This window comes from Pipistrellus kuhlii, unplaced genomic scaffold (assembly GCF_014108245.1).
Source record: "Pipistrellus kuhlii isolate mPipKuh1 unplaced genomic scaffold, mPipKuh1.p scaffold_m20_p_15, whole genome shotgun sequence".
Classification (NCBI taxonomy): Eukaryota; Metazoa; Chordata; class Mammalia; order Chiroptera; family Vespertilionidae; genus Pipistrellus; species Pipistrellus kuhlii.
Window position 1 is genome coordinate 60,387 of NW_023425460.1, and position 123,074 is coordinate 183,460.

Genomic DNA, 123,074 nt, shown 5'->3' on the forward strand with positions numbered 1-123,074 from the left:
TCTCTGAGACTTGGAGCTTTGATCTTCCTAATTCATTATACTAAGCCTAATGGGTTCTTCAACCTTAGAAAGGAGATAGTAAGGAACCCACATATACTGCTGGCCCTCTTTGTGCATACATCAGTCAAGGTAGGCTCTTAGGTGTTGCTGTAATAAATGATCCCAAATCTCAGCAGTACATGACAGCAAAGAATCACTTTTCACTCACATCAGAAGTCCATTTTAAGTGGGCCTCAGCTTTGCTCAGTTAGAAGATACAGCCATTATATGGGACCTGCATGTTTTCCAGTTGAGGGACTAGAGCCAGGGAGAACAGCACAATGGCTCCTTAGGTTATGCTTGGAAGAGGCACATGTCACTTCCACTCAGATTTCTTTGACCCAAGCAAGCTACACTGTCAAGCCTGCTGTCCATAGGCGGGAAGCAAGCCTAACATGGGGGCTGTGGAAGGGACAGCAGACCCCGAACAGATGGAACAACCCACTACCGGGCACTCGCTGGGCTGGGCTCCTGTTTGCCTCACACCTTTAGGCTCTGCAAGGAGCTCTGCCAAGAGGCCAGAGGCGGCTCTGTCTTTCAGATGTAAACAGAGGCTTTGGGGTCGGTGAGCAGTAACTCTGGGACAGCTGCAGCTCTCCGCGATGAGCCCTTGGGTGCTGGCTTCCAACGCGGGTTTGGAGCCAGAGTGACCTGGAGATTCCACAGGGAGTCCCAGCTCTAACCAGGTTGGGCAGAGGGACATGCAATGAGCCAGGGAGACAGCATGCAGAGGCAAGGGGAGTTCTCCTAGTCTAGTCAGACTGGTCAGGAAGGGGCATGATGCCCTAGGAAGTGGCATGACTGCCCATGGATAGGAATGGGGATGTCCCAGGAGCATTTATAAAACTGGGTTGGAACAGCCTCCATTTCATTTACCTTCCTTGAGGAGTGAGAGTGATAAGGTACTGCCTTTCCCTGCCTCCTCCCCAGATTCCCTATGGACTAATGATGTCACTAGGCATTTGGGTTTGATGGGAGAGAAGTAGTTTATTTGATCAATTTTGAAATACATTTTTTCACCTCAGCATTTGAGAAATGAGGGCACATCTCTCCATCGGCAGCCTTAACTTCCTGTTGGCCAGGTGGCAGCCCTGACTCAACCTCACTTCCTGCACTGTCACTCTTGGGGGCTCGGCTGGGTGACCCCAGGCCCTCAGTGTTTCTGTCAGCAAGCCATGGAGGGACCAGTGGTGCTGTGACTCTAAAACATTCTGCTGACACCTTCTGGTAAGATCAGGAAAATTTCAGCATCACCCCTTGCAGAGTGGGAATCAGCAGCATGGAAGAGAATCCAGAAAAAAAAATAGCGGGCACTGTGCTAAAAATGTCAAATCAGTAATGCTATTGCCAGCAAAAGGATGACATCATGTGGAAAAACCTGGCCATCAATGTCTCAGAGTCACAAAGTGAATGTCAACACTCTCTGTCAACGCAAACACACACACACACACACACACACACACACACACACACACACACACACACTCACTCACACACACATGCCCTCTGCCCCAGGACAGGTATCCCCCAATCCCATGAGCAGCAGACTTGCATTCTCTCCTCCTCCTTCTGCCCCCAGAGGGCTTTCACGCTGATAATCCAGGATCCCACGTGAGCATCACCAAGATCCAGCAGGTGCATCACATGTATGTCTGTCCTTTGCCTTAGACCAAATCAAGTCCTTTATAGCTAGAATTTGTTATTTCCTAAATGCACAAATAATACACGAAAATGTTTTGTTATTTAGAACAATGAAACTGCTCTCTCCTCTGGCCACAAACTCCCTGCTGCCAAGCCGAGGCCCTCCCCACAGGTGATGTGGGAATGGTTCAGCATATGTAACCCTCCAGACAGTTTTTTGTTTAATTTGCTTTTGTGTGATTTGTGTTTCATCTGTGAGTTAACACAAATGGTATTCTAAAATAAACAATATCATATGATGTATTCATGCTTTTGCTACATGCTCTCTATTTAATAATATAATCTTGGGAGAATTTGCCATATTAATGCATATAGGTTGATTAGATTTCTAAACTGCTGAACAGTGATCATTTATTTATACTCTTCCATTTTTAAAAAGTATATATATATATATATATATATATATATATATATATATATATATTTATTATTGATTGATTCCAGAGAGCAAGGGAGAGGGAGAGAGAGAGAGAAACATTATGAGCTCAGTGGTAGAGCGTCAGTCTGCGGACTGAAAGGTCCCCGGTTCGATTCCGGTCAAGGACATGTACGTTGGTTGGGGGCACATCCCCAGTGGGGGATGTGCAGGAGGCGGCTGGTCGATGTTTCTCTCTCATCGACGTTTCTGGCTCTCTATCTTTCTCCCTTCCTCTCTGTAAAAAATCAATTAAAAAAAAAACATTATGAGAAAGAATCATTGATTAGCTGCTCCCTGCTTTCCCCCTACTGTGAATAGAGCCCACAACCCAGGCATTTGCCCTTGAACAGAATCAAACCTGGGACTCTTCAGTCTGCAGGCCAACGCTCTACCACTGAGCCAAACCAGGTAGGGCTATACTTTTCCATTTTGACAGACATTTGGGTTATTTTATTTTTATAGATGTATTGCTATTTTAAACAATCCTATCCTATGAATAACTGGTCGCTATGACATAAGCTGACCGCCAGAGGGTGTGCACGGAACATGTGGGCGGCGGCAGTGGTGGGATGGTGGAGCAGGTGAAGGATGCCAGACCAAGGCAGGGCGCCTGTCACTGTCATTGGGGCGAGCCTCTGGTGGTTATTGAAAATTCTTTGCCCCTGTGCGTTGTGGTCCGTCCTGCCTGGTGCTTGCACCTGCTGCTGGCGCTGGAGCCACTGCTCACACCACTGCCAGCACCCAGCACTGGCCCTGATTGCTTGGTGCTGTCAGCTTCTCCACCTCCCCCTGCTCCTGAGGGTAGATTGGGCAGCAGCCTCTGCTCCTACCAGCTGACAGCGCTGGCCCCAATTGCTAGGTGGGAGTGAGGCTGCCGGCAGACAGGGGACCAGGGCCACAGCTGGAGGGGCTGGGCGGGGCGTGAAGGATTGGCTGAGACCCAATCCTGCGCCTATCACAGCCTCGCAGCCAATAGTTCCTTTCAAGGTGCAGGATCTCGTATATTGTATTGTGCATTCACCACCCCAAGTCAAATCTCCATCCTTCACAATTTAACCTCTACCCATCCCCCTTCTGTCTGGTAATCACCATACTATGTCCATGAGGTTTTTTTGTTGTTGTTGTTTAATCCCTTAACTTCCTAGCAACCTCTCTCTCCTCTGATAGCAGTTAGTCGAATGCTTTTTCTGCCCTATTGGGTATGATCATATGACTTAAAAATATATATATATTTTATTGATTTTTTTATAGTGAGGAAGGGAGAGGGATAGAGAGTAGAAACATTGATCAGCTGCCTCCTGCACACCCCCTCACTGGGGATGTGCCTGCAACCAAGATACGTACCCTTGACAGGAATCAAACCTGGGACCTCTCAGTCTGCAGGCCGAAGCTCAATCTACTGAGCCAAACCTGTTTTGGCAATCATGTGATTTTTGTCTTTCAATTTGTTTATGTGATGTATTATGTTTATTGATTTGTGAGTATTGTATCAGCCTTGCATCCCTGGAATAAATCCCAGTTGGTCATGATGTATGATCTTTTTAAAATATTGCTGGATCTGTTTTGCTAATATTTTGTTGAGGATTTTAGCATCTATGTTCATTAGGGATCTTGGCCTGTAATTCTCTTTCTTTGAGTGTCTTTATCTGGTTTTGGAATTAGGATAATGCTGGCCTCATAAAAAGTGTTTGGGCCGAAACCGGTTTGGCTCAGTGGTAGAGCATCAGTCTGCGGACTGAAAGGTCCCAGGTTTGATTCCTGTCAAGGGCATGTACGTTGGTCGCGGGCACATCCCCGGTAGGGGGCGTGCAAGAGGCAGCTGGTCGATGTTTCTCTCTCTTCGATGTTTCTAGCTCTCTATCTCTCTCCCTTCCTCTCTGTAAAAAAATCAATAAAATATATTTAAAAAAAAGTGTTTGGAAGTATTCTTTCCTCTTGTTTCTTGTTTTTTGAAGTTTGAGGAGTATAGATGTTCTTCTTTGAATGCTTGGTAAAACAACCCAGTGAAGCCGTTCGGATCCGGGCTTTTGTTTGCTGGGAATTTTTAAAAATTATTAACGCTTCTATTTCATCAGTTGTTATTGGCCTATTCAGGTTTTGTGATGCTTCCTGATTCAGTTTTGGGAGATGGTATTTTTTAGGAATTTGTCCATTTCATCCACATTGTCCAGCTTGTTAGCATAGTATTTTCTTACAATCCTTTGTATTTCTGTGGTGTCAGTGGTTACTTCTCTGCTTTTGTTTATGATTTTATTTATTTGGGTCCTCTTTGTTTCTTCATGAGTCTGGCTAATGGTTCATCCATCTTGTTTATCCTTTCAAAGAACCAGCTTTTAGTTTCACTAATCTTTTTTTTTTTTTTTTTTTTAGTGTCTATGTAATTTATTTCTGCTCTGATCTTTATTATTTTATTCCTTCTACTTACTCTGGGATTTTCTTGTTGTCCTCTTTCTAGTTCTTTAGTTGTAGGATTAATAGTTTATTGTTGATTGTTTTGTTTTGTTTTTTGAGGAAGGCCTATATTGTTATGAATTTCCCTCTCAGGACTCCTTTGGCTGTGTCCCAGAGATTTTGGGTGGTGTTGTGTTCATTTTCATTTATTTCCAAGAAGGTTTTTTTTTATTTCTTTCTTGATCTTATTGGTAACTCTTTCATTGTTTAATAACATGCTATTTAGCCTCCATGTGTTTGAATGTTTGGGGGTGTTTTTATTGTAGTTGACATCTAATTTTATTCCTCTGAAATCTGAGAAGATGCTACATATGATTTCAATATTCTTGAACTTGTAGAGACTTGTTTTGTATTCTAACACATTGTCTATCTTTGTGACCGATCCATGTGCCCACTGAGAAGAATGTATATTCTTCAGCTTTGGGGTGAAATGTTCTGTAAATGTCAATTAAATTGCTCTGATCCAATGTGTCCTTTAGAGTCACTGTTTCCTTGCTCAGTTTTTGTCTGGAAGATCTATCCAGTGAAATCAGCAGGGTGTTTATCCCCACTATGATTACATTGTTGTCGATATCTCTCTTAAAGTCCTCTAGAAGGTTTCTTTTTAAAAAAAAGGTGCTCCTGTGCTGGGCCAATATGTCTACCAGGGTTATATCCTCTTCTTGGACCAATCCCTTTAGTAGTGATCTTTGTTGTCTCTTGTAATGTCCTTCATTTTGAATTCTGTTTTGTCAGGTATGAATATTGTTACTCCAACTTTTTTTTCTTTTCCATTTGCATGGAAAATATTTTTCCATTCTTTCATTCTCATCCTGTGTGTGTCTTTTGTTCTGAGGTGAGTCTTATAGACAGCATATAGTTGGGTCATGTTTTCATTTCCATGCAGCTACAATATGCCTTTTGATGGGAGCATTTAGTTCATTTACATTTAAGGTTATTATTGATGTACACTTATTTATTGCCATTTTAATTAGTATGCTTGGGTTTCTCTCTCTATTTTTTCTTCTCATTATAGCAGTCCTTTTAGCATTTCTTGTAATGCTGGCTGTGGTGGTATACTCCTTTAGCCTTTTTTTTTTTTTTTTTTTTTTTTTTTGGCTGGGAAGCTCTTTATTTGTCCATCTATTTTGAATGACAGCCTTGCTAGATATAGTAATCTTGGCTTAAGATCATTGCTTTCCATTATATTGAGTACTTCATGCCATTCTCTTCTGGCCTTAGAGTTTCTGATGAGTAATCAGGTGTCATCCTTATGGGAGCTCCTTTATAGGTAACAATATGCTTTTCTCTTGCTGCCTTTGATTCTCTCTTTGTTTTTAATTTTTGGCATTTAAATTTTGGGTGTGGGCCTCTTTTGGTTCTTCTTGCATGGGACTCTCTGTGGCTCATGAACTGGTATGACTTTTTTATTTCCTCATGTTAGGGAGGCTTTCTGCCATTATTTCCTCATACACATTTTCTATCCCTTTCTCCTTCACTTCACTTTCTGGCACTCCTATTATGAGAATGTTATGTTTCATGTTGTCCCACAGCTCCCTTAAGCTGTCCTCCTGGTTTTTTTTAATTATTTTTTCTTCTTGGTTTTCTAATTAAATGATTTTTCTACTTTGTCTTCTAATTCACTGATCCAATCCTCAGCTTCCCCTAATCTGCTCTGTGTTCTTCCAATGTGTTCTTTATTAGTGCTATGTCATTCTTCAATTCTGGCTGGTCATTTTTCATAGCGACTATATTTTTTTCCCATGCTGTTGAGCATTGTTGTAATCATTATTCTGAATTCTATACCTGATAAATCTTATCTCCATTTCAAGAGAATTTTTCTGCAGAATTCTCCTGTTCTTTCATTTTGGGCTTGTTTTTATTTGTCTTGCCATTTTGACTGCATGTTTGGGTTTGTGTCTATGTGTTAGGTAGGTCTGCTACAACTCCTCGTCTCTGGTGAAGAACAATGTCAGACACGGTTTGTGACTGATCCTGAGTACTGTATGGAGTTATAAGCAATCCACAGCTGTGGCTCCCTCTGCTGGGCTGGGTGCCTTTGGAAAGAGTCAAGATGTGCACCAACTTCTGTTTTTCCTAACTCTGGGTCCAGAAGAAGATCAGACAAAGACTCAAAGCCTCCAGGATCTGCCTCTGCCTGCAATTTTATTGTTATTCTCAGTCTTAATTATCCCCATGCTATTGACTACAGCAAGGCATAAATTCCACAGGTTGGGGTGAGAGGTTTTTCCAACAGGGTGGGACAATCACTTCCTCCTCAGGCAGAAGCTGCCTGGCTGTTAAAGGTCTGCTGGAGAAAGATGTCTTTTGCAATATGATGGAATGACTCAACACAGGAAACCAGAGTAGCTGCCTTCCAAGCTCTCACCACAGAGCCCCAACCCTGGATTCTCCTCATACAGCTCTGTTCTTGTTTTCTCCCAAGGAGAGTGGCTGCACACAAACTTTTGTGCCTTGGCCCTTTAAAAGGGTGCCTGCATTTTCAGCCATCTCTCCCTGGCAGACAGCAAATCTGCTGCTTTTCACATCTAGATGTTATGTGGGCACCTTTCTCAGTTCTGGTGCTCTCGGCTGTAGAGCCCAGTTTGGGGTTTTGACCGCTGAGTTCTCACTGGTACCCCCCCCCCCCCCCCCCCACACACACACACAGCTTAAATATTCTTCAGGAACTTCAGCTGCTATTGTCTGTGGGAGCCCAGCAGCCTTCTCGTGTCTCTGCACTTTCTGCCGGTCTCTATGTGGTCTCCGTTTTCTGTGCTTGGCTGTCAGGGTTCTCTCTAGCTAGTATTCAGTTGATTGTTTAGAATGGTTTTTCTGTTTTTCAGTTGTAATTCCAGTTTGGTTCTGGGAGAGTGTCAATGCAGCTTCCACTTATGCTGCTGCCATTTTGGAACTCCAGAACTTAATTCTTAAGGCTTTTTTTTTTTTTTTTTTTTTTTTTTTTTTTTTTTTACTGGAATGTCATATTTGAGAGAGACATTCATAGATTCAGATATGATTAGAAAGCTTTAAAGAATCAAGATTGTCTCTGGAAGCCGATAAAAGCCTCCCTCTGGGAAAACAGCCTGATATCTTGCTAACTTGTTCGTAGCAGTCTTTCCAGGTATGGAACAAAAGTTGCTTCCTGGGAGAGGCAAAGAGAGCACTTAAGAATACATGGAGAAACTTGAGAAGAGAGGATTTAACCCAAATTACTGGTATTGCAGGTGAAGTCTGATGGCAAGTATGTGGCTTCTTAGCCTTGAGAGGCCTTTTTAAGTTCAATCTGAAGATTCCTTATGAAGAAGTCCAGCAAAGCAGATTTAAAAAGAACCTATGTGGCCAAAACCGGTTTGGCTCAGTGATAGAGCGTCGGTCTGCAGACTGAAAGGTCCCGGGTTTGATTCCGGTCAAGGGCATGTACCTTGGTTGCGGGCACATCCCTGGTGGGGGGTGTGCAGGAGGCAGCTGGTCGATGTTTCTCTCTCATGGACGTTTCTGGCTCTCTATCTCTCTCCCTTCCTCTCTGTAAAAAAAAATCAATAAAATATATTTAAATAAAATAAAATAAAAGAGCCTATGTGATTAATTACAATTATTTTTTCCCATTTTTTATTTATTGTTTATTTTTATTTTTTTTTATTGATTATGGTATCACATAATTGTCCTTATCCCCCATTCCCATCCCAAACTCCCTCCCTACATATGCCCCCATATTTATTGTTTAAAGTATTACATATATCTCCTTGTCCCCTGATTGACACCTCCCCCACCACTCCCACCCTCCTCCCATCCCTGGTTAATTACTCTTCTTGTTGGACTTATAATTAGGCCAAATTTATTGAACTGACTTATTTTGCAAATAAATTACTCTTAATTTGATAAAGATGAGTGTAATTTTTATTATTTAAAAATATTTTTATTTTTACTGACTTCAGAGAGGAAGGGAGAGGGAAAGAGAGAGAGAAACATCAATGATGGGAAAGAATCATTGATCAGCTGCCTCCTGCATGTCCCCTACTGGGGATAGAGCTCACAACCCAGGCATGTGCCCTTGATGGAATTGAACCCAGAATCCTTCCGTCTACAGGCCAACACTCTACTGAGTCAAACCAGCTAGGGCAAAATGGGTATAATTTTAGAGAGAAAAGTTGTTTCAATAAAAACCATAATATACCTTTGTGGATATTAGATCCTAGTGCTATTAATTGTCCTTTGAGATTTTTGTTTTTTCTACCTATAAACTGGATTTGATCTTGAACTTTTTTAGTTTTCTTAAATATTTGTCTGCAATCCTCCAAACCAGTAGTCGGCAATCCCCCTCCCCGCCCCCCTTCCTCCCGGCTGAGATTTGCCTCTCTGTTGACTAATAAGTTTGCCAACCACTGCTCCAAACTAACACTTTCATTTTCTCATCTTTGACTTGGAATAATTGAGAACCAAAACTGTCCTTTCCCAAGGCAATTCAAGATAAAGTTGGGCAACTTGACATAGATTTCAGAGAATAGCTCATCTGTGAACCATCTTTGTGCCCATTGCAGAAAATCACCAGAGACCATCAACCTGCTGAGCAGGAGAATCTATCAGACTGTCATCACTGCCTGTCTCCACTCCACCTGAAGATGGCAGACATCTGAAAATCTTGACTGCCTGCATTCAGAACTCAGAAACTGAAATTACAGTCTGCTCCAATGATTAACCTTTTTTAAAAAAATTTTTTTTTATAGAGATGCCTCATAAAATACCTGAGTGCTGACACCATAGGCTTACCTTTGGGAGCCCACCTGCACCATTGCCTCCCGAATGGGGCACAGCTGTCTAACTGAACCCAACTTTTTTGAACGCTGGACAGATTAATAACATATAGAACCACCTACCAACCCAGCTCCTGGAATGTGAGATTCCCTGGGAAGTGTCAGAGGAGGAAACTGGGTCCAGAACAGGTCACCCCAGTATGTGCCTGTGTGACGCAGGTTGTTTTTAGCTAAAGGCAACTTTATCCACTGGCTCAAGAGAAACTTCTGCCCCCACCCCTTAACTACCTAGAATAAATTGAATTAGAGGCCTTGCCCATAAGAGATGGTCAGTGATAACTTCTTTGACCCATCTATAGGGCAGAGCAAACTTCTCTTTACTAATGGTCTGCTCTTCCTTCCATCCTACAATGACCTTTTGAAGCTCCCATGCACCTTACCTATCATCCCTTGCTTAGGATGTCTTATATACACATGTTCCATTTCTGTCTGTACCTCCTGCATGTGAGATGTCTGACTCTCTCATGTATGTGGGATACATATGTATACATTAAATTTGGTTATTTTCTCTTGCTAATCTGTTTTGTATCTATTTCATTACTAAACAAGCCAGAAGAACCAGGAGGGTAAAGAAAGGTTTGTTTTCCCACACACCTTCTGGGACTCTGACCCTCCTGTCTCCCTCTCATAAAAGCCCTTGTGATTAGATTACATCCCCCCCCAAAAAAAAACAACAACAACAACAACAACAAAAAACACCCCTCATGTCAAGATCCTTAACTAATCACGATCTGCAAAGTCCCTTTTATTGATGTAAGGAAGGGTATTCACTGACTTCTGAGATTAGGTAGGAAATGAACTCTTTGAGGGGACATTATTCTACCTACCACAAATTAGAACCCTGCTGTTAGGAATATATGGTGGTATAATTATTTTAGAAAACAACTGGATATTTCCTGGTAGAGTTGAACATGGGCACTTCCTATGACTCAGCAGGTGCACTTCCAGCCTAGATCTGATAGAACTCTTCCATTAACCTTTTTAAAAAAAGGCTCCAGAACACAGGCAATAAAATTGTCAAAGGAATCTAGTTCTATTATCTCTCTGATTGCATCTCCTTTTTATTCTTGTTCATGTATACTCTTCTTCTAACACACATCTACAATAATAAAAGAGAAACATGCAAATTGACTGTACCTCTGCTATGCCCACAAGCCAATCAGGAGCAAATTAACCCAACCAAGATGGCAGCAGCCATGGAGCTAGAGTGAGCAGGAGGCTTGGGTTGCCTTGGCAATGGAGGAAGCCAAGCTTCTTGCCCGCCCTGGCCAGTCCTGGCCTCTGCTCAAGGCTACAAAGTTTCAATTATAGAAAATAAATAAATCCCAGATACTTGCTTCCAGTTGGCCCTGGCCTCCACTCAAGGAGGCACTGAAAAAACAAAACAAAAAAAAACACAACAAAAACCAAAAAATGAAAAAAAGGAGGGACTGGGAGCTTGGGTCCAGGAGGGTAATCAGGCCAGGATGGGATGGCAATTGTGGGTGATCAGGCTAGTGGGGGGCATGGCTGTTGGGGGTAAGCAGACCAGCAAGGTGGTTAGTTGGGGGTGAGCAAGCCATCAGTGGGGATCAGTTGGAGGTGATCAGGACAGTGGGGGGGCAGTTTGAAGTGAGCAGGCCAGCAGGGGGGGGTAGTTGGGGGTGAGCAGCCTGGCACAGGGGGGCAGTTGGGAGTGATCATCCTGGCGGGGGGCATTTGGGGGCAAGCAGGCTGGTGGTGGGGGGCAGTTGGGGGTGAGCAGGCTGGGAGGGAGAGTGGTTAGGGGCAATCAGGCAGGCAGGCAGGCAGGCAGGTGAATGGCTGGAACCAGCAGTCCGGATTGTGATAGGGATGCCTAACTGCCAGTTTAGGCCCGATCCCTATAATCCGGCAGTAGGATATTTGTTGAGGGTTCCCAGATTGGAGAGGGTGCAGGCCGGACTGAGGAACACCTTCCTCCCCCATGCACGAATTTTGTGCACCAGGCCACTAGTGGTATATAATAGGCTAGTTACACCAGAAAGACCAACCATGTGACTAGAGGGTTGGTGCTTTGAGTCAGGTGACAATTGTCCAACTTTGAGGAGGGGAAAGAGGCTGAAGATTGAACCACATGGACATGGATGATTCAATCGTATCTACATAATAAAACCTTAGAAACAGAAGTAAATCTCTGGACAGAAGCTCAGGTGAACTTCCCTGGTTAACAATATACTGAGCTGGGAGGGTGACACAGCCTGACTCTGAGGAGAGGACATGTAAGCTTCTTTTTGGGGCTTTCCTGGCTCTTATCCTATGAGACCTTTTGGCTGGTTCTGATTCGAATCGTTTTTGTCATTGTAAGACCGTAATGAGGAGTACAATGCTTACCTAAGTTCTGTGAGCTGTTCTAACGAATTATCAAACTTGAGTGGATAATGGAAGCCTCCACATTTTTAACCAGTTGGTCAGTGGTTTGGGTGGCCGGGGACCCATCAGCTTGTGGTTGGTGTCTGAATTACGAGGAATCTTGTGGGGACTGTGTTCTTAACTAATAAACTTTGTCCTAACTCTGCGTAGTTAATACCTCTTGGGTAGTCAGAGCTGCACAGACCCTTCTGTGTTAGTCCTGCCTTGAGTGTGCGGCGTGGACTCCTTCCCTCTGCTAGGACACATGGCACCATCTCCACCTCCTTCCAGGCTTGGCTTAGATGTCAACTCAGTGGGAAATTCCATAGAATGCATCATCTCACTCTGGTACTTCTCATTGCTTTCTCTGCTTTGTCCGAATGAGTATTGGCACCTGGTAACATTCTAAAAGACGAAGTGGTAGTCTTGGCTGCTGTGTCGTGCGGTTTCTCTTGCTGTCTTCGTTCTGCTTGCTTCTTTCTTTCTTTCTTCTTTCTTCTTCTTTCTTTCTTTCTTTCTTCTTTCGTTTCTTTCTTCTTTCTTCTTTCTTCCCTCTTCTTTCTTCTTTCTTCTCTTCTTCCTTCCTTCCTTCCTCCTTCCTTCCTTCCTTCCTTCTTCCTTTCTTCTTTCTTTCTTTCTTTCTTTCTTTCTTTCTTTCTTTCTTTCTTTCTTTCTTTCTGGTGGGTGGGTGTTACAGAGATGGGTACTCTGAGTCACTATTTTTTAAAAATAAATATTTTATTGATTTTTTTTACAGAGAGGAAGAGAGAGGGCTAGAGAGTTAGAAACATTGATGAGAGAGATCAGCTGCCTCTTGCACACCCCTCACTGGGAATATCCTCCACTGGGAATGTGCCCGCAACCAAGGTATATGCCCTTGACTGGAATCGAACCTGGGACTTTTCAGTCCTCAGGCCAACGCTCTATCCACTGAGCCAAACCGGTTTTGTCCTCACTATCTTTTTAAAAAACAACAACTATTTATTGTTGACAATATTACAGATGTCCTCATTTCCCTCTATTCCCCCCCACCCCCCCCGCCCATCCCCGCTGATCCCCCTCTACCTAGATCCTGCTCCACTCCAGGCCTTCCTCTGAGATTCATCAGTCTTTTCCATGTTTTCATACCACTAGTTCTATTTTATTCATCAGTTTATTTTGTTCATTAGATTTCTTTTTGTTAGTTTTGATTTTTAGATTTAATTGTTGATAGATATTTATTACCACTTTATTGTTTATATTTTTCTTCTCTTTCATATTCCTCTTCTTAAAGAATACCCTTCAATATTTCATGTAATACTGATTTGGTGGTGATGAACTCCTTTAGTTTGTTTTCATTTGCGAAGCTCATTATTCAACCTTCCATTCTAAATGGTAGCTTTGCTGGATAGAGTAATCTTGGTTGTAGGTCCTTGCTATTCATCACCTTGAATAATTCCTGCCAATACCTGCAAAGTTTTTATTGAGAAATCAGCTGATAGTCATATGAGCACTTCTTTGTATAATAGGTAACTAACTGCTTTTCTCCTGCTGTCTTTAAGATTCTCTCTTTGGCCAAAACCGGTTTGGCTCAGTGTTAGAGCATTGGTCTGAGGACTGAAAGGTCCCAGGTTCGATTCCGGTCAAGGGCATGTACATTGGTTGTGGGCACATCCCCGGTAGGGGGTGTGCAAGAGGCAGCTGGTTGATGTTTCTCTCTCATCAACCTTTCTAGCTCTCTCCCTTCCTCAAAAAAAAAAAAAAGTATTCTCTCTTTGTCTTTAATCCTTGTTATTTAAATTATGACATATCTTGGTGTGGGCCTCTTTGGGTTCCTCTTGTTTGGGACTCTCTTTGCCTCCTGGACTATAAGTCTATTTCTTTCACCAGATAGGGAAGTTTTCTGTCACTATTTCTTCAACTAGGTTTTCAATATCTTGCTCTGTGTCTTCTCCTTCTGGCACCCCCATTATGTGAATGTTGGTATGTTTGAAATTGTCCCAGAGGTTCCTTATACTATTTTAATATTTTTGGATTCTTTTTTCTATTTTTAATATATTTTATTGATTTTGTACAGAGAGGAAAGGAGAGAGATAGAGAGTTAGAAACATCGATGAGAGGGAGTCATCAATCAGCTGCCTCTTGCACACCCCCTACTGGGAATATGCCCGCAACCAAGGTACATGCCCTTGACCGGAATCAAACCCGGGACCCTTCAGTCCCCAAGCTGACGCTCTATCCATTGAGCTAAACCGGTCTCAGCTCTTTTTTTTTTTCTTTTTGCTCTTCTGATTGTTTTTTGCTACTACGTATTCCAAATCATTGATTTGATTCTTGAAATCCTCAACTCTACTGTTGAATTCCTATGGCTTATTATTTATTTCAGTTAATGTATGCTTAATTTACATTAATTTACCAATTAATTTCTAATTGGTCCTTTTTCATGTCTTTGATGTACTCACTAAAATTCTTTAACTTCTTACTAAGATCTCTGAAAGTCTCAATTAAGTTCCTTGCAGCTCTCATTAAGATCCTTGAGCAACCTTATAACCATTTTTTTTTTTAAACTCTGTATCTAATAGTTTTTTTGCTTATATTTCATTTGGTTCTTTTTCTGGAGATTTATTCGTGTCCTCCCCCCCCGCCATTTGTGACATGTTTCTTTGTCTCTGCATTTTGGTTGCTTCCCTGTGCTTGTTTGTATGTATGAGATAGAGCTGCTATGTCTCCTGGAATTGGTAGAGTGGCCTTGAATAGTGGGTGTCCTATAGGCTCAACCTCCCCAGTTACCTGAGCTGGGCACTCAATGTGTGCCCCTGTGTGGGCTGTGTGCACAGTCTTGTTGTAGTTGAGCCTTGATTGCTCTTAGTATCACTGGGAGAAATGGACTTCTGTGCCAACTGGCTGTGAGGACCAGCTGCAACTACACTGGAAAAGCTGCTGTGCAGGAGACACTTCTATGGAGCAGGACTTGCTTCAGTGGTGCTTTGTTGCTCACTGAGTCTGCCCCTTGATTATGTCACCTGCGGATGTGTAGAGTTGTAATCTGGTATGGTCTGAAGCTGTCCAGCTGGTGCACTGTTCTGGGGCCTTCTGAGAGGTGCAAAGTCAGCCACCAGGCAGGAGCTACAAAGCATCTGCAGATGGCAGCTACTTATATTAGATTTGGAAGTGCCCTGGACAGGCCAAGCTGAGAAGCAAGGCAGGCTGGTGTTAGTGCTGGGTTTTAGACCTCTTATTGATAGGTTTAGGTCACGCTGATGCCAGCTCCTGTTTTATTTATTTATTTATTTATTTATTTATTTATTTATTTATTTATTTTTGTTTGAGAAATTTTAGCAAAGTCTGAAGCCTGATCCAGGACAGGCCATTCATATGGAAAAGCTGCTGCAAACTGTTTGGGTGGAACTGCAAATTGGATAGGGTGGGGTCTTAGGGAATTATCAGAGCATCATGAGAGCTAAGCTGATGGAAACTCAGATATGGCTGTCAGTCAGCTTTATGATGGGGAGGTCTCAGCAAAGAAAAAACGGTCCCTGTGAGCAACTTTGTCTGGGAGAAAGCTGTCCCCGAATTCTTGCCCTGATGCCAAACAATCCAGTTCCTTGAATGTCCTAGGTTCCTTTCAAGCTGCTTCCCCAGTGCTGTAGCCCAGAGGGATCGAGTTTGAGTAAGTCCATGTGCTGGCCCTTTAAGAGGAGCTGCCTGGGTCACTCAGCCACAATCCCTGCTGGTTTTTATAGCCTACACTTCTCTTCCCAGAACTCAAACCATGTTTTTGGGGTTTGGTGTGGGGCTGGACCCCCTGCTCCTCAGGCAGCCTCTGCAGCAGAGATATCTTTTTCAATTAAAAAATGGCACACATGAGTGTCAGACCAGCCTGTTCCATGCCTCTGACCCTCCTACCTGTCTCAATGTGGTCTCTTCTTTACTTCTCTAGATCTAGGACTTCCATTCAGCCAGATTTCAGGCAGTTTTGAATGATGGTTGTTCTGTATTTTAGTTGTAATTTTGATGTGGTTGTGGGAGGCTGCAAGTACTGGTGTTTGCCTACACTGCCATCTTCATTCTCCATGATCTAATTTTTCTGCTTATTGGAAGGGAATTTTACCTGTTTTGATCACTGTTCCATCCCAGTGCATGGCAAATAGTAGGTGCTCAAAAAATATTCCTTCAATGCATAAATGAATAATGTCAGCTCCCCAAATGTCTACTAATGGTAGACCAAGTAAACATAATAATACCAACAACAGTCAACACGAATAAACTATATCCATCCACATGGGTGGATCTCACAACCACAATATTGATGATGCAAGCAAGTGACAGTAGAAGATATAGAATATGATTCTGTGGGGGCTAAAAGAATACTTTTACTTTCACCCTCTACTTTCTTCTAGTTGGGCTAGTAATTAAAATAATATAGAGCAGAGTAACAAGAGAAAATCAAATTTTAATACATGCACACAGGGAATTCACAGAAGCCCCAAAATTCCAGAGAAAGTAAGGCAAAATTTGGTATATATGACATTTTGATTTTTTTCCTTCTTTTTATTTTTAAAAATTTTTATATGACATTTTGGAAAAAGGAGGAAGGTGGGGGGAACAGGGTTTTAGATTTACAAAGTGAAAATAGCAATTTACAGGTTTTTGCTAGCCAACTCAAACAAAGGGCCTGCCATAGGTGATGATCTTGTTAACAGGTCCTTGCTTGGTGTTTCCTTTCTAATGCTAAGGTGATTACAAAGATTCCTTCTGAAGCAGATTAAAAAAACAAAACAACACCAAACATTTTATTGATTTTAAAGAGAGGAAGGGAGAGGGAGAGAGAATTAGAAACGTTGATGAGAGAGAAACATCAGTCAGCTGCCTCCTGCACACCCGCTATTGGGGATGTGCCCGAAACCAATGTACATTTCCTTGACCGGAATCAAACCTGGGACCCTTGAGTCTGCAGGCCAACGCTGTATCCACTGAGCCAAACTGGTTAGGGCTGAAGCAGGTTTTTCCATCTGAATTTCTTAGGCAGTAAAGGTAGAGGGTGAAAGTTCTTTCTGTTTTTTTTTTTTAAACTATATTTTTATTGATTTCAGAGAGGAAGGGAGAGGGAGAGAAAGAGAAACATCAATGATGTGAGCGAATCATTGCTCAGCTACCTCCTGCACACCCTCTGCTGGGGGCTGAGCCCTGACAGGGAACCAGACCTCCTGATCCATAGGCTGGCGCTCCACCGCTGAGCACACTGGCTGAGCTGAGTCTTTTGTTTCCTAATTAACCAGCTTAAAATCAATATCCCAAGAGGTATTTTTTGGTAGTAAAACTTTGGACCCCTTAAATTCCATTCACAAAGTTAAAAAACAGGCATATATTTAGGAATGGAAGTTTAAAATGGAGGCATGGAAATAAATATTAATGTAACCAACCCCATCATTCTTTTAACATTGTTTCTGTAAACGATGACTTGTGTAGCTACAGATAAACAGCCTGTTTGCTTAAAACATTCTAGGAGCTAACCTCAAAGGAAGCGGACTCCAGCCTTCGGGCATTTTGGCTCCAGGAGATTTGCTCGCCTTTGACTGACAAGATGGCTAGCAGAGCAGACTGTGCTGACTCACACATAGCACCCCACATCCCAAATGAGAGCCACAACCCCCCCAGCTTCCTTTGCTCTGCTTTCCCCTGCCCCTCTCATAAAACCCTGCCTGGCCCTTGCCGGTTTGCTTCAGTGGACAGAGTATCGGCCTTCAGACTAAAGGGTCCCAGGACACATGCCCGGCTGTGGGTTCGATCCTCAGTAGGCGTGTGCAAGAGGCAGCCAATCAATGATTCTCTCATCATTGATGTTTCTATTTATCTCTCACTCTCCCTTCCTCTCTGAATCAATAAAAAAGTCACCTCATTAAAGTAGGAAGAGGCACATTAAAAAACAAACAAACAAACAGACAACTCCCTCCCCACCAGCCTGCACTGAAATGTGTAGATGGAAAAGGGAACCTGACAAAGGCCAGGGAGGCCTTACAAACCCACAGACCTCAGTCCTAAAGCAGCCGCAGAAGATGGTTGAAATGGACACTGTCTAGCTAAGACCGAGTCCTGGCAGGTAGTCATTGTCTTCCCTGACAAAGACCCATCTTCACCTAAAGGAGCCTGTGGGTCACCTGTGCATCTCCGATAACATGCCTTCCGAACGCCCTGTTTCCAGACCCCTGACTGCACCCGAGCGGAGAACACAAGTCCCCTCGTTGTTACTGTTACTGTGTTAATTGTTGATAAAAGAAGTGTGTGTCTGCTCGTTTTTATCCAATCCCAGAAATGCCTCTTGCTTTGCTGTCTCCCGCCTCCCTAATCTATCACCAGTTCATGTCGTGTAACCCCTTCCGTCTTCTCCTCTGAGTCTGATGTATAAAAGAAGGTGCAAAATCACCATTTTCCGGAGCATTTTCTCAATCCGTTGCGATTCTGCTTCCTGGAAATGGTTGTCGGTTCGGCTTGAATAAACTCATAAAATTCTCACAGGTTTGGGCGTTTAATTAAATGGACAGATGTTGAGAGGGTCCTTGTGAGGACAAGCTCTGGCTTTTGAATAAACGGCATTTTTCTCCCCTCAGCTCCTGTCTCCTGACTGCTGGCTTTCAAGCACCAGGCAGCCAAAGGGCCTGGGTTCGGGACCACCAGGATAACAGCTCCCTCTGGGAGGGGGCCAATATGGACAGGGTGCGAGGGCAGGCCCTGGGAGAAGGGCACCAAGGGGCTCCTCACACCCGGCAATGTCCTGCCTCTTTGCCCATGTCCTGCTTCCAGCGGATCCTCATGGCGAGTATTCCTGGAACTGTACACACACGTCACACACGCTTCCATGTCTGTGACTCACTTCGCCGCAGTTTCAGAAAAGAGGCCCAGCCGGCGTGGCTCAGTGGTTGAGGGTCGACCTTTGAACCAGGAGGTCACAGTTGGATTCCCCGTCAGGGCACATGCCCAGGTTGTGGGCTCCATCCCTAGTGTGGGGCGTGCAGGAGGCAGGCGATCAATGATTCTCTCTCATCCCTGACGTTTCTATCTCCCTCCCCGTCTCCCTTCCTCTCTGACATCAATAAAAATATATTTTACAAAAGAAAGAAAGAAAGAACAGGAAAGGAGCCAGAGAACCCCGGAGAACGGCTGAGTGGTGCTGAGCTCCCGCTCCGCGGAGGAGCTTATTGTGGGCGCACGGACAGACGGACGGACAGCAGGGTGGGTGGCCGCCTCCAGCAGCACCAGGCACCCCGGGGAAATCTGGGTTTGTCTGTCACTGGAGTCTCGCCAGGTGGGGGACACAAAGGTAAGAGGAGCAAGGAGATCTAGGGTATTGGCACGGGAACAACTGAAAACCTGTTCTCGGGAAACGAGGCTAACCGGGAGGCGGGGAGGCGGAGGGAAGACGCTGGCATCCCGGTGACCTGGTTTGACAGGACGGCGCTGTCAGCTGGTGCGCCCATTGCGGTGGGAAGTCTTTCATTGCTTATTTTTTAAAAAGCTATTTGAGATACAATTTTATTCCGCTTCTAAATGAAAAGGAATGGGAACCATAGTAACACAAGACTTCATCACGGAACCCGGTGATGTGCCCGTAGCAACCTCACATTGAAATGCAATAAGGAAGCCGAGGTTTCCTTATGAAAGGGGGTGGGGCACGGGAGGCCCAGCCATGTCCGAGTGTGACAGGAACAGGGGCTGCCTGAGTGGTTATCTGCAGAACTCCCTCAACCCAAAGCCAGCCCAAATCAGGGAGCACAGAGAATACCGCCTGTCCTGCTGGGCAGGTGCCCCTGGAGGTGCTTCTTATCATGGGAGGGTGCATAGGCGTGCTGGGCAAAACGGTGGTGCTCCTCCCTGCTCTCTGACCCAAGCACTTGGCTTCCAGCGGCAGCACCTGTCCAGCTGCAAGCACTTCCCATCACTGTGACTATCCGCGTGACTCTCCCGGGCTAAGCCAGTGTCATTCGCCATCTGACTATAGCAACGGGCCTCTCTCTGCTCCCTCCGCTGCCCTGCGTGCCCTAGACTTCATCCTCCCGGCAATGGTGGCAATGCCATAGTCATGGGCAGTGATGGACCATCCCGATTCCCTCCTTCCCCCAATAATAGCAGATACAGCAAAAAGGAGGGGAAAGCAAAGTCCTGTGGACAGCACTGGACAGAGCGAGATGACAGGTGGTCACAGAAGCCCTGAGTGATTAAAAATTATTTTTAACATTGACATACAGCAAAATTCTTTCTTCTTGGTATACAGCTTCTTAAAATTTTGACAAATGCACAGGGTTTTGTGACCATCAGCACAAGTCAAGATACAGATACACTTTCATGGTTCCTAGAATTTTCCCCAGGCTGGAGCCACATCTCCCACCTCCCCACACAGACACCTGGCACCACGGCTGTGTTCTCCATCTCTACAGGTTTGCCTTTTCTGGAATGTCACATGACTGGAATCATACAGGTTCAGCCATTTTGAGTCTGGCTTCGTTCACTTTGCATAATGCTTTTGGGAATCATTCCCGTTGTTGTGGAGTGGAATTCAGCTGTCTGGCTGTGCCATGGTTTGTTTATTCATTCACCCAACGAAGGGCTGTTGGTGTCTCAGACACAGTTCAGTACAATAGAGATTTGGACGTGACGGACCAGTCTGACCTGAGTGATACATGCAGAGAGTTCATTATTCTCAAGGGTATGCAGATCTGCCCAAACAGAACATGTCCCGGGCTATCAGGGACGTATGAGCAGACGTCAGCGTGTGGAAATCAGTCGGAGTCTATCCTCTGCCTGTTGTATAATTAAATTGGAACCAATACCAGGAGAGTAACTAGAAAATCCCCCAATATTTGGAAATGAAGGAACACTCATGGGCCAAAAAGGGTAGTCAAAATGGAAATTTAAAAATATCCTGAGCAAAATGAGAAAAATGCACTTAAAATTTGAGACAGTAAAATGGTGCTTAAAAGGAAATGTATAGCTTTAAATGTATTGTATATAGTGGGACAGAAGGTTGAAAAACAATGAGTGTAGTTTCCAATTTAAGAAACTGGAAAAAAGATAATTAATATCCCCTAAAAGTAGAAATTACAAAATTGACAAAACTCTCGCACGACTGATGAAGAAAAGAAAAAGAAAACACAAAGATTCTCAATATCAGAATGAAAAGCAGGGCACTGCTACAGATTCTACAGGCTTCTGAGGATGACGCCAGGATGTCACAAACAGCCTCTCAGTAAGTCAGAAAATGTAGACAAGGCAACTTAAAAAACACACAATTTACCGAAAGTGACCTGGGAACAAGTGAACATCTGCACGGTCATGTATCTATTAAAGAATGAGTCAGGCCCTGACCAGTTTGGCTCAGTGGATAGAGCACCAGCCTGTGGGACTGAAGCGTCCCAGGTCCGATTCCGGTCAAGGGCATGTTTCTCTCTCATCGATGTTTCTACCTCTCTATCCCTCTCTCTTCCTCTCTGTAAAAATCAATAAAATATATTCTTAAAAAAAAAAAAAAAAGAATGAGTCAGTAACCTAAAAACCTCCCGCAGTGAAAATCAAGGCGTGGCTGGTTACCAGTATTCTCACTGAAAAATCAATCAAGCACACATTTTTTAAAAATACATATTTTTATTGATTTCAGAGAGGAAGGAAGAGGGAGAGAGAGATAAAAACATCCATGGGGACAAAGAATCATTGATGGGCTGCCTCCTGCGTGCCACCTACTGGGGATCCAGCCCACAACCCCGGCGCTCTATCCATTGAGCCAAACCGGCCAGGGCTCCCGGGGTTGCTGGACCCCTGCCCTGACACTTGCCAGCTCTGAGGCCCTGCAGGGTCCCTTCCTCCCCTGACCCTCAGCGTTCTCACTGTGCGGGGGGTGCGAGCCCAGCACAGGCGCACGGGGTGCTCAGGGTGGTCCGCGGAACCCGGGTTCCCACGGATAGAAACGCAGGCTGCTCGCTGCCTTACCATTTTAAACACGAAGCCGGGCGCGCCCCCTCCCTGCCCCTTCCTCTTCGACCCCCACCCCTCCCCCGCCCTACTTCCCGGCCCCCCCCCAATCCCCCCCTCCCCCGTCTCTCGGGCACCTCGGCCCGCGCTCCCCTCTCCGCGCCTTCGCCCGGCGCCCGGAGCGCCGCACCTCCGCCCCCGCCGCCCGCCGGTCCGTGCGCCCCGCGACCCCCGCCGCGCTCGCTCCTCCCGCTCCGCTCTCCCCGCGGCGGAGCCGCTCTGCCCGCAGCTGGCGCAGCGCGGAGGCGGCGGGGGGCGGGCGCCGGGCTGAGCATGAGCCGCCGGCGCCGGCCGCGCGCTCCGGGCCCCACCGCGGCGCCAGGGCTGCGCGGGAGCCACGCCGGCCCGGACCCAGGTAGGCACGGCCGCCCTCCGGCTCCCGCCGGGCGGGCGCGGCCGTCGCGGGGCCGGGGCTGTGCCCGGGCGTGGGAGGCGGCGCGGGGCTGGGGCCGCGCGCGTGGAGGAGGCGGGCGGAGCCCGTGCGGAGCGCGGGGAACTCACCGCAGCCCCGGGCGGAGCCGCGATCCCGGCCCCGCGACCCTGCGGGCACCGGGCACCGCGGCCTCGGCCTGGGCGTGGCGGGCGCACGCGGCCGGCGGCGTGGGCACCCGGGCAGGTCCGCTGTCCCGGCCGCAGGGCAGCGGGGGCTGGGGAGTCGGCGGAGCTCGGCGCTGCGCAGCTGGAAGTTTCCATTTGCTTGTGTGCCTCCTGGGCCCCGCGAGGGCATTTCACTCCCTTCTGTTTGCGAGGAATTGGGGGGAGCTCAGCATTGAGGGGAGGTGGCCTGGCCCGCTCTCCCCGTGGGCAGGGTCATTTGAAGGACCGTGATCTCTGAGCCCCGGCCTTGCAGGGCGCAGGGACCGCTGGTTCCGGTTGCCTGTGTGAACGGGGAGGGGCTCCCTGCTTCCCTGCTTAGAGTCCCATCTGGCCCACCTCCTCGCGCGTTGTCATTCTTCTCCCGATGGCCACCTGCCCCAGGAGCTCAGGACAGAGGCCGGCTGGCAGCGGGAGAACGCACAGAGGCAGCGCCGGGTCCGCCCTCAGGGTCTGCCACCCCACAGTCATGCCCGGCCCGGCCTGGGCGGGCTCTTCCCGGCCCCGAAAGGCCCAGGGAGCCGTGGCAGCTCCTGTCACAAGCAAGGAACTAGCGAGCCCAGAGGCCACAGGGCTTGACATCTGCAGGCCTCGCCGAGACTCAGTTTCCCCATCTGTAGAATGACCTCTGGTCTCAGTGACTTGGGGAGCTCCCCTCGCTGACCCATGGGGACATTGGCGGTGGAACTCCCAGCCCAGGACAGGAGGCGGGGTCCTGAGTGGGAGGGAGGGGAGAGCTTCGACTTTTCTGTTCCCAGAGGCGGGGGTTGTGGTGGCCCAGCCGCCTGGGCAGGGGTGGCAGCGGCACCCGCAGGCTCCTGAGGCGGAGGGAGCCGTTCGGACCCGGTGCCGGGGTGACACTCCCAGGCAGCTGTGCCCTCTCGCGATGGCCGCTGGGTCTGGGAGCCCAAGCAGGTGTCCCCACCTCTGCCCGGTGCCCGGGAGCCAGCCACCAAGTTTGTTTTTCTCCAACTGTCAGCCCGATGGCTTCCTTCCACCTGGAAAATCGTGGAAATGGAACAGTTCACAGGAGCAGAGGGATTTTTTTTGGCGTAACTTAGCAACTGCAGGCAGAGGAGGAGGCGGGAGAAGTGCGGAGTGCGGCCCAGCAGGTCTGTGGCGCAGGCCGAGGGGGAGTGTCCGTGGCAGGTGAGGGCGGACCGCTCCTCTGCCCGCGCACTGAGACCCTGCCCCGCCCGTGGGTAACGAGTGGGATGAGCAGCACGGGGGTGGCTTTGGCTGACGGTTGGTTCTGAGCCACAGAACCCGGTTCTCAGGCCACATGTGCCCCAGCAGCCTCACCTGCCAAATAGGCCAGTGAAGGCGCAGGGCCAGCAGCTGGGCCTGTAGGGCCCAACCGTGGCCCTGGTGTGTGTGTGTGAGAGTGTAAGTGTGTGTGTGAGTGTGTGTGTGTGTGTGTGTGTGTGTGTGAGAGTGTGTGAGTGTGTGTGTGTGTGAGTGTGTGTGTGAGTGTGTGCGTGTGAGTGTGTGAGAGTGTGTGTGTGAGTGTGTGTGTGGTGGAGTGTGTGAGTGTGTAGTGTGTGTGTGTGTGGGAGTGTGTGTGTGAGTGGTGTGTGTGTGTGGTGTGTAGTGGTGTGTGTGGGTGAGAGTGGTGGTGAGTGTGTGTGTGTGAGTGTGTGTGTGAGTGTGTGAGTGTGGTGAGTTGTGTGAGAGTGTGTGTGTGAGTTGGTGTGTGTGAGTGTGTGAGTGTGTGTGTGTGTGAGGGTGTGTGTGTGTGAGTGTGTGGGTGTGTGTTAGAGTGTGTGAGTGTGTGTGTGGTGTGTGTGTGTGAGTGTGTTTGTAGTGTGTGTGTGTGCGTGTGTGTGTGTGAGAGTGTGTGTGTGAGTGTGTGTGTGTGTGTCTGTGTGTGTCTCTCTCGCTGGTGTAGGATGCACATTCTGGGTGACTCCCCCCGGAAGGGGGCCCCTGCCTCCCCACGGGGCTGGGCCCAGGGCCTGGCGGAGGGAACCGAGGTGCGGAGCGGCTGTGCAGGTGGTCGTGACTCAGTTTGGCTCCCAGTCCTGGGCCGTCCTCTGGGCCCCCGCCGGGACGCCCCCCGGCCATCTGCTGCAGGCCTGGTCGCCGGGGCTGCTTTCTCCGCGCTGAGTGCTGCCTCCGGTGCCTCCTACCGCTCCAGGCTGCCGCGGTTCCTTTGCCCTCCGCTGCCCACCTCCATCTGACGAGTGTTTACTTAGCGCCGTGATTCCAGGCGGTCTGAGGGGGAGGGAGGCCGGCATCGTGGAGGCTGGGGTGGCGCCCGCAGGGAAACTGCCAAGAGGGAGGTCTCTGGCCTCTGAGCTGAGGGCTCTGAGGAGGGCATTCTGCTCTCTTCAGAGGGCACGGCCTCTCACCCCCTCCCCAGCGCGGAGGGCTGTGCATGCCTGTGTGTGTGTCAGGGAGTGAGTGCAGAGAGGCCCTGGCCTGCCCAGAGCGGGCTGGTCTCCGGGGGCCACTCAGGAAGTCCCTGCGCTGGGCACACAGGAAGTGCCGGTCTAACACCCGGAGCCGGGTGTGGGAGGGTCAGCGGAGGTCAGGAGCCCCACAGGGTCCTGGCCGGCTCTGAGCCGGGAGGGCCGGGGCCAGCGGGAAGCAGGGAGGCCTGGGAATGAGCGGCTTTCCTGGGTTGGGCCTGAGGCTGGTGCAACGTGTCACCAGGAGTGTGAAGGTGTCAGCATTCGCCCTGCTGCCTGCCAGGGCGAGGGTGGCGAGGCCTGATGCTCCTGCCCCCTGGCTGCCCTGGGCAGCATGATGGCCTCGGGGGCAGCGTGATGCTCTCCTCTGCAGGGTCCACATTTCCCGGGAGCCGCACAGGTGCCAGGGTCCTGCTCCGGGAGCGTGTCCACCTCCCTCGCGCCAGGGAGCTCCCAGGGTCCGGGCGGTGACGCTGGGAGGTGGACAGCAAGGAGAGATCCTCCCCCCCTCCCTGCCCCACGTGAGCCCGGCCCGGGCCTCTGAGCCTGTGCTGCCAGAGCGAGGCTGAGCTCACACCCGCCCCGCCCCCCCGGAGCGGCTGCGAGGTCTGCGGTGAGGTGGGTGCAGGGAGCAGTGGGCAAGCAGCTCAGGGAGGAGGGCCCGAGGCTGGCCCGCTGGGAGTCTCCCTGACTCTTCAGAGGAGAGCGCCCATTTCCCCGCTGGGCCATTCCCCGGGCACAGAGCTGGGCACTCGGGGGCGCTTTCTCCGTTTGTCCAGCGGTGGCGTCCCCTCCCCCCCGGTGAGGTGCCGCTGCCCTCGTTGGCGGGTGCAGTTGCGTGCATGCAGCTTCTGCAGCGCAAACACAACCTCCACCCCTTCTCACGTCTCCCTCTCCAGCTCTCCACCCCGCTGTCCTCCCCTGCACAGGCGAGTGTGCCGCCGTCTCTGCTTCTCACCCCACACCCTCACCTCCCACTCCCATCTGGCGCGTCCCCTTCGCTCCAGCGACCGGTCTTCAGGGGCCTGCGGACACTGAGGCAGTCACGGCCCCCGATCCCGGGCTCTGCAGCTCACCCTGGGCCCCAGGCCTCCGGCTCCATCCCTCCTTGGTGCTCATCCCTTTCCAACTCCTCCTGACCTCTGGGCTCTGTCAACATGCAAGCTGGTGCCTGCTGGATGCCCCAGGCAGCCACGGGCAGCCTGTCAGCTCGGCTCCCCATCTGAGCAGAGGGGCAGCTGGGGTATCCCTTGTGCCTCTGCCAGACCCCCTGAGTCATCAGCCAGGGTAGCCTACCATCCCATACCTGACTTCTGCCCCTCTACCTGTCCCTGCCCACGGCCACCGCTCCAGGCCGGCTGCCCTCCCCTGGCTGGACCACTGCAGCGGCCTCCTCCCTGCAGTGCCTTTTCACAGCAGTCAGGGGACCTTTCAACCTTCTCGTTGTAAAGATGCTCGGACCTCCTGCTCCATGCAGGTGCCTCTTTGCCCACCTTGTCGGCTCCCAGGCTTCCTGGGAGGCCTCTCTGCGTGGGCATGCTGGGCCAGGTGCCCAGGGCCTCTGCTGCCTGCTGCCCCCCACAGTTACCCGTCTGTGACCCCTTGGAGTCATGTCTACCCCGGCTTGGCCCCAGTTGGACCCCAAGCTCAGAAATGGTGGCTGCACTGGTAGACTCAGCAAAGCCTGTGAGCAGTTGTGTGTGGTGGGCAGGGGGGCACAGATTTGTGCCTGTGAGCCTGTGGGGAGTGGGGGTGAGGGGTGAGGGGTGAGGGATGAGGGATGAGGGATGAGGGGTGAGGGGTGTGCCTGGCCTGGGCCACGTTGCTCTCCCCATTCACGGAGAGGAGCGGGGAGCAGACCCGGAAGCTCTGGGCCGAGAAGCGGGGGGAGGGTCGCTGGTGACCAGACCTGCTCAGGAAGGAGGAGTGGGGGTGGGCTGGGAGGCCAGGCTCTGCCTGTTGTCACCACCACTTCCATCTCTCCAAGTGTCACCCTCAGATGCTACCTTGAAGAGAGTTCTCCTGGATCAGTTGCCATGGCAACCCTGTTAACAAAGAGTAGCTTGCGTGGAGGAGGCTGGCTCGCCCAGAAGCTGAGGGGGCTGGGAGAGGACGTGCATCCTGACGGGTTTATTAGCCAAGGCTGATGCCCACCCCGCGAGGGCTGCTCAGTGGACAGGCCCCTCTGCTGACCCCCTTTGCCCGTGAGGCTGAGACTCTGGTATCCAGCCCCCCATGTGCCTGTCTCGGTGCCTCAGTTCCATCTGGGTATGGCCTAGATCCCAGACACAGCCGGCTGCCAGGGGAGGCCCTGGGTGTGGGGGATGTGCCCAGGTGAGGAGCCCCATCTTGTCAGCGTAGAAACCCAGCTCAGAGCCCATACTTCTGCCTGAAACTTCCCCAGAACCGTTGTGCGCAAGCCGCTCCCTGTATGCCTCTGGAGGAGCCCTCTCGGACCGCCGCCTCTGAGGCCCTGGTCTTGGCCGCCCCCCTGCTGTCTGCAGAGGGTGGGCCCTGGCGGCCGGACCCAGGTTTCCGTCCTCAGCTGAGGGCCGGGAAGAGGGTGGAGGCTGGGTGTGTGGATCAGGTGAGATGAGGGGGTTCGGGCTGGGTGGATGGGGTTGGAGGCTCCTAGAGGAGAAGCTTGTGGTGTCTCCACGGCTCCCAGGAGGTAAGGGCAGAGCGGGCTGCGCCAGTGAGTCACTGCATTGCTGTTAGTGGTAGGGGGTGGGCCCTGGGGGAGGCTGAGCCGTTCCAGGAGAACGTCAGGCTGACCTGGGGGAGAGCCTGGCCGACGTGCACTGCCCATCCAAGGCCAGGCCCCTCCTGCTGGCCCCACCTCAGGAAGGGGGTCCCCAGGCCTGTGTCCTCCCTCCTCTGGCCTGGGGGCCCAGCTCACCCCAGCAAGGTGAGTGTGGCTGACCTTGTCTCTTGGGCAGGGAGCCCTGGGTCACTGCGGGGCCGGCAGAGTGGGTTTGAAGGACTCAGGAGGGAGGCTGATATGAGCAGGGTTGTCCAGGTGCGGGCTGCTCCTCTGGGGAGGGCCAGGGCAGCTAGAACCATGGTCACAAGTGGGCATCCCGCATGGGCGGGGCCTGGAGGGAACCGCCCACCACAGTGCCCCGCCCCCAGCGGCTAATGCGCGTAGGCGCAGGAGCAGAACTCTGCAGCCAGTGAGGGGGCTTTCCAGAAAATTGCCTGCAGGCGAGCTGTGAAAACGCCTGAAGTCTCATCAGAGAGACATGGTGACTCAGGCCAGGCTGGTGATAGAAATCAGCACCAAAACGTCGTTTAAAGCGTTCATATTTGGAGTTTAAAGCACGTATAAATATTCACTAACCAAAGGATAAGTCATCCTGGTATTAGATGGCGATGGAATCCAGTGATGAAAACATAAGGCAGGTGCTGATGGGCACAGTCGTCAGGGCGCTGCAGGCGTCGCCACGCGCCTGTTTCAACGCCCCCTCGTCTTTGCCGAATGGATGGGTGAGAGATGGCACCTCTTGGAATTTTACGAGCATTTCTCTTTCTAAGAAGGAGATCGGGTGTGTCTCTGTAAGACCTGCCTGTATTTTCTTTCCCGTGAGCTGGTGTTTGCATTACCAACACTGCTTCTGTTGGGTTTATGACACTTTTTTTTTGTTGATTCATAGGAGGATTCTACATACATTGGGGAAACTGAACTTTTGGAGCATGAGTGGCAGATCTTTCTCCTAGTTTACTGTAGGCTCATCTTGTGCCTTTTTTGCATGAAGAATTTAAAAATGTATGTAGCCAGAACCATGATTTTTAAAAATGTATTTTAAAATACATATTAGGTTTGAACCTTGTGAAGTTCCTGTTTCTGTAAGGCCGAAAGTGATTGTCTGCCAGTAATTTCAGGGGCTTTTCTACTCCGAAACTATAAAGAAATTCTCTCGTTTATCTCAAAGGTTTATGGTTTCATTTGTCAAATGTGAATATTCGATCCATCTGGTGGGACTCCAGCTTAATGTTTTTCCAGATGGCCACCCATTTGCCCAACACCACTCATCAAATAATTGCCTTTCCCCGCCGATTTGAATTATTACTTTTATCATGGACTAAGCCGCCATACACGTGTGAGGCTATTTCTAGATTTTCTTGTTTGCTGTGTTGCTCTGTCTGTATATTCATGTGCTGATTGATACCATGGTTTAAATTTAATTGTTATTATGAACATTTTCAAACCCACACGTGTCCATATTCAGCAGTTAAGATCTTACCAGCTTGCTTCATGTAATAATTTTTTTTTTTTTGCCCTCCCTCCTTCCCTCCCTTCATCCTCCTTTTCCTTTGCTCTGTTCTTTTTCTTTGTGGCTAACGTGGTGAAACATCCATGCCCAGTGGGGTGGCCTGTCCTCCGGCGCGGCCGTGTTCGAACAAAACCACACAGTCACGATCACACTTCACAAAATCAGCAGCCACTCCTCGCTGTCACCTAACACCCAGTACGTATTCCGTTTTCCTCATCCTGAAAATGCCTTTATTCAGTTGGTTTGTGTAATTGGTAACCAAATTAAAGCCATATGGGCACCTGGCTTTTATTTTCCATAAACCTCTTTAATCTTGGCCTAACCGATTTGGCTCAGTGTAGGGGTGTCGAACTCAATCAGAGAAGGGGCCAAAATCTAAAATCCAGCCTAAATCGCGGGCTGAATGGTTTACTGAACAGTCATAACCTGTCATTGTGATGGAAACGCAGCGGAGTGCAGTGATGACAGCGCGGTGCGGGCCACATTGCAAGGCCTGGCGGGACGGATTTGGCCCGCGGGCCTTGTGTTTGACACATGTGGAGAGCATCAGCCTGCGGACCGAAGGGTCTGGGTTCGATTCCGGCTAAGGGCATGTACATGGGCTGCAGGCTCCTCCCCTGCCTGTGCCCTGATCATGGCTCTGGGAGGAGGCAATCATTTGATGTGTTTCTCTCACATCGGCGTTTCTCTCTGTCTTTCCCTCTCTCTGAAAATCAGTGGGGAAAAAAAATATCCTTGGGTGAAGATTAAAAAATATATAAAACACCTCTTGAGTCTACAGCAGCCCCTCCCTCGCCCACTGCCTTTTTAAAGCCATCTGCTGGTGAAGGCCCTTGGTGAGCTGCCCAAGAGTAGAAGTCCTTTCCTATGGCTTCTGAATTTGCTCCCTCACAATGTCCTCCACCCCTTTCCTTCCAGACTGGGTTTAGCTCAACAGCTTCTTTTTCGGGATTTATGTTATTGTGGCAAGAATGCTTCTCGGTCCTGCCCTGTTCTTGGCGTGGCGAGCAAATCACGTCAGGTTTGGCTGTGGTGGTGGTGAGCCTGGGGGTGGGGGTTGGGTGGGTCCTCATCCTGGCATCATCCATTCATCCTTCTGGGGGTTGCAGCCGGTGGTAACCTCTGTGGGCCCCAGGGTGGCACAGGGCTTCTTCCCAAGGTCGTTTCTCCCAGAGGCGTCTGTGGGCCCTCCCTAAGGAACGCCCCCTCATCTACCGGGCTGTTTGGTCTCCCCAACACCATCTTATTAACAAAGCGAGATGCGTGCCTAATCCCTTCCTTCGCCGCCTCCTGGCACCAGCCGCCCTCCTTTCCCTCAGGTGGTCGGCACCTGGGCCCAGGGCACAGCTCTGTGTGGACGTCGTTCCTCTGTCTGCCGGGGCGCTGCGGCCTCGCTCACCGGGCTGGCGTTGGCTGTGGCTGTCGCTGTGGCTGCCCGGGCCCTGGCTGTGACCGTGCACCCGCCTGGGTGGCCGGCCCGCCTGGCTTTCCCACGCGTTCTGATGCCGAGGAATGGCCTCCAGCAGCGAAGGCTCCGCCAGGACACCTGGTGCCGAGGCAGCGGAAGTGCCTGCACATGTGGAGGGCAGCGAGGAGTGTGCCTGGAGCAGGACCTGCCTGAGGTGTGGGGAGACGTGCACCCCAGCCGTCTCCCCTTTCCACTCATGATGCTGTGGATGTGAGCCCCCTGTTCCCCCTTAGGAGAGAGGGCAGGGGGGGAAGGGCAGTCCCATGACTGATGGGCACCAGGGGTGCCTCTGCATGGCGGAGAATGGCAGGGCGTCAGACAGTGGCACTTCCATGAGGTGGCAGAGTCACAGCTGTAGAGGACGCTGGGCCCAGAGCACTGGGAGGCAGGGCACACCTGGGGGTCACGCAGGAGTGGGGTTCACAGGGAAGGGCCTGAGGAGAGGGAGCTGAGTGATGAAGCTGGTGTGACATCAGCCTAGGTCCCTGGGCTCTGGGCCCCAGCTCAGCACCCGTCCCATCCATGCTGACTTCGGGGATCTGAGCTCTGCCCTGTCCTCTGTGCCTCCTGCAAGGTCTGAGGAAGCCCCCGTGGGTGGGTCATGGGCAGTAAGCATGGGGCCCCTGACTCACTGCCCAGAAGAACCCAGGAGGTGCAGAAAGCACACTCCACCTTGACCTGCGCCTTCTGCTCCAGCACAGTGTGGGGCTCAGCGTGGGCGCTGGCAGCGAGGCTGTAGTGGTGCCTGAAGGAGGGCTTCCCAGCGCCCAGGCAGCCTCCTCTCCCGCCCTGCCTCCAGGCACCCGCCTGTCTGTTACACATGTGACCTGGCAGGTGCTGGCTGCCTCACTGCCCTGTGCTGAGGCCACAGGTGGCCACAAAAGCCCCTGGCTGGCGGCTGCACATCCACATCCCAGTCTCCCCCGTGGGGATCCGGAGGTGTGAGACCTCAGGGGAAGAGCCGGGAGTGACCCCTCAGGTGAAGTGCTGAGAGCAGCGGAGCGGCAGGCAGGCCCAGGCAGAAGGGAGTTTCCGAGGCCGCCAGGACATCCTGTGCCAGGGGGTGTGGGGCTGCGGGCGCTCCTCCAGCAGCATGGTCTTCCTCCTGAGCCCCTGCTTTCTAGCTCTGCCCCCCCCTTTCCCTTCCTTCTCCTGACCCCGAGGCAGAGGCAGCCTCTGGCTGGGCACAGGGGCTGGGGCTCTGTGTGCAGCATCTTCCTTCTCCTGCTGCCAGCCCTCACCCAGCGGGGACTTTACAAAGGTGACCTCACAGTGGGACCCAGGACCCGCGGCCTCACACCCGGGCCTTGTTAGAAAGGCACCTGCCGCCCGGCCGGCGTGGCTGATGGTTGAGTGTCGACCTCTGAACCAGGAGGTCATGGTTCAATTCCCGGTCAGGGCACATCCCCAGTAGAGGGCGTGCAGGAGGCAGCTGATCAATGATTCTCTTTGATCATGGATGTTTCTATCTCTCTCTCTCCCTTCCTCTCTGAAATTAAAAAAGAAAAGAAATAAAGGAATGCAGGTTCCCAGGCCCCTGCATTCATTCATTTACCCACAGAGCAGGGCTCACTGTCCAGGGAGACCTAGCCTGCTGCCCACCACGTCTCTTCCTTCCACCCCTTCTCCTGTCACCACAGATGCCACCCTCCTTCCTGGCCCCTGCCCACCCCGGCCCCACCCTGCTGGGCCTCTGATCACCCACAGAACGGGAAGGCTCCCCTCCCGCCCAGCGGCCTGATCCCTGGGAGCAGTGGCCCAGGCTGTTTCAGGTCCAGGACCTGGTGCTGAAGTCCCGGCAAAGCCCTGCGTCTTTGGGCCGAGGCCTGCGTGGCCTTAATGCTCCTCGACCCAGACCAGCCTGCCCGTGGCTGCCTGGGCCAGAGCAGGCACAGCCTCTGTCCGGCACCGCCTGCCCCACCCCCCAGCTGTGTCTCAGCCAGTGTGTCTCACCCAGCAGGTCACCACACCCTGCACCGCACCCCTGACCTTCCCCTTCTCCCGCACAGCCGGGCCACTTGCCTTCACCTGCCCCTCCCCAGGGACAGCGCGCTGGGCACAGGCTGATGGGAGGAAGCCGCAGCTCAGGCAGCAGTGACCTTTGGGGCCAGAGGGAGAGGGCTCCTCCCCCAGCCCAGCACAGCGGGCAGGCTCGCCCTCCCAGGTGCCAGCACGGCTGTGGGCACAGGGCTCGTTGAGGGCAGCCGGATATGCCCCAGGGTGAGGTGCGTGGGTGTGGGCAGAGCACGGGGGCTGATGCCTAGGCTTCCCTGGGCTTGCTCTGTGGGGGGCATGGCGGGCACCTCACCTGCACTGATGCATCCAGTTTCTCCGTAACCCCGCGAGGCAGACTGCTCCCCCCCGCTTCACAGAGAGGACCCCGGAGAGGGTTAGGGGTGAGGAGAAAGGGTGCTGAGCCCGCGGCCACCCCCACCCCCACTCCCAGCACCGGCTCCAGTTGCCTGTGAGGTAAGAGTCTGGGCGTTGGTTTCAGCTTCGATCTTGAGCAGACTGTTGTACACCTCAGTCCTCAGCCTGCACTTCTGGCAAACGGGCCCGAAGCATCCTCACAGGAGTGTCTGTGACAAGTACCCGTCCAAGCTGTGAGGTCTTAATTCAGTCCCCGAGGGCACGCTGGGCACCCACGGGTGGGAGGGCAGGACTCAGGCTCCTTGAGGAGCACGCCCTGCCCCCAGGAGCTTACAGTTGAGACGAGAAGGGCGGGTCCCCCAGACGCTCCCCGGCCTTGGGACAAACTGCACAAACGTGAGCCGGGCACTGCATCGGGTTAGAGTCAGGGTCCCCCTTCAGCCCTCACTGCTGTCCTGGACATCCCTGTGTGCGTGTGTGTGTGTGTGTGTGTGTGTGTGTGTGTGGTGGTCCAGACACAGGGTGACAAGCGAGGAAAGGTGGTGGCAGGGGAGGGAGCAGGGGCTGGAAGATGTGAAACTGAGCAGGTAGCGAACTGGGGCCGCAAGGACGTCAAAGTGAGCCAAAGCGAGCGGGCGGTGCAGGCAGGTGTGGGCCGCTGGGAGGCACGGCCTGCCAGTGACAGCGGAGGGCTTCCCGCCGCCTGCGCACCGCCCTCTGTGTCATTCCCACCTCCGCCGCCAGAGGGCGGGCTGGCAGGCTTCCACCTGCGGGGACTTCCCAGGAGCTGCTGGAACCCCAGTCCCTCTCGGCTTCCTCTCCAGATGTCCGGCAATTTGGCAGCCTGTGCCCCGGAGGAAAGTCCCCAACTTTCCCTCCTGTGCTGTGTCCAGGCTGCTGGGCTGCAGGAGCTCCGGACACCACAGCCCTGCCAGCCGCACCAGCTCCCGGGCTGGCCCCCGAAGCGGACACGCCAGTGGCTCTCACGCGTTGCTAACACGGCCGGCGGGAAGAGGCTGCCTCCTTTGGTCCCTCCCTTGGCTAGGAGTTTGGGGCCACCAGGGAGAACCGCTGCTTGGCGCTCGCCCCATAGTGATCCTGAGCTGCAGTCATGGTCCCAGACGCGCTTTAGCAAAAAGCACCGCTTGTTACACACAGTGTGGAGGGGCGATGCCAGCCCCCACCCAGCCCTGCTGCCCAGGCCCAAGAGGTGCGGTGTGGTTGGCAATTGTGTGACAGGACTTGGAGGTGTCAGCTCCAGGCCCCGGAGAAGCAGAAGCCAGACTAGATCGGACGAGAGAGAGAGAAAGAGAGAGAGAGAGAGAGAGAGAGAGAGAGAGAGAGAGAGAGGGACCCAGGGAGCCCTGAGATGGAGGAAAGCAGGGGAAGGAGTGGGCAGGAAGAGGGCAGACCCAGAGGAGCCTGAGGAAGTCCGGGAGAGGCCCATGAAGCCCCAAGGACAGGCGCCTGCGGGGGCATTCTGCCCTGGGGGAGGGCTGGGCAGGGCCGCCCAGTGCCCTCCACCGGAGCAGCCCAAGGACACGTGGCCTCAGCAGGCACCTTGGCAGCTCCAGAGGGCGCACCCAGGACCCCTCCCGGGGCCATTGCCATGGCGGGGACCTCCCTCTGGGCCCTGCCCTCTCTGCAGCCCCTCCAGCGCCTGGGCTTGCCATGTTGGGTGTTCCCGTCCAGCTTCTGCTTCGGGATGACGGGGCCGTTTCTGGAGGGAGCACGTTGGCCAGGGACCAACGCACGTGGACACGTTCCAGGTCCTGTCTGTGGTCCTCGCTCCTCACAGAGCCAGGCTAGGAGCAGAGGCAGAGCGGTGTGTGTGTGTGTGTGTGTGTGTGTGTGTGTGTGGCTGCAGGCTGGCTGCTGGCATGGGTGGCCTCCAGGGCTGTGCCCCGCGGCATGTGGCACTGAGCCAGGCGCCGTACAAGACCCCTGTTGCTCTGAAGCAGAGCTGGTTGCCATGGTCCCAGGGACCTGTTGTGCCGGCAGCTGCCCTAACAAAATGCTACACGCATGGCGGCTGCAATAACACATTTGTCATCCGCCGGTTGGCTCTGTGGGTCAGAGGCCAGTGTGGCTCAGCGGGCTGGGGTCCCGGTGTGGCCTTCCTCCCGGGCCTCCAGGGGAGGACCGGAGCTCTGCTCCCCGCTGGCGCTGGGCAGGCGGCCCCCGGCTCCCAGGGCCCCTCTGGGCCCCCCACGCGGCTCCCACACCAGCAGGGGGTGTCCAGTCCATCCTTCTGCCGGCTCTGTAGTCACACCTTTTCCTCTGACCGCAGCGGGAAGGCTCCCAGTTTTAAGATGCGTGTGACGGGATCAGGCAGCGCTGGGCTGGAGCCGGCTTCTGTCCTTGTCCAGCACCACCCTGTGCTCACCCTGGTCCATCCGGGGAGCAGACGGAGGTTGGGGCCGACGGCAATGCCTGTGGGGGTGCATGAGCGCCAGGCGGAAAGCCGGTCCTGGACAGGCCCGCCAGCCGGGGGGCCCTCCAAGTCAGCCCACACAGGGATGGGGCTGCACTGTTCCCTGGATGGCCCTGCGAGCCCTGGGTTGACATCTCCGTTTGCACAGCTGCCTGTCCAGGTGTGTGCACGCCTGCGCTCCTGCTGCTGCCACAGGAACAGGAGACCAGCCTGTGTCCCCTGCTTTTCCTCTCCACTCACGCGTGCTTGTTCCTGCCCCAGAGTGGGGCTTCCCGGGGAGCTCCTGGTGCAGCCCGGATCACAGGATGGGGGTGGGGTGTGCGCCTGGGAGGTGCAGGCAGGCAGCGGGGGCTGCCCCCCCAGGGGACAGGAGGGCCTACGGGGGTACCGCGGGGGCTGCTCTGGCGAATCCCCCCTGCATGTCTGGCCTGGAGGGTGGGAAAGGAAAGCAAGTCTCAGAAGTGGGATCGAAGGACAGAGGCCAGGCCCCAACCCCAGAGCAGCCTCCTCACAGCCCTCCCTGCTGGATGTCTGGGTTTCCAACCCTCCCAGCCCTTCCCTCAAGGCCTGGTCCATCCGAGGGGTGACCAGGACCTTCCATGCCCCTCGATCAGGGAGGTGCCCGGAACATGGGGTTTGCAGTCCAGCCTGCACTGCTGAGTGTGACCCCAGGCCCTGCCTGCTCTCACTCTGCTCCTTGGGGCAGGGCCCCTCCCCACTGCTTCCCAGTACTCAGCCGGGGCGGGGCGAGAGCCTCTGCCTGCTCCAGGTTCCTGCCAGTCCTTCCCCTCCCCGCCCCCCACCTCCCACCCCTGCCAGTCCTTTCTCTCCCCCCTCCCCCCGCCCCCGTCCCAGCAGGCCACCACCCCAGCCTCTGGCCCCTCTCCCCTGCCCCGCAGGGACTGCCCTGGGCCTGGTGCAGGTGGGAAAGAGCTGAGCCTTCTGCCCCTCGGAGGCCTTTGAGGGTTCAGCCTGCTCTAGGGGCCCGGTGAGGCTGAGAGGCAGGGCCCTGCTGCAGCCGGCTCGCCCTCTGAGGGTTCTCCAGGCTGCACTTCAGTGCAGATTCCCGGGCCGCAGCCCTGGACTCCGGTGTCGTCAGACCCAGTGAGGCCCGGGAAGCTGCTTCGTAGCAGTCTGGCTGGGTGGGGTGGGGGACACTCAGAGAGCGAATTACAGGACAACAGGCAGACACTGGGCTGTCGTCCGTGTGCTGGGATGACGGTCTCCTTGTGGTGGTGACGGTGCATGCTGAGCTGGGAGCTGTCTTGGCACCACCCTAGGCGGAACAGCCCCAGCTGCTCGGAGCTCCCTGTGGGGGGACCTCCTCCTCTGCAGTCATCCTCCGCCGGCCCAGACCTCCATCTCACCTGTGTGTGCAGCGCCAGGAGGAGGTGCCGGACTGGGCTGCACCCGCCTGCCCGGGTGCCCATCACCCACTGCGTTTCCGAGAAGGAGACACCGAGGGTCGGAGAGGTCAGAGGCTGAGCCAGCTCCCCCCGCGGGGCACAGATCTGAGGCCTCACCGGGCTGCAGGGCGTTCGGTGCGGCTGTGTGGCCGTCTGCAGGGGGCTTTGCTTGAAGAGGACACAGAATAATCCTGCTTCAAAAACAAACTTAAAACCCACCAATGGAAGCATCTGTAGCAGCACTTTCCCTGAGTAAGGAACTGTCAGACCCGGAGCCAGCGCCCCAGTGAGCACTGCCTGACGGCTGGCCGCCTCTGTCCTCCGGCCCAGGATCAGTGTCCTGCCCCATCCATCCCGCCCTCCCTCCTAGGAGCCCTGGCCAAGAAGCGGGCCGCAGTTCTTGGGGGCAGAGGTGCTTCTTGAGAACGTTGAGCACAGATTCCTGGGGACTGAGAGTAAATCATTATTTTTTAAAAATATTTTTTATTGCGTTCAGAGAGCAAAGGAGAGGGAGAAACAAACAACGCTGAGAGAGAATCAGTGATGGGGTACCTCCTGCGCGCCCCCTACTGGGGATCCAGCCCGCAACCGAGGTATGTGCCCTTGACTGGGATCGAACCCAGGACATTTCCGTTGGCAGGCCGACGCTCTAGCCACTGAGCCAATCCAGCTAAGGCAAGAGTACATTATTACTGCGCCTTCGATCTTACTCAGAAATCTGCAACCGTCTGCAGGAAGGCCGAGCCTACCCTGGGGCCAGACTCAGGCCAGACTGAGCCAGTGGCTGTGAGCACCTCTTCCAAATCAGAGGCAGATGCGGAGGGTCCCAGAGCAGCAGAGCTGTGAGCTGGGAAGTGCCCCGGGGGGGGGGGGGGGGGGAGGCTGCAGGTCTGTGTCCTGGCGGGGGATGGGGCCAGGGAGGCCTGCAGGAGGAGCTTTCTGAGCAGGGGGAGCAGCTCCTGGGGGTCCTGTGGGGGAGGGGGCAGAGCCTCCCAACAGCAATGGGGAGTCCCACCCAGTGAGTCTGGGCCTTTACAGCCAAGTCACAGGTTCCTCTGCTGGAAGCAGTGGGGGCCCTGAGGTTGGTAAGAAGGGGCGGGTGGAAGCCACACAGGCCCCCTCTGTAGGGTGGTTAGCAGCGGGGAAGGGCTGAGGGAGGGCAGCAGACCTGGCCACCGGGAGGCCAACGCCATTTCCTGGGGAGAAAGGGTTAGCTACTTGGACTAGGGCGTTCCTATGGGATGGACAGACAGACAGACAGGTCAGGTGTGGGAAGCACAGAGCAGGCTAAACTGCCCGGAGGAGCAGGAAGGGACGGAGTGTCAGGGTGGGGTCTCCGCAGCTCTGCCAGGCCCTCAGCCGCTGTGTCCTCTCATTACATGGATGCAACTCTCAAGTCCCCTCCTCCCCCTCTTTCTCTCTTTCTCCCCCCACCCACCTCTCTCTCTCTCTCTCTCTCTCTCTCTCTCTCTCTCTCTCTCTTCTCTCTCTCTCTATCCATCTCTCTCTCTCTCTCTCTCTCTCTCTCTCTCTCTCTCTCTCTCTCTCTCTCTCTCTCTCTCTCTCTCTCTCTCTCTCTCTCTCTCTCTCTCTCTCTCTCTCTCTCTCTCTCTCTCTCTCTCTCTCTCTCTCTCTCTCCTTTTAAGATTTCTTTTGTTGACTCATGGGCATAGACAAACAGTATGGTGATGGCCAGAGGGAAGCAGGGGTGAAGGGAGGTGGAGAGGGAAAAGGGGAAAATGGTGATGGAGGGAGACTTCACTTGGGTGGTAAGCACTCAGTCCAATGTACAGACGATGACGGATGATAGCATTGTGCGCCTGAAACCCGGATAGTTTTATTAACCAGTGTCAAGCCAATAAATTAATTAAAAAAGACTTCTTCAAGTGTCTGTTTCCTCTGGGGCTGGTTCTTCCCTTGGCCCTTTCTTTCTTGCTGTTCGTGCTTCTCTCCTGCCTGTTCATGTCTCTGCCCACGTCAAGGAGGAGCCTGGTGAGTGCTCCCTCTGACCCCACAGCAGACCTGGTGCAGTGAGGTGGGGTAGCCAGCACTTTGCTGCAAGCTGCGCCACCACTCCCCCTCGGCCAGGATGCAGGGGGCTCCACACAGGAGGCTGGCTTAGCGGGCAGCTCGTGATGGGTGTCTGGCCTCCCAGCCCAGAAGTGACCAGCACTTGTCCAGTATTAGGACAGGTGAGCCTTCCTGGGCTGGACCTTGTCTCTAAGCCTGCTTCTCCTATCCACCTGAAGCCATCCGCCTTCCAGAATTGTGAGTCACCTCGGCTGCTGGTGGCCGCCCTCGCCTTTCCTCTGTGCCTTTCTCTCTCATGGAGGTTGGGAAGGGTAAAAAGCAAATGCATGTGCTCAGTTCACCATCTAAATGCAAGTCAGGATGGCTTCCTATAAAAGTGCTCTTATAAATGCACGGGCTTTGTTTCCTTTCCTTAGGCCGAAAGTTGCAACAGCACCTTCATTTCTCTTTCTCTTCCTCCCAAACCCACATCTGAGCACTGAGCAAATCCTCCGTTTCTGCCTCAGTAAGTCCAGAATCCGCCCGATCTCGCTCCTGCACTGCTGCTTCCAAAGTCCAGCCTACCTTCCCGGGCACCTGGGTTTCTGCAGGAGCTTCTAACGGGTTTCCTGCTTCCAACTTGTCTTGTCTCCATAAACCAACCAGAGTGGTTTGGTCAGATGGTGTCATTCTGCACACAGATCCTCCAGTCCAGGGTCTAGGCTCCCACCCCAAGGAGAGTGTGCGGGCGATGAGAGAGGCAGGGCACTCTGCAGACACATGCGGACTCCGGGACCTCAAGCGGCGGGTTGGGGGTGGATAGTGTCCATCTGGAACCTGTGATGTAACCTGATTTGGAAATAGGTGTTTGCAGAGACCACAATGGATTGGGGTAGGCTTTAAGTCCAGTGACTGGCGTCCTTATAAAGGGAAGCAGACAATAGAAACGCGGAGGGAAGAAGGTCATGTGACCATGAAGGCAGAGACATACACGATGCATCTACAAGCTGACAACCACCAACGGCTAGGGAGAGGCAGGAAGGGTTCCCTCAGAGGGAACAGGCCCTGCTGGCACCTTGATTTCAGACGTCAGGCTCCCCAGACCGTGAGGGAATAAACGTCCGTTGTTTTAGCCCCTCTTTCTGGGGTGAGGTGTGCTGCAGCCCTAGGAAATGAGTGCAAGCCTTCCCCTGGCCTACAGGGCCCAGCAGGGCTTGCTCTCGCCTCTCACCACCGTCGCTCCACAGCAGCACTGGCCTGCACCGGCCTTTTCTCTGCGGCCACACAGGACTCTGCGCAGGGCCTTGGACTTGACGCTCCCTTGGATCTCCAGGGAGACTTCTCTCAGGTCTTGGCCGGGAAGCCATCACACAGAGAGCCTTCCCTGACGCCTGTGAAACAGCAAAGCCCCTTTAGCTCTCTTCACAGCTCTCACTGCCAGCTGTGCCTGCTCCCTTGTGCAGTGTCTGTGTCTTCATGTAAGTCTCCTGAGAGCCAGGTCTTGTCTATTGCCTTCATGACTCTCGCCAGTGCCTGGAGTGGTGCGAGGCAAGTAATCAGCGAATGAGTAAGGAAAACAGCACAGCCAGGTGAAATAGGGACAGATCCCAAACAGGCAATTCAAGGGGAAAAAAATGCCTTTTTTCCCCTCCACCTCAGTCTTGCTCATAATTAAAAAAATACAAATTAAGTCTGCAATGAGGTCATTATCACTTTGTCAGGAATGTGAGGGGAATGGGGGTGAGGCCTAGGAATGTAACTTGGATCATCTCTTTTTTCTTTTTAAAATGGAAATATATAAATTATATAACAAAATCCACCCATTTAAAGTGACTAATTCAGCGATTTTTAGTATATTCACAGGGTTATAGAACCATCATCATTACTTAATTGCAGTAAATTTTCACTACCTCCCAAAGACACGCCACACCCCTCAGCAGCCAGCTCTCCTTCCCCACCTGCTGGCCCGGGGTGACCACTGTCCAGCTCATGACTCTGGATTTGCCTGTTCTGGACATTTCATGTGTCTGGTATCTTTTGCTTAGCATGAAATTCTCAAGCTTCACACACGAAACACGAACATCATTCCCTTTTATTGCCAAGTAATCTTTCACTCTGTGGATATGCTACATGTTTATCTCTTCATTAGATGGTGGATATTGGGTTGTTTCCACTTCGTGGCTAATATGAATGATCCTGCTATGAACATTTGCTTACATGATTTTTTTTTAAATTTAATTTTATTATTTTTTTTACAGAAAGGAAGAGAGAGGGATAGAGAGTCAGAAACATCGATGAGATAGAAACATCTATCAGCTGCCTCTTGCACACTTCCTACTGGGGATGTGCCCGCAACCAAGGTACATGCCCTGTCTGGAATCGAACCCAGGACCCTTCAGTCCACAGGCTGACTCTATTCATTGAGCCAAACCAGCTAGGGCCTCCAACTTTTTTTTTTTTTTTTTTTTTTTTAAGGATTGCTTTGGTTATTCTAGGTCCTTTGTATCTCCATGTGAATTTTAACAACTTCTAAATTTCTGCAAAAAAAAGCAAAAAAAAAAAAAAAAAGCACCTAGAATTTTTATAGGGATCACATTGAATCTGAAGATCAATTTGGGGAGTATTGCTATGTTGACAATATTGTCTTCCAATCTATGGACATGGGATGTCATTATTTAGGACTAAATTACTCTCCCAATTTTATTTTGTAGTTTTCAATCTTGCACTTCTTTTGTTAAATTTATTCCTAAGAATTTAAATTCTTTTTGATGCTATTGTGAACGAATTTTCTTAATTTTATTTTCAGATTATTCATCAACAGTATATAGGATTACAACTAACTTTTGTGTATTGATCTTGTATTCTGCAGTCTTGCTGAACTTACTTAATAGTTTTTTGTTTAATAAGTCGAATGTACTTTCTAGGGGCAGTTCTGATTGCTTTTCTGCTTGTGGGTCATATCTTGTTGTTTTTTATGCCTTTTAATTTTTGTTGCTGTTAAAACTGGACATTTAAAATGACTTAATGTGGCAACTCTGGAAGTCAGAGTCTCCCTCCTCTTTAGGGTTGTTGTCATTGATGTTTTTTGAAGACGTTGTTGTTTGGTTAGTGACTTTTCTGATTTAATTCTGCAAAGTCTGTATCTGGTGGTGTGTAGCCACTGTAGTTTCTGCTTCATTATGTTAGTTGTCATTTATCAAAAACAGAGAGGCTTCCTTCAATGCCTGGAACCAGCAAGTCTCCCAGTCCCTGCCCAGAGCTCCGTGTGCATGTGGGCACACCTCGCCCTCAGCCGGGGGGACGGGAACTCTGTCTGAGCCTTCATTTCCTGTTTGCTCAGAGCCTCGAAGTCGGCCAGGGTGAGGGCTCAGGATCTCCTCAGTGCTCCTGTGAGCATGTGCACTAGCCCAGACATACAATGAAGGCGGCCTTCTGGATTCCTGGAATCCACTGCAGGCTTTTGAAGCTCCTGTGGACACCTCATTCCTGAGCCTTGTCTCTCCAGCTTTTTAATTATTGCTCGCTCCAACTGTTATCTGCTGCCTCAGGCAGCTGAGGAGTTACATGCCTGTAATTGCTCTGACAATCAATCCCGGGGAACAGGCTTTTTGTACTGGGTGAGCTCTGAACCAGGTCAAACACAGGATTCATGCCAACAGGATCTCTCAGGAGCTAGCGGAAACAATGACAGTGTTCTGGGAGTGAGGCCTCGGGAGAGTTTCAGCTCCCACAGCAGCTCCCAGGCTTTTCATGACGAGTGTGGGGTTTCCTGGCCCTGGGAGCTAAAGAGTGGGGTGGGACTAGGGCAAGTTAACGCCCCACAAAGCTTTGATTCTTCCTGGGATCGGCTACTTTTTCTGTGCCAGTAAATACTCCCTAATCTATCCAAGCCCTTGATTAGTTGCTGGCTGCTTATATTGGGTAAAAGGCCAAAGATTCCCTGGGGAAGTAGCCAAAGGATATGCCAAATGGGCAGTTAACAGGTGAACAGAGGGCTGGGGCCTTCATAGGGCTGGCGATTCTGGCTTCTGGCTCTGGTGTCTGCAGCAAAGCTAATCTTTCCATGATAATGGGCAGCTCCTAATGGGGAGGGATTTCCAGGTGAGCTCTCCAGTCCCAAGTGTGGCTGCCAGCCAGATGAGAATGTGCCTTCTTTGATCCGAATAAAACAATCACAATTACCAGAGCATGATTCATATTTCTCACAATACTAGCTGGTGTCCCATCATCCTATTTCTGCCCCGTCAGTGTTGGGACATCTTCTGGGAATGTTCTCTCCCGTGATTTCAAGAGTAAAAGGGAATACATATTTCCAAATCACACACCACCAACCCCACCTGCAGCTGTGGGTTTTGAGAGATTGGGAAGAAGGGAGGGTTCCTAACCCCGATTCACATCCTGATGAGATGGCCTCATCCTTGTTTCCCCCTTTAAAGTGGAAATAAAACTTTGATCTGCAAAATCAGGGTCCGCATGAGCCCTGGCAGAGGGCAGATGCTGGGCATGGCTCAGAGGGGCCTGTGGGGAGGCTGCAGGGGGTGTGCAGCTCCAAGCTGCTGGTGGGCAGCTCAACCTCGACCTCATCTGAACCAGTGAAGTGCTTCCAGCCACTGGGAAACAGCTCCGCAGGTTCAGCCCCAAGGAGGTTAGGACTGTGAGCCCAGCTCCCTGTGAATGCTGTGGAGGCTGTCAGCAGGCTGCCCGGTGAAAACCTCTCAGGAGCAGGGACCCCCATCCCGCCTCCTCTCGGCCACTCTGCCGAGCCTCTGGAGCACATGTGTCAAACACAAGGCCCGCGGGCCAAATCCGTCCCGCCAGGCCTTGCAATGTGGCCCGCACTGCGCTGTCATCACTGCACTCCACTGCGTTTCCATCACAATGACAGTTTATGACTGTTCAGTAAACCATTCGGCCTGCGATTTAGGCTGGATTTTAGATTTTGGCCCCTTCTCTGATTGAGTTCGACACCCCTACTCTGGAGGATGCCCAGGACAGCCAGGAGCGTCCACTGTCTTTCGCTGCAGCCGCCCGCATTGGTGTCCGTGCCTTGAATGCACTGACCTCCTTCGAGCCGTGGGGCAATGGCACTTGCTGGGCTCCCTGTCTGGCATGTCCTCCTGGTGCCTTCACAGGCTGGCAGCCCCGCCGAGCAGTCTATGCTCCAGGTTCGCCTCCAAGGAGGCCTCCTGGACCCACACACTCCGTGCCGTAGCCATTCTCATCACCAGCTACAATTTAAAAAATATATATATTTTATTGATTTTTTTACAGAGAGGAAGATAGAGAGATAGAGAGTTAGAAACATTGATGAGAGAGAAACATTGATCAGCTGCCTCCTGCACACCTCCTACTGGGGATGTTCCTGCAACCAAGGTACATGCCCTTAACCGGAATCAAACCCGGGACCTTTCAGTCCCCAGGCCGACGCTCTATCCACTGAGCCAAACCAGTTTCGGCTGCAGCTATAATTTTGTTCATTTGTTTACGTGTTGACCATCCTGCATCCCATAGCCCTGAGATAAACCCTGAGAGCAGAGCAGGGACTGTATCTCTGAGAACTTAACACTTAGTAAATGCTCACCCGCCCTGGCCAGTGTGGCTCAGTTGGCTGGGCATTGCCCTGTGCACTAAAGGTTTGCTGGTTCAATTCCCATCAGGGCACATGTCCAGGTTGTGGGCTTGATCCCCGGTAGGGGGTGTCCAGGAGGCAGCCAATAATTGTTTTGCTATCACATTGCCATTTCTCTCTTTCCTCTTCCTTTCTTTCTCTCTCTCAAAATCAATAAAAGTGTGTGTGTGTGTGTGTGTGTGTGTGTGTGTGTGTGTGTGTGTGTTTAAGTGACTACTCGAGTTAGGAATGTAAATTACCAGCCAATTGTCGAAGAACCCACAAATGAATGCAGTCCCAGGGCCCTAGTGATTCCTTCCTCCACACCCTCACCTGGTCAGACATCACTAATCTCACACAGAACGTTTGACTCGAGGAGCCTAAACGGGAGCTCCGATTCTCCCGGAGGGGCCCTGTGGGGAGCCACTAGCCTTCCGTGAGAGGTGGTGGGAGGAAGACTAGGGCGTAAGGTGCATGTTGTCCGTGGGCTGGCAGTCCAAGGTGTGGCCCTTGAGGCTGTTCCCAGGGTCAGGAAGACTTCCTGGAGGCGGTGACAGGCATTGGGGCAGAGGGGGAACGAGAAGGACAGTTTGGAGGGTGGGTAATAACACAAGTCTTGGAGGTAAAAATCAAGTGGACACGTCCCAAGACAATAGAAACCAGCCTGTGTAGAGGGAGGCACTATGTCCGGGGCCCACTTGTCTGCCTCCAAGCAGCTCCCACAGGGTCCCTGCCAGCACCAGGCAGAGCCTTCTGGTGTGCCAGCTGGAGGGCGGAGTTTGTGGGGTGTAAGGAGGGGAGAAGTGATGGCCATGAGACTGCCTGGGGACTCATCTAGGCTTTATGGCAGAGCTGAGGCGCAGCCCTCAAAGAGACTAACTAAGGTAATGGGGGTCCTGTGTGAGCCCACAGCCCTCAGCTTCTCCCACAGCTTCAAGCCGGGGAGCGGCCAGCAGGGGGAGCACTGGAACTCCCGTCCCCGCAGCCCGGGCTAGGAAGGATGGAGATGCAGTCCAGGCGCGCACACAAACACCACCTGCTCACCCCTGTGACGGAGGAGAGGGCCACTGTGTCTGTGAGGATGCTCCTGGCAGAGACAGTGGTCCTCCTTCCTCCTGGGGGAGCCTCCGGGGGAGCAGGCGAGTTCTGTGGGTGAGCGCACCTGGGAAACCACTCGGTGAGTACAGGAAGGCACCTGCAGCTGTGCCAGCGCGGCCCCTCCTCTGGCTGTCACAGAGGCAGAGGGGAAGGCTCTCTCGGGGTGCAGGTGGCAGAGGGGTTTTAACTGCTCACATGGACTCCCTGAGACAATACTATGGACACCGCAGCGACCAGATGTCCTGCAGGGCTGTGGGCAGGGCTGAGGCGGCGGGGACAGGCGGGGCAGGCGTCTCTAGGGCAAGACCCAGCTCACCCGCTTTGGTGCTCTGCAGCCATCCGTGCAGGTCCAGGACCCCAGTGCCCGACTGGCCTGATGGTGCCACAGGCCCTTGCAGAGGCCACTGGAGTTTGCGCCCTCCTGCTGGCCCGACAGGAACAGCAGAGGCAGAGGGGAGCAGGTGTGTGGAGGTTTGGGGGCTGATGTGCTAGCAGCCTGCAGCCCTGGCCGTTTATTATTATTTAATCCTCACCCGAGGATGTGCTTTTTATTGATTTGAGAGAGAGAGGGGGGAAGGGAGGAAGAAAGAGAAAGAGAGAGATTGATGTGAGAGAGAAACATTGATCGGTTGCCCCCTATCTGTGCCCCAACTGGGGATCAGACCCACAACCTGATTGGTGTGCAGGATGATGCTCCAACTGAGCCACTGGGTCAAGGCAGCGTGCCCATTTCTGCCTGGTACTCCCTCTCTGCCCGCTGCCCACCATGGTGAGGGCTACAGGCGCTGAAGCAGCGAGAGCAGAGTTCCAGGCCCAGCAGGGAGCGTGGGGCTGGGACCATCTTGGGGCAGGCCAGCCCGCGGACCCAGCACAGCCCCCCATTCCTCGAAGCAAATTACTGGGGAGTGAGGCTGTCCCCTTCTCCACTGTATGGGGACGGGGCGAGGTCCAGAAACGGGCCTTATCCCGGACCCACAGCCATGGAGGAACCGGGAATCGGCTGTCAATTATTTTTTCACTTGTGTTTTCAAAACTTAATCTCCTGACTGGTGAGGCGGCCGGCAAACAAGTGGGGGTAGCAGGGAGGAGAGCTGTCTCCTGCACGCCCGGCGAAGGTGGGCATCCCGGGAACCGCCAGACACTGACAGGGGTCCCCTCCCCGCTCCAGGGCTGCTCCTGAGCTCCAGGGCCCTGACCAGCGCCTCTCTGGGCACCCTGGCTCCTCCTTGAGGAAAAACCATGTCCCTGCTCCTCTCTAGTGATGGGTCTTCCTCTCCCACCAGCCGCCGGGCTCCCAGCTCCCAGCTCCCAGAGGGGGCGCTCTGGGCCGGTCCGTCTGGTCCCTACAAACTCCGCGCCCGGGTCGGGGTAGGGGCGGGCGGAGGGGACCTGTCACCGGCTCCCCGGGTGCGCCCGTCCGGAGGCAGCCAAGCCGGGCGCGGTCCCGCCCCTCCGGCTGTATCCTGGACATCCCCGAAGCGAGGCCGGTGAGGCAGGGAGGGGGGTGCTGGCGGAGGGAATGGGGTGCAGGGCTCCCGTCCCGCCCGGCAGCCCAGCACCGCCCCGCCCGCCCCGCCCGCCCCCGCCGTGCGTTTCGCTCGCCCGGCCCCACCCGGCGCCTCCCCCGCGGCCCCCGCCCGCTTCCCGGCCTGGCTTCGCTTTCCCGCCCGGTTCCCGGCTCTGGCCCCGCTGGTCCCCGCGGTCCCCCCGTCCCACCCCGCCCCGCCCGCCCGCCAGGGCTGGAGCGGGAGGGCGGAGCCGGGCAGGGGGAGCGGATCGGGGCGCAGCGGCCGGGATGCGCCCGGAGCCCCAGGTAGGCGGGGCGGGCAGGTGGGGTCCTGCGGGCGGCGCCGCGGGAAGCGCCGGGGAGACCCCATTGCACAGGACCCGGAGGTTCTGCCACCCGGGAAGGAGGGGACCCCCCCCCCCGGCCCCTCCCGCACACCTCCGGTCTGGCCCAGAGGCAGGCCCCCCTCTACCCCCCTCCCACACAGCCACCTCTGCGTCTCCTCCAGGGGCACCTGCGGCCGGGCGGGCGGCGCCCGGGCTCCGCGCGGTGGATGGCCCGCCGCCTGCCCTCCTGACGGGCTGTGGCTGCGGCACCGGCCAGCCCGGCAGGGACTCCTGCGGGGAACAGGCCAGGGAGCAGGGACAGCAGCCTGGAGCAGGTGCAGACAGGGTGGCCTCCGGGACCGGCAGTCAGGCTGGTGGACCAGGAGGTCACTGGGCCCTGCCTTAGCCTCTGGGGGCCAGGGCCCTGTTAGCCCGGAGGAGGCCCAGGGAGGGGGTCTGTGATGAGGAGGCCCGTGGGCGGAGTGAGAGCCTGTGAAACTTGTGCTGTTTGTATAGGGGGTGTCTGGGGGAGAGAGGGAGGTGTGTGGGGCAGGACTGGGGGGTGAGGGTGGGGGGGAGACACAGATGCCTGTGGGGTCAGGAGAGGAGTCCAGGTGCCGGCAGCTTCCTCTCTGCTGGCGGGAGGCCAATACCTGCCCTGCGGTGAGTCCCAGCGTGAGTGCTGCCTGTCCATGGCTGTTTATGGGGGCCTGCCTCTCAGACGCGCCGCACCCCGCAGTGTGGCCAGGTGTGCCCTCTGTTCCAACCCCGGTGCTGGCGCTGAATGCAGCCGGGGCACCAGAGGAGGGCCTCTCTGGGACCGGCGATGACCATCCCCAGCCTGGCTCGTGGGGCCCGGCCACTTGGTGCGCAGAGTCCTGGCCAGCGCAGGAGCTGTTTGCACTTGGGGAGGGTGGACTGGACGGCCTCGGCTGTGCTGTCTGTGCATGGAGTCTGACCCAGGGACACCTGAGGTGGGGAGTGGAGAGAGGGCGCAGCAGGAAGGACCAGGCGGGCTTTGAAGGGGAAGGGTTGTGTCCAGGGCCGGACTGGAGGCCGTGTCAGGAGCAGAGCAGGCGAGGACCCTGGGGCCAGCAGGTGAGGGGGCTGAGGGCACCAGGCTGGGAGGCAGCAGTGGGGGAGAGGAGGCGCTGCTCAGGCCTCACTGACTGCAGGGGTGCGGTGCTGTGGGGGGAGAGGTGTCCCCGCTGGAGGGAGAGCATGCCCTCCGCAGAGGGGAGAAAGGATGCAGGTGGACCAGGGGGGTGGGGGGAGGCAGTGGACAGAGTTGGGGAGCAGACATCACGGTTTGTTTCTGGAGCCCCAGGGAGGGCTGCTGTGTGTGCCGTGCAGGGTGGAGGGTCCTGGAGGTGGCACATGGGTGAGACCACCCGCCCTGCAGCCAGGTGACCTACCCGGGAGAGTCCCAGCTCAGGGGAGGTCTGGCCTGGAGTGCTAACTTGGAGCCTGAGCTTTTCCACCCGGTGCGCCCCTGCCACTTCCTGGCCACACTGCCTACACCTGTCCCCGCTGCCTAAGGACAGCCTGGTCCCGGGCGGCCTGTCCACGCACCCGCCCCATCCGCTGGGCTTCCTGCGAGGAGCCGGGAGGCCCTTCAGTGAGCTCCACCGGAGAGGGAAGGGGAGCAGCTGGCTCATCCAGTAAGACAGGGCTGCTGTGTGCCTGGGGGCTGGCTGAGGCGGGGAGTCAGGGGACAGCGCCACCTGCAGGTCGCATACCCATCAAGCTAGGGACCAGTCTTCCAGGGCTGAGCAGCAGGGGGAGAGAGGGCCCTCTGGGGAGAGAATCATGCATTGGCTTTGGGATGGGCAGGGTTTGACTTGGGCGCAGGATGGAGCTGGCACCTGTGGAGCAGGGTCCTGGCTCTCATGGTGAGCTAAGCAGGAAGACTGCCATGAGTCCACACCTCTGGGCTCCTTGGACGTCACCCTTCAGGGTGACTGCTGGGAGTGACTGGAGGAGGGCTAGGTCTCTCGGGACTGGGGTGTCAGCCTGGAGATCTGTGATGTTGCCCCGCTTTTCATTCGCTTAGCCCAGTGGGAAACTCCTGGTCATCCTTAGAAACCCATCTGAAAAATCACCTCCTCCAGGCAGCCCTTCCTGCTTTCTCTTTTCAGCGTTAGTTCTCCTGCCCTTGTTCCTCCTCAGCACCCAGCAAAGACCCCTAATCCCAAATTGCTCACACGGCACTGTGATGTTACACTTGTCTCCCCAGCAGACACGGAGGTCCCTGGCTTCTATTTCCCAGTGTGAGGCACGGGTCAGCAGGGCCTCATGGGTGTTTGGTCACTGAGTGAGTGAGGGAAGAAAGGAAAGAACAAGCCCGCAGTCAGGAGACAGCGCGTGGCCAGTTTCACACCCAGGGAAACGAAGGCGCCGGGGCCCCGCTTGCCTGAGGTCAGCCAAGGGGTCAGAGGTTGCAGCAGCAACAGGAACAGGGGGAGCCTGCATGCTCTCTGGGCCTGGCTGACCCCAGAGCCTGCTCGCCCTTGGGGCGCTGGGCTGGGAGCATGTCCTTAGCAGAAGGAGAGAAGTTCCTAAGGAGCTGGAGGCCTGCAGGCCAGCCCGGAGGGCGGAGTGGTGCCGTGCCATGGGCCAGGAAGGAGGCTACAGGCCGGGGCAGCCCTGGGTGACAGAGCAGGCCACTGGGGACACTGTGTCCCTGGCCAATGGCTGAGAGACCCAACGTGCAGGCCCCTGCTCACACCCGCCCCTCCCTCAGGCCGCTGGAGTGAGCATTCGTTTCTGCTCCCCGCGAACTCCGCGGGAACGTCTCTGGGGAGGGGGACAGGCAGGGAAGCTATTCGTTTTAGATACTGTGTGTTAGGTAATTGTGAGTGAACTCTCATCAGCTGGAACAGATTTCCAGTTTGGATTCCTGGAAAACCCGATAAATTAATCCCATTACAGCATATACGATACATTCCACCTCTCCATTTCTAACGTTTTTATTTTATTTTATTTATTTTCTGTGATTCCTAAAAGGTGCAAAGCCACGTTAAATCATGACCGTGGCCTTGGCATGCTTTTATTTTAATGAGAAGGCCTCTAATGCTCTATGGTTAAGTCTGAATCTGGCCTTAAATTTCAAGTAAATATTCTTCTTCATGACCAGTATGCTCTGTTCACACATTAATCGCCAAGAGGGTACACCAAGAACGGGTAATCATATCCGGTTTCATCGAACGCTTTCCCGTGCTCAGCAAAACCGTCACACGTCTGTCTCCGCGGGCTTGTTAACGTGTTGACGTATTAGCTCTTCGGAGTGAGAGCATCCCATGCTCCTGGACTGACTCCCGGGGGTCAGGCCCGGCTGTGCCTGAGAGCGCTCAGGGTATTTGTCATCTGTATCCACAGGCAGAAATTCATCCGTGCTTTCCTTTTTATTGTTACGTATTGGTTCTGGGCGAACCGCTCAGTGGTTAGACAATCATGTACTTTACACAGCGCTCCCCCTGCACCAGGCACCGCTCTCGCAGGATGGCTGACTGTATTTCTTCCGAGGCTCTCCTTAGGGCCCGTGTAATTTTCTATTAGGGGACACGTTTGTCGCATTTATAAATCATCGTTACGTTAGCGTCATACAATGAACAGGAAAGGTTTTCAACGCGAATCGTGCGGCTGAGCTGGTTTGAATATAAAATAAAATCATCGTACTCTCCAAGGCCGGAAGTAATTCACTTTAGAAACTGCGTCAGCTATGGCTTGCTTTTACTTCTCTCTGAGGTTTAGTTGGCTGTCAGCTTACTTAATTTGTACTAGGGTTATTGGTCTTTCTGCTCTAATCTTTTTTAGTGTATTTTGGTTACTTGTATTTTCTAGGTAATATCCTAGTTCAAACTGCTTTCAGTCTTTTAGCGCAGACCTACATAGTTTGTGTGTGTGTGTGTGTTTTTAAGTTTCTTCTCCATATCTTCATTCCCAATAGCTATATTTTTGAGTTTTCTCTCCCTCCCAAGTTCCTCCCTCCCTCCTTCCCTCACTGCCATTCTCCTTCCTTTCTTCGATCGTTTTGTCGATTAGAATTGCCAGAGATTAATTTTTTAACGTGTATTTTCAAAGAAAATCAGTTCCTGAGTGTAATCAGCAAGTTCTACTCTTTCTTTCATTAAATCCACTAATTTATCTCTTAGTGATTCCTTCCTCCAGTTTGCTGATGCCTCTTTTGTTTAGAAACTCTTTTCAGCTTCTTGAATCAAGAGTTTAATTCATTCGTTTCTTTGTGTGTGTTTCTTTAAGCTCTACTGAATTCTATGAATTTTTCTCCGGGTACAGCTTTAGCCATACCAAATTGCATAAGGCGTTTCCTCACCAGGGTTGTTTTTCTGATGTGTCTGTGATTGGAGTTTGATTGTTTTGAACCCAAACATGATTTAGGGAGACGTTGTGAGGTGGGTGTGCACTCTGGTTCACCGTTCACCATTGATGCTCAGCGGCTTGTCCACGTCATGCTGCCTGTCGGCTTCCGTCTGGGACCCTGCGGGCCTCACTGGCGCTATGGTGTGTAAACGCTGCGATGGGCACTCTGATGCAGGAGTGCCATCCTGTGTGTAGGGCATGGTGTTTCCTGCGTTTGTCTCTTCATGGTTCCACCCCCAACCTCCCTTGGAGGCACTGCAGCATTTCCGTTCCTTCCCACCGGTGTCTCCTTGGGTGTCTACCAGGCTCGGGAAGAGCAGGAACTCCTGATTGTCCTGGCTCCTGTCTGGCCCATGAGGAGGCGCTCCCTGCGTGGTGTGGGCGCTGGGCCCACTTCCTGGGCACAGCCACCGTGTGGCCGTCCCAGCCTCCAGGGCGGCCCCTCATCTGTAGGCCTCGGCGCCTTGGAGGGCGCTGTGGGGACGTGCAGGTGGCCAGTAGGTGGGCAGTCGTCTGTGAGTGTCCCTCACTGGCAGAGAGAGAGCTGGGCTGGTTTAGGAAGGGCCCCTCGGGGGCACTGCACAGCGGGCCCTCTGTCTTGCAGGGGCCCTAGCAGCCCCCATGGGCCCTCACCTGCTTCTCTCCATCGTGCTTCTGAGTCTGCGCAGATGGCCTGGGTTCGGATCAGATCGTGGTGGTCACACTCCCCAGGGTTCAGAGCCCAGCTGCCCCGCGTTGGAGCTTTAACACCGGGGTGGATGGCTTCTGGCGGTCCTGAGGGGCCCCTCCTGAGACGAGAAAGGTGGGACTGTGCGAGGGGGGAAGCGCTGCCCTGGGGGCGGGGCTGGCGCTGGCTGTGCTGGTGGGACTTCTGGGGGCTGGGCAGGTTCAGCCGCCTGGGCCAGGGGACACGGCATGGGGGGCGGGGAGCTGTCTGTGCACAGAGAGAGGCAGGGGTGGAGGGGTTTCTGTTGGAGGGTCGGGACAGGCCTTGGCTCCGGCCCCGAGGCGAGCTAGGTGTCCCCTCCCTCCACCCTCGGGTGGCACAGATCCTCTGCTCCTGAAGCACCGTGAGGGCCCAGGGACAGGGGGATGAAATTCAAGGGAAGGAAGTGGATTTTTGTTTGTTTTTTAAGGAAAGGTATTGTGTTTAATGTGTCAGCCTAATTGAATGCCATTTAAAAATAAAGAACGGCGTTTTCTTTCTTTTGTATCCCAGCATCCAGGTAGGCTTGGGGGTGGAGGCCTGCCTCATCCAGAGGGCGCCTCCCGGGCCTCCAGGAGCCTGGGCTCTGGCCGCCCGTCATTGTCCTGCTCGCTCAGGGCCATGCTGCCTGGGCCGAGGAGCTGCGGAGTGCTCCCTCTGGAACCTGGGTCCTCCTCTTTCCCTGTGGGAGCACTTGGTTGGCCGGAGTCTTACGGGGGTCACCCCCCCCCACCTCCCCGGCCTGGAAGGGGTCCAAGGGGAGCACTTGCCGTTGAGGTGGGGTCTGCACCGGCCCTCCCTTTGCCTCAGAGGCACCTGGAGGGACAGCAGAAGTGACGGGCCTGGCTGCTAAGACTTCCTCATTCGCACACGCTCATCCTAGCCTGTGCCTGCTCAGCCTCCAGGAGCTGGAGTCACCACCCACGTGTGTGTGTGTGTGTGTGTGGGGGGGGGGGGGGGCAGTTCCCTTGGAAACTGATGGCATTGGCTCAAGAGGGAAAGAGGCCAGAGGTGAAGGGGGAGAGGAGGCTCCAGGCCTTCCCACCACCCGCCCCCTGCCTTGAGCGCCCCCCCCCCCCCACCTGAGTGGGAAGCCAGTGGCTCGTGGGAAAGGGCAGGGATTCTCTGACACGCTCCCTCTCCCCCTCGCTGTTCCATCTCAATAATGGGATGGTTATTGTGGACAATGACATTCTGTCCCCTGGGCAGCCGCAGAAGAAGCTGAGTGGACAAAAAAGGAGAAGAGGAGGAGGAAAAAGAAGACGAAACCCCAGACTCGGCAGAATCTGTGTTTAGGAGTGCGCAGAGGAGAGGGCGAGATGCCTTCAGTCAATGCAGATAGCATCTGGGAACCGGGAGGAATCCAGAGGAAAATATGAATCACGGATCTGCACAAAGCCTCCCTGACCAGCATCTGCCCGGGCCCGGACCGGCTCGGCCGAGGAGGTGCTGCCCGGCTCCGGTTCCCATGGCGGCGGCCGCCTGGCCGGAGTCTGGCCTTCAGCCCCGAGGGCACGGGCGGGTGAGCCTGGCCACCTCGTGGCACCTGTGAACGTGAGCTCTTGACGCTTGGCTTAATGAAGCGTCCCCCGCTGCCCTCTGGCCCCAGTGCCCACTGGGCTGGAAGGATGCGAGGTGGAGCTTCAGGGACAGGGCCTGCATGTCCTCTCAAGGACTCCCTGGTGGAAGTCCAAAGGGTGAGTGGGAGGAGCGGGAGGACTGGAGATGGGTCACGTCTACCACTCCCCACCCCAGGCCAGGGCTGCTCCAGGCCCCAGGTGCCAGGACAGGGCAGAGCAACCAGGCCACGAGCCTGCTGGACGCCGGAGGCAGCTTCTCCCCATGTTTTCCTTGTCTGTGGAGGGGCACAGGAGCTGTGCTGGGCATGGGCGGCAAGAGGGGCCCAGGGCCCGGGGAAGCAGCAGCACCTGCCCCCAGATCTATTATGTCTAAGAAAGCAGCAGGCAACCCTGAGGACAAGTGCCCGTCATGGCCTCTGGTTCTGGTGTTGCCCAAACCAGCAGGTCCTAAGCGTGCCCTGAGCGCGGTGGCCTCATGCCTTGCTCACTGCCACCTGTGAAGTAGGTGCTGGCGGTGCAGAGGGGGGTGCTGGCTCCCGCTCACGGGGTGCTCAGGCCTTCCTCCCGGCCTGCGGGGCCCCCAGCTCATGCTGGCAGCCAGACCCTGCGTAGCCAGGGCATTCTGGAGTTCAGGGGACACATTCCAGCTCAGAGCTGGGAAGGACCTGGAGGGGGAAGGACAGCCCCAGCGGGAGCTTCCTGCTCAGACCCCTCCGTTGTTGGGGGTTGTTGAGGTTGGGCCTTCCTCCCTGTGGACGGAGGGTGCAGGGGAGGAGGGGAGGAGGGAGCAGAGCTGCAGGAAGCGGGTCCCCAGGGTTCTGGGAACCAGCCACCTGAGCTGGAGGCAGACAGACCCGGGCCGCCTGGGGCAGGTGCAAGGCCTGGCTGGCAGGGTCCTGGCTCCCAGAGCCTCTTTACCACTGGGATCTCTGGAAATGCTGGTGAGCTGAGCAGGAAGACTCCTGAGTAGGGGTTCTCGCCTGCGCTCTGTGCAGAGACTCCCAGAGGGCCTGGCCCTGGCAGGCTACTGGGCGAGGGCCACTTTGCCCCGGAGTGGGAAGCGGGTGTGTGTGTGTGTGTGCGGTGAGGAGGGAGGGACCGGGGCTTTCAGGAGCAGAGAATTAGAGAGGAGGGGAGAGGAAGGAGGACCTGAGAGGGCAGGCGGCTGAGCTGGGGGTGGGCAGCCCTCTTCTCCTCCCGCCAGAGGGTCCAGCGCCTGCTGCCTCCATCTGCCCCCTCCCCCAGCACCCGGCACCGCAGGTGGGACCACAGAGGCCATGGTGAGCCACCATCCACTGCTGGCCTGCTGCTCTGGCCGCGTTTTCTGGTCTGTGAGCCCAGCTGGGGACACCAGGGCCGGAGGACGGAAGACTAAGGGAGAGGATGGGGAAATAAGGTGGTGCCACTGCCTCTGCCCCCTGGCCTGGCCTACGTGGGGTGCAAAGCCTGATTCTTGCCATGCGTGGCCGGAGGGAGGCAGCCAAGACAGGCCCATGCTCACAGAAAGGACAGGCAGCGTGTACTGCCGTCTGTCCCGTGTGATCCCAGCCTCCATCCAGACCAGGAAGCCTCCCTCACCGTCACCTTTCCCTCTTTGAGGTGGCTGCCATGGGCCCCTGACTCATCCAGCCCCCCCCTCCCCCTACGCAGGCAGAGTCTTAGTGACAGTTTAGTCACAGGTTCTGGGCCTGGAGGCCACCCAGTGCCCACTGGGCTGGAAGGATGCGAGGTGGGAGCTGCAGGGATGGGGCCAGCGTGTCCTCCTAAGGCATCCCAATGGCCTTAGCTGGGCAGGGGTAGTCCCCTCCCACTCCCCCCTTCAGGTGGTGTGACTTCAGGGTAGGCCCAAATCCTCACCCCTGCAGAGGACCCCCTACAGTTTACCCAAAGGGTTTGCATTTGCTCAAAAAATCCCAGAGTCAGGGCTATCTTACCTAATAAAAGAGAAACATGCAAATTAACCATCACTCTGCTATGCCCATAGCCAATCAGAGTGAGTATGCAAATTAAAGAACAAAGATGGAGGTTAATTTGCATATGCAGGTGGAGAGTTGTGTGAAGCCTGCTGTGAGGGGAAGGGGGATGGTGGAGGGAGCTAAGGAGTGGTGCTCCAGACAGAAGTGAGGATTGACAGGTTCTCGGGTGGGCTGGGAGCGGGATGTGCCGGCTCCCGGGGGCTGGGAGGGAAGCCAGGGGAAGGAAGGCCTATTTGTGCACGGATATCGTGCAACGGGCCTCTAGTACATTTAAACATTTCAGTTACAAATTGCTTTGACGTGAAACTTCCTGCTTAGAGCTCCCTGCTATGCAAAGTGAGGGCCCCTTTGCTAATCCCGCTCCCCAGACTGTCCCCTAAAGGGTCACCTGCCAGATCCTGCTGGAGGCGCCCCCTGGAGGCCAGTGCAGGCCTGGGCTGTGCTGTGCTGGAGGAGGGCAGGGAGGGGCCCTCTCCCGCTCCCAGAGCTGTGGGAGGAGACTCCGTGTGACCTGACTCCAGGGCAGAGGTGGGTTCCCAGCCTGGCACAGATCCGAGTTTAGCAAGAATGACACAGGCCATTGGGAGACGCTGGTTTTGGAGTGAGGGAGTCAGTGGGAAGTGCTCCCGGGAGACTTTCCAGAAAGCCAACGCGGTGGAAGGCAGACTGGTCCGAAGGCCTTGGCGCCAGCCCATCCTCTCTCTCAGGCTCTTCCTTCCCCAGCATTCATTCTCCTCAGGCTCAGACCTCCCCTCCCCAGGAAGCCAAGTCTTCCTCTTAGAGCACCGGCCGCTGCTCACCCATAAACCCAGGGCCTTGTCCTGGGTCCTGGGCCAGCCGTCCGCGGCCTGCTCCCGGGCTCCGCAGGACTGAGGCCGCATCCTCCATGCTGCATCTCCAGGCCCAGGCGGCCTGCTGGCATGGACGAGTGAGAGAGTGGACGGAGGGACAAGGAGAAGGGCTCTGTGGAGCATCCCACCTCCTGCCACACCCCAGGGCACAGGACTTCAGAGAATCACCAGGTGATGGAGGTCACTTCGCAGGTGGGACAGGAGGCTGGGCTCCCTGCCGCTGGCCCGGCCCAACCAGCCAGCACGGTTCTCTCCCCAGCAGCCTCTTCTGGCTGCGTGTGCTCCTGCCCTGCTCCCAACCAGGCGGCATGAAACTCGAGACTGCTCCACCGACCGAAGCACCCCTTCCAAGATCTCTGCCAGAGTCTGGCCTCTCGGTTAAGCAGCCCCCGGGTGGGGGCACAGTGCTGGCACCTGCTCCCTCCGGGCGCCGTCCCGGTGTCTCCCAGAGAGCAGAAGGGAGGCTGGCAGAGTGTGGAAGTCTCAGTTGCTAATTGTGATGCCTCACAGCTTGCTGAGCTAAAAATACTCTCCGATTTGTTGAGCAGGTTAAAAAATAGAAGCGCCTGCGTGTGTGTGAGCGTGTGCGCTGCCTCAGGGGGGAGCACCCTGTGCACAGCCTGGCAGGGCGGGGCTACTGGCCGCTCCTCCAACGTTGAGAAGATTCCAGGGGTCTCATGCAGGTTGGGCCTGAGAGCCCTTTATGTATTTATGTATTTTTGATTAATCCTCACCCAGGGATATTTTTTTCCATTGATTTTTTTGAGAAAGAGTGAAAGAGAGGAGGAAGAGGGAGAGAGAAACGTTGATGCAAGAGAACACCTGGACTGATCAGGGCTGGGGAACGAACCTGCAACCTGTATGTGCCCTTGACCGGGACTCAGACGGGGAATCAAACCCGTAACCCTTCCGTGTGAGGGCTGATCCTCTAACCCTGAGCACGCCGCCAGGGCGCTGAGGGCCATTTCTGTCTGGTGTCCAGGAAGCTGGGAGCCTCTTGGCTCCTGGGATCATGCAGAATGCCCAGGAACGGACATTTCTGTGTGCACAGGTGCAGGCTTCTGCCCAATGCTCAGAGCCGGGCGGGCCAAGGACAGCGACGAGGGGAAGTGACAGTTCTGGGAAGGAGCAGGGCTGTGAGGCGGGCAGGCCTGGGCAGATGCGTGCCAGTCCTCATCTGAGAAGTGGGGGTCTGTGTGCCCCAGGGCAGAGGGCTCGTACTGGGCGAGATGAGACGTGTGACGCTTAGCACACAGAGACTCCAGCTCCTGGACGAACAGACGACAGAAAGCTGGGCTCTGCTCCCGTTGTTCCTCAGAGATGTCCCGGCTGTGGATGCAGGGTCCGGAAGGTCCTAAAATTCTGGCTGTGCCCTGGGCACTGGCCCCAGAGCTCCTCTTTTTCACGGGTGAGTGGAGGCCTGACACCGTCCCTGTCGCTGAGCAGGAGACTGTCCCCTTCCCATTGTCATCCCGCCCTCAGCTGGGTCGAGCTGGCTGTGCCTGAGGCTGGCTGTTACCGTGGTGCCACCTTCCTGTGTTTCTCCGCCAGCCCATCGGGGCTAGAGGCGTGCTCTGCAGACACCGGGTGCTGGGGTGAATGCTCCTGAGCACCCGCCTCTCCCCGCATGTGCCCTGGAGTAGGCTGGCAGGAGCAGGTAGCTGCCCTCGAGGCCTCGGAGAGTCCATTGGTCAGAGCTGTGACCCCTCCATGTGGCTCCTGGAGGACGAGGCCCCTGTCCCTCCTGGCCACCTGAGCCTCTTTCTGTCCTCTCCCCCTCCCTCCGTCCTGCTCCTGGGCAGGGCCCCTGGCCCCTGAGGGCTGGAACGCAGGCCTGAGAGCTCCCTATGGGAGCAGAGCCTGGCGTGGGCACCCCAGGGAGGTGGCAGGGCTGCCCCGAGCTGTGGGCACGACAGCTTGCCAGGGTCCCTGCGATGCTGGGCGGGTTTCCGGAGTCACCATCATTTGTGGCCTCTCCCAGGGACCGTGTGACTTCAGCTGCGGAGGCCATGGCGGTGTCAGGCCTCCCAGGACCTGGTGGGCCTTCGGTACAGGAGGCAGGAGAGCACCGGGGAGGGAGGGCACCCTTGCCCAGGGGCCAAGTCAAGTAAAGAGACTTGCAGGTGTAGCGATGAGTGCCGTTGGGTGCTCTCAGCAGTGTCTGACTGTGTGTTCTGACTGCGTGCTCTGACTGTGTGCTCTAACTGGGTGCTCTGACTGGGTGCTCTGACTGGGTGCTCTAACTGGGTGCTCTAACTGGGTGCTCTGACTGTGTGCTCTGACTGTGTGCTCTGACTGCGTGCTCTGACTGGGTGCTCTAACTGGGTGCTCTGACTGGGTGCTCTGACTGGGTGCTCTAACTGGGTGCTCTAACTGGGTGCTTTGACTGTGTGCTCTGACTGGGTGCTCTGACTGCGTGCTCTGACTGCGTGCTCTGACTGGGTGCTCTGACTGCATGCTCGCTGTCAGAGGAAAGCCGTGCTGGCCCATAAGGGTTCAGGTCTCTGCCATAGCTGCACTCCTGGGACCAGGGCTCCTGGGGTGAGGGAGTGGGGCTGTCTGTCGCTGAAGGCCATCTCAGGCATACCGAGTTTGTGAGTAGGACGGTGCCACAGGTCTCTAAAAGTGTACACATGGGTGTGCAGGGCTGCGCCTGCAGGATTCCTCCTCTCTCCGTTGCTGCCCAATGCAGAGGCCTGGGTCCCCCAAGGCTCAGCTTGTTGAGACCACATGAGAGAGCACTGTAGCAGGAGTGGCCCTTCAATCTCAAGCTAAAGTCTCTTGAAGAGGCTGCAAAAGGGAATTTCATTTGTGATCCTCTGCAAACAACCCCTAAAGCTCTCTTTCCCCCTCTCGCTGGGTCTCTCCCAGCACTGGGGCTGCCTGAGACCCCCCTCTCCCTCTCGAAGGCTCAGAAGACTCCAGACCCAGGCTGCCCTGCTGAGCTGCCCTCTTCTCCCCCTGGGCCCTCAGTCCAGGCGGCTTCCATGCTGCCTATGCTTTGGTGCAATGTGCCCCTTAACAGGTGTGCACACATGTGCATTACACACATGTGCATACATTGTGCATGTGTGTGCATGCTGTATGTTATGTATGTATGCACACTGTGCATACACTCTTGCACTGTGTGCATGTGTGTGCTGTGCATGTATACATGCTGTGTATGTGTGTTTGCAGTGTATGATGTACATGTATGCACACTGCATGTGTGCATATTGTATTCTATGCATGCGTGTGCTGTGTATGTACTGTGTGTGTATGCTCTGTGCATGTTGTGTGTGTGCACACCGTGTATGTTTGTGCACACTGTGTGTGTGCATTGCATGTACACTGTGCATATGTGCTTTGTTTGAGTGTGTGCTGTGTGGGCAGTGTCTGTGTGCATGATGGAGGGCAGTTGCAAATGCTCAGCAGGTGAAGTTTTTGTCTGAGGCTCCACAAAGGCTGAGTCGTGCTGACTCAGAGCTCCAGACTGTCCCCGCTGCGGTGGCCTTGCCCCGTGAGGGACCTCAGGGTCTGTGTGAGTTAGAGGGGCACTGGTGCCCTCCCCTGGCACCTCCTGGCCAGAGCGGCCTGCAGCCTCCACAGGGGAGCTGTCCACAGCACACGGGTCTCCGGTGGAGTGCGGGGCTCCAGTGCCCCCGGGAGCCAGGGACGGCACCCCAGAGCAGCTGCGGGTGCTGGGTGCCTGGGAGCCCGCCTTTGTTATTTCATCCCACACATAGCGAGTCTAAATGTCAGCAAACTGTATTCAAACCTGTAACACATTCCGTCCCGGTGAGCACCGTGGGCCAGGCTCAGCGGCGGGGGGATGCGAAGGCCACTGTCAGCCTCCAGCATCCAGCAGTCCAGGGACTAACCCAGGGAGGCTTCCTGGAGGCAGTGACCCAGGACTGGACTTGGAAACCCTAAGATTTCCTCGGCCGAGTTCCTTCCCATGAGCTTCTGTTTCAACCTCTGAAGAATGCAGGGCGGCTCAAGGCGGTGGCTCTCGGCCTCCGAGCCCGGGAGGCGCGGGCCTGAGGGGGCTGCTGCATGTTCGGCGAGCCGAGGCCCGCCCTGGAGGGGAGCCGCGGTGGGCACTCCCTCCTGCCTGTGCGGGGACTTGCCTGGCGCTCTGCCCTCCTGGCACAGGGTTTCCGGAGGATTCCAAGGCGCCTCCAGGTGTCCGGCCGGGAGGCTCAGTGGATGTGCTTGGGGAGGGAGTTGGTTCTCTGTGTGGCCTCCAAGAGGCAGCAGCCTGCGGCCTTCTCATGGCAGTAAAATAATGGCGACTGCGGTTTGGTCTGCACGGAAGGGAAGCTGAGCCAGAATGGCCCAGAACGCATCCCACTGGGCCTGCGAGCAGGCTGGGCGAGGGACAGTGGCAGCACGGGCCAGGTCAGCACGGAGGGCCTGGGAGCCCTGCCCCGGGCGAGGGCGGGCACGGGGCTGCCTGGGAGGCCGGCACTGGGGCAGTGGCACCTGCTTGCTAGTGACCAGAGGGCGTAGCCTGACCATGGCACCACCATGGCAGGAAGGCCCAGCTCCTCACTCTGACCTCAGCCCACCTGTGTGTGTGTGTGCGCGTGTGTGTGTGTGCGTGTGTGTGTGTGTGTGTGTGTGTGTGTGTAGTAGAGGTCAGGCCACATCTGCAGCACGAGGGAGGACTAGCTTTCAAAGCCTCGGGCTGGCAAATCCCCAGAGAGCCCTTCTCGGTGCGGCTGCTGCCTCAGGCAGGGAGGCCAGGGCAGTCCCAGGGCTTGACTCTCGCAGGCCTCCTGAGAGCCCTGGGGCAGTGGTGGGAGGTGGGACCCCTGCTCCATCACACGTGGCCAGGCCACCGGGCAGCCCCAGCACGGGAGCGCCCAGCACCTACGTGTGACAGGCACGTCAAACCCAACGTGCCCCAGAGCACGCTCCAGATCTTTCCTTAGCCCATGCTCACGCTTTCCCGGGCTGGGTAGTCGCTGGCCAGAGACCGTCCGCAGTATCCGAAGGCGGCCCCTCTGCCTCCGCTGTGACTGGCGGCGACGGCGGACATCGGTTCCCGAGTTCAGCAAAGAAAAGCTTTCGGAGCCGGGAACTCAGATTCTAGGACAGTTTATTTAGAAAGTCGTGGAGGTAGTAAAGGCCCTTGGAGCTTAGGAGGGAGAAAGGCAGAGGTAACACGCCTGGGGGAAGGAAGGGAGGGAAAGGGAGAGCCTGCTGGGTCCTTCCTCTGGAGGGTTTTAAAGACTGGGCATTGCTCCAGCTGGTTTGGCTCAGTGGATAGAGCGTCGGCCTGTGAACTGAAGGGTCCCAGGTTCGATTCCAGTCAAAGGCACATGCAGGCTCGATCAAGGGTTGCAGGCTCCATCCAAATTAAGGGGCATGCAGGAGGCAGCTGATCAATGATTCTCATCATTGATGTCTCTATCTTTCTCTACCTTTCTCCTTGAAATAAGTGAAAATATATTTAAAAAAATAATAAAATAAAATAAAAAATCAAGGCTGGGCATTTAGGGCAGTTCGGGGAGGGTCTCAGTAGAATAGTCCCCAGCTCTAAGCAGATGAGCCAGTGAGACTGATTCCCCTGACGCGGTCAGTCCGTGGGTGTGTTCGGTCAGTGGCACTCATTGTGTGTCTGCTCCGGCCTCTGAGCAGGTGGTCTAAGCTCTTCCCTCTGGCTGGGAGGGAAGGGAAAGTGCCCTCGCTTAGGGAAGACAGGATTAGTGGCTGAAAACTGGTGGGCTGGTTAAGTATCTGTCTGTTTCCCTGTTCCACTTGCCCGGGCTTGCTAACCTGTCTCAGCACCCCCTGACCTGGGCAATCTCTCCACAGCTGGTTTTCGGGCCCCTCATTTGCTGGGTCTCCACGTGGCAGCCAAAGTGACCTCCACCCTTAGTCAGGCCACTCCCATGCTCAGCGCTCCCACTCCTCCTGCCTTATCAGAGAAACAGCATGCCGCACCCTGGCCCCGGAGTGTGCACGGTCCAGCTGGTCCCTCTTCAGACCATCCTCCCTTCCCACCCCTCTCCACACGCTGGCTTCAGGGCCTTGGCACCTGCGATCTCTATGCTTCAAACGTTCCCTCCTTAGCCCGGAGAGCCGCACAGCGGATGCATCAGTGTGTGCCACGGCCCCTGCCTGAGGCGGCCGACCCGCCCCCACCGCGCGTGTCCAGTTCTCCTCCGGGCACAGGCGTGGCTCTTTTCTGCCAGGGGCCCCCATCCAGGGCCAGGCTGTGTGCCCGTCACTGGAGTGAGGCCCGGGGCGCATGGAGCAGGTGCCGAAGACACCCGGCGGCTGCAGACCCGTCCACCTGAGCTGATGTCTGTGATTTTTAAAAAAAAGGTTTAAAATTGATTCTTAGAGAGTGAGGAAGGGAGAGAGAAAGAATGAAATATCGGGGAGAGAGGGGAGCAGGTTGGCTGCCTCCTGCACCTGCCCTGACGGGGATCGAGCCCGCAGCCTCTCAGGGCACAGGATGATGCTCAGCAAATGGAGCCCCACCGGCCAGGGCTCCAGCTGATGTCCGACAACACCCCACTCCCCGGGGGCCGGGGGACCTGGAGGAGGCGCCGCGATGCCTTAGGGCTGCTCCTCTCTCACAGGAAGCGATGCCCCAGACGTCCATCCTCTGCTCCGGCGTGCTCGGGCCCAGCGGTAGCGGACAGGTGCCGCCTGGCATGGGGGAGCGAGGAGGCGGGGCCGGCGGCTCCGGGGACCTCATCTTCCAGGACGGCCGCCTCGTCTCGGGGTCCCTGGAGGCCTTGATGGAGCACCTGGTCCCCACGGTGGACTATTACCCCGACGTGAGTGCCGGGGCCGGGGGCGGGGGACCGGGCTGCGGGGCAGCTGCTCCGGGACAGGGCGGGAGGGTCACGGGAGGGGAGAGGCAGGCCAGGGGCGGAGGCTTCCCTGTGGCCTCCAGGAAGGAGGGAGATGGCCCTGGTGGGCCAGTGGGTGGGCTGCAGGCTCTGTGCAGGTCCCGGGGAGGAAGCGGAGTCTAAGGGGCAGCCAGATGCTGGGGAGTCCTGTGAGCCCTCAGCCTGCACGTGCCCCGGCCCTGAGCTGGGGAGTTTGCTTTGTGCATCAACTGCCAGAGTCCGAAGTGAAGAGGGGACCGCCAGCATTTGGCTCCGCCAGCCCCCGCACTGCAGGGCCAGCTCTGCCCTCTTCACCTCAACGTGAGAGAGAGAAGGAATTCCCCTGTCATGTGGGGGTCTGCTCTGCCTCTGAGAGCCGTGGCCTGCCTGTCCCTTTGAGAGCCAAGTGTGCCGGCCCTTCCGGTCCCACTTCGTCCCCAGGCAGGGATGGGCTTTCTGGCCTTTGTGAGCCAGACGTAGCCTATGGAAGAGGGGAGGAGCCCGGCTGGTGTGGCTCAGTGGTTGAGCATCGACCTATGAACCAGGAGGTCAGGTTCAGTTCCCGGTCAGGGCACACGCCCAGGTTGCTGGCTTGATCCCCGGTGTGGGGCGTACCGGAGGCAGCCGATCAATGATTTTTCTCTCATCATTGATGTTTCTATATCTCTCTCCCCCCGCCCCCTTCCTCTCTGAAATCAATAAAAGTCAATTTAAAAACAGAAAGTGGGGGAGGAGTTCCCCCACCCTCCATGCCCTCCAGCTTTTAGCTGATGGTACTGGGGACCACTGAGCTTCTGGGAAGTTCAGGCCTACCCACCGAGTCTGACACCACCTCCCTGCTGGGGTGCTGTCTACTCTTCCATCCACAAGCCCCTTATTTCCATCCACAAACCCTTCGTCCCATCCATCCACAGCCCCCTCCTTCCACCCACAGCCCCTCTCAGGGCCTGCAGGGTGGCTCCTGTCACCTCAGCCCTGGTGTGTGGGGGGGACGGCCTCTGGTGGCAGTGGGCACGGGCCCAGGGGGGACCTGGAGAAGCAGGCTTGGAGCCAGGCCAGTGAGCACGGGGGGCTGGCAGCAGGCTCACCCAGAATGGAGGGTCCTGCCCACATCCAAGGTTGGGGTAGCGCCCATCGTGGGGCAGGAGGAAGGGTGGGGAGGAGCCCGGTGGAGTGAGACTGTGGGAGCTGAGCTCACCGGGGAGGCCTGAGCCGCTGCGAAGGGGGGGTGGTCTGTGCCCGGCAGCCACGGGGCGTCCACGGTGAAGTAAGCCACGCAGAGCCACGCCGCTGCCTGCGGAGCCAGCAGGGACGAGGGGAGCAGCAGGCAGGGGCCCCATGCCTAACCCACACTTCGCCCTCTCTCCTTTCCTTTTCTCTCCTTCAGAGAACATACATCTTCACGTTCCTCTTGAGCTCCCGGGTCTTCGTGCCCCCTCACGACCTGCTGGCCCGCGTGGGGCAGATCTACCTGGAGCAGAGGCAGCAGCTGGAGGCCGGGGCTGAGAAGGTAACGGCGCGCTGACTGATGCACCTGCCGGTGCTCTGGCTGCTCCCTTGCCCGCTTTAAGAGGAGCATGCTGAGCGCAGCTGGCAGCATTGGCCGAGCCTGCCCCCCGCCCCCCCCCCCCCGACGTCCTGGGCATGCACACCTCCCAGTGGTGGGCATACCCCCCTCTCCTGATCAGGGCCAGGACCCCCCACAGAGGCCTGGCTCCAGTCGATGCAAAAGAAGCCAGAGGGGCCTGGGGCCTTGCCCCTCTGGGTCAGGCGCAGCAGCCTCAGGCTGGTGTCTGCTCACGGGTGTTCTCAGCGACACAAACAGGGCCATTTGCCACTGTGGTCCCTCTGACAGAACCGGGCTGTGGGCAGTCAGGATGGCCAGGAAACGCAGCTCCGAGGCCCTGGGTCTGGGGGTGAGGTTTTAGAAGCCCAGGGTCTGGGCAGAGGGGTGGCAGGCAAGCTGTCAGGGAGCTGGCGGCCCCCCCGGGCTGCGCGACGCTCCCTCACCCTCCTTCCCCGAGGCTGGCTCTGCAGGATTGCGGCAGAGGCCCGTCAGGCTGGGCCTTCTGAGTCTCCTCTGCAGAGGGGCTGTCCCGGGAGGGCGCTGTGGGCACGAGGGGACAGACACCGGCTGAAGTTTGGGGCTTTTGAAAATGAGTTCACTTAAGTGAAAAGAGAACTACTGCCTTAAGGGTGCCAATGATGGCCGTTGGCACCAATTCAATGCCAACAAGAATCTCTAGTTTGGGGTGTGGCGGAGAAGGAAACTTCATCCAGTGCAAGCAGCTCAGTTAGGAGACAGCATGGCTGTGACAACAGCCCAGTGTGGGCCAGCTCTGAGCCGTGGCACAGCTCAGGTCTGGAGTAGCACGGCTGGGAGGCAGCTCTGGGTGCTGTGGGTGCTCTGGCCAGCCAGTGACATTTCACCTCCAGCCAGGGAGACGCAAGCTTTCCCCTCCACCCCAATCAACAGGGGGCTGACATATATAGAGAGGTCCCTGTCCCTAGTCCCTCATTGGTCTGTCCTTATGCAAATGAACTCTAAATCCTCACAATTTGATTGGTCCAAAAAGCACTGCCCTGATTGGCCAGAATGGAGTGGCTCTGATGGTGTTAATGGAGATTCAGCTGCACAGGTCTGATTGGATGGGGAAAGTGTCATCCTATTGGTTGAAATAGGATTGCAGGAACTTCATTAGCTTGGCTCCAATGGCAGGAACCTGGTGCAGATGGGCAGTGCAGTGTAGGCTTCTCCCTAACGTGTGGCTTGCATGAGAGACCCCTGTTTAGAGACAGCTGCTTGGCTGTTTTTCAAAAATGGGAGCCCAGTTAGCTGCCAGGAGCCCTTCTGGGCAGGTATCTTCTTTCTCAGGGTCCCCAAGACGAATGTGCACCAAAGCAGGTCTGACAAGACTGCAGGTGCCCTGTTGGGGGGCGTGTTCCCCCCCTCGTGGTCTCTCCCCGCCCCCCCAGCGGTCCTGAGGTTGGCATACCACTTGTCCTGTCACACTCTGGTGGTCAGGCCTCCCTGTGCCTTCCCCAGGCCACGCTGAAGTCCTTCTCAGCCAAGGTCGTGCAGCTGCTGAAGGAGTGGACAGAGGCCTTCCCCTGTGACTTCCAGGACGAGAAGGCCATGGCGGAACTGAAGGCCATCACCCACCGGATCATGCAGTGTGATGAGGTGAGGGCACCCCTGGGCTCAGGTGGAGCTCCGTGTGAGTGTGTGTGAGTGTGAGTGTGTGTGAGTGTGTGCATGTGTGTGCATGTGTGTGAGTGTGTGTGTGAGTGTGAGTGTGTGAGTGTGTGTGCATGTGTGTGCATGTGTGTGTGTGAGTGTGTGAGTGTGTGTGTGAGTGTGTGTGTGAGTGTGTGTGTGTGTGAGTGTGTGCGTGTGAGTGTGTGTGCGTTGGTGTGTGTGTGAGTCTGTGTGCATGTTTATGTGTGTGTGTGAGAGTGTGTGTGTGTGTGTGTGTGTGTGAGTGTGAGTGTGTGAGTGTGTGTGAGTGTGTGTGTGTGAGTGTGAGTGTGTGTGTGTGTGTGTGTGAGTGTGTGCGTGTGAGTGTGTGCGTGTGTGTTTGTGTGTGTGTGAGTTTGTGTGTGTGTGCGTGTGTGTGTGTTGGTGTGTGTGTGTGTGTGAGTCTGTGTGTGTGTGTGAGTGTGAGTGTGTGTGTGAGTGTGTGAGTGTGTGAGTGTGTGTGTGTGAGTCTGTGTGTGTGTTTGTGAGTGTGTGAGTGTGTGCGTGTTTGTGTGTGAGTGTGTGTTGGTGTGTGTGTGTGAGTCTGTGTGTGTGAGTGTGTGAGTGTGTGTGTGTGTGTGAGTGTGTGTGAGTGTGTGTTGGTGTGTGTGTGTGTGAGTCTGTGTGTGTGTGAGTGTGTGAGTGTGTGCGTGTTTGTGTGTGTGTGTGTGTGTGAGTGTGTGTGTGAGTGTGTGAGTGTGTGCGTGTGTGTCTCTGTGTGTGTGTGTGTGAAGGTTCCCTAGGGACCGCTCTGGCCCTGCTCTGGCCCTCAGACCCCTTCTTCACAGGTCAGCCCGCTGAGCCCCGTCCAGAGCGGGCAGCCCGCTGTGCGCCCTCTGTCAGCCTAGGTGCTCGGGGCGGGCCTGGGTCGGCATGTGGGCTCGGCGTTGGGCGTGCCCCAGCGATGAGGTGGGTCCCTCCTGAGGTGGTGGTCATGCCGCCAGCCCGCCGGCCCTCCGTGCCCCTGCCCGCAGGAGAACGGCACGGTGAAGAAGGCGGTGGCCCAGCTGACGCAGAGCCTGCTGCTGTCCCTGGCCGCCCGCAGCCAGCTGCAGGAGCTGCGGGAGAAGCTCCGCCCGCCCGCCGTGGACAAGGGGCCCATCCTCAAGGCCAAGCCCCCCGCCTCCCAGAAGGACATCCTGGGCGTGTGCTGTGACCCCCTGGTGCTGGCCCAGCAGCTCACTCACATCGAGCTGGTCAGTGCGGGGGCCGCTCCGGGGGCTGGGGGGCGGGTCCTGCGGCTCCAGAGCCACGAGCCCCCGCAGGGTCCTCAGTGTCAGCACCACCGCTCCCCGCTGGGCAGGCGGGGTCAGGGGAGGCCACACCCGTCCGATCACGCCTCTGGCTGACTGTCCGCCTCGCAGCAGCTTCCCCTGTGCCTGGCGCCCAGGCCCCACGGGCACAGCAGCCCTGAGCTAAGGGGAGGGGGAGGGTGGCCAGGACTAGAGTGGCTTCGAGGGGGAGGGCCAGTTCTCCTACTGTCACCGCCTCCTGCCTGAGCCTGGGCTGGGCAGGTCTGTACGTGGCAGCCACAGACCCGGGCTTCCCTGTGCCCCCGAGGAGGCCCTTCCAGACCTCTGGGTGCTTTGGAGGGGCCTGGGCAGAGGTTGCCCATTGGTGGGGTGGTGCTCAGATCAAGGAAGGGCCCTTGCACACGCCTGCAGACTAGTTCTGGCTGCTGCTCAAACACGCCCTGCAGGCCGCGTGTGGGGCCTCCCGGCCGGAGCTGACACGCCCGTGCTGTCTCCCGCCTGCCCAGGAGCGCGTCAGCAGCATCCACCCCCAGGACCTGATGCAGATCGTCAGCCACATGGACTCCCGGGACAAGCACAGGGTGAGGGGCGGCGGCCTGCGGGAGGGCCTGGGCCTCCATGCCGTGCAGGGTGGGCGGAGACCCCACGCAGCACGCCTGGGCACCTCTGGGTGTCTGACCCGTGGGTGCTGCCTGGCGCCTGCTCTAGGAGGTCAGCAGAGGCCACACGGAGAGATGCATGCTGGGAGGGGGCCCGGTGCTCCCAGCCTGGCCTCCCGGTGAGCCCTGGGCGTTGTGGAGCCCCAGGCCAGCTACGGGGACCCGTCCAGTCGCCCCCACTCGATGTCACTTGCAGTTTCCTCCTCTGGATGAGGTCCCGGCCCCTCCACCTCGGGGCAGGGCTGGCAGCTCCGCCAGCAGCGTCCTGGGCTCCCGGTGACCCGCTGTGTCCTCCCCAGTGCCGAGGGGACCTGGCCAAGACCTACAGCCTGGAGGCCTACGACAACTGGTTCAACTGCCTCAGCATGCTGGTGGCCACCGAGGTGTGCCGGGTACGCACCGCAGGGCAGCCGCGGGCAGGGCGACCGTCTCTTCCCGCCCCCCAGGGCCGCCCGACACCCCTGGGGCTCCCACCCCTCAGACGCTGAAACTTTGCAAGTGGAGATAAGGAGCCTCCACTGCAAGGGCCTTGGAGCTCTGCCTCCTGTCTACCCGGCCCCCCCCCCTCCCCCATGTCCGACTGTGATGCCTCACGTACGATGGAGACCCACCCATGGAGTGCACCCTGTGTCCAGCTCCGTCTCTGAGCTCACCCGGGGCCCCTCAGTCCTCTCGCCATCCTCCTGCCCTCTGCCCCGCATCGGACACGCCACAGCTGTTTCCTGCCTCTGCACCCCCCTCCCCCGGGTCTGACCTCCCTGTGGGCCCTGGGGCAGCTCCAGCCCGAGGCCCTCAGGGGCTGGCGGCGGAGGGCACGGCCCTCGGGGGCCCTCGCTGAGGCTGCCGCCTGCCCGCCCGCCCGCCCGCCCGCAGGTGGTAAAGAAGAAGCAGCGGACCCGCATGCTGGAGTTCTTCATCGACGTGGCCCGGGAGTGCTTCAACATCGGCAACTTCAACTCCATGATGGCCATCATCTGTGAGTGTCCGGCCGGCTGCCCCCGGCGCCCCCTGACCCGCGCCCGCCCTGACCCTGCCTGCTCTCTCTGCAGCTGGCATGAACCTCAGCCCCGTGGCTCGGCTGAAGAAAACGTGGTCCAAAGTGAAGACGGCCAAGTTCGATGTCCTGGAGGTAGGCACCCGCCCATCCTGGGAGGGCCTCGGCAGCAGGGGCGGGGCTGTCCGGCCTGCCCCACCTGGCCACACTGGGACCGGGTCACCCCGCTGTCCTCTGCCCTGACTCAGTCAGACCCTGCATCGCCCAAAGCTGCTTCTGGGGAGCAGTTGCTAAAGAGTTTGACAAACATGGGCCCCCGCGCCCTGCAGTGGTTGATGCTCACTCACAGGCATGGGCCTTCTCCTGGCCCAGCTTTCCGGGGCACCAGACCCTCTGGATGGCCGGGGGCTGATGGATGAGTTCACGCACAGCCTGGCCCACATGTATTTGATCACGGAGTCTGTTTTTTTTTTCTTCAAAAGTGGAGATGGTGGGTGTTGGGGGTTGTCCATCTAAGCAGAGGGCAAAGGGGGGTTTTGAAAGGAGGGAGAGAGCAGGCCAGAAGGGCAGGGAAGAGGCGTGTGGCTGTGCGGCTTCTCTGCAGCTCTCCCGTGAGGCCCAGACCCAGACCCAGACGGCCCCCGCGCAGCTGGCACCTCTGGGCCCTCCTGGAAGGGAGGCCTTTCCTGGGTGACAGTCCGAGCTGCCCAGAGGGGAGTGCCTTCCTCATCAGCGGACTCTGCTCTGCACCCTCTCCCCCTCTCTTCCTCCCCCCACCCTCCCTCCCATCTGCGCACAGCACCACATGGATCCTTCCAGCAACTTCTGCAACTACCGCACGGCCCTGCAGGGGGCCACACAGAGATCCCAGATGGCCAACAGCAGCCGAGAGAAGATCGTGATTCCCGTGTTCAACCTTTTCGTGAAGGACATCTACTTCCTGCACAAGATCCACACCAACCACCTGCCCAACGGGCACATCAACTTCAAGGTGAGCTCAGCCCTGCACAGAGCCGGGCGGGCCTCCCTCAGGGCCACGCCGGGGCAGGCAGGACCCACTGTGCGGGAGAGCAGCAGGCACGGCCCTGAGGCAGGGCCTGTAGGTCGGGCAGCTCCAGGGTGGGTCACACTGTGTGACCTGCTGGGTGGATGACCTGGCTATGAGGCCTGGAGCCACAGGAGCCTCCATCGCCCGGGACACTGGTCCCAGCACTGAGCCCACAGGGAGAATCAGGGCGGCTTAGGTGCGAGGGGCTGGAGCAGGAGGGAGGAGGCAGCAGAGCTCCATGGGGAAGCAGAGGCCTGTCCGGCTGAGGGCAGGAGGGTGGGACAAAGGTGCAGGGGGAGCTGGGTGTCCAGTGCCACCTCATGCAGGTCAGGGCGGGAGGGGGTTATGGATGCCCACATGGCTCCAAAGAGTGACATCAGGACGTGCTCACATTGGTGGTGCTGGTCTGGCTGGTTCCCTGCCTCAGCTGGGGGTCAGGGATTGGGGTCCCGGGGCGGGGGGGGGGGGGGGGGGGAGCGCAGACCTGCCGCCAGCCTGATGGCCCAGCAGAGGGCAGGGTGGCGTGGGCTCTGGGACGCCTGCCGGCTCTGACTGCCCGGGTGCTCCGGGGCCTCGCGGTCGGCCGTGCAGAGCGGCCGCCTCACCGGCCGGGCCGGCAGGGAGCAGCACGCGGCCCTGATCCAGGTGACGGGGTGCCGCTGCCCTCTGCCCCTCCAGAAATTCTGGGAGATCTCCAGACAGATCCACGAGTTCATGACCTGGACACGGGTGGAGTGTCCCTTTGAGAAGGACAAGAAGATCCAGAACTACCTGCTCACGGCGCCCATCTACAGCGAGGAAGGTGAGGCGCCGCATGGCGGCCCCCACGGCCCTGGCCCCGCTCCCTCATGGGGGCTGATCACTGTCCCCACCCACTCAGGGGAAGTGCGTGAGGGTGGGCTGTGGGCAGAGGACCGAGGAAGGATGAGGACTGAGGAGAACAGGCTCCGGGGGCCACTTGAGAGCCAGGCGGGTTGGGGCCGGCGCTCAGAGCCAGGCACCCAGCAGAGCCGGAGCAGGGGGCTGGGAGCTTGGGGCCTCGCGGGACCCGGGGCCCCTCACGACGGAAATCTGTGGACAAGCCCCGCCGAGGCCCCTGCCCCGTGGCCCAGGAGCCCCTTCTCAGCCCGCTGCGCCCGGCCTGAGGGCTGGAGAGGGGACGGGGGACGGCGGGTGGGCTGTCTGCATGCGGACATGCGTCTGAGGGCCCCCATCTCTCAGCACTCTTCATCGCCTCCTTCGAGAGCGAGGGGCCCGAGAACCACATGGAGAAGGACAGCTGGAAGAGCCTGAGGTAGGAGAGCTGACGGGGCTGCCCCGGGCGAGGAGGGAGAGGACGGGATGGGAACACCGACCTGCCTTCCGAACGGCAGCCGAGGGCCCCACACGCGGAGGAGGGGTCTGGCCAGCTGCCAGGGGCAGGAGGCTGAGGACCTGGGTCTGAATGTGCCGCCCCCTCCCCCGATGGCCGGGCCCGGAGTCCCCGGGGCGGGGCCGCCGGCCGCTGACCCGTGCCGTCCCCTCTAGGACCACTCTCCTCAACAGAGCCTGAGCGTGGGCGGCCTGCGACCGAGACGCACACGAGAACCGAGCTTTAGCCTTGACCCGGGTGGACGTGGGGCGGCCTCACTGGCTGGGGCCCGTTTTGTATATAACTTTTATGGGAAAAACGGTAATTATTTCACGCATCGACCTTTGGCGCAACGTGTGTTTGTTTCTTTTAAACACCAGGGCAGCGCCCTGGTTCGGGGGGGGGGGGGGGGGGGGCGCGGGGAAGGCGTGTCATGGGAGACGGCGTCCATGATCACATCTTGGCCTAACGGAGTGTAGATTTTTATTTTCTACTTTTTGATTATATTCACCTTATGAGAAAATATTAAAAACAAACAAACAACCAAAACCACGTGAGCCCTGCCTGCGTGGACGCCCTTCCAGCCAGTGTCTCAGATGTCAGGGCTGGTGCCTTAGAGGGTCCCAGAGGGTGGTCTGCTCTGCCCAGGCCACTGCGCCCACGGCTGGCGGCGCCTGGCCGCAGAGCCGGGCCCCAGAGCCTGGACCGCGGAGCCTCCAGGTCCCCACGGGCCTCGGGAGGCCAGGAGGTCTCACGCGCACACTTCTGGAAGCAAACCTGAGCGCGGGCTTTCCAAAGTTTACATTTTCCTTTTCCGTTATCAGGGATTTCTGGGGCCGGGAGGGCGGCATACTTTTCTGTTGGAACATGTGTGGCCAAGCTTTCTTCAACTGCATTTTAGGAAAATAGAAAATCTAAAACCATGGCAGGCGAGGGGGTGGGATTGTCAGGCTCCTCGGTGCAGAGGAAAACACGCACTGCCCAGCCCTGGGAGGCCCTTTCCACTCCCGGCCGCAGGGAGCCCACGCCACGTGGCCACCCTGCCCCACGCACCGCGAGGCCCGGGCGGCTTTCCTCTGCGCGGTGTGAGCTCCGCACCCGGCTCCCCGCACGCCTGGCTCAGCAGAGCCTCCGGCGGGAGCCTGCCAGCTGCTCCACGGCTCCCAGGCCACCGGGAGGCGCCGGCCGGCCACAGGAAGGGGTGGCTCTGTGGTCCCTGCTGCCGCCACCTGCGACCCGGTGGAGCGGGAATATTCACACTGTATTGTCACAGTGTTTTTGCACTTTCCAGACGTCCTAGATAGTACCTATTGTATATTGATAGTACATATCGCTTTGTTTATGTATTTGAGATAAAGGCTTAAACCCGAGAGTATATATTTGGAATACGCGTTAGAGCATTTTCTGTCCGCGTGTGGTGGGGCCCGGTCCTGTGCTCACCTCACCTGTCTGTGCTGCCGCTTCACCCGCCCAGTTGGGTCCATCTCCTGACTGTGACGTGTTGGTGTTTTGAGATGAACTGTGAGCATCGAGCTGTACTGTGACACAGCATGTCAGCTGCTGGTGTGACTGGACATTCTTGCATCAATAAAAGGACATGTTGCTCCCCGCGTGTGCCTGTTCCCTGCAGCCGGAGCCCCCGGCCTTTCCTACGGGAGCAGGCCACTCTCCTCCACATCGCAGCCTGGCCACGGGCTTCCCAGGTACAGAGGGCGGACCAGCTCCCGCAGGGGCCTGCTCCGCCCAGCGGTCCCCTGGTGAGACCCCCGGTGCCAGCAGCTGCTGTGCAACACGGCCATGGGAAGCCTGGGGAAGCCCGCTTACATGAGACGGTCAGGGCACCTCCCCTACAGGACCAGCCAAACACCCAGGGTCACAGGCACTGTGGTCTCCTCCGGGCGGGGAAGCAGGCCCCTGAGCATCTCCCTGAGGTGCCGTCTGCAGAACGCAGTCCTAGACGGGGCTCTCCGTGTCGTCATGAGCTGCCTTCAAGAGCACCGGTGAGGGCCTGCGGAACCAAAGGACAAGGAGGCCAGGAGGGAAGCCGAGCTCCCATCTGCTTTTCTCTGGCCTGTCCCACTGCTCCCCCCACCCCCACCCGTTCACAGGGTCCGGGCCCCTCAGGTTCACGGTCAGAGCTCACCACACCTGCCCACTCCTGAGAGCTAAGGGCTCATGTAAGTGTGTGCAGGGTCTGCCGTGCGCATTAGACTAGTGCTGCCCACCAGCCCCTGTGCTGAGACGGAATTCCTGGGTCTGTGTCCTGCCAGCAGCTGTGAGCGACACAGCAGCTGCGAGTGATGCAGCCGGGTGTTCGTCTCGATAGCTGGTGGCCACTGTCCCGGACAGAAGGCTACTCCTTCCCGGGGCCCATGGTTAGCACACAGTAGGTGGCCAGGGGCTTGTGGGGCGAACGAGAACACGGTGAGGATGTGAGTTTGGGGTAAAGGGCATCACGCTTTAGGTCTTTAAATCCAGTGGCATCCTGATTCCTTGATAAAGTGAATGTTGGGAGTTGGTACCCATCTCGTCTGGGAAGAGCAGCACATTTTGGGTCTGCGTCTGGAACGCGGAGCTTTGGCGGGGAGTGGACAGCGGCTGGCCTGGGTGGCTGGTGCTCTCCCTGTCCCCCACAGCGCGGGAACTGGTTCGGAATTAATGCTCAGGGCCCCACTGCACCCCTGGGCATCCAGGCAGCGGGGGAGAGGGGGCGCGGTTGTAGGAATTGGCTCCTGCTCACCCTCACGGCCCCCCTCCCAGGAACTGTCTCAGTCACAGCACGCTCAAACCGGCCGCACGCCTGCCCCGTCCTGCCAGCGCCGTCCTTCCCACACATCTGCATGCTGGGAGCCTCGTCTTCCCGGCGGGGCAGGCTCTGCTGCTCCACCCCAGCCTCCCTCCCTGTTACCCAGCTGCCGCCTGCCTCCTGCACGCCCGTGGCTCCCGCGGTGGGAGCCCTGTGTGGCTAGAGGCCACCTCAGCGTGCGGTTGCTAACAACGTCAGGTGATGACCGAGTGTCACCCCTCACTTCACACACGTTCCAGGCACAGGTCTGCGTTACAGATCCTCTAAGCTGAGGATCTCCACTAAGGCCAGGGAGACCCCTGTGACAAACTGAGATTATTTGTGAAATATCCACCGACTCCCCCTGTAAGTAAAAGGGACGTCTGACTCCTTAGGGGGGTGAGTCGGGCTGCGTGGAAGAAAATGTGTTTCAGTTCCCACTGCCCAGCAGAGTGCCCGTGGACAAGCTTTTTACATTTTCATGTTTTCTCACGATGACAATGGGATTACAGCGCCCCCTCTCACGGGGCTGCTGGAACGTTACATGGCGGAGAGTGCGCCCGGCTCCTGGGCAGCAGTGGTGGCGGCTGGGGCGGCGGCTGGGGCTCGAAGTGGCACCTCTGCTGGCACCGAAAGCCACGCCTCCCGCAGACAGTGGGCGCTTCTGGGAAAAGCGAAGCAAAGGATTGCAAGTGCCCTTCCCAGAGAACGCTGGAGCCCGGCCAACACAAACACTCCGGACTCCGAAGAGGCACTTGCTGTTAAATTTAACCCGAGTATCAACATTTGCACAAACTGGGGAGTTAAACTCCCGTCTAAAAGAAAACCCACTCCCCACTCACAGGGCGGTAACCTCGGATTATGCCAACGCCATTTCTGTCATAACTCCCCAAAGGGAAGTCACGATACTGAGAGGAAGGTGAAGAGCTGCCAAACACCCACAAAGACCCCCCCTTGACCCCCCAACCTAACCAGGACCCTCGGGTACTGATCAGCAGCAGTGTGGGGAGGGAATGGCGTTGCCAAGGATGTGAGAGTCATGCAGCCGTCGTGTCTGCCAGTGTGGGGGACTGAGTGCTGGCCTGTGGAAATCAACGGATGTTTTGCGAAATTTAAAAGGTCCAAGTGGAGGCAGAAACCCAGAGGGGTGGGGACACTCTGAAACCGGCTTTTACCCTGAGGATAGAGAGAAAGGGCCTGCTTCAGAGGGTCAGATAGGAGGCCCGGGCGTCCTCTGCATAAGAGTGAAGTTGAACTAAAATACTCCACCCCAACCCTACCAAAGTTAAAAAAAAAAAGGCCTGTTTTGAACCTCAGTATGAATGAAGAGGACAATTTTACCCCCAATAGTCTGTAACCACAAGTCAGGGAATTTTGCTACGTTTTGCAACACAAATCACATGGGTCAAAACACTTTAAGATGAGAATGTGGTTAATGTGGCCCTGAAATGGCTCTGCCCCTAAGTGACGCAGTGGATTCGAACATTCTGACCTGTATTCTAGTCTGAAACAGTGTCTCTCCTGAGCTGTGTCTAATCTGTTAAACCCACTCTTTGGATTTAAACATTAATTTTCATTTCTAGAAGAACAAACAAAAGTGTATTTTTAAAATATATTTTTTATTGATTTCAGAGAGTAAGAGAGAGGGAGTGAGAGAAACATCAATGACGAGAGAAACATCAATCAGCTGCCTCCTGCACATCCCACACTGGGGATTGGGCCCACAACCTAGGCACTTGCCCCGACCTGGCATCAAACCGTGATTAACCACTGAGCCACACCTGCCAGGCCAAATAGAAATTCTTTGGGAAGGGCACTTGCAATCCTTTGCTTCGCTTTTCCCAGAAGCACCTGCTCTCTGCAGGAGGCGTGGCTTTCAGTGCCAGCAGAGGTGCCACTGCAAGCCCCCAGCTGCCACCACTGCTGCCCAGGAGCCAGGTGCATACTTTCTGTCGTGTAACCTTACAACAAACTGATCCATTTGGTCACAATCCTTAAGAAATTACAGAATGTAACACAGAGACAGACTGGGAAAAGTGAAATTGGTTAAGAGACGGAGTATACAAGTTCAACATATGTCATCAGGGTTACAGGAGAGGGAGAAGGAGGTGGAGACAATGGAATCATAACAGCTGAGAATCTTTCAGAATTGATAAAAGGCAACAATCTAAGGTAGGGGTGTCGAACTCAGAGAAGGGGCCAAAATCTAAAATCCAGCCTAAATCGCGGGCCGAATGGTTTACTGAACAGTCATAAACTGTCATTGTGATGGAAACGCAGCGGAGTGCAGTGATGACAGCGTGGTGCGGGCCACATTGCAAGGCCTGGCGGGATGGATTTGGCCCTCGGGCCTTGTGTTTGACACATGTGATCTAAGGCAGTGTTTCCCAACCTTCTCTCATGATGAGAATCACCTGGTGGAGTTGTTAAAACACAGATTCCTGAATCCCAACTAAGAAGTGCTAAACTAGAATTTTTGAGAACATATAGGTAAAATTGCATACCTAACTTAGTGCTCTGTATATAAAATCTGTCTTAGAGCACTAGTTAAGTATACAATTTTACCTATATGTTCCCAAAAATTCTAGTTTAGCACTTCTTAGTTGGGATTCAGGAATCTGTGTTTTAACAACTCCACCAGGTGATTCTCATCATGAGAGAAGGTTGGGAAACACTGATCTAAGGAGCCCAGAGAATCTCAAGCAGGGTCAGAAAAAATTAGTCTGCACGCAGACATGTCACAGTGACCAGAACAGAGATAAAAAGGAAAAAGAAGGTTGATTCCCTACAAAGGAGTATCATAGCTCACTTTACAACAGAAATAGTTGAAACCAGAAGATAATGAAGTAAACATCAGTGTGCTAAAACAAAGTTTTCTAAGCTAGAATTTTAATATCCTTCAAAAAAGTTTGAAAATAAGATAAATATATTTACAAAGGAAAATTAAGTTTGCTCTTAGCAGATCTTTACTAAAAAAAAATTCTAAAGAATGAATTTGACCCCTACTGCATACTATACACAAAAATTATTTCCAGATGAATCAGATCCAAATATGAAGGGCAATACAAAAAAATTTCTAAAAGAAAATATAAATATTACTTCAGAGTATGCAAGTTTTTTTTTTAAATTGGACACCTAAATCATTAGCTATAAAAGAAAGAAAATTGATAATTTAAACATTGTTAAAATTAAGAACTTTTGCTTATTAAGACTAGTGGCCCAGTGCACAAAAATTGTGCTCATTAAAAGGGAATTAGAGGAAATGTTTTAATATTGCTATTTGCCCTTTCTCTATAATAGAAGTGTCAGAGATGAAAGAAAGTCAGTAAAATGTGTATGAAAACCTTCCTCCTGTCAGAGTCGGGGACACGCTGCGGGACCTAGAGTCAAGTCCCTGCACACCCATGTGTGCCTCACCCATTGGGTGAGACCCAGACCTGGCCGGCCCCACCCCCCACTGGGTGAGACCCAGACCTGGCCGGCCCCACCCCCCACTGGGTGAGACCCAGACCTGGCCGGGCCCCCCCCCCCCCCCCACTGGGTGAGACCCAGACCTGGCTGGCCCCACCCCCCACTGGGTGAGACCCAGACCTGGCCGGCGCCCCCCCCCCCCCCCCCCCGGGTGAGACCCAGACCTGGCCGGCCCCACCCCCCACTGGGTGAGACCCAGACCTGGCCGGCCCCACCCCCAGTCAAGTCCCTCCAGGCGGGGGATGCAGCCTCAGGCCCCTCGGCCTGGTTGCCGGGGAGGGGGTTGAGTCCTGAGGTCCACCAGCCCAGCGCTGGGGTAAGGACACACACAGCCTGAGGTCCTCTGTCAAGCCCATGCCCAGTGGCATTAGGGGAGTTCTGGAAAATATTTAAGAAAGAAGTAATTCTAGTTTTATGAAACTTTTCCAGGTACAGAATAAGAAGAGACACTTGAAACTTATTTCATAAGCTAGCATATTTTAATAGAAAAGGTGAACAGGGATGAGAAAGGAAGGTCTGAGGTGTACTTATGAACATAGATGAAAAACACCTGAAATACACACACTCATGCAAACATAAATACACAGATACGCACATGGTGTGTGCATACGCACGTGCAAGTGTCTGTGTGTATGCAAATTGGATCCGGCAATCTATATATATAAAAGCTTAAGCAAATGAATGACTGAATGACCGGTCAACTGGTTGCTATGACGCACACCACCAGGGGGCAGACACTCAATGCAGGAGCTGCCCTCTGGTGGTCAGTGCGCTCCCACAGCCAACCTCCTGTGGTTCCTGCCCCTGGTGGCCAGCCAATCTCTCACAGCCCCTCCCCCTGGCCGGCTGGACCCCTGATCAGCCCCAATCACCAGCCAGACCCATGCATAAATTCATGCACTGGGCCTCTAGTGTGGAATAAAGATAACACATCATGACCCCACAAATTCAAGGGTACTTCAGAAAACTGATGAAGTCATTTCACCAATTTAACAAATTAAAGATAGAAATCATGACCATCTTAAATATAGTATTTGACCAATGCACTCCTGCAAGATAAAAACTCGCCAAGCAGTGATAGGAGGTAACTCTGCTAACTTTATAAAAGGGTATTTATAAAACATCTCCCGTGAATATCATACTTAGTGATGAAACACAGCACATTCCCTGGGGCTTTGGAAACATAAGCAGGACGTTCACTATTATCACTTCCAGTCAGCACTGCGTGACAAATCTTATTTAGCACAGTAAGACAAAAAAACGATATAAAAATTGAAGATAGAAACAAAAGGTTCACCACTCATAACCTATATAATAAAAGGCTAAAATTCAGATTGTCCCCTCCACCAGGAGTTCGACGAGGAGGCGGGGCCAGCTCGCCAACCACCTTCGGCCCCTCCCCCTAGCTAGCCCTGCCCCCGATCACCCTCACTCCCCCAACCCCTGATCAGGGGCAGGGCCAGCCCACCAACTGCCTGTGGCCCCTCCCCCCAGCTGGCCAGGCTCAATCAGCCCCAATTGGGGCAGGCCAGCCAGACCCTACCTGTGCACGAATTTGCTCACCGGGCTTCTAGTATGATTATATAAGGCAAAAAATGCAAAGGAAACTATAAATACATTTTAGAACTAAATGTTTTTGGCAAAGTTGCTGAACATAAAAATCAAATTTTTCTCTAGACACCAGCAATAAACAATAAACAAACATAAAAGATAGTTACTATGGCATCAAAAATTCAAAACATCTAGGAAAAATTAAAAAATAACACTTGTTTAAGTCCACTATATTAAAAGTATAAAACTTAATTGAAGACAACAAAGACCTAAACAGATGGTTCACATTCAAGGATTGGAAGACTCTGTAGCATAAAGATGTGAATTTTCCCCAGTGACCTTATAGATTCAATGAAATTTCAGTCAAATTAATAAAAGTCTTTGTGAAAATTAATAAGCTTATTCTATAACTTATATGAAAGTACCAAGGCTTTGAATAGACAATCCTTAAGAACAGGGCAAGGTCCCAGACTTGCATTCGGTTACAGAAGTTAGACTGTGATGAAATGGCATGGTGGTAGCCTAATTGAACAGATGAGAGCCCAAATCAGACCTGTGAGTGTACAGCAGCTGATGGACGAGAGTGGTTTTGCAGGTCAGCAGGTAAAATATGGACCTTACAGTAAGGTGATGCTGGAAAGAAGTAAAATGCAATCATCACCTTACACAAATTCACAAAAATCTCTTCTACTTAGGTTAAATACCTAACTGGGAAAAGCAAAGCCACGTTTGAGGTATTCAGAAGATAATATTTAGTCACAGAGATATATGCATCCCTATATCCACTGCAGCACTATTCACAGTGGATAAGATATGGAAACAGCCCAAGTGTCTTTGGATAGATGATTGGATGTGGTACATAGATATGAGGGATACTACTCAGCTGTAAGAAAAGATGAAATACTGCCATTTATAACATCGTGGATGGATCTTAAGGATGTTATGCTAAGTGAGTCAGTCAGAAAAAGCTATGAATCAAATGTTTTCACTCATATATGGGATATAAATCTTAAACTCATAGACACAGACAACAGTATGGTGTTTACCATTGGAAGAGGGGTGGGGGTGGGGGGCTTAAAAAGGGGGCCATATATACGGTGACAGAAGATAATTTGACTTTGGGTGGTGGGCACAATGCAATATACAGGTCATGTATCACAGAAGTATACACTAAAACCTATATAAACCTTATTAATCAATGCTGGTCTAATAAAATGAATTAAAATGAAATAAAAGACATTTTGGTTCATATTTCTTCTGGGCTTAGATTAAGCAGATGACAGAGGGGTTTTGAATCTTTCCCATTTCCCCCAGGGGAGGTCTGAGCGAGGAATGAGGCAAGAGATCTGAAGGATTGCCTGGGAAAGCTTAGTGGAGAACAATATAAACCCCCTAAAGTACATCATAAAGTCCAACTTCCGTGGTAAAAAAGGAGGAGGCAGCGGTGGTGGCGGCAGGAGGGGAGGGGAGAGGAAGGGGGAGATGGAGGGGGAAGGAGCAGCAGAAGGAACATAGCTTTAAAACATCCTTCCCTTTGAGGGCATACATCAATAATAAAAAGTAGAATATATAAAGGAAGAAGATTATTCACAGTAAAGTTCATTTTTATTCATCAAAAAGTACCATCAAGAATGGAAAAAGACAAACCACCTCTTGGGAGAAGATAGTTGCAAACATGTAACCAACAAGAATTAACATCTGAATATGTGAAGAATTCCTATGAACTATTAAACATGGACAAAAAGGCTGGAAATGCAAATTATAATTCATGTCTATACCCCTAGGTTAGAAAAATTAATACGCCTGACAAAACTAAGCATTAGCAAGAGCGTGAAGTGAACTCTCGCACAGTGTGTACTTGGGAAAGTGAGCTGAATGTGCACACAATGAATGACCTAGCATCCTCCCTCCTGGAGAAGTTCTCGCACACCGTAAGAGACCTGTAAAATAGTATTTGTAAAAACACTGCTGCCCTAGCTGGTTTGGCTCAGTGGCTAGAGCGTCAGCCTGCAGACTGAAGGGTTCCAGGTTTGATTTTAGCACATGCCTGGGTTGCGGGCTCGATCCCCAGTAGGGGCGTGCAGGAGGCAGCTGATCAATTCTCATCATTGATGTTTCTCTCTCTCTCTCTCTCCCTCCCTCCCTCCCTCCCTCCCCCTTCCTCTCTGAAATCAATAAAAAATATATTAAAAAACAAAAAAGTTTGAGAGCAAAAGCAAGCAATGAAAAACTAGACAACTCAAGTATCTATAAATAGTGGAATAGTGTAGTATACAGTTACATGCCACTTAATGACAGGACACATTCTGAGAAATGTATCATCAGGCAATTTCATCCTTGTGCAATTGTAAAACGCACTTAGCAAACCTAGATGGCACAGCCTACTGCACACCCAGGTTCTATGGTATAGCCTATTGCTCCTGGGCTACAGCTGTACAGCATGGCACTCTACTGAACCCCGGAGGCAATTATAACAGAACGGTAAGTATCTGTGTATCCAAACATATCTAAATATAGAAAAGGTAAAGATACAGTATGAAAGATAAAGTGGAGCACTGTGTAGGGCCCTCACCATGAACGGAGCTGGCAGGCCTGGGCGCTGCTCTGGGGGATCAGCGAGTGAGGGTGAGGGCCAAGGCCAGGCCATGACTGCACACTGCTGAGCCCTCACAACCCTGTGCCCTTAGGCTACACTGCACCACGGGACCCCCTCAAGCACAAGAGAGAAAGGTGCAATCAAGAGAAGCAGTAAACGTGAGACGTGAGGCCAATACTGCACGTTTCACAGCCGACTCTATAAATGGGAGTGCATGCTAAAATAATGCTAACAAGTGTAGAGTGCATAAATTGGTAACATACTCATTTATATCAGGTATATGTACTGTACTCTATTGTATGACTGGCAGCACAGGCTTGCTTCCACCAGTATCACCACAAACATGTGACTACTTCATTGTGCTACAACTTCTCTCTCCAGAACTACAATATAAACTCCACTATTCTTGTTCGCTGTTGCACTGTGTCTAGAACGGTGCTAATTAAGCATATAATGGGATTTCAAGAAACATTTGGGAACAATTGGTTTAGAGGAATTATTTTTAAAATATATTTTATTGATTTTTTTTTACAGAGAGGAAGTGAGAAGGATAGAGTTAGAAATATCAGTGAGAAACATTGATCAGCTGCCTCCTGCCTACTGGGGATGTGCCCGCAACCAAGATATATGCCCCTGACCAGAATTGAATCTGGGACCCTCCAGTCTGCAGGCCTATGCTCTACCCACTGAGCCAAACTGGTTAGGGTGGGAACAATTGGTTTAAAACACAATGGTCTTTATTATCCACAAATGAGTGGGGTCATGTGGTGTTTCTCTTTCATTGATTGGCTTATTTCACTCAGCATGATGTTCTCCAATTCCATCCAGGTTGCTGCAAATGATGAGAATTCCTTCTTTTTTATGGCAGCATAGTATTCCATCATGTAGATGTACCATAGGGAGGGAGGGGGGCAAAAAATAAAAAATCAATAAAATATGTAAAAGAAAAAAAAAAAGAAAAAAAAAGAAAAAGCGAAAAAAAAATGAGAGGGATAAAAATGGAGAAAACAGGATAATATTAAATATTCCTGAAGACTTAAAAAAATAAATAAATAAAACACAATGGTGTTCTCCATTAAATCCTATGGGACCACAGTCATATACAAGGGCTTGTTACTGACCAATTATGACTGTATTCATACAGTGGCATACTAGTCAGTAATGAAAATTTTGAAATTAACATTTTGAAGTGAATCTCAAAAGCATAATATTGAAAGTTAAAGATAGATAATGAAATAATCTATACTAATAAAAGGGCAATATGCTAATTAGGCCGGGAGATCTTCTGGACGTCCTTCCGGACAAAGGCATGATGGTGGGGTGAAGGCAGAGCAGGTTAGGGGCAATCAGGCTGGTGGGGGTGGCAGTTGAGGGTGAGCAGGCCGGCAGGGTGGGATGGTTGGGGGTGATCAGGCCAGCAGGTGTGTGTGGGGGAAGTTAGGGGTGATCAGGCTGGAAGGGGCAGTTGGGCGTGATCAGGCAGGCAGGCAGGTGAGCGGTTAGGAGCCAGTGGTCCTGGATTGCGAGAGGGATGTCCAATTGCTGGTTTAGGCCTGGTCCCACAGGGACATCCCCAGAGGGGTCCTGGACTGTGAGAGAGTGCAGGTCGGGCTGAGGGGACCCCCCACGGCCGAGGCCTGTAGTATGTATATAAATTCAAAAACAGGCAAAAAGGCCCTGGCAGGGTGGCTCAGTTGGTTGGAGCATTGTCCTTTTAGCAAAGGGGCTGTGGTTTGATTCCTGGTGGGAGTACATACCTACATTGTGAGTTCAATCCCCAATTGGGGTACATATGGAGACAACCTATTAATGTTTCTTCCTCACATTGATGTTTCTCTCTCACACTGCTGTTTTTCTCTCTCTCCATCACTCTCTAAAATCAGCACACATGTCCTCAGGCAAAACTAAGCAGCTCATTGGGTAGAGATACATACACAGTTGGGAAAACTAAGAAGAAAAACAAGTGGCCCTGGCCGGTGGTTAAAGTATCAGCTCACACACCCAAGGGGTCACGTGTTCAGTTCCTTATCAAGGGCACATACTTGGGTTGTAGGTTCAATACCTGGCCCACTGGCCCAGGTTGGAGTGTGTGTGGGAGGCAACCAACATATGAGTCTCTCTCACATCGATGCTTCTCTTGTCTCTCCCTTCCCTTCCACTCTTTAAAAATCAATTTAAAAAATACCCTTTGTTGAAGATTAACAAAAAAAAACCCCAAAAACTAGAAGAAAAAAAAAAAAAAGAAGAAAAATTACCACAAAAATCAGGAAGTGATGAGAAGGGCACACAGAAGACCTTTCACTGGTAATGTTCTATACCCTTTAAGTACATAATTACATGCTTTACACATTTCTATACTTATGATATTTCACAACAAAAAGAAAATTTATCACGTTTTCATTTAATTTTTGATAAAAAATACTTTATTGGTACCGTTTAATGTCAAAAACATAGTGCTGTTTTCATTGTTTAGCTTCCATCTTTAAATTAAAAGCTAGTTTTAAAAAAAACAAGATAAAATAATTTGCTTATATCAAGAAACAAGCTGAAACTTACCTTTGCAAATAATTAGTTTCCCTCACTTTTCACTGGCCTTCATAATAAATACTTGTATAAAAAGGAGACAACAGCCAGTATAATTTTGCACAGGACATTTTACATATCTTCAAAAATAAAACAAGCCTAAGTGCTATCCCAACTTAAAACATATGAATAATTAGTAAGAGTTATTGTAAAATTGAATTCATGTAGCACCAAGAAATTTAGAATTTATAATATTTCAGATGGTATGATTTACTGAGCCAAAAGAGAAATGATTTTTCTTCTGTGATTTTCAGAGGTTTCTATACAAATGGAAAGAATACAGCACAAGTCCCTTTTTAAAAACCAAAGATTCAAAAATCTATGCACGCCTTTCACCATATCTCCAATTTCTGGATCTAGCAATTGACCCTATGGTAAAAGATCCATGTGTGATAAATAGCATAGTATAGTCCTATCTGAAAATAATTTCTTATTCATCTGTCTCATTAATATAATTTATACCTCAAAACATCATTCTATCTGCAAGTAATACATATCTCTTTAAAAATTCTATAATTCAGATTTTATACTGCTTCCCCTTTTCTCAAATCAGTGTGATCTTATGGCATATCTCATTGTTTTTTTCTCTCTTCATGAAACTCTCAAAGTATTATAATAATGCAAATGCATATGCAGCATATATTACCTTGTTAGGACAAAAGGACAGTAAATACATATAAACCCATGCTAAATGAGACCAGACAAAAACACACAGCACCATGCTATGCTCATCTATTCTGAACCACCCACCCTGATAGTGCCCAGGCTCATGTACATGATGCTCCCAGACACACTAGTGTCCTGCACTCCAACACAATAAGTGTCTGTCAAGACGTTTCCATGTGGATTTCAGTTTGTTCAAAATAGTGTACAGCAACTTGATTTCTAATCCCAAAAATGATGACAAAGTTATAACACTTCATGTTTTAATCAAGTCATGGATTCTCATCTAAGTATTTCCCACTAATAACCATTTGTTTAAAAACAAACATTGAGGGGACCAAGCAAAATGAAGTTAAGGAGTTTTTACTTCTGTCTCCTCCTGATTGGGGATTTCAGCTGTGTCATATAATTGACCTCTGCTTCACTGAAAAAGGATTCTTCAAGCAAACTGACCAAAGAATTCCTTTTAAAAACCACAGCCCTGGCTGGGTGGCCCAGTTGGTTGGAACAAGTCCCCTATACCAACCAACCAAAGGTTGTGGGTTTGATTTCTGGTTGGGGTACATACCTAGGTTGCAGGTTCAATCCCCAGTCAGGGTGCATATGGGAGACAACTGATTGATGTTTCTCTCTCTCTCTCTCTCTCTCTCTCTCTCTCTCTCTCTCTCTCTCTCCTCTCTCTTTTCTTCAATAAAAAATTAAAAAAAATAAACCAAGCAAGTTGACTCAGTGGTCAAGGAAGGACCCTTGTCCAGACACTCTATCCTTAACTCCACCTTTACGGGAATGGGATCTCCTTACTGACCATTTCACAACACATTCCATCACTTAGCCCAGATGCAACCAGAAACCTCAGAGCATGGATGCAGGGTACAAAATAACTCAAAGCTACTTTGGGACGCAAACAGCAAATTTTGATTTATCAATGATTCCATAGTGCAATAATCTCACAAAACAGGCTTTGCATTCAAACAGTTGCTTTTCCTTCTCATATGAAGTTATACTGCTAAGGTAAAATGTCAGAAAGAGCACAGAAGATAAGCATGTATTCTTTGAAAGAGGCACTGTGTCTGGCACTGGAATTAAGGCTCAATAAATAGTGCTGGTTTGTGGTTTGGACTAACGTGTCAGTGGTTACGTTAACCAGCAGCTTCGCTGTTTGTCCTGTATGCCTGCTTGCGAAGATGTGTCTCTATCTCTTCCCGGAAGACCAGCATGCCCATGTGCGAGTGAGAGGCTTCGTTCATGGCTTTGGACTGGATGCACATGCGGTACTGCTCGGGGGTGAGCTCGTCGGCACAGTGTTTCTCATGCCACAGGTGGAAGAGCCCCGGGACCGGGGTCCGAACCACCATCAGGTCACCGTGTAAGTACTTTCGATAAAGATGAACATCTTCTCCCCCCCAACCTTTAACTTCCATGTCAAATCCACCTGTAGGATCAAAATTAACACTCTCAGTAACTGCCTGGCAGCAGAACGGTTCAACTGAAGAAGTCCCGTTACCAGGTGACATCTAGGTGCTCAAGGAATGTTTTTAAGGTGTTGAAATCAAATTAAACTAAATACATATTTGAGATTGCTTTGTAAATTTCAAAGATCTATAGAAAATCTTTAGAAAGTCAAGTAAAGAAGAAGGAAATATATATCACCCATAATCTCACCACCTTTAGTATTTTATCACATTTTCTTTCTATCCTTTGAAATGCAAATTTTTCTGGGTTACATAACACTTACCAGAGGGGAAAACAGAAGAAATGGCTAAGCTGGAGATAGAAGTACACAAATGACTTAAAGCCACAAGGAATGAATGAAATGACTGATTGGTTTACAAGGAAAGCAGAGCCCAGGTCTAAATAGAACTGCCAACATCTAGAGGTTAAATAGGCAGAGAAAGATAAGAGACTAAGAAATGGCCCCAGAGGAGGGAGAAAATATCACAGTGGTGAGTGAAGAGTGTCTTGAGGAAGAAACAGTCAAGTATATACAGCTGCTCAGTTAAGAACATAAAATGAACCATAAATATCACTTATACCCTCATGCAGACCATTCTGACGGAGTAATGGGGCAGAGGGCTAACTAGAGGGGGCACAGGAAATGGGAGTTAAAGTGAGACTAGTCTGAGCTGAACAAAAAACTTTTTTAAGAAGCACGAAGAGTATTTCTTCAAATAGATTCTCAATGCCTCTGGCTCCTGTCCTTCTGGTACCTCTATGATGTTACACTTCAGGTTGTTCCAAAGGTCCCTTAAACTATCCTAATTTTTCTTTTCTTTTTGCTACTATATTGGGTGTTTTCTGTTACCTTGTCTTCCATATCATTAATTCAATCCTCTGCTTCATTTAACCTATTGTTTATTCCTTCTAGTGTATTCTTTTTTAAAAAATACTTTTTTATTTATTTTTATTGATTTCAGAGAGGAAGGGAGAGGGAGAGAAAGATAGAAACATCCACAATGAGAGAGAATCATTGAATGGCTGCCTCCTGCAAGCTCCCCACTGGGGATTGAGCCCACAACCCGGGCATGTGTCCCTGACTGGAATCAAACCCAGGATCTTTTAGTTCACAGGCCAATGCTCTATCCACTGGGCCAAACCAGCTAGGGCTCTAGTGTATCCTTCATTTCAGATATTGTATTCTACTTTCTGACCAGTTCTTTTTATGGTTCTTTCACTTGGGGCATGCCATCTGTCTCCTCATCTTGCTGCCTCTTTGTATTTGTTCCTGTGTGCTGACCACACACACAGCAGCATTTGATTCAGTAAGTTCTGGAGCCTGTTGAGATCTCCCTTTGGATGTGCCACTTCTGAAGCTAGCTGGTCCTGCTCTGATGTTGTGTGAAGCTCTCAACTGGGTGTGTTGGTTCTGAGGACTCCTGGGAGGGAGTCCGGTGCAGATCAGTAGCTGAAGCTGATTGTGACTGGCCCTGGGCAACTTGTTTGAAGTTACAAAGTGATCTACTTTGTGGCTGCTCTGCATGAGAACCAAACTGTACCCCAAGGATAACTTCCACCAGCATGAAGCCTGAGGGCAGGTCAGTACAAGGCCAATGCATCTGCCTCTACCTGCTTCCCCGGTTGGTTGCCTGTTAGGCTAGTTTCCGAAGGAGCCTCTGGTGGTACTTGCTTGTGTGGGCTAGGTTTTCAGTGAGTCACCAGGCGGGGGCGAGTGGTGTCCACCAGCTCAATACAGGTTCAACCTCCATGTTAGTGCTGAGTCTGTGGCCACTCAGCAAAAGTCCCAGAGTACAACAAGAGTACTACAACTAGTCAGTGCCGGCAAAGCTTTGTGATAGGGTGGGGTGTCAGGGAGTCAGAGGATGAGGCCAGCAGAGTTTATGATGCCCAAAGAGACCAAGATTTGGCTGTGTGAAGGGAGGGCTCTGCAATGGTCAGATGTGTGAGGGAAAAATGGCCCTGGCCTAGAGTCACACAACTCAGCATGTGCAAGATTCTGCCTGGATCTCCCAGAGTTGAAGATCGGCAGTGCAGGACCACCAAAAATCCAAAGGGTGAGGCTGGTGGATCTCCCCTTAGTGGGAGGTGCTAGTCACACCACCAGGATGGTTGGAAAATGGCCTTTGCCCACACAACTCAGTCACTGACATGCCCCGAGTCTGCCCAGATATATACACCTAGGACCAGCAGCCAATTCCTCTGCAGGGTATGAGCTGGTGGGATTATTGCATTCTCCCAGGCTGATGTCATATAGAAAGGTGAGCTCCACATAAGAAAGATGGCATCTGCAGTGTGTAAAAGGAACTAAGCACAGGGACCCTGGCAGCTGTCCCTGCAGCTCTCTCTCTGGAGCCATAAAACCCAGTCTATCCTCACAGAATTCTCATCAGTTCTGCCTTCCTTCTGCCAGAGCCCAGGGTTAGTGGCAGAGAATGAGATCTTGTGTGATGACCTTTTAAGAGGGTGCCTGGGTCTCTAGCAGACTTTTGTCTTGCCCCACTAGTCAGAATCCCTGCTGATTTTCACAGCCAGAGGTTATGTGGGTGCTTCTTCCACATAACACGTGGTGGTCTGGGGAAACAGTGTGGGGTTGACACAAAGTCCTAAGAGAGAACCTTTGCAGCTGAGCTACCCCTCAGGAATCTCAGCCACCACCAGCGGAAGTGGCTGCAGCCCTTTTTGTGCCTCTGCCCCACCTGCCAGTCTCTATGTGGCTTCTTCTGTAAACCTGTGAGCATTAGCATTCTATTCAGCCAGTCTTCAGTTGGTTATTCAGGTTGACTGTTCCATATTTTTATTGTAATTCCAGTTTGGTATTGGGAAGAGGTAAGTGTAACTTCCACTTAGGCCTCGGACTTGCTCTTTTTTTTTATGATTTCTGTCCCTTTGTGTAAGGTCTTACTTGTTCATCTATTCTTCCCCTAAGTTCTTGAGCATCCTTATAGTGTTTTCACCTCTATATCTGGAAGACTACATTTTAGGTAGATCTGCTACATCTCCAAGTCTTGGCAGGTTGGCCTTATGTAGTAGGTTTCTTGTGGGGCCCAGTGGCACTGTCTTCCTAGTCACCTGAGCCAGGTGCTCCGGGGCTGTCCTTTGTGTGGGTTGTGTGTTCTCAGGCATTGTAGTTAAGTCTTGATTGCTGTTGGCACTTCAGTAGGTAGAACTGACTCTCTAGCTAACTGGCTGTGAGGATTGGCTGTGATTACAGATAGGCTGTTGAGTGGCAGTTGACCCCTCAAAATGGGATTTGCTGTAGTGTGACTGATTTCTTTGGAGCCCACCCTTTGGTGTGTCTTTTTGAAGCTAATTGGTTGGTGCTCTAGTGTGGTCTCCACACAAGAAAGAGGGCATTTGGCTCTGTTGGTCCTGGGACCTCTTGGGAGGGCTCCAGTGCAGGCCCATGTCAGCCTACCTGAGGCCAGTTGGTAGGAGGTACAAAGTGATCAGTCCTTGGTAGCTGCCTGTTCTGCACTTGGAGGTACCTGATGTGGATATGCCATGAATCAAGGCAGGCTGCTTTTAGTGCCAGGCTGAGATCACTTAGCAAGAAGTACAGGGCATGCTCCAGCCACTGATGCTTGTTTGGGGTATGAGGACTTTTCAGAGATTTAAGGGAATTCACAGCATGGATTGCAGCCCATTGCTTGTGAGGAACAGTTCCTGAAAGATGTTGTGCACAGGTTGGGTGGGGCAGGTCTCAGGGCATCAGCAGTGTGGTGAGAATTGTGTTATCTAGTTTCACGGAAGTCTCAGATTTGTCATCTGCAGGCTGGGTGGGGGAAAGGCTCAACAAAGGAAAATGGTGCCTGCCAGCACTTGTCTTGGACAGACCTGCCCCTTCAATGCTCACCCCCAAAGCCTGATAATTCAGTTCCTCCCTGTTTGTCGTTGGTGTTTCTTAAGCTGCTGCCCCTAGCACTGGTGGTCTGGGCTGCAGAGTCTGGTGTGGGGCTGGGATCAGGGGAGACCTCTATGGACAAAATGTCCCTCCTAATTCACATGACAATGTGAACTAGCCTGTTATACAACACTGTCCAGGTAACAGTCCCGACATGGCTTCTCTTTATTTCCTTATATATAGGAGTTCCGTTTACCTAGTCTTCAGGTGGTTCTCAAGGGTGATTGTTCTGTAATTTAGTTGTAGTTTTGATGTAATTGTGGGAGCAGGCAAAAAGTGTTCACTTATTTTGCTATAATAACTGGAAGTCTTACCCAGCTTTCTGAAACTATCGCTGACACTGTTTTCTGCTGGTTAAGAATGGAGTCGGGGTGGGGCAGAGAGCTTCATTCAAATTCTTTATGGTCATTTCTGGCTTAGAGAACTAAGCTAGTAACTCCTAGTCCCCATTCCAACTTCAACCAGGGTCAGAGAGAGCAGCCGTTTTTTCATTTGTTTTAGATACTAGGATTTTGCTTAATAGTTCAATAGACAATTAAAGGGGGTTTCATTTCTCAATAAAAAATACAAAAGCCCTTGGACTAGAAAACTCAACATTACTTTCTGCTGTAACAATCCATGATTACAACAGATCTTTTGTTAGAGAACTCAAATCAACTGCAAACATCGTAACAAGTCACAGATATCAAAACTAGTGTTTTAAAGAAACAATAATATATTACACTTTTATTTTATCTTTATAACCTCATTTTTGCTATTTAAAGACAATAATTATAAACTCATGTTGCCTTTCCTATATCCAGACTCCTCTTTTCAGCTATTCTTAGACATTTATAATTTAATAGAAAAATACTCAAATCTGAAACTTTTTAGAAATTGCCCTAAGGAAGTACTATAAATTCATAAAGTCCTATCCTTAAATGTCAGGCATACTTACCAATGGTCAGGAAATCTGATCGGTACTGACAAGTCATTCCAAAGCCAAAATCTCGCCAAAAGCCAGAATCCTTTTTGTGAACCTTATGTAGAGAAAGATAAATAAATAAAATTAGTCCCTTAAGGACTAGGAAAAGTTTTAATCAACAATTAGAAATTAATGCTTTCCAAATAATTTTCTAGTCATTTATATGACTGATAATGAAAACATATATTTATATTATTAAATCCTTATAAAACCAAAAAATATAGAGTGGGGGAAAAATAGGTTTATAGTTTTTTATATGGAAAATAATATAATAACTAATAATACAATAAACTCTGTGTTTTGCATACTCACAACTATAAACCTACTCTTTCCCCACACCTCGTATAAATATTCCCCATAAGCAAGGATCTGGCCGCTTTCAATATTTGAATTCAAGCCCTGTACAAAATGCAAGCCGAGGTTACTAATAATCAAACTGTGGTGCCTGATCTCAAGGGCCTCGTTCAATCCAGGAGCACAACAGATGCGCACACTGTAATACACTGTGATCAGTTCTACAGAGTGGGCCTTATTTGGTGCCTACCCAGCATCCATTCCCCTACTCTCTTCCTGATTATATAGAGTTTGGGTCCCATGCAACCGTAAGTTTCAACTAAACTACTTCCACCTCTACCTTCAGACGGGGCAATGAGGACTCTATACCAATATGACAGTCTCACCCCACTTACTGTAGGAATTGGTTCATAACTGGACATTAGAAAAAAGGGGAGTGTTGTTGAGAACTTTAGAAACAAGCCTCCTTGTCCTTTTGAGAAAGCTACTAGAAAAGACACTTGCACTTTTTTGGATGGTGTAGGGAAGTCAGCAAATTTCAGCCTCCAGGCTGAGTCTGGCCTGCCACCGGGTTTTGTAAATACTTTTACTGGAATACAGTCATACTCATTTGTTTACAAATTTCCTATGTGCTTTCATGGTACAATGGTAGAGTTGAATAATTGCAACAGGGACTGTATAGCCTGTAAACCCCCAAGTATTTTCTATGTGGCTTTATACAGATTAAGTTTGCCAATTCCAGGTGTAGCGTATAGCAACATTTGGAACTGCTACAGTCTTTTTACAGCATGAGGGAAACCCGCTTTGAAATAAAGCTAACACTTCTGAAGCCCAAGCAAAGAAAGAAACTCAGGGCTTTGATGATACTGAGGCCCCAGAATCAAATAAAAGTTGAAGCCTGATAAACCTCTTTTATTTTACTCATACTCCACTGCACATGCACTGTGTTTAATCTGTGGACATAGTTCTGGGAGCTGGGACACAGCAGTGAATAAGAGGTGACAAAGTCCCTGCCTCTTTCATGTTATTGGTTTTCCCCAAGTGTCTGGCTGGTCTTAGTTAAGTGCTACTCACTTTTGTTACAAAAATCATTGTTCAAAACCCATGGCTGTTAGCTATGATTACAGGGGCCTCTCTCCAATAACAGTGGAAGGGGGTGGGAGAAAGGGGGCTGAACATGAACTAAGGTACAACGTATCAACAGTAGCTCATCTTCGCATTCTGAGGCTCCCTATCCTCCCTACAACTCCATATTCTCAGTATCCTGCCCCAACTTTCTGGCTCCAAGGACTATACACACTGCCTCAGACTGCAGGCCAATCTCTGAGATGACTGCCGATTAGCACCCCCCTGGAGAAAGCAGCAAGCACACATATTCCAGCATGTCCTCCTGAACATGTCCTAGATTGTTCTCTCCTCCACGAATCCTTTTTCTCAACTGCCATTTTACAGAAATGTCTCAAACTTTACACTATTAATGTAATTCTCTAATTCTCCAATACAAATATGCTTTCTTCTTCTTTTTTAAAAAAATATTTTATTGCTTTTTTACAGAGAGGAAAAGAGAGGGATAGAGAGTTAGGAACAACGATGAGGGAGAATCATCGATCAGCTGCCTCTTGCACACCCACTACTGGGGATGTGCCCGCAACCAAGGTACATGCCCTTGACCGGAATCGAACCTGGGACCCCATCCACTGAGCCAAACCAATTAGGGCATAACTACAGCTTTTTATTGAAATTTTGTTAACTACTTGTGGAACAAATATAAAGGAACCTAGAAAGGATCTTTGGGGCCTTTCATAATACAGCAATAGTCTTACCAGCTGTTGCTCCACAGGAGGGGGCGCATTCTGATTGGCATAAACAATGGCAGGGTTGTAAAGACTGAACACCACAGGGTAAAACACCTTCTTACCTATAAATTAAAATGTACATTTATATCACACAAAGAAGTCATAAAATGAAGGACTGATCTATATTATAATATCTACTAATATTTTGTTAAAGTTTTTCTTTGATCCCATATGGCAATTTTATTATATCAATATTGTATTTTATTAATATTCAGGCTACTGAACATCCTACTGATTTGATAAACATGATGATGACTTTATAACATATCAGTAGTCCCAAGGCTATGGAACTATAACCTTGAAAAACAACAGAGGAAATAAAACACACTAAAGGGTGCTCCACACATTTATTCCCTTGACTTTGGACAGATACAAAAGGTATTCTCTCAGCTATTCATTAGGTGAGCCATTTATTACTCATTATTTCATCTAATTAGCAGGAATATACAGGTTAACTTTGGCAGTCACCAAGAAACTTACGTTGAATTCACCCTTCAAAATTAACCATAGAAACAGTAAATCCAAAGAATACTGAACAGAGAATGGATACTGTATAGAAAATAATGAAAACACAGAACTACAGATATATTTGAACAAGATTTGGAAAAGTTGGGAAGGTAAGAATAAAAAATACCTGATATAATAGCCCCTGCAGAAACTCTTGTCATTATCATTCAGCTTGAGAGCACTGAAGGAACCTTAAAAGCTAACTATCCAATCTCTTCTTAACAGGGACCCCCTTGCTCCGATTGGCCTCAATCAGACGAGATAATACAAAGTGCTCAGTAGTTGTCAAGGACCCTGTATGTAAGGCAGTAGCCTTCTTATTACAAGAATCCTAGCAGATACTAATCTCACTTTCCTTAAAACCCACTTAGGGATGAGGAGCTCAGTCTCCCAGAGGCAAATTTATTTCTGGATATAAAAACATTTCTTTCACATTGAGCAAGTATCTCCTTCAACTTACACATTTTGAACTTCAGGCTGTCTTAAACCTAACCCTTGCTTACTCAATAGACTCTAAGAGAGTTCCTGACATCCCACCAAATTAATAAGGTGGAAATAATCTGTATGATATAAATAGTTCTACATTGAAAAACCCTACTATGAGATTCTTAAAATACAGGAAACCTTTTCAAGACTTAAATTACATTAAAAAGATTTAAAAAGCATTTATAGATTTGATTTATAAAAATACCGTTTGCTCATACATCTTAAAAATATCTATAACATAAAGCAAAATATAGTAAATCATGCCAAATGCACCGTCTGGAGACCAAGCATGTGTGAATGCTGTGTGTGTACTGGTGCCATCACCTGACACGGAGTGCTTTTGACTCTCCCATATCTCCACACAGTTGGCTTGCCTCTTTTTCTGATGGGTGCTGCTTCCTCCTTGCCAATTTCAAGACTTTTTATTTCTTTGCATTTGTTTGTTTGCATTCAAATGTAGACATTAGAATTTGGCCATAAGAGAACAAGGGGTATGAACTTCAGAGGGACAAATTTTTACTTTTTGACATAATATTGTTAAACTATACCTTTATATAAAGTATTAAATTATATTAAAATATAACTTTAATAAAACATAATTAACTTAATTCAAAATATGCAACATGCTGACCTACACTCAGCTCATCTACTATCATTTTACGCACCTGGCTCAGCATTTAACCGGCAGCTGTTAAGGAATTCGGCTGAGAAATATATATCAACATCACAGAAAAACATCAAGACCTCTCCCTTGTCCCAAGCTCGGGCACCCACATTTAGTCCTCGTCCACGATTAAATTCTTCATTCAATGAGACCAAGGTGTAATTGTGAAAATTAGACTCACTATGAGGAAAGCACATATAACAAATTATAAGTCCCACTTAAAGTTTAATAACTCTCTTCCTTCATTACAACTTACAGTTACATTTCAGATATTATTATTATGTTGGTTCTACATTCATATAGGGAAAGGAAATCATCAGCTTCATGTGTATAATCATCATCAGGGATATATATTCACTAAATGCCCACATGTGTGGCAACATGATGGTGGTGTGAGGTTTTTAAATGTTGAGGGGCCACTGCCCTTCAGAATCTTAAAGGCCTATTGGAGAAGATAAGAAATGTACACATGGGAAAACAGCCATAATGTTTGGTCATAAATAATACATTCCACATGAATGATACACACAAAGAATGCTCTTCTATTGAGTTCTTCAGATCTTTGCTCAAATTCCTCTTAGAGAGCTACCCCACATACCTTATGTGAAGTAGCTCCAACCTCCTTCTCTTTCGTCTCTATCCCCTTGTCCAGCTTTGCTTTTCTCAGTCCCACCAGACATATTTGAGTGTCTCCCTACTGGAATGTAAACTCCATGAGAGCAGGGATTCTGTTTTGCTCATTACTATGGACACAGTGTCCCTCATAGAGCAGGAGTTCAGTAAATGTTTGCTGAGTAAATGAATAAACAGCAGTTCTGAGAAACAAAGTTTGCTTCTACCTGGAGTAGAGATGATGTTAGAATTGGAATTTAAGTTATGCCTTGGTTAAAATCCTGAATTCAGTGGCGAGTGTAAAGGTTGTTCCAATTAATTATTCTCAAAGGCGATGAGGTAAGAAGAAAGTATAAAACATTTTAAAGAACAGGGGTCAGACAAATCAAATTGGCAAAGAATGGGAACAATGAGAGAAAATCAGAAAAGGGTCAGACTGAGGAGCACTTTCCATGAGAAGAAAGTAAAGATCTTGGTCAGTGTCCTAAAGGCAAGGAAGAGTCAGGGTTTTGCCATCGGGACAGTGGTTCACTGTGAAATCCCTGCAACGGAGCATCAGCTTCCCCTGCACACCTGTTAGAAATGCAAATTCTTGGGTCCCACCCAGACTCCTGGATCAGATGCTGGTGGAGGAGCTGAGCATCTGTGTCTTAATAAGCCTTCCAGGTGTCTCTGATGAACTGGAGAACTGCTGCACTAGAGTATGGTCGGATCAAAAAGGAACCTTTCAGAAAAAACATTCTTATAATAATATGGACGGGGAAATGAAGAGATGGAAGCAAAGGCTTAAATAGTGTATGGAGTGGACTCCAAGTGCTGAGTGGCCATGCTCCCCTTCTTAGCAGATATACATCTTTCCCTACTTTTGGGAAACTGCTGATCAACACGTCACACTCCCAGCAGCAAGTAGAGGAAGTAATCATAGAGCACCCCAACCATAGTAATTTCCTAGAATCATAGTCCAAACTCAAGCTAGGCTAATCACAATACCGCCACCTGGCCATAATGATTGGTTCAAGAGAGGGCAAGGTTCCTCCCTGGGATTTCGTCAACTGGATGCGGGAGAAAGCTCTTTCCTCCCTGATGGCAAAACTGAGAAGAAATGAGCCCAGAGCCGCCAACAGCCATATACCTCACGTGAGGAGGAAATATCCAAGAGGAGAATGAAGTCACTATGCAAAGAAAAATAGACAAGAAGACAAGAGAATTTTGATAATTTTCAAGTCTCTGGTTCCAGTACCTAAAGATATCAAAGAGGATTTGGTTTTTCATCTCCAAATTTGGTTGTAATGACCTCTTTAGTTCTGCGAATTATTCAAGAGTCTTCAATAACACTCATTTTCCTTAAGCAAGCTCAGGACCGGTTTCCATCATTTACCACAGGGGAGTTTTGATTAATGCAGCTGAAGGAATACCAGTGAGTGCTTGGCACTTAGTAGGTGATCTGAAAATGGTGAGGAGGGAAGAGAAGAAGGGGGTGGGGGAGGGAAGGTGGGTGGTGACAGCAGCAAGAAAAGGACCTAGAAGAGGAACTGACTACCGTATTTTTCGGACCATAAGACGCACTTTTCCCCCCCAGAAGTGGGGGGAAAAAGTTCCTGCGTCTTATGGTCCAAATATAGCCTACACATATACTTTAAAAAAAAAGTTTTTTTACTTGCCCGGCTCTGTGTGGTCTCTGTGTGCTTGCCCGGCTCTAAAATGGTTCTAAATGCTGCTGTTTACTTTACAGGGTTGATTACATGTGTTTATGACTGTGATGTTGGGTTTTAATGCACATAAAATATTTTAGGACACTATTTGTTTCAGAATCTTTTTTTCTTCATTTCCCTTCTCTAAAAACTGGTGCGTCTTATGGTCCGGTGCGTCTTATGGTCCGAAAAATACGGTAATTAGAGGCAGAGAATGAGTGAAAGATGTGGGCTCTCAGACATCAACATCTCAGGGGATCATGAGAATGGTCTTAGTCTGAACGGAAAGAGCGCCAACAGGAGGAGAAGGCAATGTTTGTTTTTACACATCAGTGCTATGAGAGAGCCCTTAGAAATAGGGACTACAATTTCCTCTTCCATGCCCAGTCCTATTTCTACTCCCCAGTTAGGCTCCTAAGCAGGGTACCTTGAACACAGCTGGTGGGACTCAGTGAAAATTAGTTGAATGGCCAACTAAATCTGGATTTCTATGGAAAGTCTACAACTAGCAGAAAGGCAAAGAAGGATACAGAATTGGTGTGGCCAGAAAAGAAAATCAACTTAATATCTTACATTATAAAATATTTACAAAATATTTATTTATATTTTACAAAGAGCAGAGGAATGTTTCAAGAAGAAAGTATTCATCAGGTGTCAAATGTAAAAAAGTGATAAAAGAGGATGACAGAGCCCTGACCGATTTGGCTCAGTGGATAGAGTATCGGCCTGCAGACTCAAAGGTCCAGGTTCAATTCTGGTCAAGGGCATGCACCTTGATTGTAGGCACATCCCCGGTCGTAGGTGTGCAGGAGGCAGCTGATCAATGTTTCTCTCTCATCGATGTTTCTAACTCTCTTTCCCTCTCCCTTCCTCTCTGTAAAAAAATCAATAAAATATATATTTTTAAAAAGATGACAGAGAAAAAGCTTAATTTGGCAAGTAGGCCTTAGAGATGAAAAGGCTGAGGAGCTACGGAATTAATAATGAAGTATTAAGGAATTACTAATTCATTCATTCTAACCTCTGACAGGAGCTACGGAATTAATAATGGAGTATTAAAGAATTACTAATTCATTCATTCTAACCTCTAAACACCTACTATGTGCCAGGTACTATATGAGTTGTTTGGTTAGAGAACTACTGTCCTGTGAGGTTTAGCAATGAAAGGACAGGAACCTAACAATAGCTACTGGATACTGTAGAGTCCGGTGGAAGTGTCGTAAGGATAAGGGGAGAGCTTACAGGGTGAGAAGAAGGAACTTGGGGAAATGGAAAGATAGGTAACAAGAGACAAGCTCAAGAGATGATATCAAAGTGAAGGGATTAGATTTAGAAAAAGAGAAAGAGTTCACAGGAGGAAATAAAGAAGTAATAAATGAAGGCAAACATACAGAAAGTGAGTGGGCTGCAGAGTGAGAGCTCCCTGATCATGCCAGGCTTCTGCTAGGAAGTTAGTGAAGATGGGGCATTTAGAGTTGCATGAGTGAACTCAGAAGTGAAATGAGGAACTTATCAGCACCACTCACATGCTCAGCCAACTTTTAAACAGCATCTATTCCAAATTAACTCATTAAATATCTGACATTCTCACTCTTCTAATGTTATCTATCAAGGACTTCTAAGTGAACATAACTCACCTACCTTGTGACAGACTCTAGGATGGACTTGACTTTAGACAGTCCTTCTTTACCAAAATACACCACTGTGAGATGAATCCTCTTGTCCTGATGAATACATACATCCCTAACAGAATTGAAAAATAAAATTCATTCAAGAAAATATATGAGGCTCTGCTCATTCAGAAAGCAATCACATGAAGCTTCAACAAGAAAATGAGTGAGGCATTACTGATTTAAAAGAAAATCACACGAAGTTGTAAGTAAATATAAAAGTGGCAATACTGTTGAATTATTAAGGCATCATAGCAAATGAATAGTAATGTGTATATCTTAAACGAGTGCAGTACTGGAAGGGCCATGGGAGCACTCCAACAACATTGCCAATTTTCAAAATATTAATAGTTTGGGAACTTTTGCTTTGGTATTGCCTTCACAAGCAAAATACAAGCTACTCAAAAAAGTAAGTCCAATCAGTTCAGAGACAAATAAATACTCATCTTCTGATTTGAGAATTACTTTGTCTTCAGACTGGCTAATATCAGAAGTTACACCTATCCTCAAGGAATATTTGCCATGAGTGAGATTTACTGTAAAGAATAATGTAGCTTCTGAAGGTAATTCCAAGAAAGGCAATAAAAAAAGAGGTCTCAAGTGAGCTATTTCAAAAATGACTTCTAGATATTCTGATACACAAGAGTGTTAACTTTTAAATCCATCAATTTCAATATGAGTATAAAGACTGGGTATACAAAGCATCAAAACTAGCATATTACAGTATTTAAAACATGGCAATTATTAGAATAAAAAAGCAAAACTCTCCAGATAGTTATTCTAATATGTGGTTATCTTTGATTTTAAAATATCCAAATTAAGTGGTAAAAAATTCTTTGCCTCTGCTTCCCAACATAGAATAACGTTCTCCCATTTTTAGTTAAATGTTTGTATTTTAAAATTTTATTTTAATTTTAAAATTCAAATTGTCCTTAAGGGAATTTTCTGAGGAGATAGTAATGTTCTATACTTTGAATAGGAAGGTAGCTACATGAGTATACATTTGTCAAAAGTTATGAAACCCATATACGTAAAATATGTGGATTTTATTATATGGAAATTATGCCTCTATAGTTATTTTTAAAAATTCAATTTGCCCTAAAAAGAATTCACACACATTTATAAGGGTCATCAAATTTAGTTTCTCATAGTTGTCATCCTCAATTTACTTCACAATTCAAATTGTCAAAAACACAATAAGCTAATCATGTTTTAAAAAAAATATATAAAAAAGTAAAGTTGCCTAAAGCCTATAAAATTATCCTGTAATTCTAAGTAATCATACTCAGTGAAGATAAATAAGTAAAGTGTATTTTTTTCAGGCACACTAAGCCAAAAATCATTAAGCCCCGAGAGTTACCTGAAGTTCTGCATAAACTGCACAAATGCTTCAGTTCTTTCAGCAAGTGGCACAATTATGTTAATAATTGATCTAGTAATGTCAATCATTTCGCTCTTCACTTTCATGAGAGGTCCAAAAGGGCGGAAGAGGGTCACATGTCTATACTCCATAAGGTCTGCTTTCTTAAAAAAGAGTTCATACTGTGTGCCCTTATCTCTCTCGGTGCGGTAATAACCTAAAGGAAAGAGTAAGGGACAAAGATGTCTCCATGTCAAAGTTTATACATTCAATGTGAATACTGATTTTACTCGAAGATCAAAAGTATGAAACCAGATCTGTAGGGTTTTTATCTGTTTGTGAAAATATTTATCCCACTATTTATCCCCACTATTTATATATATAAATAGTGGGGATAACTATATGCCTAATATGCAAAGTGTCCCCTCAGAAGTTCGACTGACCAGGAGTTCAATTGATCGCTATGACGAGCGCTGACCATCAACCAGGGGTGGCGTGTAACCCCTGGCTGCCAGCAGCCAGGGAAGGGAGGCCCTGGCCAGCCGCTGGCAGCCACTAGGGTCCCTACCCGTGCATGAACTTTGTGCACTAACCTCTAGTTTCTTTATAAAAGGAGATGTTAAACAATGTTCATGGCTCTGTATATTATTATTCCATCTATAACATAGGCTTTATATGACAATTACTCCTTTTTACATGTGACTTTTAAATAGTAAAGCCTATTGACCATCTGATGAAAAGAAGGAAATTATTTCTAGCAATATTAAATTCTAGTGCTGAGAGTTCAAATTTCTATTGCTTGGTTCAACTCAACAAAAAAACAAAAATAAATTGAATGCCTTTGTGTCAATCACTGGTGGTATAAAGAGGGCTACATGGTCCCAGTTTTGAGTAAAGGTCAATTTAGTGACGGAGACAGAAAAATAAAGAAGTAATAATACAGTGATACACACATGTACACACACACACACACACACACACACACACACACACACACTCCGAATACAGTAAAGTCAGACAAAGAAAACATTAGTATAGATTTAAACATGGTGACTTGAGATGCCTTTGGGAGAAAAACATGGAAGTCTAATGGGCTGATTTTTAAGTGTGACACTGAGGAGAAAGGTTAGACCTACAGATGTGTGAGTCAGTGTCTGGGAATAAAACGGAGGTAGGCCGTTCCCACTCTTCCTGAGAATTACAGTCAAGCAGGAACCACAAATCAGGAAATGAGCAATACCATAAGACAAGAACTATGAGAGGAGACACAGGCAGAGGTTACAAGCACACACAGGAAGCACTGTTATCTTAGACTCGCAGGTTGGAGATGACTTCCCAGAAGTGTCTTCTAAGCTTAAGTCTGGAAAGAGGAATAGGAATTGCTCAGTTGTCAGTAATTATTTTTTGGTGAGGGAGTATCACAGTGGAGGAAAAACGAGGGACAAAATATACTCCACCCAGAGAAAAATCTTGTAAGTGACAGAATCCAAGGAAAGTTATAAGCAGAATAGAAAACTGGCACTGGTTCCTTTCTTTTCAGGGAAATGTGAAGACATTTTACATGTTACGTAGTTATCTTTCTCAGCAGCTTTCAATTCTGCTATAAACTACAAACATAGAGTGAAAAGACAAAACGCTGAGCTTGCAGAAAAACGAAGAATTCTGAGAGAAGCAACCCACTGAAAATGGCAGGAAGTGACAGCAGAAAAAAGAGGTGGCAACAGGGAGAAGACAGTTGAAATTCCAGAAAAGTATAATGCTCTGATGGCCTCCAAAGGTCTCAAGGCCATACATTAGAGTATAGCAAGTGACATCCATGCTGACTCAGGGTCAAAATCACTACACTGTTTAGTCAAGCAAAGAGAAAGATTTATATCTAAAATGGTTTTAAGCCTGTAATTAAATATCCAGCACAGAATATTAAGATGGAGATGAGCGGGAATCTGTAATTATTCCTGTTTATATCAATCAACAAATATCTCAAATTCATAGCAGTGTCCTCAACTTTTGAGTCATGTCCCATCTTGATATATAAAAGTCCCATGCCCTTTCTGCAGTTTGTATCAGGAAAATACTTTTCCAAATGCCAAACATGCGTTTTAAATCCATGTATGCCTCCTCAATGTTCTCACAAATTAAGAGAATAACCCACTAATCTACAAAATTAGTTTTTTTCATTACTTTTTCAAGTGGTTTTTGAATCTTGAGTCTTAGTTCATACATTGTTGAAAAAATATAAGGAATGAACAAAACCAGATAAGAGAGGAATGCAAATACATTCACACATTAATACAGAAACAGCCCTAAGAGTTTTCAGCTTGGGTAGAAGTGTTCTGTATAAGCTTAGATTTATTCTATTTCTGGTTCTTATTCTCTACTTTATTACAATCATATGATAACTTTTTTCAAAAAGCCACTTCAAACTTTTGGTGGAATGCAGTGGGTAAACACTTAAATGTTTTAATAGAATGGAAAATTACTGATTTACCAGCATACAATAATAGCATTTTGTCATACTAACATAACTACTTTTCACATTACCTTCTATGAAGTCATTCTCATTAAATATCAGTTTCTCTCCAAGGGGACCATCCTCATCTTCCTGTTCATCATCTTCATCAGGATTATTAATGACTTCCAAGCCAGCTTCAATAACTTCCACCAATTCATCCCTCTTGTCTTTTCTAACTGGCTTTTCCTCAGGATGGCGAGTGAGACCCATTTCCAATTGGTATACTTTCATTAAGGTAAAGCTTTCAAAGGGAATGACCCCATACTCACTAGGTAGTTTGGCTCCTATGCTAACTTCAGCTTTGTCAATCTGGGAATGAAGAAACTCTAACAGATCACTAGGTGCTTGTTCTTTGTGGCCTTGATAGCCTATGCCATTAGCCCCTCCATTCTTTCTTTCTTGTAATGATCTCATCTTCTCACTCATTTCTTGTAATTCTTGTTTTAGTTGGGCAATTTGGCGTTTCAGACTGGTTGCCCTGGTTTGATAATGTTCTTCTTGCTCCTGTAGTAGGGCTTGATAATACTCTTTACCATAATTTTCTCCAATGACCCCGGGAAGAGATGCATTTCCATCAGTCTGTGGGGCACATTCCAGAAGATACAAAAACAGTACCAAACTGCAGAGTAAAGCAAGACCCAACAGCAACCAGTGGGTCCGGGTCTGAAGAATCGATCCTCTTCTAGGCATTCTTATTAATGTGGACTTGCCCAATGAGATAAGTTCTTTTAGTGTTCATAACTTTAGTAAAAGGTTATCAAAAAATTCAAAACAAAATCAGGATTCCATAAAAGGTACCAAATGAATTCTTCTGTAGCTTAAAAAATTTCTTCCTTCAGCACTCAAGCCTACTTGTAGAAATGAGAAGTTATGCATACTTCCTATATTGTTACCGCAATATCCAGAATGAAGAAATCTGATCTACAGAATCAGATAAAATTCCATTACATGGGTGGTGACCTTTCTGAAAGAAACAGATCAGAATCAATCAGAATTTTGTTTCCTGAAGTATATCAATTGTTGGCAGTCTCAGTAAATTTATGTGACAACTATATGTTGAACACCATGAGAGGTATTAATACAATTTAGAATATTTATAAATTGTAAAAGAAATTATTAAGAAAAATATTTTATAAAACATAAAAATAAGACATGTAATACTCCTAACCAGAGTAATGAATTAAAGAAACATTAAAATTATGTTTAGCATAGTTTGTGTTAATAGATTCTACTTTTCTCTATTTGGACACTAGAGGCCTGGTGCACAAAATTTGTGCACAGGGAGTGGTGGTGGTGGTGGAGTCCCTTAGCCTGGCCTGCACCCTCTCACAATCTGGGACCCCTCAGAGGATTAGGTGCAATCTGGGACCGCTGGCTCCTAATCGCTCCCCTGCCTGCCACCCTGATCACCCCTAACCACTCACCTGCCTGCCTGATCACCCCTAACTGACTCTGCCTTGGCCCCAGCTGCCACAGCCTCTTCCGGGAGGACATCCGGAAAGTCGTTCAGCTGTCCAGTCTAATTAGCATATAACACTTTTATTATAATAGGTTATATTGCATGTAGCTCTATATTAACATAATATTTCAATCAACACACCATTCCCCACCTATTACATATCACAATTTGGGTACTGAGTTTCCAGAAATTGTTTTTTTGCTATATTAACAGTGGCTTGCTAGGGAGACTTAGGTTCTTTTGGTTTATTCAATTCAAAAATTTTACTTCATTAATTTTTTTATTCAAATCAGTCAATCTAAGAGCCTTAAAATTAAGTGGAGGGAAAATTTCAAAAGGTCAATAGACATCTGAAAAACACATTAAAAAACGTTTTTACATCCAAAATCCTCCAGTAGATTATTTGAGCATTAGATCACAAATTCTTTCAGAGTAACAGATTTCCTACACTTCTGGAAAGGCTCAGAGTCTATATAAAGGAAAAACAAAAACATTTTAATGTTTGTTTGTGTTGTGTTTTTTTTGCAGGGAAAAAAACCCTTTTATAAATTTACAAAATTACATGGTACCATTCATACCACAACCAGCTGTGTGAACTCTTCCATGTTTCTCTGAATAAAGGATTCTTAACTCCAGAAGTAGATATGTTAAACTTAGCAGTCAGGAGACAGGGGAGGCCTCTGCCCCAGAGAGAACTTCCATTCTAATGAAGTGTTTGTTAAGAAGGATATGTAACAGTACTGTAGGCTTTTAAGTGATGTTCTCTACCAGTGCAGCAGGACCTATGGAAGAAGATCACCAGGAACATGAGTTCTAGTCACTTTCTTACTGATTAGGAAAACCTGGATGCTTTCTGTGAAAAATGCTGTATTGTGTGTTTTTTGTGGAACATCCTACCAATAAAGAGGGAATATGCTAATTGACTGTTGCACTCTTACAAATATGGCGGCACCCACAGCCAATAAGGAGGGAACATGCTAATTGAATGCCATGCTCTCAAAGATGGCAGTGCCCACAGCCACAAGATGGTGGTGCCTAGTCTCCTCAGCGAGCCCGGCTGTGCTGCATGCCTGCCTCTGGAATCCCCCAGTCCACTCAGTCCCCCAGCCACTCAAGGCCGGCCCGAGGCATAGGCAAGCCTTGGATGGTGGCTTCCCAGCTGCCCAGGGCCAGCCCAAGCCTCAGATGTCAGCTGCCCAGCAAACGCCTGAGGCACAGGCAAGTCTCAGATGGTAGCTGCACAGCTGCTCAGGGCCAGCCTAAGATGCAGGCAAGCTTTGGATGGCAGCTGCCCAGCCACCCAGGGCCACCTGAGGGTTGTGCTGCTGGCAGTGGCAGCAGCAGAGGTATGATGGGGGCATCACCTTCGCCTGATCGTCAGGTCACCTTCTGCCCTTGAGGGCTCCCAGACTGTGAGAAGGGGCAGGCTGGGCTGAGGGACTCACCTCCAAAGCATGAATTTTTATGCACCAGGCCTTTAGTCTTATATAATAAAAGGCTAATGTGCAAATGGACTGAATGGCAGAACGACTAATTGCTATGATGTGCACTGACCCCCAGGGGGCAGACACTCAAAGCAGGAGCTGTCCCCTGATAGTCAGTGTGCTCCCACAGGGGGAGCACCACTCAGCCAGAAGCTGGGCTCACGGCTGGCAAGAACAGCAGTGGCGGGAGTCTCTCCCACCTCCGCAGCAGCGCTAAGGATGTCCGACTGATGGAGGGCTCCCAGACTGCAAGAGGGTGCAGGCTGGGCTGAGGGACCCCCCCCCCCGCCCCGCCCCTCCACACACACACAAGTGCATGATTTCGTGCACCAGGCCTCTAGGATATGTATAAAATGTAGGATAGATTCAAACTTCTTATGGTTAGTAGACCACAAACAATGGGTATCCTTAGCCATTTATTGCTTTTGTTAACCAAATGATAATGAAGTAACTTGGAAAATTTAATTCACCACTGAAATAGCAGTATATGTCACATATAGTTTTGTGTTACAATTATATATATATGTGTGTGTGTGTGTCAAATATTTATAAGATTTCCACATAAAATATATTTATAAGTGGGCTGAGCTTTACCATGACAGCATCTACTTTATAGATTATAAATTTTGTTAAATTGTAAATGATGTGGAAAATAGATAGAAAAAATTTTGGTATTAAGAAATTATCTAGGGAGCATATGAGATCTTACTCCCTGGCATATGCCATCAGTTGGGCTCAAATAAACTCTTACAAAAATCCTCTACAGGTTTGGACATTTCTTACATTGGTGTTTACTTGGCAAAGTGTGACAGGATTCTGAAGAAGCCCACCCAGGACCATCCTGCGGCCCTGGACCAGTACTAGGTAAAGCAAGGGCTCATTGTACCCCACAGACTCTCCACTTTGTATCAAGTGAACTTGGGTGAATTCTGGGCCTCCTTGCTTTAAGTAGCAGGCTATGGCTTTATTTGAATTGTTTTTAGAAAATCCTTGAGGTGGATAATGATTGATAACTTGGGGAGAGGGGAGAAAAAGTGGGTTGCTGCTTTTACTAGTAATTTCAGCTTTTTGATTGGATTGCTTACTGAGAGTCTGAACAAAATCTCTGCGAATTAAATGAGAGACTGAGCTCTCTTTAGCTCTGAGAAAGAAAGGACACTTGCTCCCCAACCCAATACCAGTTGCTTCAGACCTCCGAATCCAGAGAGGCAGAGAAGGTGCCAGTGAGGTAGTGCAGCCAGTCCCAGAGAAGCATGCAGGAGCCCTGGCAGGACAGAGAGCCTTGAGATGGGTTCACGCTAAAAGAGTGAGATCTGAGAGAGGGGCTGTGTCTTGGAAAGCATTGCTATTCTTGCTGCATTTCATAAACACTTGCTGGCCCTTGTTTGAGTATTCTTAGATGACGAAGAATCTTTGTGGGGTTTCCAGAGAAAAAAAATTTATCTAGGGTATAAAGCAGTCCTATAAAGATATCTACTGCAATTATCTCATCTGGAGACATGCATGTAAGGGTTAGTTTTCCCTAGAATTTGTTCACATTCTACAAATCTCAAAATTAACTTGGGAAATCAAGCCACCCAGGTCAACAAGGCCCATCATGTCAGCCTCCCATTTATAACTAAGATGGCCAAAATGAGGATCCTCTGATACTTCTAAATGATTTTCTGCATGTACAGTTAGGAATAGCTGGCTATAAAATTAGGCAGAATGAATAAAAATCATATTTAATTGGTCTCTTGAATCTTCAAAAAGAGGATATAAATAAACAGATCACCTTGATGTTGTTTAGGTGATAAAACAATTTTTTATTATATTAAAAATGGCTTACAGCCGACCAATGATCCTCTCATCATTGCTGTTTCAATCTTTCTTTCCCTCTCCCCTTCTTCTCTGAAATCAATAAAAATGTATTTTACTCAATCAATCAATCAATGGCTGTCCTTATTTTAAAAGGAGAAGGTCATTTGGAATTTGACTTGTCAAGGACAGATATGAATGATAAATGCTTCCTAAACAGAATTTAGATCCAACTGTTCTCTCTTTGTGTCTGTCTATATGTGTCTTCATGTATGTATGTTATAAATGTGAGCTCATTTTCTACCTCTGGATGGTATTGTTAAAATTAATTTAAAGTCAACCACTTCCGAGAATTGGGTATTCTAAAATTCTCAGAAACATAGAAACTAACTCAAATGCTTTTCAAGTATATATGACCTAAGGTTAATCCTTAGTAAATAAAAACTTGCTTAAGTTTATTGCTTCAAATAAAACATAATGTCTTTATTTTGCCTGGGTTTTACAAAAATAAGTCATTGTTAATAACTGATTTTTATGTCTATGAAAAATGTTTTCAGAGATTTATAAAATGTCCAGTTAAAGAATGCTTTCCATTAGAAATTGATGTTTTCATTAGAAATTGAGGTTTTAAAGGTGAAAAGTTTCAATATAGACAGAAATAACTTGCAGTGTTCCAGAAGGGCCCCTGAAATATATCAAAAGACTTGTCTTTTATGTTAAATTGCAAGGGAAAGTCAGAGGGAAAAATATGAAGAGTTAGGGCTATGGAAAACACAACACAGCTGCTTGGTTTTTCCCTGCTCCCTGGCTCCCCATTTTCCAGTTTTTGCATTCCTTCATGCATCACAAGCACTTAAGCTGAACTTAGATGAAGAAACTTATGGGCTAACATTACCGAAAGGAGACATCTTACACTATTGCCAAGGTTTAATAGAGTCACTTCAAGACAATGCCAAGTTGGTAACTGCGTCCTTTCACAGTGAACTCCCAGGAAACAAAGACTTCAAAATTTTGATTATTGAAAAGGACATCAAATAAAAGATACTCTCCAACTCCATTAGAAGGGCCCTTATCAGGCACTTAACCACAAATGGACATCCACCCATCTCTGATACTCATTTCCACTTACCATGGTCATCAAAGCCCTCTAGGATGAGAAACTGCTAACAACAGAAGTAGACAGCTATCCCAAGACATCGACAAACCTGTATACCTAAGGACTGATACTGAACTAAGAATCCATTTTGTTTGACTGTCATAAGTTATTTGTTCTTTGGGTTTTTCTACATAGTCCAACTGTTTATGATTACTGAACATGTATAAGATAACTGTTAACACTCTTTTCATGACTTATGTAATTGTTATATCAGATGTCAAATACAGAAAAATGAGACAGCAGGCAAAACTTGGATCATGATAGTCATAAGACAGAAATGATCCAGAGTATTTTTTTTCTAATGAAGACCATAAGACCTGTCTTCCGTTTACCTGTCCCTTCCTTTTTTGGGGAAAATTTGGCCTCAGTTCAGATAATATGGTTCTAGTATTGCCCCATCCCCAGTGGTTCATAAGATAAAGTCAATACTGAGACTTCCTAGAAGTGAGCCTTCCTAGCACTATGAAAACACATTATCTGACCAAAAAGTCAGCTATCAATGCATTCATCATGTTTATTTATTACCAAAAGGGGAAACTGTGAATGAAAAAAAAGAAGGGTTCTATAGAAAGTAACCTTACAGTGACCTGATCATAAATTTCTTCCTGAGCAGGTTATAGTGGGTTAGTCATGCCCCAGGCTTGGAACTTCTTTAGTGAAAGGTTTTAAGCCAGCCCTGTCCATTGCTCTTGTGCATCTAGGTTAACACATCTTTGAAATACCAGAAGAAGTAATACCCTTTTAAGAATCTTGTTAACTAACCTATCACTCAATCCCCATCTTGCTCTCTCCAATCTTTGGTTAAGTCCTCTCTTTAATTTCTCAAGTGCATAAAAGAAACTGCAGCCCTAGCTGGTTTGGCTGAGTGGATAGAGGATGAGCCCATGAACTGAAGGGTCCTAGGTTTAATTCCTTGGTTGCAGGCTCCATCCCAGGCCCTGGTCCAGAGCAGATAGGAGGCAACTAATGGATCTGTCTCTCTCACTTTATTGTTTCAATCTTGCTGTCTCTCGCCATCCCTTCCACTATTTATAAACAAACAAAAAATAAGGATGCAAAGCTATTATTAGTTCTATGACCTGACCATGCCTTAAAACCCTAATTCTTAGCATAAGACATCACTCAAATTTCATTAATTAAAAAATAAAATTCTATGGTATCTCTTTTAAATATTTATAAGTTATTACTAGTCCATTTATTATGGAAAAGACTAAAATTAAAAATATGGAAACAATCTTATATAAATTAATAAAGTTGTATAACTTAAGTATATTATACTCAAACTGTTTTGAAGTGAAACTTGGTAACAGAACTAATGTAAACTAAGTACATCTGCCTTTTTTCAATGATACCTCCTAGTTTTTTTTCTTTACATAGACAATGTATTTTAAACTGTGAGATATAACCCATTAATGGGTCATACCAAAGGTTTATTTTTTTCATTGAAACAGAACAGGAAATATCAGTATATATTACACATAGCAGTAAGTTTTGTGTTGTAATTATACGTATATATGAACTCTACAGAAAGTATTTATACATTTTGCTGTTATGTCTTGATTGCCATCATTCTATGCAATATGTTGGTATCATAAGGTTCACTCATAGCACAGATTTAATCCCAAGCAAACTTCTAAGCATAAACTGCAGATAGTTAAGTGTTCTGAGGAGAGAATAGGATATACTGTGGAGATTAAAAAAAAAAAAAAAGCTATTAAAGATATGGAATACAAAATCAAAGATCTCAGAGTTGCAAAAATCCTTAGAAGTCATCAATTCTTACTCTCTAAAACAGACTAAACAGACTTTCTCTTATAGTCCAGATGGAGTAACAGGGACCAGATTTACTCTCACACTTGAAATAACCAAAAAACAAACAAACAAACAAACAAACTTCCAAATATGAAAGAGTGGTTTTAAGATACTGAATACTGGGAATAAAAGAGAGTGATTCCTGGAGAAACAAGAAACAATTGCCCAACTTGCTGCCTTAGTCTCCAGGCACAGGCAGCAAAACCTAAACAAAGCCAAACAGACTCTGTAAGTTGATGAGATGGAGGTGACAGTCTGGGCAGACCAAGGCAATTAGGTCCAAAGGATATAATCTGAAAGGTGAGATCTGCACAGAGAGAGAACTCTAGAGATCTGAAGAGGACAGTATTTGGGAATTCAGCAGAGCACTGATAAGTGCTCTCATGTGAAGAAACTGATGCTAAGGAAAGAACCACACAAGAAATTAGAAGACATAGAACTCAGCATTCATATAGAGCCAGGAATAGTGTACGTACCCACCAGACAGACTGGAAAACCTCCCAAATTCATAGGTAAATGGGTAGAGTACTCAAAAGGGTCTTATCTCTAGACTAAACATGGCTCTGGTCCTGCCTAACAAATATTTTTTTTAAATCATTTTTAATTTTCAATTACAATTGATTCATATTATTGTATTATTTTTAGGTGTACACTCCAGTGATTAAAAACAACTTATTAAATGATCATCCTGATAAGTCTCACACGATACACAGTTATTAGAATATTACAGACTATATTTCCTATGCTGTACTTTACATCCCCATGACTATTCCATAACAACCAATTTGTACTTCTTAATCCCTTCACCTTTCTTAGCCATCTCCCAATCCTCCTTCTATCTGGCATCCATAAAAAAAATTCTCTGTATCTATGAGTTTGTTTCTGTTCTACTTGCTATTTATTTTGGTTTTTAGATTCAATTGTTGATAGATATGTATTTATTGCTGTTTTATTGTTCATATTTTCTCTCTTTTTCTTCCTTTTTCTTTGTAACATTTCATATAATACTGGTTTGGTGTTGATGAACTCATTTAGCTTTTTCTTGTCTGGGAAGCTCTTTAGCTGTTCTTTCATTTTAATTGATGGCTTTGCATTATAGATCCTTGCTTTTTATCACTTTGAGTATTTCTTGTCACTCCCTTTAAAAAAAATTTAAAAATATATATTTTATTGATTTTTTTAGAGAGAGGAAGGGAGAGGGAAGAGTAGAAACATCAATGAGATGAAAACATCGATCAACTGCCTCTTGTACACCTCCTTCTGGGGATGTGCCTGCAAGCAAGGAACATGCCCTTGACTGGAATCAAACCTGGGACTCTTCAGTCCGAAGGCTGACGTTCTATCCACTGGGCCAAACTGGCCAGGGATTGTCACTCCCTTTTGGCTTGAAAGGTTTCTGTTGATAAATCATCTGACTTTCTTATGGGAGCTAGTTTCTAGGTAACTTACTGCTTTTCTCTGCTGCTTTTAAGATTCTCTTCTTTGTGTTTAACCTTTGCCATTTTAATTATGTCTTAATGTGAGCCTCTTTGGGTTCAGCTTGTTTGGGACTCTGAGCTTCCTGAACTTGTATGTCTATTTCCTCCACCAAGTTAGGGAAGTTTTCTGTAATTTTTTCAAATATATTTTAATTTCTTGCTCTCTCTTCCCCTTCTGGCACCTCCACAATGCAAATATTGGTTGAAGTCATCCCAGAGACTCCTTACACTACCTTTATTTATTTGGATTCTTTTTTCTTTTTGCTGTTCTGATTGGGTGTATTTTGCTTCCTTATATTCCCAATCGCCGATTTGATTCTCAGCTTTATCTACTCTACTGTTTTTTAGATTCCACAAATAAGTGAAATTGTATGGTATGTCTTTCTCTGTTTGACATATTTCACTTAGCATAATACCCTTTAAGTCTATCCATATTGTCACAAATGGTAAGGTTTCATTCATTTTATGGCTGAGTAATATTCCATTCTATATATATATATATATATATATATACACACACCAATTTTTCTTTATCTGATCATCTACTGATGAACATGTAGGTTTGGAGGCTGGGTGAAAAAGGTGAAAGGATTAAGAAGTATAAAATGGCAGTTATAAAATAATCATGAGGATATAAAGTAGAGCATAAAGAATATAGTCAATAATATTGTAATAGCTATGTAAGGTGCCAGGTGGGTACTATACTTACCAGGGGGAACACTCATAAGCTATTTAAATGTCTAATCACTATGCTGTACCCCTGAAACTAATATAATCCTGAATGTAATTTTTAAATAAAGTATGAAAAGACAAGTCACAGACTTGTAGAAAATATGAGCAAAGCATTTATTTCATAAAGGAATTTTATTCTAAAAACTATTAAAGTACAATGATAACAAAACAAACACAACTCAGTTTAAAATTGACAAAAGATGTAAACAAAAACTTCAAATAAGTACAGACAAAAAAATGCTCAACATTATTAGTCATTAGGAAAAGGCAAATTTAAACCACAATGAGATACCACTACTCAAAATGGCTAATTTTAGAATGGCTAAAATTAAAGACTGATGTGTTGGTGACAATGTGGAGGAACTAGAAGTTTTTCATAAACTGCTGGCAGGAATGTAAGATGTTTTCACAGTTTCTTAAACATAAACCTCCCATATGACCAAGCCATTCCATTCCTAGATATTTATGCAAAATAAATGAAAGCATATGTCCACATAAAGAGTCGTACACAAATGTTCAGAGCAAGTTTATCACTGTTTAGCAATAAAAAGGAATAAACTACTGATATATGCTTTGACATAGGTAAAACTCAATAATTACTCTGATAGAAGCTAGACAACTAACGAACACATACTGTATAAATCCAATTATATAAAATTCTAAAAAAGTAAGGTAACTTATAGTGAGAGAAAGAAGACTGAGTCAGTGGTTGCCTGGAATGGGGGGAGAGTCAGGGAGTAAGGATGTGGTAAGGCTTAAGAGGTGGTACCAGGAAGGAATTACAAAAGGGCACAAAGAAACTTTTGGTAGTGACTGATAATGTCCATCATTTTTGATTTGGAGATGATTTCATAGATGCCACATATATTCAAATTATCAAATTACATGGTTTAAATATGTGTGGTGCCCTGGCCGGTTTGACTGGGTGGGGTCAGAGGACTGAAGGGTCTTGGGCTTGATTCCTGGTCAAGGGCTTGATCCAGGCCTGGCCCCAGGTTGGAGCATGTGTGGGAGGCAACCAATTGATGTGCCTCTCTCTGACACCATAATTTTATGGTCCTATTAATACTTATTTCATACATAATGTCTAATCACTATGCTGTACCCCTGAAACTAATATAGTCCTGAATGTAATTTTTTAATAAAGTATGAAAAGACAAGTCTTTTGTACATATACTGTAGTGTGCAAAACTAACTTCTAATATAAAAGTAACCAATGGCCTTCTGCAAAATATAAATAATCCATTTGAATCTAGTTATTTAAAAATTCTATTCTGTATAATCTTCTTAAACTTTCTGTATATAATAATAATAATAATTTAAAAATATATATATTTATTGAATTTTTTATAGAGAGGAAGGGAAAGGGATAGAGAGCCAGAAACATCGATGAGAGAGAAACATCCATCAGCTGCCTCCTACAAACTCCCTACTGGGTACATGCCCTTGACCAGAATCAAACCTGGGATCCTTCAGTCCAGAGGCCGATGCTCTATCTACTGAGCCAAACCGTTTAGGGCTGTATAGAATAATTATTATTAAAGTTTTAAAAAACTAAATTTATAGTTTTGAGTTTACTTTTTACACAACAAAAACAAAGTCACAAAATTATTTGGAAAAGATGAATACTGTCAGAAAACAAAAACAAAACAAACTAAAACATTATGAGGCATAAATATTTGTGAAGGAGGGAATTATATTTTATTTTTGAGTAATTTATGAATATTAAAAGTGATATATAGGTTATTTAATATGTCCATAAATCAATTGTAAATATTTAGAAATAAAAGTATGATTATTATAAGACAGCACCTCATTCAACAAATATTTTGAATATCTATTGTGTGTCAAGCACTAAGTGGATATGTTATTTATTATAAGCAAAATTCCTGTATATACAGAGGTCCAGTTTCTGTCCTCTGACCAAGGGTTAGCAAACACTTTAGGTAGAGTCAGACAGTAAACATCATACTTAGTTAGTTACCTCTGTCTTGTAGCACAAAAGCAGCCATAGATGATGTGTAAATAAATGAGCATAGTTATGGTCCAATGGACACTGAAACTTGTACTTCATATAATTTTCATGTCACTAAGTATTCTTCCTCTTTTTTTCTTCTTCTTCTTCAAGCACTTATAATGTAAAAACTACTCTTAGGTCACAAGTTATAATAAAATAAGTGGCCAGCTAGGTTTGGCAACCCATGCTCTAAAGTCTTACATTTTTCATACTTCCCTCAATATTTTATAGTTCCCCCAAATACATGTGATTAAAAGGTTACACATGATATAAGGCATACAATGAAACCTCTCCCTTCTAGCCCTGAACAGACAATCCTAGAGGCACAGCTCTCCTCTTTCCAGTTTTGTGTATCATTCCAAATCTATTGCCATGATTACACATTTCAGTATAAATAGCCTTATATACACACGACTCTTCACACATATTATTCCATCTATAGAATGAATCCCTGGAGATGGAACAGCTGAGTTATATTTCCTTAAAGAGTTTATTCTAATATGTAATAGCTTCTTCCTTGCTCATGATAAGCCTTACAAAATGCCTTTACCTATTTCCACCTTTCCAACCAACTTTAAAAAAATCAGGTTCAAAGGACTTGTATGCATGCATATAAGCACAACAAATGGACGCAAGACACTGGGGGGATGGGGTGAGGGCATGTGACAGGGGGTAGAGATGGCTGGGGAAGGTCAATGGGGGGTAAGAAGAAGATATATGTATTACTACATATAATACTTTAACAATAAAAAAATATTTTAAAAAATCAGGTTGCGAATTATACTTATTATACCTACTCTATTTTATGAATCCTTCCTTAGTATTGCATTACATTTCTTAGCTATGGTTGTCAATACCTTAGAGATGAGAAATACGTTTTACTGTTTTCTTTGATCACTATTTCTTGAACTCTACCTCTTTTTTCTTAGATTATTTTTTATTTGATGTAAACATCCTGGGGTCTGTATAAAAATGATTTTGTTTCCACTCTGAATGATAGTTTAGTTAGGGATAAGATTTAGAGTTCAAAATATGTCCCATGAGCACATTTTAGATAACTGCACCACTGTCATCTAACATTCTATGTCCAGATTAAAAGTCTAATTGCAAGTCTGATTTCCATCCCTTTATAGGAAACCATATGCTTCTCTTTGGAAGCTTATGAGATTGCATATTTATCCATGAAGTCCATAAATTTTATCAGAATGTATCAGTCTTTTCTATTCATAAATACTTCTACTCAGAGAAATTTTCTTGTTTTTCCCCCCTTTGTTTCTTTTGACAATATTTTGGTTCCATCTACATATATAAAAGCCTAAGTGACCATTGAAACTGAACAGACAATCGGACAGACTGCGTGGGTGACCAGGCCGGCAGAGGGAGGGGTCAGTGAGGGGTGACCAAATAACCGAGCAGCAGACTGTGTGGGGTGACCAGGCTGGCAGGGAGGTTAGTGAGGGGCGACCAAACGACTGAGTAGCACGCTGCATGGGGCAACTAGGCCAGCAGGGGTGGGGGTGGGGAGGGAAGTTGGGGCTGACCAGACTGTGAGGGGCATTTGGGGTCAACCAGGCCAGCATGGGGGGCAGTAAGAGGTGACCAGGCCAGCGGGTGGGGGGGGAGGAGTTAGGGGCAACCACGCTGGTGGGGTGGGGGTGGGGGCAATTGGGGGTGACCAGGCAGGCAGGCAGTAGAGCAGTTAGAAGCCAGTGATCCTGGATTGTGAGACAGATGTCCGACTACTGGGTATAGGCCCAATCCTGGGGGCCTAAACCAGCAGTCGGACATCCCCTGAGAGATCCCAGATTGGAGAGGGTGCAGGCTGGGCTGAGGCCCTCCCTCCTTAGCAATGGCCTCTAGTTCTATTATAAAGTAGGAATGGGAAATCTGGCATTTATTGTGAGTTTCAAGGGGATGAGGTTGGGGGAAAGAAGCTGTTACAACAGCCAGAAACCCTCAATTTGTGCCACATCTTTCCAAAAGCTTTCTGAAAAGGTATACTTCCCCCACTGCACAGAGGAAGAAATGGAGACTAGAGAAGGAAGGTTGATTTATATTTGCCAGTACTTTGTCTCCTGAATGATAGTGTCTTTCTGCTTGGCTTTGGCTGTCCAAGATTCTGCCTGGATACACCTACTCTCATGATCTCTATTTTCTTTGTGGTTATTACTCCTCTTCAAATTTCTTTTACCTCCTGGAACTCTTAAGAAATGTAAAATGGCTCTTCTAGATCTCTTTTCTATGTTATGGCTATTTTTTCCTATTTTCTATGTTTTAATATTCAAGAACTGATTGCTTACTTTCAGGGCAGCTTATATGTGTCCAAATGGCATGATATCCTTCTAAATCTAGCACACGAATATTTCTTTTAAAGTTTCTTCTGTTTCTTACATGGACTCCATTGTTTCAGGACTAATTCTTATATTTGTTCAGTCTGAGGCATCTCTTCCATGTTACCGATTTCCCACAAATGCTTAATGATTTTTATTGTTGGTTCCCATGATAAATGTATCAATGTATCTTAGGAGCCTAGAAATCACTGTACTCTTGTGGTAAATTCACATTTCTAACTAACCCTATAATTCAATTATATATATTCTACCCATATTTGTGTAGGATGACAATTACAGTGTAATAAGTTCTTTGATGTGCAATCCCATGATTCTTCAATCCATTTTGAGTCACATCTTTCTGGTGTTTCATTTCCTCTAACAACCACCGATTTGAGCAACATAGTTCTTACCTAAGTGTTATACAACAAGCTTCAGGAACAGAGCATCACCAGCTCTAACAGACTTCTCCACCAGACAGTTACAGAAGCTGCGACAGCCTGGGTGAAGATCATCATAGATATGCAAGCCAAGGATTTAATAAAATAATATGAAGAGTCAATTAAGTTTTGAATTCATAATAGTTATGCTTCTTACCAATCTTTATTATAAAAGTTAAAATAAGAAATTCTACCTTTTTAAATAGGCTTCATGTTAAAGGAAATTTTCTGCCTATCTTATGATTCAGACATTTCACAGCTGACAGAAACACATACAGATGTTCACCAAGATATTTATAAGAATATCCACAGTAGTCTTCAAAACACATAATATACAAATATTGGAGACACAAATATAACATCAAAAGAAGAGTAATCATATAACCACACAAAAAAGTACTGCACAGCAAAAAAGAAAAAAAATGAACCAACGTTACATGAAACATCAGGAGTGAATCTCACAGTGATATACTATACAATTCCATTAACATGAAGCTCAAACTGGACAAAACTAATATATGAAGACAGAAATCCAAATGCTGGTTAGGAGGCAGGGGCATTACTGACTTGGAAGAAGCAGAGGGAAACTCCTGGGGCGATAGAAATGTTCTATATAAATGTAGGTATCACTTCATACAAGTTCATAAACACATAAAAATTCATCGAGCTGTACTATTAAGATGTATGCGCTTGATGACTTCATTTGTGTTTTACCTCAATAAAAAAAAAAAAAGAGGCAAGAAAAAAATGTAATTTCCAAACCGGTTGGAACTAAAACTGTGCTTATGGGTGTCAGAATTCTCTGAGCCAAAATGCTGGAAATCCAACATCCCTTTTCCGTTGTTTTAGTCACAGGGTCATTTTAAACCAACAGTATCAAAGGGATAACACAAAATGAGCGTTACCTTCTGGGTCATAAAATACCGGGTTTCCCGCTCCACGCTCCAAAGCGCTGTCAGTACCGCACGCAAAGCACCGCCAATCCCCGGAGCGCGGACCAGCCCGGAGCTCCCCCGCAGCTGTCAGGCTCGCACCCAGAGCCCCGGACCCGCCTAAGGACAAAAGCCTGCGCTACACTCAGATTTCCATTCTGCCCGAACATCACCACGAATAACAGCAACGACTGCGCTTACAAATGCCTCCTCAGCAAGCTGCTCCGAACGCTGCGATTTTCAAGACGAGCTGACGCCGGAGGTCCCCTCCGGAGCGGCCCGGCCCCTCGTCCCCACCGCGGCGTGGGCGCCCGGGAGGCGGCGGGCCGGAGGGAGCGCGGGCAAGAGGAGGGACAAAAATAAACCGCAAATCAGCGCTGGCGGCAGCGTTCTCCAAAGAAAAGCAACCGCTCGAGAATCCGCGCTCTTGCTGACGCCGGAGGAGACTTCGGAGGGCTCGTCCGCGACGCGGCCCCGGTGACCCGGCCCGGACAGACTCGCAGCCCCGAGCCGCGCCCGGCGGAGCCGCAGGCGGGCCAGGCCGGGGCGGGGGTCGGGGTGGGGGGGGGACCGGACCGGGTACTCACCGCGCTCACCAGCCCCGCGCCGAGCAGCCGCCTCCTCCTTCTCCACTACTCCTCTCCCTCCTCCTCCTCTCCCTCCTCCTCCTCCCGCTCCTCACAGCAGCCCGGAGGTGTTCTGCCGGCCCAGGGCCGCGCCGCGGCGCCCGCACCGCCACTTCCGGCAGCGCGAGGAAACCCGCCCCTGCCCGGAAGCCCCGCCCCCATCCGCGATGACTCCGCCCCCGTCGTTGCCCAGTGCCTGCAAACAAAGCTGGAAAACTGGCACACAGTATATAGGTTAATCGATTATCTGTTAAAAATGTGTGTGCTGTGTGTGTGCCTGTGTAAATCCAAGAATGATTTGTGGAGGCGAAGGGAGTGCCCGAAGCAGGAAACTGCTGTGGCCCCAGCAACGGTGGGCAGGGAGGGACAGGAGCACCGGCTCTGGAGAGGGAGGGGCTCGCCCCAGCGGAGCGCTGCCCGGCGGGAGTCCCGCCGGAGCCCAGGGGGCGATGAGTGCCTGCCTGTGGGCGCTGGGCTGAGGACTGACAAGTCGCTGAGGTGTCTGAAAGTTCGGGGAGCCGGGCTGTTCCCCAGGGAGGAAGCCCGGGGCTGCCAGTGCCCTTTAGGCTCCTCCTCCTCCCCCTCCCCCTCCCCCTCCCCTTCCCCCTCTTCTTTCTTCTTCTTTTCTTCTTCTTCTTCTTCTTCTTCTTCATTAAAAAAAAAAAAAAAAAAAAAAAAAAATATATATATATATATATATATATATATATATATATATATATATATATATTATTGATTTTTTTACAGAGAGGAAGGGAGAGAGATAGAGAGCTAGAAACATGGATGAGAGAGTAACATGGACCAGCTGCCTCCTGCACACCCCCCACTGCGGATGTGCCCGCAACCAAGGTACATGCCCTTGACCGGAATCGAACCTGGGACCTTTCAGTCCGCAGGCTGACACTCTATCCACTGAGTCAAACCGGTTTCGGCCCTCCACTTCTTTGAACCCAGCTTTCCTTACGTAAAATGAGGGAAACATTCTGGGAAGGCTTCTTGGTCTTACATTGTATGAGTTTAGTGAAGGAAAAAGAAAGACCCTCCATTCCACTGCTGGTTCCAGGGGCATCCCCGTGGCACGGTTCCTGCCCAGAGCAGGCGAGGGGATGCCGGGCATCAGCACCCTGCCTGTGTCTGGGTGGGCAGGCTGCGCTGAGAATGGCTCTGGGGTCTGCCTCCCACCACTCTGCTTTTCTATTATAAAAATATTTTTTCTTTATTAAGGTATTACATATGTGTTCTTATTGCCCCATTGGTCCCCCACCCCTCCACTCATGCCCTTCCCCCTCCCCCCACTGGTGTCTGTCCATTGGTTAGGCTTATATGCATGCCCACCCTCCCCTACCTTCCCTCTGAGGTTTGACAGATCGATGCTTCTCTGTCCTGTATCTGTTTTTGTTCATCAGTTTATGTTGTTCATTATATCCTATACATGAGTGTGATCATGTGATATTTATCTTTCTCTGACTGGCTTATTTCACTTAGCATAATGCTCTCCAGGTCCATCTATGCTGTTGCAAATGGTAAGAATTCCTTCTTTTTTACTGCAGCACAGTGTTCCATTGTGTAGATGTACCACAGTTTTTTTAACCCACTCATCTGCTGATGGGCACTTAAGCTGTTTCCAAATCTTAGCTATGGTGAATTGTGCCGCTACAAACATAGGGGTGCATATATCCTTTCTGATTGGTGTTTACGCTCTGCTTTTCTTACCAGGTTATCTTGGTAGGTTCTTTGGGCTTAGGCTCTCTAAGCCTATTTCCTCAGCAGTCCCATGAGGACAGAACAGTGGCATGTGCTTCCTAAGGTGGTTGTGAGGGTGAAACACAGTTTTGTGTTTGAAGTGTTGGGTGCTGTGCCTAGCAGGCTGCAGGCCGCGGGAGCTCACTGTCATCATTACATGCCTAAGTCAGAGCAGGAGGCTAAGGTGACTGTGGATGCATCCAGTAGGAGTGCCATTCCAGGAGAGGGTTTGTTCCTAACTACCCTTCCCGCCAGAGAGTAAAGAATTCCTCTAGTCACGGATCCCCTAGGTCTGTAAGCTCCTGAAGAGAAGGGCCATGTCTTTTTCATCTCCTAGGACTTTCTCTGCACATGGTACATGTCTGATACATATGAGTTGAATTGATTAAAATAAGAACATGCCAGAATCCCTCCCTTGTCCAGAATCTTTGCACTTGGCCAGCTACTCAAGCACACAGCATGCCTGATTAAATTGACCACCTGCCATAATGAAGCTTTCAGTCTTGTTTCTGGTTATTTTTCTGTACCGAGATCAGCCTTGTGTGAGTCCCCGGGCATCTCAGCGGGGTAGTTACAGTTCTCAATTTACAGTGGAGGGAACAGGAACTCAGAGAGGCAGCTTCAGAGGCCCTCCCAGCACGGAGCCCGGCATGAAATGGAAACAGCAGGGTTGGTGCTGGTTGTCATTTCTTTCAAATTGTTATTTGAATCCTCCATTAAAGTTGTTTTCAAAATAACTGAGGTTCCATCAATGGATTTTAATTGTTAGCTTATTGTTATTTTGACTGCCAAATCAAATACAATGCGTGTAGTTTGAATTTGGAGAGAAGATGATGCATAATTCAAATTTCATGGCAGACAATGAATGATATCCTGGGGCTTATAAATTAGTAGTTCCCTTGGGGAAAATACTAAAGTACTACCCTATTTCCCCGAAAATAAGACAGTGTCTTATATTAATTTTTGCTCCCAAAGATGCACTAGGTCTTTTTTTCAGGGGATGTCTTATTTTTCCATGAAGAAGAATACGGTACACATTTATTGTTAAATGAAAATAAAGGAAATTTATTACCTGTATATAGTATAGTAGCACGGTAGTTGTCAACACAAACCAGACAAACTGTGAATCCTACAGTATCAAGAATTTACTCATTTATTCAATGACAATCATGTCATCATCTTCTGGAACATCATCATAACAATCCAATTCCTGAATTTCCTGGTGAATTTCTTGTGATTCCATTTCTTTCAGAATCAGTGGACCAAATCTTTCATGTTTAGCCTGGGGGGGGGGGGCTTATTTT

At 50.0% G+C, this 123,074-nt stretch overlaps 2 protein-coding genes across 6 annotated transcripts; one reads left to right on the forward strand and one right to left on the reverse strand.

Moving 5' to 3' along the window:
* The first annotated feature begins 22,022 nt into the window (after positions 1–22,022).
* Positions 22,023–72,670, forward strand: RASGEF1A (RasGEF domain family member 1A). 2 transcript variants are annotated; one of them, XM_045581665.1, is made up of 12 exons: positions 22,023–22,126; positions 63,346–63,546; positions 64,988–65,110; positions 66,647–66,784; positions 67,813–68,034; positions 68,598–68,672; positions 69,050–69,142; positions 69,624–69,726; positions 69,800–69,879; positions 70,544–70,735; positions 71,471–71,594; positions 72,014–72,090. In XM_045581665.1, the coding sequence occupies exons 2-12, from the start codon at positions 63,352–63,354 to the stop codon at positions 72,088–72,090; spliced, it is 1,422 nt and encodes a 473-aa protein (XP_045437621.1). In that variant the 5' UTR covers positions 22,023–22,126; positions 63,346–63,351. The 2 variants fall into 2 exon arrangements, with proteins under 2 accessions (XP_045437621.1, XP_036293914.1); XM_036438021.2 differs by lacking the exon at positions 22,023–22,126 and adding an exon at positions 72,320–72,670 and having other exon boundaries at positions 72,014–72,086.
* Positions 72,671–86,777: 14,107 nt separating this feature from the next.
* CSGALNACT2 (chondroitin sulfate N-acetylgalactosaminyltransferase 2) lies at positions 86,778–120,118 on the reverse strand. 4 transcript variants are annotated; one of them, XM_036438022.2, is made up of 8 exons: positions 119,989–120,117; positions 103,794–104,728; positions 101,253–101,469; positions 99,864–99,965; positions 95,921–96,099; positions 94,230–94,324; positions 92,086–92,167; positions 86,778–87,224 (listed from the first exon to the last, which is right to left on the reverse strand). In XM_036438022.2, the coding sequence occupies exons 2-8, from the start codon at positions 104,452–104,454 to the stop codon at positions 86,932–86,934; spliced, it is 1,629 nt and encodes a 542-aa protein (XP_036293915.1). In that variant the 5' UTR covers positions 104,455–104,728; positions 119,989–120,117; the 3' UTR covers positions 86,778–86,931. The 4 variants fall into 4 exon arrangements, 3 of the variants coding, with proteins under 3 accessions (XP_036293915.1, XP_045437622.1, XP_036293916.1); XM_045581666.1 differs by lacking the exon at positions 119,989–120,117 and adding an exon at positions 109,634–109,653; XM_036438023.2 differs by lacking the exon at positions 94,230–94,324 and having other exon boundaries at positions 119,989–120,118.
* Between the last annotated feature and the right edge of the window lie 2,956 nt (positions 120,119–123,074).

Coding starts and splice junctions, on each gene's coding strand:
- RASGEF1A (XM_036438021.2), top strand. CDS start 63,352: ATGCCCCAGACGTCCATCCTCTGCTCCGGCGTGCTCGGGCCCAGCGGT. Junction 63,547..64,987: donor CGGTGGACTATTACCCCGAC/GTGAGTGCCGGG, acceptor TCTCTCCTTCAG/AGAACATACATCTTCACGTT. Junction 69,143..69,623: donor TGGCCACCGAGGTGTGCCGG/GTACGCACCGCA, acceptor GCCCGCCCGCAG/GTGGTAAAGAAGAAGCAGCG.
- CSGALNACT2 (XM_036438022.2), bottom strand. CDS start 104,454: ATGCCTAGAAGAGGATCGATTCTTCAGACCCGGACCCACTGGTTGCTG. Junction 99,966..101,252: donor CAGTTTATGCAGAACTTCAG/GTAACTCTCGGG, acceptor CAATTCTGTTAG/GGATGTATGTATTCATCAGG. Junction 87,225..92,085: donor ATCAGATTTCCTGACCATTG/GTAAGTATGCCT, acceptor TTGATCCTACAG/GTGGATTTGACATGGAAGTT.